Source organism: Camarhynchus parvulus, chromosome 15 (genome assembly GCF_901933205.1).
Source record: "Camarhynchus parvulus chromosome 15, STF_HiC, whole genome shotgun sequence".
Classification (NCBI taxonomy): domain Eukaryota; kingdom Metazoa; phylum Chordata; class Aves; order Passeriformes; family Thraupidae; genus Camarhynchus; species Camarhynchus parvulus.
The window spans coordinates 1465297-1605612 of record NC_044585.1 but is presented as its reverse complement, the minus strand read 5'-3'; the positions used below and the strand labels follow the sequence as shown (position 1 = coordinate 1605612).

The 140316-nt window shown below is 49.2% G+C and overlaps 5 protein-coding genes across 9 annotated transcripts in view; 3 read left to right on the top strand and 2 right to left on the bottom strand.

Moving 5' to 3' along the window:
- The window catches only part of CABP7 (calcium binding protein 7), a 9061-nt gene extending 5214 nt beyond the window's left edge, over positions 1-3847 (top strand). Inside the window, exons 2-5 of the mRNA XM_030958947.1 lie at positions 273-416; positions 1790-1902; positions 2641-2794; positions 2924-3847. Of these exons, the coding sequence (XP_030814807.1) occupies positions 273-416; positions 1790-1902; positions 2641-2794; positions 2924-3051 (539 nt within the window). The 3' untranslated portion in view covers positions 3052-3847. The remainder of the gene's footprint in view (positions 1-272; positions 417-1789; positions 1903-2640; positions 2795-2923) is intronic.
- A 4444-nt stretch (positions 3848-8291) lies between these two features.
- ZMAT5 (zinc finger matrin-type 5) lies at positions 8292-23327 on the bottom strand. 4 transcript variants are annotated; one of them, XM_030958948.1, is made up of 6 exons: positions 23286-23327; positions 18154-18379; positions 17711-17773; positions 17196-17276; positions 11002-11113; positions 8292-8523 (listed from the first exon to the last, which is right to left on the bottom strand). In XM_030958948.1, exons 2-6 carry the CDS (start codon positions 18278-18280, stop codon positions 8394-8396), a joined length of 513 nt encoding a protein of 170 aa, XP_030814808.1. In that variant the 5' UTR covers positions 18281-18379; positions 23286-23327; the 3' UTR covers positions 8292-8393. The 4 variants fall into 4 exon arrangements, with proteins under 4 accessions (XP_030814808.1, XP_030814809.1, XP_030814810.1 ...); XM_030958949.1 differs by having other exon boundaries at positions 18154-18376; positions 23286-23325; XM_030958950.1 differs by having other exon boundaries at positions 18154-18376; positions 23290-23325.
- Positions 23328-23466: 139 nt separating this feature from the next.
- LOC115909497 (cytochrome b-c1 complex subunit 9) lies at positions 23467-24955 on the top strand. Its single transcript, XM_030958892.1, has 2 exons — positions 23467-23636; positions 24720-24955. Exons 1-2 carry the CDS (start codon positions 23496-23498, stop codon positions 24756-24758), a joined length of 180 nt encoding a protein of 59 aa, XP_030814752.1. The 5' UTR covers positions 23467-23495; the 3' UTR covers positions 24759-24955.
- A 1731-nt stretch (positions 24956-26686) lies between these two features.
- Positions 26687-51806, bottom strand: ASCC2 (activating signal cointegrator 1 complex subunit 2). Of its 2 annotated transcripts, none has more exons than XM_030958695.1 (19): positions 51746-51806; positions 49359-49454; positions 47553-47711; positions 47042-47212; positions 44992-45121; positions 43097-43164; positions 42552-42662; positions 41497-41609; positions 40420-40494; positions 39779-39886; positions 38683-38751; positions 37991-38065; positions 37403-37580; positions 36620-36834; positions 35023-35142; positions 31160-31381; positions 28982-29090; positions 28313-28389; positions 26687-27602 (listed from the first exon to the last, which is right to left on the bottom strand). In XM_030958695.1, exons 2-19 carry the CDS (start codon positions 49437-49439, stop codon positions 27434-27436), a joined length of 2250 nt encoding a protein of 749 aa, XP_030814555.1. In that variant the 5' UTR covers positions 49440-49454; positions 51746-51806; the 3' UTR covers positions 26687-27433. The 2 variants fall into 2 exon arrangements, with proteins under 2 accessions (XP_030814555.1, XP_030814556.1); XM_030958696.1 differs by having other exon boundaries at positions 49359-49459; positions 51746-51770.
- Positions 51807-61755: 9949 nt separating this feature from the next.
- MTMR3 (myotubularin related protein 3) lies at positions 61756-136790 on the top strand. Its single transcript, XM_030958634.1, is given in 21 exon segments — positions 61756-61888; positions 93101-93178; positions 97035-97108; positions 97480-97569; positions 99109-99225; positions 105382-105464; positions 107929-108095; positions 110986-111082; positions 111895-112008; positions 117925-118130; positions 118326-118457; positions 120434-120545; positions 121298-121361; positions 121363-121494; positions 123047-123232; positions 124609-124779; positions 126933-127078; positions 127730-129125; positions 130752-130862; positions 131101-131189; positions 134585-136790. Coding segments are annotated over 19 exon segments (3588 nt in total). The 5' UTR covers positions 61756-61888; positions 93101-93178; positions 97035-97105; the 3' UTR covers positions 134757-136790.
- The last annotated feature ends 3526 nt before the right edge of the window (positions 136791-140316 follow it).

The following is a 140316-nucleotide window of genomic DNA, read 5'->3' as shown; positions in this document are numbered from 1 at the left end:
GGTTTTAGGGCAGAACACCGCGGTTTTAGGGCAGAACGCGGTGGTTTTAGGGCAGAACACCGCAGTTTCGGCTGTGGCAGTAGCAGGGGCAGGGTGGGTGCTCGGGGTGACTGGAATTGGGGCGAATATTTGGGGTCTGTTGGGCAGGTGGGACCCTGCTGGGGAGGCTGGGGGGCTCCACGCTGTCCGGGGGGGCAGGTGGGACCCCCACAGGGGTTCTGTGGGGGCTGGAGTGGGAAGCTCAGCCCGACCCATTGCTGCTCCCCCCACAGAGATCCGGGAAGCCTTCAAGGTGTTCGACCGCGATGGCAACGGGTTCATCTCCAAGCAGGAGCTGGGCACGGCCATGCGCTCCCTGGGCTACATGCCCAACGAGGTGGAGCTGGAGGTCATCATCCAGCGCCTCGACATGGACGGTAGGACCCCCACAACCCGGGATGGGGGCGGGGATGGGACCCCCAGCTGGGTGAAACACAAAATTCTCCCGTATTTCCACCCTACGTGCTGGACACGACATGGGGATGTGAGATGAGCCTGACCCAGGCTCTGCCTCCCGCTGGAGCCTCCCCCTCATCCATCACCATCATCATCATCATCATCATCATCATCATCATCATCATCATCATCATCATCGTCATTGCCACTGCAGCTTTGTTTGGGATGATTTAAGGATCCTGGATGTTTGTGGGATGCCAAACCTGCCGGGACCGCGCTGCCGAGGCTGGATCCCACACCCAGGGGTGGATCCTGCACCCTGGGTCGTGTCCTCAGCACCCATCACCCATCACCCTCCAGCACTCGCTGCCACTGTGACCCTGTCCCCACCCCTCCTTTGCCCATAAGGACCTGAAGGAGCTCCTTAATTTATTGCTTTTCCTTTTTTCCCCCATTTAAAAGCCTTTCCGGCAGCGCTGCCAAGGCGCCGCTCCCCTCATTACTCATCGTTAGTGCTGCCCTGACAGCCCCATGCCAGCGTCCCCACTGCCAGGGGACATGGCCAGAACGGCCACCAGGCAGCCCCAGGGTCACAGCCACCCCCAGGGCCACAGCCACCACCGGGGTCCCTGCTGGAATTAGGGTCCCAGTTGAATTCAGGGTCCGACGGTTGTTCAGAGTCCTGGACAGTGTTGGGCTTCCCCAGCCAGTACTGGGGGCTCCAGGTGACACTGGGTGTCCCCACTGGAAGGGGGCCCAAATGGCATTGGGAGTCCCCAGATGTTGCTTGGGGTCCCCAGCAAACACTGGGGGTCCCTACCTGGCAGTGAGATCCCAGCCAGCACTGGGGAGCCCATCCCAGCTGGTGTTGGGCACACCAAATTTTGTTGGAGGTTCCCACCCAGTGTTGGAGCCCCTGGTTGGTTTTGGGGGTCTTCAGCCAACATTTGTGGGCCCCAGTTAGCCCTGGGAGGCCTCCAGATGACATTGAGGTCCCAGCTGGAATTGGGGTCCATCCATGTTCATGTCCTGGATGATGTTTGGTTGCCCCAGCCAGCACTGGGGTCCCAGATCACATTTTGGGGGGACTAGGTGGTATTAGGGTGTCTCCAGCCCACAGTGGATGTCCCCAGTTGGCCCTGGGGTCCTGGCTGCACTGGGGACCCCATCCAATGCTGGGCATCCTGGCCAAAGTTGGAAGTTCCCTAAATTTGCTGGAGGTTCCCCACTGATTTTGAGGTCCCCATCTGGTTTTGGGGATCTGTGACCACCCAGAGGGCCCTTTCTGGGAGGGGGAGTGTCCCATGTGCCCCATGGCCAGGCAGGGGGTGACAGCCAGCCCTGTGTCCCGCAGGTGACGGGCAGGTGGACTTTGAGGAGTTTGTGACATTGCTGGGGCCCAAGCTCTCCACCTCGGGCATCCCAGAGAAGTTCCACGGCACCGACTTCGACACCGTCTTCTGGAAGGTAGGGACACCCCTGTCCCCATGGGAAGGCAGGGACACCCCTGATCCCCTTGGGAAGGCAGGGACACCCCCAGCCCCCAAGGGAAGGCAGGGACACCCCCATTCCCTCCTGGGGCATCACCCCAGAATCTGCACCAGGGAAGGCTCAGGGTCAGGGCCAAGGTTGGGGTTGGGATCGAGGATAGGATGAGGGTCAAGGCTGAGGGTGGAGGAATTGGGGATGGGCTGAGGGTGAGAGTCAGGCTCTGGGTCAAGGATGAGGTAAGGGTTGGTTTAAGAGTCAGGATTAGGTTTAAGATTAGGGTTAGGGTCAAACGCAGGCTCAGGCTCCAATTTAGGGTTAGTATAATCCTTGGGGTCAGGGTCAGCAATGGTTTAAGTGTCGGGGTTAGGGCTAGGTTTAGGATCAGGGTTTGGGTTGGAGTCAGGGTTAGAATGAGGGTTGGGATCAGGGTTAATGGTGGGGCCAGGGTCAGGACTGGGGTCAGGGTCAGGATGAGGATGAGGTTCAGGATCAGTGTCAGGGTGCACCCCCTGTGCCCCTGTCACAAACAGGCCACATTTGGTGCCAGCACCCTCTGTGTGCCCCCGGCTCTGCTGGGGGTCACCAGCACACCAGGCCTTTCCCAGGCAATTCCAGGGTGACCCACCCACACCACCACACCCAAAGGTTCTGGGGGACCCCGGAGCCCCCTGTGCTGCCGGCCATGGGGTCACCCCAAGCCCCCGGTCCCCGCAGTGTGACATGCAGAAGCTGACGGTGGACGAGCTGAAGCGGCTGCTGTATGACACCTTCTGCGAGCACCTGTCCATGAAGGACATCGAGAACATCATCATGACGGAGGAGGAGAGCCACATGGGCACGGCCGAGGAGTGCCCCGTTGACGTGGAGAGTGAGTGCCGGGCACCGGGAATGCCAAACCCCGCACAGGGATGCCAAACCACGGGGATAGCACTGGTTACCCTTGGTGCAGGAGAGTGTGTTTGGGATGGGGGTAACGCGCTGTTTGTCCCACCCCCAGCCTGCTCCAGCCAGCAGATCCGCCAGACCTGCGTGCGGAAGAGCCTCATCTGCGCCTTCGCCATCGCCTTCATCATCAGCGTGATGCTCATCGCCGCCAACCAGGTGCTGCGCAGCGGGATGAAGTAACGGGGCGCCCCCGCCGCCGGGGACCCGCAGCGACAGCGAGGAGGAGACACCTATAAATATCTATAAATATCTCTATGTACATCCATCCGTGGCCCAGAGACGTGACCCCCCCCCGGGCGGGGGGCGGCCGAGGGGACAGAGCCGCGCCGGGGCCCCACTGTGCCGGGCGCCGCCGTCGCTGCTGTTGGCAGAGCACGGAGACTTTGGTACCGACACCGACACGCCGACCCCCCCTCGCCAGACAAAATCCGACCCGTGAGTGCATGCGATGTGCATGGAGCCCCGTGAGCCCCCTCCCGCCGCGGATCCCGTCGGATTCTCCGATCTAGCGCTAGAGCTCATATTTAGGATAAACCAAATCATCCCCTAAGCAATACACGCGCCTGAGATGGTTCCTAGAGCCGGGAGCGTTTGCATGGACTTGGCTGCCAAGGGCTGGATTCCACCCCCCCAGAGCCCCTCCCTGTCCCCGTGCCGTGCCTCGGTTTCCCCAGCTGCCCGGTTCGGGGACATTCCTGACCTCCTGCTTAATGCACTTTGAGCCGACCCCCCTTGGGAAGAGCTGGAGCGACCCCGAGGCCGGGGAGCCCCGGACGCCCCAGAACCCCCAGCCTGTATGTAGCACCCACCTGGGCACGGACGGGTTCGGATTTGGGGCCGTTTCTCATTCTTTGGAGTTTTTGGGGGTTTCGGGGTGGTGTTTTTGGTTTTGGTTTTTTGTTTCTGTTTTTGGTTTTTTTTTGTTCTTCCTGGTTGGTTGTTTCCGATCTGAAATAAAACTGGGATTTCTGAAGCGCTCTGGGCAGTGGGGGCTCCTGGAGATGCTGGGGTGGAGGGTGATGGGATGGGGCCCTGGGAGCACCCATGGGTGCTGCTGAGTCCTCCTGGCACGGGAGGTGGGCACTGGTTTGGGGGGCTGTGCCCCCCAGGCTCTGGGGGCTGGAGCATCCCTAAACTTTGGGGCAGTGGGACCTGGCTCCTTCCCAGCAGCTCCCACATCTCCCACCCCACTCCAGCTGTGAATCCTGCTACAGGTCCTGCCTCTTCCCATGGATCCCAGAGCTTTAATCCCCCTCTCCACGTCTCATGCCCTGATATTTCATGTTTGGTTTGATGAATGTTTCACTCCCCCTTGCCTCGACGGGGAGGATGCTCAGCCCAAGCCCCTTCCCAGAAGTGCTTTCACCTGGATTAATTAACAGTAATTCCAGCAGGAACCAGGATGTGTCTGGGGCGCTCAGAGAGGCTCCGCAGGGTCACAATTCCTGGGCCAAGCTGGGGATCCTGCCCCAAGGCTGGAGGCGGGGAGCACCCTGTTACTCCTGATTTACACCTCTGGGGCCTGGCCCCGGTGTGAGCCCCCAGGCTGAGGGACATTGGGAATCTCACAGCCTCACGTCTGTGTGCACTGTGGGAGCCCATTCCCACCTAATGGATCGCCCTCCCCGAGCCCCCAGCGATGCATTTTTAATGGCAAAGAGATTAAAGGGATAAATAAAAACAGGGGAAGTGCTTGGGGCTGGGAGAGAATCGGGCAAAGCTGCTGCTCCCCTATTAAGGGGAATTTCCCACTGGGAACGGGGCTGGAGGAGCCCATCCCAGGACACTGGGGCTGGGACATCCCCACCTTCACCTCCCTGGTGCTCCCACGGGGAAAACTCATTTCCCTGCACCAGCATGGCAATTCCCACCCTGCAGCACCACGGGAGGGACACCCCATTTTTGGGATGCCAGGAGAAACTGGTGGCATTTTATTGATTTAGGGTTTGGGTGGGGCCTTTTTTTTTGATCTTCTCTAATTTATCAAACAAATTGAAACGAACGTCCAAATGAGAAATGGAAATGGGAAGTGCTCCACGGCAATGAAATCACTCCGGCTGCCTCACAAAGTGCGGGACGCTCCGCATCAGTAATGAAATTTCATCCATCTCTTGCAGAAAGTTTGGATTTTTTATGGACTGGCATTTCCAAAGGAGACACGTGGTCTCAGAGACATGTGTGTATATATATATATATATATATATATATTTATTTATTTTTAACCAGGTCTATTATAGACACTGTGAATAAACATAAAAGAAGACGAAGGGAAAAAAAAGGACAATTTAATTTGCCAGAAAATACAATAATGTAAAAGAAAAAATTAGATAAAAGGAATAATGCCATCCCCCAAGCTCAGCGTTTCAAAGCTGCTCAATTAATTTTAATGGGAATCGGCAGAACGGATTTCTTGGGGCAGGTTTGGAATGGCAGCTCCCGATCCCGGAGCGGGCGGGATGCCGGAGCAGGAGGGATCCCGGAGCAGGAGGGATCCCGGAGCAGGCGGGATGCCGGGGCAGGCGGGATCCCGGAACGGGGTCCCAGCTGCGTCCCTGCTCTGCCGCAGAGGCCACGGATCACTGCGGCTGCTGCAACAGAGATGCTCCGGGATAATTCAATTAAGGGACCGCCAGGAAAGGCAAAAACAAAGGGAATGTGCCGGGAGATGGGGGCTGCCGCGGGCGAGGGGAGGTGGGAGGGAGCAGGACCCTGCATGGGTTCCACGGACATGGGGACAACGGAGCAAAAGTGGCGGCAACCCCAGCGGGGGTTGCAGGGCAGCGATTCCATAGCTCTGGGAAGTGTTTGGGATAGGAAGGGAAGGAGTTGGTAATGGTTGTTTCTCTTGTGCTGGAACAAGTATGGGATGGGCTCAGCTCCACTCCTGTCTCGGTCCCATTCCCATCCCTGTCCTTGTCCCAGTATCTGTCTCCCTCCCCGACATCATCCTCAGTCACACTCCCATCCTTATTTCCACTCCTCTCTCTGTCCCTTTCCCCACTCCCCATCCCGACTGCTGTCCCATCCTCATCCCATCTCCATCCCCATCCCCATCCCTGTCCCATCCTCATCCCTGACTGCTCCCCATCCCCATCCCCATCCCCATACTTATTTCCATCCCTGCCCCTCTCCCTTCCCCCATCCCCATCCTAGACCCTATCTCTACCCCCGTTCCAATCCTTTTGTCCTGTCCTCACCCCAGTGCACATGCTGTCCCCATTCCCACTCCAGTTCCCGTCCCTCTCTCCCAGCAAGAGCTGCCAGAGGACACGGGCAGAGCCCAGCGGGGCTGCGCTTGGCAGGGGCCCAGCAGCCGCTCATTTCCCTAAAAGCTTCCCGATAAATTACTCCAGTTCTTGCTCCAGCAAAGGCACTTTGGCTCGGGCTTCACTATTGGGCAGCAGCTCCTCACCCCCACCCCGGGGACAGTGAGTCTATCCCTGCAGCATCCCTCGGGATCAGGTACCAGCCATCCCTGTGGGAAGGAGCCACAGCCCCGTCCTGCTTTGGAGTCCTCCTCCCGCAGCCTTTTCCCATGGATGAGCCCACAGTGGCTGTGTCCCACCCCGGTGATCCATGGCATTGTCACCTCCTGCCACTGCTGTAACACACACCCCACACACCCTGCAATTCCCAGCCTCCTCCCCTCTGGGAGTTAGGAGCTCCATGAATCCATGATATCCCGTGGGTGATGCCGGGCTCAGCCCGTCGGCCACACATCCTGAACTTTTTGTGGGAAAACCCCAACTTTAATGAATCCCCCTTGGCAGCCCCTCTCACCTCCCTCTGGACAAGCTGTAGCTCAACAGGGAATGCTCCTGCTCTTGCTTTTCAGCCTTTATTGGGAATTTCTGCTACCAGAGCAGCTCAACTCCTTGGGAGCAAGGAAAGGCTGTGGCTGTTGTGTTTTACACTGCAATTTTCATTTACAGTTGGGTTCCAGAGCTTGCCCTCAGAGAACTCTATCTAATTTAAGCTACATCTGGGGAGCCCTGAAGTTTGGAAGTGTTGGGTAAAACAACCCCAACTGGATCAGCTGGAAAACCCACCAGGACTGGAGTACAGGGAGCAGGAACAGGCCTGGGGGCTGAGCAAAGCACAGCTCCAATAACTCGAGGAACAGGGAAGGATTTGGATGTTGACTGGGGAAAAAATCCATGGAAGGGACTGGAGTGGGAGTTCCCTGATCTGCTGGTGTTGGTGGCCTCAGGTGTCCAGGAGTGTGTCCTGGCTGCCACCAGCAGAGCAGCCACTGTCCCCCCCAGTCAGTGGAGACCCTCAACATTCCCCAGGACTCTTCCTCTGTGCCAGGCTGGGGCACAGGGATGCACATCCAAGCTTGGAGAGAGCAGGCCCAGCTCCCACTCTGGAGCATCCCACAGCCCCTAGGAGATCCCCACTTCCCATCTCCTTGGGGGCAGGGTTCCCTTGCTCCAGGGACTCCCACCCATTCCCAAAGAGGAGCCAGCTGGGTGCCCTTATTAATCCACCTGTCCTCTTCTGAGCCCAAGCCCTGTGCTCCTGCTCTCCAGCAAGCCCAGGGCTCCTGCCTGGAAGGATAAAAACATTCTCTAGTTGGACGTAGAACTCATCCAGACTGAAGCCAAGGCTGTTTCCAGGCTGCTGTCACATCCAGTCCCTGCTCCTGTCAGAGCCACGTCCCAGGATGGGGCTGACGCTCCTGTGACAATTTGCCATCACATCCCTGCCCTGCTGGAGCGATCCAGGCAGGATTTGGCCACAGGCAGCTGGCTCCTGCCCGTGCTCTTCATGAATCTGGACCCACCACCTCTCTGCCCAGCCAAACCTGGAATGCTCTGGCAGTGGGCACAGCCCTCCTGGACAAACCCGCTGCCAGAGCTGCCTCCCAGAATGATGCTGGACAGGATCCCCCCTTGCCCCTGGAGCTGCAGCACCCTGCTCCCTTCCTGAGACAGCCAAGGGCCTCCCTCACCCCACACTTCACCAGCAAGGAGAGATGACCCAAACTCCCACTGTGGAGAAACCTTGGGATATTTCCCCTCCTTGCCCCCCACCTCCAGCACAGCAGGAGCAGGGCTGAGGGAAGCTCCCCAGGCTCTCCATTGGGAGCTCCAGCACCTGGACCCAGGAAGGGTCACACCCTGAGTTTATCAGGAACAAACATGGCACCAACACCCAAGGAAATGAAACATCAGTTCTAAAAGCCTGGGTCCTCCTCCAGCCTGGAACACAGAGCCCAGCACAGAGCCAGCAGCGATCTGAGGGGATGGATCCCACCCAGGAAATGGGGAATGTCGGCTCCAGGTGACAACAGACAGCCCCTGTGCAGGGCTGGAGCTGTGCTGAGCACACATCCCCATTCCAGAGCCAGGGGAGTGGCTCAGCCCACAGGAGGCTGCCGGGCCAGCAGGAACACGAACACGACACACGGAGGCTGCAACAGGCAGGAGGAGGGTTTATTGAAATAAAAGTGTGTATAAATAATCCTGTCCCTCTCCCAGAGCAGAGGCAGGCAGCCCCAGCCAGGCTCTGGGGGTGCCTCAGCCCCACTGCAGGTTGGGGGGCACTGGCCACTCCCCGGGCGGGGGGGCCTGCAGGGATGGGGGCAGCTCCTGCACTGGTGGCCAGCCCAGAGGGTACTGGAAGGGTGCTGGTTTCTCAAGAAGAGCACTGTGAGGGGAGATGGAAAGGGATGAGGTGAGAAGCAGTGTGTCTGTCTGAAACCAAGGCCAGGCTGGGGGCTGGGCTTCCCTGTGCCCCCTCCAGTAGCCCCCAAAGAGAAGGGGCCAGCAGAGGAGGGGTTTGGTTATCACCAAATGGGTTCATTCACACCCCCATCCCAAATCCAGCACCAGAACAGTTGTGTGACCATTCCCAGCATATCCAGGCAGCCTAGCAGTGTGTGCCAGTGAAAACTGAGGTGGGATCACTGAGGTGAGGGGGTCTGGGCTGGGGGGAGCAGCACAGCCCCCTGAGAGGGGCTCAGCAGGCACAGCTGCCAGGTGCAGGGGGTAGGGCTGCTCCCAGCCCCTCCATGCCCACTCCTCACACAGCTGAGTTGGATGAACAAACAAAACCAGCAGATGTTTCTTTCCAAGCAGCCCAAATCCCAAGCCAGCTGTGCACTTCCCAAAGGACAAGGACCCCTCGGAAACGGAGGAGCTGCCAAACCAGCGGGGTGTGTGCACCAGAGGACCCTTCAGCAGAGGGAAGAGGCTTCTCCCTCACCCCCCAGCCTGGGAATCACTCTGTCCCTGCCCCTCTCCTCAGCTTTACTGGTCGAGGCTGCTGCAAACACCACACTGGGATGAAGAAGCGCAGGAGAAAGAACCATCTCTCCCTTGCCTCCAGTTTGACCGGGGCACGTTTAAATTCATGGGAAACGTACCTTTTCCATTAATTCCCAAGTGCAGGAAGCTCATTTGTTCTCTCACACAAGCCCTGACAGCAACCTTGCAGCTTCTCAGGCCTCTACCTCCGATCCTGATGAATCTTTTTAATTGTTATGCCAGAAGAAATCTAATCAAACTCCTTTACATAACCCCGGGGAGAAGCAGCACCCTCCTCTCCCTGCGGGGCCGTGGCCCAGAGCCAACTACAGGAGTAGTTTTCCAGGAGCGTTTTCCAGGCAACTAGCACAGAGCAGTCACTTGGCTCAAGGTTTTATCCCTTCAGTGAGGATTCTCCAGAGCCCAGGATGAGGCAGGACCATGAGGACACACACCAGCCCCTCTAGGCAGGGATGTTTGGTGTCATCCCCCCAGCACTGTGGCTCAGGCACACGGTGGATATGGGGCAGAGGGAATGCTGCAAGGTTGAGCCATCACCTAATGAGCATTTCCTGAGCAGCAGGACTGATCAATAGGCAGGATGCTGCCTGGGTACTCAATTCCCTGGGGTCTCATGAGCTACAAGTGCTCTATCAAAGGTTTACATACAGCTGGAGCATTTTCAATGGCTGTCCCACAGGAATTCTCCAGTGGCCAGCAAGGTCAAGAATATTTCCTTTCTGAAGGTGTTAATGGGATCCCTCTCCTCTACCCACTTTCACACTCATGGAACTTGTGGCATCTCAGAAGCTTTGAGGCTTTGGATCCTTTTCTAATGGAAATCCATGCTCTATGTTTCCTTTGGAAATCGGTAAAAATCAATTCCATGAAATGTGGGGCTGGAGGGCACAAGGGGAGCACAGAGATGATTGGGAGAGGCTTTGGCAAGGCTGGAGAGAGGAAGGGAAGTTCCAATAGTTGGTGTTTAATTCCTGTAGCAGATGGTTTCTGAGCCTGCAGGGAGAGGGAGGCTGGAAAATGAGCAACAATCCTGGAAATTTGTTTTGTGCATCTATGGAGGAAGCAGGGACCAAGTTCTGAAGGTCTGAACATTCCTCTGGGTATGACCAAGTTGTTCTGAAGGTCTGGAAATTCCTCTGGGAACAGTGATGGCTATCTTCCGTAAGAGCAGATCCACCCTATGTTCCAGGGATCCACAGGCAGGACAAACAAAATGGGGCAAGTGAAGTGGACAGGAATGTGGGCACCTCTGCAAGGCCAAGGGCAGCTGAGCTGAGGGACAGAACAATCCCAGAGCAACAAGCTCAGACAAGCACCAGAAGGAAGCTCCTGCCCAGTCCAAACAGGGAGAGGACGGGAACAAACAGAGAAAGAACAGAAGAGAGATTTGGCACCGGCCCAAACGTCATCCCATTAAGCCTGCGGCACAGTCAGGTGAGCCAGGAAACAGCCAGTGCCCCAGTCTGAATGGATCCTGTGAGGAGGAGCCAATTCCACCCTCCCTGGCAGGCAGGGCATGGGGGAGCTGTCAACAGATGAAAGCAGGCTCCTGACACTGAACCCTGGGCATTAATGAGCCAGCACAGCAGCAGCTCTGTCCTTCCAGGTGTGTCTGTGAGCTCTGCACAGAGCAAGGGCAGCCCTCTGCTGTGGCTTGTTCCCAAAGTGTCCCCTGGCAAACGGGGACACCTGTGCAGACATCCCTGGTGGGGCAGGCAGGGCTGCATCCACACACAGGCCCCTCATGAGTGCTGCCTAGGGGTGTTGGGAGCTCTCATGCCCTGCACCCTCCCCTGTCCCAGCCCTCCTGTGGGATCCCCCTTGCATCCATACCTGGATGATGCCCAGCACCCAGTACCTGCTGCTCTGAGCTGCACTCAGCCTCTGGGCTCTCTTGTCCAGCCAGTCCTCGATAGTGCCCGGTGGGATATCTGCTCCCTCCCTCTGCAGCTCCTTCAGCCTCTTCTCTCCTGCTTGAGAGAAAGATTGAGATCAGAGAGGGCTGGATCAGAGGGAGGGCCATGAGAGAAAGGGCCACCAGATCCTTGTCCTTTCACTCCATTAAACCTGCTGCTCATTACCCTGCAGAGTTTCACAGGGTGGAGAGTGTGCACCATGCCTAGGCAGCCCCTCCTCCTCCTGTGCCCTCCTGCCATCTGATGCTTGGTGACAGCTGCAGCCAGGCAGAGCAGGGGACAAGAGCTAAACCAGCACGGTGGCAGTTTGGGCACTGAGGGGAGTCTGACATCTCCCCCCAGGGCAGATCACCCTCATCCTTTCCTGGAACAGCCTCAGCTGGCCCTGAGCTGTTTCCAGAGCTGTGTCCCTCGAAGTGGCAGCAGCAGCGGTGCCATCCCTGCCCTGTTAGGTGGAAATGACAGGGACAGTGTCCGGATCGATGCAGCCTTGGCAGCCCAGGGAGTCTGAACAGTTCCGGGTGCGTATTCCAGCCAGCAGACAGATCCCAGAGCTGCTGTCAGGGCTGCTTAAGGAGCTCCCTGCCTGATGTGTCCCCAACCCCTTCACAGCCCAGGCAGAGCTGTCACCAGCCCAGGGGCAGAACCAGGGCAGAGAGAACCAGGGGACAAGTTCTTGTATTTAGAATCATGGAATAGTTTGGTTGGGGCTCATCCTCAAAGCTCATCCTGTGCCACCCCCTGCCACAGTCAGGGACACCTTCTACTGTCCCAGGCTGCTCCCAGCCCTGTCCAACCTGGCCTTGGGCACTGCCAGGGATCCAGGGGCAGCCACAGCTGCTCTGGGCACCCTGTGCCAGATCCTCACCGCATCAGAGGTAAGGATTTCTTCCATAAATCACAGAATTACAGAATCGATCAGGTTCAAGAGAGATCATTGACTCCAACCTATACCTAACCCAAATGTCCCCTCTTTCAGTTTGAGCCCATTACTCCTTGTTCTATTTCTCATGGTGGGTAGGAACAAGGAAGGAAACCAGTAGGAAACCTCTGCTGTTTACTGAATCAAGATTTCAACTCCTCCAATCACTCTGGAAGGGCTGTGTGGGCAGATGCCCACAGGCACCCCCTGGGGAGAAGGGCACGGAGCCAGCGTGGCACAAACCCACAGCTGCCCAGTTAGCAAAGCTCCCCAGTGTCCCCCAGCTCCAGGGAGGGAGCTGGTGCTGAACAGGTCTAGCAGGAGTCCTGACACAGCCACACTCCTGCCAGCACATCAGGGATGAGGACACGCTCCCAGCAATCCCAGCCCCAGCCTAGTGAAAACTTTCCACCTAACAGAGCAGGGAACTCAGAAAACCAAATGGTGACAATAAAAAGGAAGCAGAGGCAGCTGCATGTCATTCCCTTAGCCCTGCTCATCCACCCTTCCCCCTGGTCCCATTTAGGGATCAAGGCACCTGCAGCCGTGGCCCTCAGGAGCCTGCTCCACACCCACCCACCCTATGTCACACGTTTTAAGGAAAATATTATACCTTTGCAGACAGAGTGTGAAATTAATAGTGCTTGGGCAGAGTGAAGGATCACTTCATCCTACTGGTGGCAACCAATTATTCATCCGCCTGTTGAATACTAAATCAGGATGGCAGGGATGTGCTACACAATGAGCAGCCAGATGGATAATTTGTCATCCAGCCTTTTCAGCTGCTGCTGCTGGGCGGGGTGACAATGTGCCCAGTGCCACCACAGAAAGCCCGCTGTGGTCCGGCTGCTGCTCTGAGCCCACCGAGAAGGTTGGGGACAGCAAAGTTCCAGTCTCCCACAGCTGTTCCCAGGGATCAAAGCCCCAGCAGAGCTACCTGGGGTCAACCCAACCAGCTGGCCAGGTGGGGAGATGGGCAGGCAAGGAGCTCAGCCTGGAGAGCTGGGCACTGCTCACACTCAGCTGGCAACCTTGAGCACCTTATTTCCCTTTGTTCCATGTTCTTCCACCTCTTGAGGGACAGACAAGCAGTGTCTATGAGAAGCTTCAGTGAGGCAGGGAAGAAAACCATGGAGAATCTCTCCCACCTCTCTGTACCTCTGTGATTTCCTCTTCATCCAACTCCCAGCCCCAACAGAGAACAGAGCATGAACAGTCCAAGCTTCTCTGCTCAGAGCAGGGAGCCCCAAGATACCACACCAGGGATGGAGTAGCCACAACTTACGGTCCCAGCCAGAAAAGTTCACTGGATGCTGTGGAACCACTCTGGATTCGCACTGCCCCAAATGAGGCCCCAGATATCCACATCAGAAAGACATGCAGCTGTCTCCCTGTTCTCACAGCTCCAGGATTTGCTGCTCCAGAGCAGTCCAAACCTCAGGCTCAGAAATGTGGCAGCAGGGACAGGCAGCTCTCCAGCTCCGCCCACTTTTAAGTTGTCCATGTCCCTCTGGAGCACACACATCCCATCCAGGGACCACCAAACACACCCTGAAATTGGAAATACTCCCTGAATGCCAACAGCTATTCCAAGAAGCAGCTCTGAAAGGCCTTTACCAGCCCTTGCTCCCCACACGTGCCCATGCAGCTGGACAGGTGTGAAGGTGCTTCCCCACTCCTCCTCACTGTGGTGTCTGCTGCAAAGTCTGATTACAGCCAATTGAAAGAGCATCTGTAGTTGTGAAGTGCCTCTAATGATGCCAGAGCAGGGTCCACACCTATCTTCTCTCCTCATGGGTTTTATTCTGGACAAAGGCACTGCTGTGTGAGAGATGGAACCCACCATACTTCTGGGGGGGTCACCCAGCAAGGCGATGCACAGGAAATCCCTCAGTTCCCACCCAGCAAAGAGATGCACATGAAATCCCTGGTGGATGATGTGGAACCCCAACTCCCCCAGAGCACAAGACCAGCACCAGAGCATGGCTGAGATGAGGCTGAGGAGCCCCTGCAATCGGAGCAGCCAAGCAAGTGACTGCCCTGCAGCCCAGTGTGAGCACTCCTGCTCCCTGCCCAGTTAAACCAGTGGATCCAGCCACCCCAGCAGGGCCCTCAGATCCCTGCGACCTCATGGACATCCTGCAAACCCTCCCCAGGTGTGGCCTCCTCTGGCAGCCCTGCCTGGCTGGAGCCACCAGAGCCCAGCCAGGTCAATCCTGCCTGCACTAGGGACACGGATTAGCGGGGAGCCAATAACTCTGAGCAAGGAGATGGCAATTTGACAGTGACTTTTCCTGACATGACTGTACTTAAAATGACAGCCTGGAAGTGTCTTGCTGATGAATGATGCAGCAGATGCAGAAGGCTAATGCTTTGATGGGGGAACAGCTGGGAATATGAGCTCCCTCCCTGCTGAAGGTGTAAACTGTTGCTTCTTGATGAGGATATTCTACAGGGTGCAGAGATGCTGATGCCAAAGTAGGCCAGGCTCCAAGCTGTTCTAGAACATGGAATCATCCAGAAATTTTCCTACTTAACCCACAAAACTTACACAAACTACAGGGTGAACTCCCAGCATTAAAAGGGCCAAATGTTAAGGATAATGCCATGTTTCCTTTGGCTGTGATAAAAATACTTCATTATCAAGGTGAGTTCACGGACACGGAGCTACCAATGCCAAATACTCACAGGGACTCAGGGACAGGTTCAATACTTACATGATAAAAAAAGTGTCATCACGGTTTAGATGGGTTAAAAAAAAGTCAGACAAGGCTTTGCCTGCACCAGAGCTGAGGAAAGGGGGGTTAAGAGCACTGTGGGCCCACCAGGAAAGTATCCCCTACCAGCCTAGCCACCCCCAGCATGGTCCCCCAAGGCTTGGGAAAGCTCTGGAGCTTCCAGCCTCTCAGCTCATCTCAAATCCCTGATGACCCCTGGCTCCAAAGCTGCCAAAATCTCCCAGCTGGGTCAGTGAGAGGCAGCCTGGTCCAGATTGCTCCAATCCTGCTGGCTGTGGCTTGGGATGGCTCAGAGATCCTGAGTGGGGATGCATGTGGGATATTACTGATGGAGGATCCTGTGTGAATTACACACCCTACCACTACAAGCTTGCCCTCAACTCTGCCCTCCTCATCCCCAGCACCTGGGACAAGAGTGCTTTGGCAGCTGAAGGAGTGCTGGGACATCCCCATGACAGTGTCTGGTCCTTCCATTCTGTCTGTTACAGGCTGTCCCTCTCCTCCAGCAAATCCTGCTGAGCCTTTCCCCACACCAAATCCCTCCAAACTCTCTGATCAGAGCTGGAGCCTGTGTGATGCACAAAACCTCACCATGAGAGAGGTGAGCAGGATTGAACTCTCCAACCAAGCACCCCCTGTGCCCTGGCCATCGCTCCTTCAGGGCTAATTGGTAAATGAAATGTTTGACTCCGGAGCACAAATGCAAGGTTTCCCAGTAATCTCCCTGGAATTGGCTCTCAGCAGCCAATCCTGCACTTACACCGACCCATTTGACACAAGTCAATACTCAATAACAAGTGTAATTGGCAAGGAAAGCTGCCCGAGCGCAGAGGAGCTGCCAGCCCTCCCTGCTCCGCTCCAGAGAGCTCCCACTTCTCCTGCAGGAACAGCCAGTGCCTGGAAATGCCAGAGGTTCCTGTGCTGCCACTCTGTGCACCCTCGGGAGCCCAGCAGAGGGGGGTCAGGCAGAGGCTCTGGCTGGAAGGTGGCTCTGGGAAAGGCTGGAGCACTCCATCCCCACCGTGCCATTATCGACTGCCAGCAGCGTTCAGAGATTGATCCAGAGTCACCTCGGGGGCTCTCACTGACTCAGCACAGCTCTGTGCTGCCTGCCTGCCTCCCCCTGGCTCCCCTGAGCTCTCCCTCCCCAAACAGGATCCCTCTGAGGGCCAGGAGAGGCTCTGCCCCACGCACACCCTCCTCTCACATCCCACACTTCCAACACCTCAGCCTGGCTTCGCCAGACTCCCGGCAAAACAACAGCTGGCTCCAGAGAGGATGTGGGCATGGGAGCTGCTCCAAGCTGGGCTGCACTGGGACACCAGGCTGGGGAAGGAATCCTTCTCTGCTCCACACTGTCAGGCCAGATCTGGGTGCTGTACCCACTCCTGGGCTCCCCAGTACTGAGACAATGGCACAACCCAAAATATGGGATTTTCTGTGAGGAATTTCTATTTAACTATTTTAAAAATTACACATTTTTATGAACCTAGTCAAACACTGGATCAGGTCACCCACAGATTCTCCAGCCTTGAGATATTTGAAACACACTGGATGTAGCCCTGAACACCCTGCTTGAGTTCACCCTGCTTGCAGCATGGTGAGGATTAGATGATATCCAGTGGGGATTTCAGCCATTCCACAAGTTCTCACCAACACCTCACTCACACTCCCTGGAAGTGTCCAAGGCCAGCTTGGATGGGGCTTGGAGTAACCTGGTCTAGTGGAAGGTGTCCCTGCCCATGGCAGGGGTGGAGTGAGATGAGCTCTAAGATCCCTTCCCACTCAGCCCAGTCTGTGATTCTGTGATTTTCTTTAACCACTAAAGTAACGGCTCCTGTGGAGAAAACAGAGCTACCACCTCTTTTCCCTAAAAGAAAAGTAGTTCCAAGAACGGTAGTCCCAGAATGAGAAAGTTCAAAAGTGCTCTGCAGGCTCCCAGCAGGGAGCAGCTGCCTTCCACCCTCTGCCCACACTTCACTTCCATCCAAAGCCACCCAAGCAGAGGCTGTTTCTGGATCCAGGACCCCTTTCACAGCCCGACAGCAGGACAGCTCTTCCCACCAGCTCTTCCCACGGGTGGAAGCAGCAGCTCCCTGGTAATAGCAGCAAGGTGGGGGGAAATCAAATCCATAAATTTAAGGGGATGTGATGTACCAGTGCCCTCTGCTGCTGACAGTTTTTATTCCCTGACTGAACAAAACCCCGAGGGCTCAGGAAGGCCACTCCAAACTCTTGCTGCCAAGTGGTAGCAGCACTGCTCAGCTCCAGGTTTGTGTCTGTGCCAGCAGCTTAAGAGCAGGGAGCATATGACAAACTGCAGCACTTCCAGGCTCACACAGTACTGGGAAGCAGGAGGGATTGGCTGGCTCTGTGCAGGCAGCAAGGGATCACAGCCTGCACAACCCCCCACACCCCCCTGCAGCAACTCCCTCTGCAAGAGGATGCTCAGACATTGCCTTGTTGGAGGACTCACCTTGAACCTGGGCACTCAGCTTCTCCAGGTCCTGCTCTGTCATGTGGGAAAATCTGCAGTTGGACCCAAAATCACACTGTCCTGGAATGAAATAGTAAGATTTGAAAATTCAGTTTCAAAATTCTCTAGATTAGATAATAGGAAATATTTCTTCACAGAATGGGTTGTAAAACATTGGAATGGGCTGCCCAGAGAAGTGGTGCAGTCACCACCCCTGGAAGTGCTCAAAAAAGTCTGTGGATGTGACACCTGGGGATGTGGTTTAATGATGAACATGCTGGTGCTGTATTGACATTTGGACTTGGTGATCTTAAAGGTCTTTTCCAACTTTAATAATCCTGGGAAAAGCCAGAGTCCCATGAGAACCACCCACAAGAGGTCCTTGTGCAAGCAAACCCAGACTCCATCACACCTGGATGCCAGACACAGGCCTAAGCCCCTCCCTCCAGCCCTGGGCTGGCTCTGGAAGGAGCTGCTCGAGCCCAGGCACCTCTTTCCACCTCAGAACTCCTCACCTGTTTGCAGAAACTTCCGACAAGGTTTCTTGGTTTGCTCTTCCTGCAGGATTGCAGCAGCATCTGGGGAGACAAGGGATGAACCCAGGTAAAGATCCTGGGCACGGCAAAATCCCACCATGTCCAGTCCCAAACTGGTCAGGGAGCAGGAGGAAGCAGAGGGACATGCAGGCAATGGTTTCACAGCCAGTTTAGCCCACTCCCACTGCACTCCTCAGGCTGGCACTAACACACCTGGAACTGCGTGCTGAGACAGGTCAGAGCCACACATGAGGGTTTCACCTCTGAGACTGCTTGATTCAGCAGCATCACGTGCTCAAATTGCTGGCACACACAGTGTATAAACCATCAGTGGTCATTTATTTTCTCTTCCCACTCCCCCCATCCACATCCATCACCCCCCCAGTCCCAGGAAAGGAGTGGCAGAAGCTGGGAGCACCCACCTCGGAATAAGTCGTACCAGACTCTCTTAGCCCGGAGATGCTGCACTCCATTGAGGTGTTTCTTCCTGTTGTGCAGGTTGTCCTGGAAGGACCTGTCACAGTAGTCACAGAAGTACCTTTTGCCCATGTCTCTCCTGGCAAAACAGCATCAGCATGTCCTGAGGTCATCAGGCAGCTCCTCGGCACCCAGCCATGGGAGAGGAGGATCCAGGATTTACAGCGCCTGCTTCCAAAGGAGGAGAACTCAAATCACTTAGGGCTGGCAGGCAGAGAAAGAGGTGAGACCCAACAGTTTATATCCTTGTCCATCACAGACTGCTGGGCCAGGATCTGCTGCCTGTACATGGGAGAAAAGGCCTGATCTGCATTTATCTCTGTCACCCAAAGCAACAACAGCTCTGCTGGAAGGATTCCCTTCCCTGAGCTCAGAGCACAGAAAACAGAGAGCCACAGGCTGCAGGGAAGGTGCAACACAAACCATCCAGGGTGCAGCACAAACCATCCAGGGTGCAGCACAAACCATTCAAGGTGCAAACAGGAGGAGCTGGAGGTCCTGGGGACCTTTGACCAGAACCTCTATGAGCTGATACAAAAGAGGAAGGAAACTCCCCCGTGTCCATCTCTGCAAGGTAAGGAAGAAACCCAGGAAAGTTCATTTTATCCTCAAAGATAAAACAGAAGCTGATCTCACCTGTCCTGCAGGTGGGAAGCTGCATTACAAACCCTACAGGACATACTTCCTACAACCCACTGAGCCACCTGTTTTTTCCTAGACATCATGGATTGCTCTCCCCAGCCTATGGCACCAAGGTGTGTCTGCCCTGAGTACAGCACTAAGATCACAACAGAATTTGGGAGCTCCCACCTGTGCTGGGCCTGCCACTGTCAGTGCAGGTGAGATCAGCTTGTGTTTTATCCTTCAGGCACCTGTCCCCATCAGATGTCCCTGCTGGAGGTGCAACAAACACCCTGAAGGAGCTGCAAGCTCCCTCCAGAGGGATATAAAGGTACCTGAAGAATGGCAAAGATGGATGGACTGGGAGATAAACTCCAAAGCAATCCTCCAGGTTTTGACACTTTGACAGCTGAATGCATTTAAAGAGTGGCACAGAGACCAGCAAAGAAATAAAGATTTCATAAATAAAATGAGTCCAGAATCAATCACAGCCCCCTGGCTGACTCCCCTGGCTCAGCATGAAGAGCAGAGCACCAGGCAACGCCTCAGAGCCTGGTGTGCCCAGCTCAGGCAGGGCTGCCAAGCCTCCTGCCAGACATCCATCCCAGCAGGAGCACAGCACCACATTCCCTTCCCTCCCCTGCTCCCAGGAACTGCTGCTTCGAAATCAAACCCCTGGAAATCTCTGAGGCCTCACACCACAAGTTAAAGCAAAGCTGCATTCGATGGGAAGACCTTCTGAGATTTTTAATATTGGATTGAAAACCTTCACACTGAAGGTAAAATGTTCAGATATTCCAAGTGAACTGGAATCCCTTTGAGGTTCCTTCCTGGGGGAGTGAGGACTGGCCATGCCCCGGCTGGGTGTGCTGGGACCCCAAAACCCCCATGCCCTGGGCTGATCCTGACCCAGCTCTGCAGGGCTTGAGGTCTGAAATTGTCCTCCTCCAGCCCAAGAATCCAAACCCAAGAGCTGCTTAATGAGCATGGAGCCATAAATTCCCTCATCCTTTGCATGCCTGAGTTTTGCAGCCAGGTTTGCAGCACTGTGGTGAGGCTGCTGGAATTCAGGAGGAACAAAGCTTTTAAATACTGAAAAATCCCTGTTCCACATGTTATTCCATAGTCTCCCAAAGTTCCTGGTGACACAGAAATCTCCCAGTCTCAGCTGCTGGCTCCTGTACTCCATCTCTGCAGAAGAGAATGCTGCAGACAGGGAAAACAAATGAGATTCTGCAGTGGTCCCACACAAGTTTCCAGAGATCTCCCAGGGAATTCTGCCTGCGGAAGCCCAGCAGCAGCCAGCCTTTGAAATCGTATTTCAAACTTTCCCTTTCATCACTCCAACAGCAATAATTGCAGAAGCTCCTTCCCCCTCCTCCCCCAACAACCAGGGCAGAAAGCTCCCACAGACTCCTGATCCCACATCCCACAGCTGCCTGCTCCCAAATTCTCCGAGCAATTCCCATTGCAGGGGACAGAGGGATTGTGAAAAGCAATTAGAGAGGTATCAGATTCTCCCTGAGACTTTCCCCTTCAGTGATTATACCCAACACTTATCCCCATCTTTTCAAGGATTCCACTGCATGGATGCTTTGCTGGGTTCTGCCAACTCTCTGCAACACCAGCACTTCCCAGCACTCTGTGAGTCCAGAGCAGTCAAAAGCTGCTTCTGAGCAGCACCAACCTATTTCCATCTCCCCAAACGGCTCCAGCAGTAAACAAAGAGCATTATTCAGCTGAAAACAGAGATGGCTCCTAATTAAATCCATCTTAGTCATTACGAAATAAAGTAAATGTAGCTGTTCTATAAAGAGCTGCCTCAGCCTGGCCGTTTCCTCTCAGCATCTCCAGCCCCTGATTTGCAGCTGAATCAGGGCACTCAGACCTGGGCCCACCGCAGCCATAAATGCTTCCAGCCAGGCTTTGTGCCAGCTTAAAAGTCTTCCTGAATAAATGCAAATTAAAATAAAAAAAACTCCAACAACCCAAGGCTTTATGTTGTATGAAAGTGTAAGAGCAATGCTGCACTGTGTCTCCAGGAGCCCTGCTGGGTGAGCAATACCCTGGTGTGAGGCACCTGGAAGGTGACAGAGAGGGGTTTGGGACAACTCTAGCCAAAATATCCTGGGCACCATCCCACATTTCCCCTGCTCCAGCTGCTGCCAGAGCACTCCACGCTGCTCCGTGTCAGCTGCAGATTTTATCTCTGCCCCTCGGGCCGTTTCCCCGAGCAGAGGGAGGAAGGTGACCCCGGCAGGGGCACAGACTCCTCTGTGTCTGGGGGGAGCTGCTGCTCTCCACAGCGGCCCCGGGAGGTGCTGCTGGGCCCTGACCTCAATTTCCTGCCTTCTCACAGCCCGGGCTCGGGGCCATCCCAGCCACTTCGGATACCCAGGCAGATGTGAATTAATTAAATCCAAGTGTCAGCCTTCTGATACTCAGCTGCCAATTTAAATGGGCTCCGGTCTGCAGGGAGACCTGGAATGGCAGCAGAGTCTGCCAGCACCTTCCCAACGACAGAGGCACAGATCCCGCTTTCCATTCCACCCAGAGGAGCCATGGAATCATGGAATGGTCGGGTTGGAGGGACCTTAAAGCCCATCCAGTGCCACCCCTGCCATGGCAGGGACAGCTCCCACTGTCCCAGGCTGCTCCAAACCCCAATGTCCAGCCTGGCCTTGGGCACTGCCAGGGATCCAGGGGCAGCCCCAGCTGCTCTGGGCACCCTGTGCCAGGGCCTGCCCACTCTCCCAAGGAACAACTCCTTCCCAATATCCCACCTATCCCTGCCCTCTGGCACTGGGAGCCATTCCCTGTGTCCTGTCAGAGAATCATGGAATGGTTGGGTTGGATGGGACCTTAAAGCTCATCTCATCCCAATCCCTGCCACAGGTGGGGACAGCTTCCACTGGGAATCCAGAGCTTGATTTGGGATCAACACCAACCCCACCACACACAAACCATCCTGGTAGCAGCAATTAATGGGCAGCTGGAGGGGATTTGTGTTAGATAATCCAGAGCAGTTACATTTGAAAAATAAAAATGGAGTTTTTCTGAGTTCTGCTCTGTGGTGACCAGGGTCAGAACCCAGGGCACGGCTGGAGCTGGGCCAGGGCAGCTCAGGCTGAGCTCAGGGCAAGGTTCTTCCCCCAGAGGGTGCTGGCACTGCCCAGGCTGCCCAGGGAATGGGCACGGCCCCGAGGCTGCCAGAGCTCCAGGAGCCTTTGGGCAGCACTGCCAGGGATGCACAGGGTGGGGTTGTTGGGGGTCTGGGCAGGGACAGGGCTGGGCTGGATGATCCTGGGGGTCCCTTCCCACTCAGGATATTCAGGGGTTCCAAAGGGATAACACAGCACAGGGATGTGCCAGGCACCTTCCAGGCCTCCAGAACAAGCAGAGGTCTTGTCCTAACCCAGAAAAATCCCACAGATCCCCAGAGTCACTGCATGAGGGAAAAAATATGAATAAATCAGGAGAAATTACTCTGCAGACAGACTTTGTGCTACTTCTGAGGGGGTGGGACAAACAAAACAACAGAGCAGCGTCACTTGAGGGTCTGCTCCGGAACTTCATGGATACTCATGTAACAACAGCCCTGTGGGGAGACAGCCTGAGTGTCAGGATTCCCCTGTCCCACCCCTGTCTGTTCTGCCTTCCTAAATCCAAATTTACCTCTCTCCTCTCTCTGCTAGAGTCACCGGGGGGCTGCTCTGCTCTCACCGAGGTTAAAAACAGAGAAACACAAAGAGAGGGGCAGCAAATGGGAACGTTCCCACTTCTGTTCTGCCACACAGGGCCAGGTCCCACTCCTCCCGAGGCCTCTGGAGCAGCTGTCAGAGGTTCTCTGGCCCTGGCACAGAGTGTCCAGGATGCCCCTGGATCCCTGGCAGTGCCCAAGGCCAGGCTGAACAGGGCTGGGAGCAGCCTGGGACAGTGGAAGGTGTCCCTGCCATGGCAGGGGTGGCACTGGATGAGCTTCGGGGGTCCCTTCCAACCCAACCATTCCTCAATTCATGAGCCCCACACCCCTCTCCCACTCCCCCGACACTGACGCCAACCTCCTTTTGCAACTCCAAACCCCAAAAAACACCCCAAAAACCACCCCAAATCGCCTCCCACCCAGCTCCCGGGGGTCAGCTGAGGGCAGTGACCGCAGCCTCCTTCCTGTCCCTGTCACCCCTGGCCGGACACCCTGGCAGGGCAGGGCAGGGCAGGGCAGGGCAGGGCAGGGCAGGGCAGGCCCGGGGTGTCTCTGCCCCCTCAGCCCTCCCGCCCCACCGCCCCCTGGCCCCAGCCCCGTCTGGGTCCCGCCCCAGCCACGGCCGGGCCGGTTTCACCGCACAGCCCCGGGGCTGCCCAGCGGAGGCCGCTGAGGACAAGGCGGGAGTGACGGGACGAGCGGAGCCTCACAGGGACCCCTCACAGGGACCCTCGGTACCCCCGCCACACTTACCCACCTCTGCCAGGCCCGCGCCGCGCCGCCTACAACTCCCACAACACCCTACGGCGACAGCGCATGCGCAGATCACAACAGGCGCAGAGCGCAGCCTACAACTCCCCGCATGCCCCACGGGCGCTTAGCACGCTGTACAAATTACAGAGCACCGCCTACATCTCCCAGCAGCCCTCGCGGCGCGGCGCAGGCGCAGAGCGCGCAGGCAAGATGGTGCTGCTGCGGCGGGTGTACGGGTCGCTGTTCCGCCGCAGCTCCACGTTCGCGCTGTCCATCATGCTGGGCGCGGTGCTCTTCGAGCGCGCCTTCGACCAAGGCGCGGACGCGCTCTTCGAGCAGCTCAACGAAGGGGTAAGGGCTGGGTAAAGGCCTGGCCGAGGCCGCCCGGGCGCGGGCCCAGTGCTGAAGGTCAGGCCGGCCCCGCTGGGCCCCGCCCCGGCAGCCCCGGGCCCGCGGCTCCGCCTCAGGGCTCGCTGAGGGTCAGCGCGGCTCGGCCGCCCCCGAGGGGCTCCGCGACTGTCGTGGCGCTCGGTGGTCCGGGCTTCGGGGTGTCCTTGGGCTTCTCTGGCCGCTTGGAAGGGGCGTGCAAGGCCGGGGGAGCAGGAGGAGGAAAAGGAGCCGCTTTTGTGCTCTACAGGCCCCCGGCTTGGCCGATCTGCCCACGGCAGAGGGAGGGGATAAGGGCTGGTGGCCTTGGGTGTGCCTTGGGTAAAAGGGGTCAGGTCGTCCTTAGGTTCCCAGGTACAGCAGTGATGAGATAATGAGGCAGGATAGCGAGGCAGGCTTGGGGGAGACCTTAGAGCCCCGTTCAGGGCATACAGAGGCTCCAGGAGATGAGAAAATGACTTTGAACAAGAGCCTGAAGTGACAGGACACAGGGAATGGCTTCCACTGCCAGAGGGCAGGGCTGGATGGGATATTGGGAATGAGGAATTGTTCCCTGGCAGGGTGGGCAGGCCCTGGCACAGGGTGCCCAGAGCAGCTGGGGCTGCCCCTGGATCCCTGGCAGTGCCCAAGGCCAGGCTGGACACTGGGGCTGGGAGCACCTGGGACAGTGGGAGGTGTCCCTGCCATGGCAGGGGTGGTACTGGACGAGCTTTAGGACCTGTTCCAACCCATTCCATGATTGCTCTGTGCATCCCTGATGTGCAGGAGCAGAACTGCCCTCTCTAATCTGGGTGGGAATTCGAGGCAGTGTCTCTGGGCCACTAATCCAGAGCAGAACAGGGGAAGGGGAATCTCTGCAGCTCCCTCCCTGTCCAGATTAGAAGCCAGGAGCCCCCATGTGCATCCTTGTGTCCCCCAGATCCAGTACAGGACTCCCATCACCACCTCCCCAGGCAGGATAATTTGCATTTTGCATTCTGCTATCCAAACCCCACAAGAAGCTGCCTAAAAGATCTTGATTTTTTTTCCTGCTTGTTTTGCCTGCAGAAATTGTGGAAACACATCAAGCACAAGTATGAGAACTGAGCAGCTCAGCAGCAGGAGCCAGCCTGGGGTGGCAACAGGCACTGCAGGGATGTATTCAACCTCCTGAAGCTGGGAATGGATTCCTGATGGAACAACTCCGAGCCACCAACTGATACCATGTGAAGCCAGATGGACTCAAGGAGTTCTGCTGCTGTACTCCCCTTACTGTGTTCAAATAAAACTCCTGGTCCTCTCTTGTGTCTGTGTGTTCACCTCACTTGTCCTTTGCTCTCTTTGTGCCTCCTCCTTCTCTGGGAGGTGGAGAATCTTTAAAAACAGCCCTGTGCCTGAGGTCCAAGGCACTGTCAGGAATCACCACATCTTAAAATGGGTTTGAAAGCACTTAGAGAGACAGATGTGGTTCATGACAGCCCTTGGCTTCTGCCTGGGAAGGGTGAGAAGCTGTCTGCTTCTCCTGGTCTGTGCACAGAAAAGGGGCTCAGAATCACTCACAGCACCTTTTGTAGCTCAGCTGTGCTGGAATTCCTGGCCCGGGGCCTTTCAGAGCTGCAGGTGCTGCAGCCCTGCCCCAGCAGGAGTGTGCTCTGCACAGCTGGGCTGAGAAGGGATCAGCTGTAGCTGGCAGAGGTGCTGTGGATCCCTTTCCCGATTATCCCTGCACCACCCGGCTGCTCCCATGGCTGCAGGAGCAGAAGTGATGTCAGGTTTGTGTGTCACACCTGCCTCCATCCCCAGTGACCCAAGGGAAGGGGCTGGGAAGGCAGAGGGATCACTCAGTTCCCCCAGGGGCTGGCTCAGAGGAGTCATGGAATGGTTTGGATGGGAAAGGACCTTAAAGATTGTCCAGTTCCTTTACCCTGTGCAGTCATTCCCTTCTCCCTGAAGAGCCCAGCCCTGCCTGGCCCTGTCAAACACTTCTTTCTACATGGGAAGGCTATTTGGGCACTTCCTGGGGTAATGACTCAGTTAATTCCTCAGCTCTCAGGTGGCTGTAGGGAGATGTGCCTGAGTGACTCCTCCTTTTCCCACTTTCCCAGTCCAGCAGCCCCAGCTCCCCCTCCTCAGTCCATTTTCACTAATCAGGAGCAATTCCAGCCCAGGCTGAGGCAGAGCCCATCAGAGGCAGTGCTCACAGCAGCTTTGTTGGGTTTGCAAATGAGTGCCAGGGGGGTAAAACATTTACTCTGAGAACACAACGAGCACTTAAACACTTGTGCTTGTTTTTGGAGCCAAACCCAACTACAGCTGTCCCAGTCCCAGCTGTGCTTTATGGAGATGGTTGAGAGAAAGGTTTAAACCTTCCTAGGACAAGCCCATCTGAATGAGTGCCAGCTCCCTGGGCTCTGCTGCTGCTCCACATCAGGCTGAGCAGCTCAGAGAGAGTTGCAGGCTCAGAGCAGCTGAACCAAAGCTGAATACAGGATGAGGGCACAGCACTGCAGTGGGCAGCAGGGAGGAGCTGAAGCCATCGGTGCAGAGAGCAGGAGCTGCAGGAGAGCAGCATTATCCCAGCAGGGGATTTTCCTGGATACAGCATTTGGGGATTCTGGTAAATCTATTCCTTTTTCCATGCCTGTCACTGGGAGGTTTGGGCAGCACTGATAGGCAAAGAAAAATCTCCTTGGAGCACTCAGGGCTTCCCCTCATTTCATGGCAGTGGCTGTTCTGCTGCATTTCTGCTTCTCTGCACACAGCCCCAGAGCAGCTCTAGCCACATTCCTGCCCTCTGCATAACACCAGGCACCAAGGTGTGGACCTTACTACCACCCTACTAGCACTTTAGCACCCCAGTGCTCCTGCAGCACTGGGATTGCCCTGGAGCACAACCCACTGCTGATTTTGCCACTGTGGGGGTGACAGCCACAGGCACTGCTGCAGTGCAAGAAAACACAGTGTGGTGGGGAGAGGGCACTCAGGGCACATTAATCAGCAAATTAACCAAGCAAAGCCTAATTGGATACCAGGAAGTTTATCAATACTGTCTGTAAGGGCCTTAAAAAACCAGCTAAGACATCTACATCTTTTATTTGCACCATCTGTTTTCACAGGCCTCACTTGAGGGACAGAAATCCATAAGGTCTGACTCACCTGGACCCCTGTGGGTCTGCTGGCAGTGGGAACAGCCTGAGCCTTTCTCTGCCAGCACAGAGCTGTGTCAGGGAGGTTTAGGTGGAGATCAGGGCAAGGTTCTTCCCCCAGAGGGTGCTGGCACTGCCCAGGCTGCCCAGGGAATGGGCACGGCCCTGAGGCTGCCAGAGCTCCAGGAGCCTTTGGACAGCACTGCCAGGGATGGACAGGGTGGGGTTGTTGGGGGGTCTGGGCAGGGACAGGGGTGGGACTTGTGATCCCTGTGTGTCCCTTCCAAGCTGGGAGAATCTATAACTCAAGTTCAGGATAAGGCATTTCCATGGAAGCCGTGCTCTCAGAGCTGCCCACTCCAGGGTGGGCAGGAGCCAGTATGAAAATAAAACTCTGAATTATGAATAGTACAAAAGGGCAGGAATGGCTGCTGCAGCCTGTCCCGTGTATTGGCTGCAGCCACTGGCACACACAGTCAGGGCAGGAACTGCACTCCCACAGGGAATGCAGCTCTGTGTGAGCCCAGCTGCCAGGTATTGCACACTACATCCATCCCCTGAGCAAGGGAACGCCGAGGAAAGGGAGCCTCCTCCTGGGCAGGGCCTGGGACGGTGCAGCCCCGCCCCGGGAGCTGCTCACGAGGGGATCATGCCCTTGCTGCGCTTCCTGTCGGCCATGGCCCGCCGGTTGTGGTTGGCTCGGGTGCTTTTGTTCGCTTCTTTCTTCCTCCGCTCCTGCAGCGTCTCCCGGCTCTGCCCGTGGCCCTTGGCGTTCCCAACAACGGCAGAGCTGTCGTGCTTGTGCCTGGAGGACACAGAGCAAGGACATCACAACAGGCACACTGCACTCCTGGGGGTGAAATCCCCACAAACACCGGGGTGTGAGGGGTTCAGTTCAGGACTCCCACAGCAGCCCAGGAGCAGCATCAGCCACACCACCACTGTGTCCTTCCACACACTGAGCCCATCAGCTGAAAACAGCTATGAAACTGTCCCAAAATCCCTGTGGGAGCTGTTGGAGCTCTGGGAGTTGTGCTCTCCAAGAGCCTGTCTTCCACAGGATTCTGCTGCTTGGAGTGACAGGACAAGGGGAAATGGCTTTATGCTGAAAAAGGGGAGATTTAGATTGGGTATTAGAAGGAATTGTTCCCTGGCAGGGTGGGCAGGCCCTGGCATAGGGTGCCCAGAGCAGCTGTGGCTGCCCCTGGATCCCTGGCAGTGCCCAAGGCCAGGCTGGATGGGGCTTGGAGCAGCCTGGGACAATTCCTGTCCCTGCCATGGCAGGGGATGGAGCAAGATGGTCTAAAGGTCCCTTCCCACCCAAACCACTCCATGATTCCATGCCATGCCTACCCCTATTCAAAGGGATAAAACAACCAGCAGTGAAGTAAAGGGTGGGTGAGAAGTTCACCCCACAGTGGTAGGATCCTGACACACGGGAATGCCAAGGAGCAGGAACACCCCCAACAATTCCAGTCAGCAGCAGAAGAGCTGCAGAGGCAGAGCCTTGCTTACCCCTTCCTGGCAAGGAACGCCTGGCGCCTGGCCTCAGCCCTCTCCCGCAGGACAGCGGGGTCCTGCACAAAGTGGTCCTAAAGGAGGCAAGGGAACAGGTCAGGGAACACATCAGCTCCAAGGGAACAGGTCAGGGAACCCATCAGCACCAAGGGAACGGGTCAGGAAACCCATCAGCACCAAGGGAACGGGTCAGGGAACACATCAGCACCATGCAGAAGCCTGGAGAAGAGAGGATTCTGTTTGGAACAGAGTCAATTCCTGGTTCATTACCTCTGGACCAGTGGGATTGGTGTCAGGGACTCTAAACACAACACCTGGCATAAAACCTGCCTGAAAACCTTCCCAGCCCATGGCTGCTCCCAGCACATCCATGGAAACAGAGTGCCAGTGACCCCCAGAGTGCTCTGCTGGCTCTGTCTGCCTCTGGGATAAAGCAGATTAAAGCTCCCCACGGAGGAAGTGTCACTGCTCCAGCACAGTCAGGGCAGGAAGCTGTGGAGAGCTGTCCTTGGGGACACATCACAGCCCAGCAGCCACTGAACAGCAGCTCAGCCCCTGCTGCTGCTCAAAGATCCCCTCTCTGAACAGGAAATCACTCCACATCACCTGCAGGTGAAGCAGGGAAGAAATATGGTAAATTTGAATGCAACTCCAGCTAAATGTCACCTTTGTTCTTTCCTTTTCAGCTTCCTCCTCCTCCTCTTCATCCTCTTCCTCTGTCTCCTGTCCTTCCTCATGTCCTTTAGGTCTCAAGACCTGAGGAATTGTGAATGGCCTGGGAAATAAGACACAAATAATTAGAAAATAAAATAGCACAGCCACAAACATTTCTCTGAACAGCACATCCATCCTTTGTGGTTTGCATTATGTCTTTAAAAAGATGAGACTTTACAGATTTCATGGACTTCATTTTCCTGAACAAAAAAAAAAAACAAACCAGGAGACCCAGGAGTTAATACCACATTCCTATGGGCAATTAACATACACACAGTCTCCACTGGGGAATGTTCACTATGAAATTGTCACTGAAAATAATAATAATAGTTAAAAAAAACCCCAACCCTGAAACCTCACAAGGAATTTCTCCACAGAAACAACTGCTTCCTTTGGGAAATGGGCATCCAGACACAGCCACAATATTAAGGAGTATCCTTTTCTACAGCAGACAGGGAGCATCTGCTGTACAGGACAAATTTGGACAGAACCATTCCTGCTCAGGCAGTGCTGTGCTCCAAACCCTCTGACTGGTCAGGGCTATCCAGGGAGCCCCAGTTCCATTGCTGTGCCCCAGTTTCCTACAGGGGGAAAACCCTGGAGAAATTAATCAGGCTTTATGAATCACTGTGGACATGCAGAGCAAAGGGCCTGGGGGTGGAGGAAGAATTTACACATGCCTATAACTCTTCTTTAACATAAATATGTGTCTGTGTTTGAATTCCATTGGAATTCAGACCCACCATTCCACTGCCAAAGAAATAAATGTAGAACCAGAAAAGCCTTTGTTATGTCAAACCAACAGATCCAGTTTTCAGCAGTGACATCCACTAATTGTTTCTAGGGGCACTGAGACCTGAAAGAGGGAAAAACACCTGGGTGCCACATTCTTACAGGCAAAACACAAAAAGGATTTAAATTGAAGCTTCTCAACACTTTAGGAGAGGGAAAAAAGGGACAAAGAGCCTCAAAGCTTCCATTTGGTTTGAGGTTAGGAATGGTGACATCTTCATAATACATCAGAATTCAAAATGCCACTTTCAGCAATGTTAAAGCAGCTTTTAAACCACACACTTTCTAAAATAAATATTCTCCAGTCTCCATCCCCATTAACCCTTTGCTTCCCAAAAGCTTATTGTGTGCAATTGGCAGTCATGGTGCACAGTGCTGTGCAGCTCATCAGGGACTCAATTCCAGCTGTCAGCACTCAGAGGGGATTGGCAGGGAAAAGTCTGGTTGTAAAATTCCCCAAATTTTGAAGTTTTCTTTTGCTAACCAGCCATTTTAGGTTGCCCAGCTCCACTGATTTTCCAAGCAATTTTTCCCTGCTGCAGGGTAGGTTCTCCAAGGAGAGGCACTGCTGAGTACAAATTTCCACACATGAAAATTCCATCCACCCCTCTTGGATTTGCTGACTAATTGAGGCAATGGCCCAGTGGAAGCTGGAGAACATCCTGGGCACACTCTGTCTTCATTTGCAACACATTCCTGAAGTTTAGGAATGGACTGGCTAGGAATTTGGTTTGTGTTTATGTACAACCACTCTTCAGTGAGGTTCTTTGCCTCAAGAGTGCCATCACTTTCTGTTCAAGGAATAGCCTGCTGTAGGGGGATAGAACATAAGTAAAAAAAAAAGTAGAATAGAAAGTAATCTTACCCCCTAAAGAGTTGCAGCTGAGCTAATTATTAAGGATTAGGAGCAGGCCTGATGTTAACAGGCCACAGCTGTAGCTAATAAGAAGAGTGTTATTAAAGAGTAGATTGGTTGGTTGAGGGGAACTGGAGTCAGCTACTGTGAGGATAAGGAAGAGTCAGTGCCTAGAGGAGCTGCCTACAAGCAACATCAAGGAGGTGTGAAACTCCAGCAATATGGAACCCTTGCAATGTAATGACAATAGAACTCTTGCACTATAATGACAACAGCCTGCCCTGAGAACACTCCCTATCCACAGGAGAGGGGAGACCCAAACTTCCCTCCTTGCACATCACAGTGTAAACAGAGAAAGGGCTGGTTTGAAGCCCTCGTGGAGGAACAGAGCCCAAAGCAGCGTTTCCCAGGTTTGTGAGAGCCAGAGAATTCCGTGGTGATTCCCCCATGGCTCCCTCCCTCCTCCTCCCCTCAGCATTCACCTCCTGGAGATGAGCTCGTCATCCGAGTCGGCATCGTTAGCGCCCACTTGGTTCCCATCGTAGGTGTCGTCGTACTCATCCTCGTATTCCCCGTAGTCATGGCTGGCTCCAGGCGGCAGGGGCAGCTCCTCCAGCACCACGCTGTACTGGCTGTAGCGCTGCCTCTGCTCCGCCACCAGCCGCTTGTCATTCACCAAGCTCCGCGTGGTGTCCTTCTCCCTCCTGCCCGGGATCGGGAGTTAAAGGGTTAAAACCCGCCCCTGAAGCTGATTTTTGCCCTGTTAGTGGAGTGTGAAGCAGTGCAAGCGTCATCCCCAGTGCCACAGGCTCTCCTTACCCCACCTATTGGCCTGCTGCTTTGTGGGATCATGGGATGGTTTGGGCAGGAAGGGATCTTAAAGCTCATCTTATTCCACCCTCACACCTCCCACTATCCCAAGGTGCTTCAAGCCCCAATGTCCAACCTGGCCTGGGACACTTCCAGGGATCCAGGGGCAACCACAGCTGCTCTGGGCACCCTGTGCCAGGGCCTGCCCACCCTGCCAGGGAACAATTCCTGCCCAATATTCCCTCTATCCTTGCCCTCTGGCAGTGGGAAGCCATTCCCCCTCTTCCTGTCACTCCAAGCCCTTGTAAGCAGTCTCTCTTCCATATTTCTTGTCAGCCCCTTCAGGTCCTGGAAGGCCACAATTAGGTCATCTCAGAGCTTTTTCTTCAGGCTGAACAATCCTAATTCTCCCAGCCTTTCCACACAGCAGAGCTGCTCCATGCCTCTTATCCTCCTGGTGCCTCCTCTGGTGTCACTCCAGCAGCTCCAGCTCTTTCCTGTGCTGAGCCCAGGCTGGATGGAGTGATCCAGGGTGGGTCATTTGTACCAGGGCCGTTTGGCCACTAAAAAAGAGCAGGAATTGGAGACCACCACCAGCACTCCAGACAGAGAGGAAGCTTTCACAGAAGGCCAAATGCAATCCTATTGCAGATGAAACTTGGCCAAGGTGCATGGAGCACAAATGTGAGGGGAAAAGGACAAATGTAGATGGGGAGATCCAAAAAATAACCAGGTGAGAATGAGAATAAACACAATTCCCAAGGCAAAGAACAAAACAGTAGAGAGTGATTGTGATTCAACCTCTCAGAGCACTGCAAGGGCTTGTTCTTTAAATTTAGAAGGCAAGTAAATTATAGTCATTTTATAGAAGGGAAGACCAAGAAACAGAGGGTTTAAAAAGTGGCTGCTGAATGTCTCAAGCTGCACAAGCATAAGCTCTGACATCCCATTCTTCAGACCAGCCAAGTACATATTTACAGCAAAGCAACAAGGGATTCCAGCATGCCCAGGAGAACTTGCAGCCCCCAGAGCCCAGGAGGACCCAGCATCAGTGGATTTTATCACAGAAAGGACCTGTCCAAGGCAGTGGCAGTGACTCAGGAAGGGACAGACTGAGGGGATGTGATCCAGCAGCCCGGATTTTCATTTGGAATCTCAAAACAAAGGAGGTTTGCAGCTGGAGGTGGTTCCCTCTCTGCCATGACTCACTGCCTGCATTGGTGGCACACACAATGCCCTCCCAAGCACCTGGTGAGCTCAGCCAGCCTGGGATCCCTGGGATAACAGCTCCTGTGGGAATTCAGCTGAGCCTGAACCCAGCACCTGGTAATTGCTTCCTGTCCAGCTGGTCTGATGACTGCAGAGGAGCTGCATGAAATGGTCTGGGCACCAATCCCAGGAAAAACAGTGGGATAGCTCCTCTAGTCCCACGGAGCTCAGGACATGCTCTGGCTCCAGGACACAGATTCAGGTGACAACCAGGGCTGGACAGGCACAGACAAGTGCCATCACTTTTCAGGATCAGCAGAGTCTATGTTGGCACATTCATTTCCTTGTGTTTGATTCCCTCCTCATCCTGGCTGGATTTCTCTTTCTCAAGGACAGTCTCTGCCCCAAAATGCTGATGCTGAGTGTGGCCAGGACAACCTGCTCTGGCTCTTTAGTGCTATGGTAACACCAGGCTTAGCAACAGCACCCCGAACACAAGAGAATTTGGTGAGCAAAAGGTGGAGAAGGAGGAAAAAAAATTAAATATTTGATACAATTCAAATCCAAAGCAGATCTCAGACTAAGCTTGGAGAGCCCTGTTACCCCAAAACTGGGGTGAACCATCAGTGCTGAATATTAAATCCTGGAGACAAGGTACTGCAACTTTTCCTAGGATTCAGTTGGATATGGTCATCTTTGGGCACTGCTGATCTTCAGGTTTTAAACTACTCAAACTACAATTAATATGTCTGGAGTCCTGCAGACATTTCCCAAATGTTCTGAAATGAAGGGAGGCAAATGACACAGCAGGAAGAGGATAATCCTAAGAGGTCACATAACTACAGCAGGAGAGAGGAGAACTTCTCCAAGAGTGCTGGTACCCCTGGGGGGCAGTGCCATGGGAGCAGATCCCAGAGCCCAGCTCAGGGATTATTTACAGCTCCCAAAGCTCTCCAAGTGATCTGCAGAGGGAGCTCCGAGCAGGATATTCCAGCCCCTGGATGCTCTGTGCTGAACTCGGTGCTCTCTGGCCTTGACCAGCTGCTGCTGCTGCAGGGCTTTGGGAAACAGGGATAACCCAGCAAGGCTCTGGGAATGAGGGATAACCCAGCACACCTGTGCAAGGCTCTGGGCTTCAGGGATAACCCAGCACACCTGTGCAAGGCTCTGGGATTCAGGGATAACCCAGCACACCTGTACAATACACCTGTCTCACAGAGCAAGGCACCACCACGAGGACAAAGGTTTTGTCTCTGAATTCTCAGCTATGGACACAACAAAAGTCATGGCCTTGGCTAGAGAGAAAAGAAATTCCTTTCTTGCTCAGCCAAGACAGGATCAGCACTGTGGCACTGCTCTGAGGAGCTGGGCCACTGGACTTGAGAGCAAAAGTGGTTTTTTCCTAGAGTTTGATGCAACTTTGCAATCAAAACCTTAACTGGGTGCTCTCAGGTCACGTGGCTCCAACTCCAGCCAGACTTTTAGATATCTGCTGTAATAATTCATCCCAACATTAAGATCACCCTTGGCTGGTTAGAGGAGGTGTCTAAAGTCCAGTGGAAGGTGTCCCTGCCCATGGCAGGAGGTGGAACAAGATGAGCCTTAAGGTTCCTTCCAACCCAAACCATTCCATGATCCTGTGATATGTTTTAAAAGAAACTGGGACAAGGGAACCACACTATAGAGCTGACATCAGTGGGAGCCAGCACCACACACCCAGTGAGGCAAAAAGCAAAGTGAAAATTGGTGGGGGTTTGTAGAAATCTCCCCTGCTCATTGCAGGCAGATTGACTAAATGACCTTTAAAGGTCCCTCCCAACCCAAACTACTCCACAAGTCCAAGTGCCCTTCTGCAGGAAGCTTTACAGCAGCAGGGACAACCCAAGTAGTCTAAGGCACTGAATGTTATCAGATGGTGAAGTAGATGGATATTGAATCTTCCCTTGGCTCTAGATCAAATCATTAGTTATTCTCAGCTCTGAGTCACAATCCCAAGCTCAGGGATGGGTCTTTTCAAGGTTTGTTGTTCAGTGCAAGTTTAACATTAAGCCCAAGGAGGAAGAGCCTGACATTACAAATGAGCTTGGCAGAGCAATCTCCAGCAGCAGACACAGAAAAGCCAATTAGGAAAAACACTAAGTGAAACCAACCCCCTCATAATATTTCACTTTACTTTCCCAGACAAACAGGTGGGAAACATTTTTTATAAGCCTTTACCCCTGCCAAAACATTCCTGCAGGAGGTTTTTAGGAGAGATAAATGTGCAGGTTGCCAGGTGTTTGTTCCTCCTGACAGGCAGAGTTAATGACTGGGTGCTAACACTCACCTCTTGCCTTTCTGGATCCGAGACACATCCACTGCATCCCTGCTGAAAACATCAAACTCATCATTCTGGAAAACGTTACAGCGAGAGCTGACCAGAGGGGTAGGGTCTGGCTTCAGCTGTCTGTTAAAAAACAAGGAGAGAGAATAAAAACAAAAGTGAAGTGAGGAAGAGAAATCCTCTCCATTCCCTAAGCCCTTGTTTTATCCTTTATCAGTCCCAAAATATCCTGAGCAAAAGATCCTGAGCACACCAAGAGGTGCTGGCTGAGTCACAGGGCACAATCCCTTCCCTTCCCAAAGCTTGGATTTGATGGGAAACTAAAGTAACTCACAGAAAGCCAAAAGAAAATTCTTCTGTTCATTTCAGAGTCTATCAAACCGTGCAGGACAACAGAATATTCAACAGACTGCCTGGTCTCAACACAGTGACTCAGTGAAGACAAACACTAAGTGTGATGAATTACAGGCTGGAAAAAATTCCAATAATTTGTTGCTGCTGATTTCAAGATATTTATCTCCCTTGTTAAATCTTTCCCAGGGTTCCCGGTTTATGTTTGTTCAACTTGTAAGTGAAAAGACTGTACTTTTGACATTCGTTTTGGTGGTGCAAACAGCTCAGCTGGGCAGCTGCAAATGCTGCTGTGCTCCCCTATAAATCAGCAGGGGTCAGAATTCGACATTTCCTATCGAACCAGCAGATTTGTTTCAAGATGCAAAAGGCAGGAAGAAAAAAAATGCAGCTCTGTCTTGTGGAACTGCTGGCTTTGCAGAAAAACCAATCCTTCCTAAAGCCCGTCCTGCACCAGTTGTGCCAAAGTCAGCAGATCTGATTGTGGGAACACAAAGATTGTTGCAAAACTAAGATTTTTTTACATCATTTTTCCGATAAAGATGCTTTCCTTTAATGCAACAGTGAGACAGTCTGCCCATAACTCCATGAAATGTGAACAAACAGCACATTCACATCCTGATGCTCTGTCAGGAACTGCTGGTGCAGCACAAACACACACTCACAGCTGCAGACAAAATCTAACAGCTCAATCCTGCCACCAGCTATAAACTCTCCATCCCCTGCCCAATCCAGGAAAGCAGGACAAGCCTGGCAAGTTTGTCAGAGGGAACATAAAACTGGATCTGAATGGTTCTATCTTCACTCACAAAAGAGCAGCCTGTTAACCATATTTGACCCTGTGGGCTCAATTCCAGCTGAATTGGGTCCTCTGAAGATGCCCTTTCCTGCAGGACAGCTGGGATTTTCACAGCTGTGACAATAAATGCTGCAGCAAAATAACTTTTGAAGACAACATATTCTATTGCCCAGCATTCTATTCTATCCTATTCTAGTCTATCATTTCATGTACAGGTGGTTTTGTCCCCTGTCACAAAACACAACCCAGCACCTACTCTAACACTGAGCAGCAAAGGCCCCACTCCTCTGCAGAGACACAAGGAGAGCAGAAAACTGGTGACAGGTGACAATGAGAAGCCTTCACTTCAGTTCTCTACCCCAAGTATGCAAATTCTTAGAGTTCTACAAGTGTTGAGCCTTCAGTGAGAGCAATTAAGTGAGACAGAAACAACCGGAGGTTGTCCCACACCTTTGCATCCTTCGGTCCAGCTTATCCAGGTACGGCACCAACTTCTCTTCCAGGATGTTGTTGATCACCTGCTCTGTGTCGTATCCATACTCCTCCAGGCAGGCCAGGATGAATCCCTCTCCAAGATCTGGCAGCAGATCCTTCACTTGGGAGATCAGGGAGTCCAGCTCCACGCCGGACACGCAGGCGACGGGCACGGCCGCAGCGCCAGCACACTGGGGACACCAAACACACCTGGTGGCACTGGGTAGGACACAGCTGAGGGCAGGCAGTGTGCACAGAAATACAGGGCAAGCAGCACTCTGGGCTCTCAGGGTTTACACACACAAGTCCAAGACTGGAGCCAAAAGAGAAACCAGCTGTTCAAACTACACGTGGTTTCCAGCACAGATTTGGGCACACAGCTACTTTTGCCAGTCCCTGAGTCAGCAAGGACACTCTGGAGAATCCCTTCCTCAAACAACAGGCGAGCTCTGCATTTCAAAAATATGCACATGAGCTGCAGGGATGAAACAGAGTATTTGAATAATCTCCAGCAAGGGAAAACTCAAGCCATGAGAGCTGGAAGCAATTTGCTCAGAGATAACTCAGGATTCAGGTGTAGCTGCATGTCTCATTTCCCAAGGCGACATGGAGATCCAGCAAAGGTCAGAAATTACACCAAATCTCATGTTGTCCCCAAAGCTGAGCAAACCAAGCCTGTCCTCACAGATAGAGGAAGGCCAGGAAGAGCAGAACCCCCAGGAAGAGCAGAGCCCAGTCCCACCACAGAGCTGTACCCACCTCATCCTCCAGAGCACACGCAGCCCCCAGATCCTCTCTGTCCTCAGGGGTGCTCTCCACTATGGCTGAAGCTCCGCTGGATGCTGCTGGAGCTTTAATAGCTTGTCCTTTTTTCCTGTCTACTCCTTCCCAGGCACTTTCCACTGCTTGGAGGATGTAGGCTGTCCTGGTCTCGTCCCTAAGAGCACAGCATTAAGGACATTTCTGGATGCACATGTTCAGGGATCACCCTGAAATAACTATGGGATTGTCAGCCACGTCCAAATTTGTGCCTGCATTAACACTGACAAAACCACTGAATGGTTTGGGTGGGAAGGGACCTTAAAGCTCATCTTGTCCCACACCCTACCATGGGCAAGGACAGCTTCCATTACACCAGATTGCTCCAAGCTCCATCCAAGCCTCAGACACTTGAAGGGATGGGGCAGCCTCAGCTTCTCTGGGCAACAACTCCCCCCTATCCTTTTCTTTCTGTTAAGGGAAAACTTTCCAGTACTCCTTGCCAGTCATGCAGCTTAACCAGAGGCAGAAAATGTCACTGGTGTGAAGGAATCCAAGAGCAGCCAGGAGTGCAGAGCCCAAGGATACAGTGCAGAGGATGCCTGCTGGAGCAGACTCACGTCATCCTCAACGGGGAACAGCTCGTCGTAGTCACGGAGAAATCTGAAAACACAAGAGCAAGTTTAATCAGTGAAGCTCAATTAATTACCACTACTGTGCCTCTCTGACTGCCTCAGTGCTCAGGTAGGAACAGAGAACCTCTCACCCAATGCTGGATTCCAGCCATGCCTGATTTTGGTCCCATTACACCACAGCAACACTCCTCAGGTGTGAGAGCTGGAACCCAGAGCTGCATTACAGGGAAAATCCGCTTTACCATGTGAACGTGCTCAGAATGCCAGCATGGGCAGGAGGACAAGATGGAATTCCCAATTCTGCCACTTCTTTTACACCTCCAGCATTCATGTTTAATATTTTTCTGGTCTGGTCAGCCCAGCTGGAAAGCACAGATCAGTAATAACAGCCTAACTTGTCAAGGCAGCTAATGGCTAAATTGCTCTTCTCTTCTTTGGGAGGCTGGATTAAAGGGAGTGAAGAATAGCATTTCTCAGTGCCAGGGTCTGTGCTGCAGGCTGAAATCTTCTCACTGCACTTCTCCCAACTACTTACAAGATTTCTGACTCCCAAATGCCTCGTAATGCTGCCTCAGGCAATTCTGCTGTAAAGAATGGCAGAGGAAGGAGCTGAGCCCCCTCAGGCCTCTTGCCAGCCAGACTCACCTCCTCTCCTGAAGCACCGAGGTGAAGATCTGCAGAAATTCCTCAATAAATGGCTGAATATTCTCACAGCTGCAGGAAAACAGCACAGTGAACACTCAGAGGCAAGTCTGCCAAGCCCACCAGCCAAACCACTCACATTTACACACCAAGGGGAAGCCCCATTCGAAGAGAGATTTCAGGCCACATTTGGCTTTCACAGGAGCAAAGAGTCAAATGGAAGCAAGTGGCTTTTAAGGCTTCAGCAAACATTTCAGCACTTTGATCTAAAGCTGTATCACACCTAGAATTACACATTTTCAGACAGACTTTATAAATAGTTTGATGCCTCAGACTTGCAGTGAGCAGAAAATGGTGTGCACAGCTTTTGTAATTGTGCCTTTATGATGTCTTGGGATTACAGCAGTGAATCTTCCAGAAAGTTTGTGCTCACCTGTGCAAGAACACCTGCCAAGCAAACTCCCATTGCAGCAGGGTGCTGCTGAGGCTCCAAGCCTTGTTCCAAGGCACCTTTGGGTGGGAAGGGACCTTAAAGCCCATCCAGTGCCACCCCCTGCCATGGGCAGGGACACCTTCCACTGTCCCAGATTGCTCCAAGCCCTCTCCAGTCTGGCCTTGGACACTGCCAGGGATGCCCAGCTTCTCTGGGCACCCTGTGCCAGGGCCTGCCCACCCTCCCAGGGAACAATTCCTTCCAATATCCCATCCATCCCTGTCCTCTGGCAGTGGGAAGCCATTCCCCCTTGTCCTGTCACTTCCAGGCTCCTGTAAACAGTCTCTCTCCATCTGTATTGTTGGACCTCCAGGTCCTGGAAGGTCACAAGGTGTTACACATGACCAAACTTCGCACAAGCCACACACTGGGGTCAGAAGGCTCATTGGACCCAGCTCACCACAGAGGTTCTGGACCAAACAGCTCCATCTGGAACATTCTGATACACAGGACAACAGAATTTGACCTTAGCCAAGTCTTTGGCTACGATCCCAACACAAATAGCAGTTTCTGTTCATTTTCTCCAGTAAATTTGTAAATGAGAAGCAATTTCTCCCACACAGCAATCAAGTAATTGGTGAGTAGCATAGAGCCAAGTGCCAATACCTGCTCTCTAGGATGGGCTGCAGACAGACTTGGTTTACTAGGATGTGAAAAACCTCTATCATCTTCTTTCTGGAGTGTGAAATCCTCCTCCACAAATCAGCAAAAACACTTCAGAGAGAGCAAAAGACACTGTTGGTGTCAGCACCAGAATCTGTAACACACCTTTATGCCAGAGTTAATCCTCTAGAAGAAGAATTTCATTAGGATGATCATCTCCTTGCTGCAAAGGCCAGATATTAGACACATTTCATGGTCATTAAGGAAAATCCATGCCCTAAATAAAGCTGGTTTCAGTCCCAATTGTCCTGGCAGCTCCCCACACAAGACCCCTGCTGTACCAGCACAGCCTGTGCCTCACAGTGAGACTGAGCTACACAGAGATATCATTCATGTTCTCACACTTTGTAACAATTTGAATGCACCTCCCATCAAATTCCTTCTTACACAGCACTAAAAATGATTCGTCACCCCACTGCCCAGGAAAATTTGCTATTACAGAAGTCATCTCTTCAGAGCCCTTTGAAGCAGCAGAAAAAAGCCAGGCTCCTCAGGGATGGGTAAAGCAGCATGAAGTGAATTCTTAACTAAGCCCTAGGAAGTCTCACTGAAGATCCAAAGGAAGCCTTTGCAGGAATTCTCACCTGTTATCTTCATAATGCCTCTTCTTGATTGCAGATTCCAGCTCAGGAATTGCCAGTTCATAAAATGAAGCTAATCTGTACAAAAGGGGAACAAACCTGTACCTGTCAGCTGAGGTTCCAAAAGTCATTTGCTAAAAGGCAGAACAAATGGCTGATTTCATTAAACCCTCCTCACCAGCAGTACCCATGAGCATCACCTCATTTTGGTATTTTTGCCCCAGAACACAAGCAAACACACCACAGAAAAAGAGCAGCACTCTAAGGAAATCACAGGGAGGTCTTTGAAGGGGTAAGAAAGAAAAGCATTTGAGAAGCATCCTGGTGCTGATCAGAACCATCTGCTCAACCCAGAAAAAACCCCCAACACAGATCTGCAGCCTGAAAAGAATCACAGAAACTTTCATGTTGGAAAAGCCCCCTGAGAGCATTGAGTCCAACCATTCTCCAGCACTGCCAAGGCCACCACAGACCATGTCCCCAAGTACCACATCCAGCTGTTAAATCACTCCAGGGATGGGGACTCCACTGCCCTGGGCAGCTGTGCCAGGGCTGGACAGCCCTTTCCATGAAGAAATGTTCCCTAACACCCAACCTTTGAGGCTGTTCCCTCTCATGCCTTGTCACTCTCTCCCAGACACTCAGCTTTTGCCAAACCTCACTGATATTCTCTAGCATAAAACTTGGGCATAACATCAAAGGCATTTGTTTTCAGACCTTGAAGAACTATTTCTCTGAAATACTTTCTGCTTCCCTTGCTTTGGGTCCTACAGCAGGAAGTTCCTTTTGTCCATAACTGGTCCCTCTCACCCTTCCCAGAGCACACCCAGTACTGTTCAGCTGACTGGAAATTGTCATGGATGCCTGGCTCTAGGATCACTCCTAAATAACAACAGATACAGAATAGAAAATCCACACATCCCTATATCCATGTATTTATTATGCTGCATTCCTGCCAGAGAGACCCCAGCAGCCTCTGCATCAAATCTGTCTCCTCATCTAACAATGGGACAGGACACAGCGGCACATTCAGTATTTTTACATAGCCAGGACAAATTCTGTCTGCACTCCAAGACATACCTGTAACAAAACTCGTGTTTTTGGAAGGTCTGGCAAGCCAAGGGAAAGACATCAAGAAAGGCCCAGAGAGTTGTGCAGGTGTCACATAAATACAGCACAATGTCCTTCAGCTCCTGAGAGGGAAAGAGCAGTTACTGAGGGAAGAGCCAGGCAAGCTTTCCCAGCAGGGACACAGAATATCGGAGCCAGGCCCCTTCCTGACTGCAGAGTCTGTATCAACCATAAACCTGTTACAGGGCCTGGGGGCAGAGACAACATTTCTCCTAGAACTCCTAATATCTGTTTAAAGATCTATAATGCAATCCCAACTGTCTGCTTTCATTAAAGATCTTGGGAGATTATAAGAACCCTCATCAGGTCCTGTTCTGGACAGTGGCTTTGCCCTCAATACACCCTCCACATATGGAATTCTTCCCCATACAGCACTTTTCACGAAGCACTGAACAGCAGAACCATAGGAATCAAAGGGAGCATTGGAAACATGGGAACCAAAAGGAACATGGGAAACGTGGGAATCAAAGGGATGTTTTCAGCAGTCTGCTCCAGTGCAAGCTGCATTTCCAAGGCAGCTGAAACAAACTGAATGACACTAAATGCCAGTTCCAAACTATCACTTATCAATAAAGCATAGTTTGGTTTTGTCCCACATACCAACTGAAAGACTAAGGTTGTGCAGAGGACCACATTTACTGTCTTTGTACAGCCCCCAGCACATAAACCCCTCTTAATTAACTGTAGTTAAATGACACTGTTGTTAAAACACACATTTCTGAAGGAAAAAAAACAACTCTTATGACCTCCAGGGTTAGGTGGAGACTTCTGCCAGATATTCTGTTACATTATTTATAAGCTCGTTAAGCAAAAAAGTTGCCAGGTTAAAACTATCCATGCTCCAAAGGACATGGTTGAAATGAATCAGCTCATGGTGCAAAGGTTTTATCACCACGTCCCAGGACAAAGAGTGCAACAATGGCACAGAACCACGAGCTGTAGGAGCTTTTGGGAACAGAATGATCCTCCGTGGCCTGTTCAGAGTACAGAGAGTTCACTCCTACCTGGAGGGGCATGTTCCCTGCAGTCACACTGACTTTCTCTTCCAGTTTCTGGGGCTCAGCAGAGGCCCCTTCACACTGCAAACCACACTTGTGCAAAATATTGTTGAACACCTAAATGAGGAGAACAGGGCAGTGTTAAGAGACAGGAGCCAGCAGTGGGACACAGCAGAGAAGGCAGAAGCTGAAGGAGGGTGGGAGGGAAGAGTCATCAAGTAATAATTTTAGATAAAGTTCAAAACCTCCCTGACACACATTAACAAACTAGGGAAAGGGAGAAACAGTGAAGTCAGGGGAGGCTTAGGCTGGATAATAGGGAAAGTTCTTCCCCCAGAGGGTGGTCAGAGCTCAAGGAGTGTTTGGACAATGAGTGGGATTGTTGGGGTGTCTGTGCAGGGCCAGGGGTTGGGCTTGACGATTCTTGGGTCCCTTCCAACTCAGGATATTCCACGATTTCATGAAACACATTCTGCCCACCTACAATGTTCCCTTTCCACTCCCCAAGCTATGCCACATTTCCAGATGAAATCCCAGCAGGAAAGCAGTACCTGGAGGATAGTGGGCAGAGTTTCATCAAGGTCACTGAAGTAACTGGGCTGCTGAGTGAAGATATTTCCTGAAAAGGGAAAGGAGAACATTTCCATCAGTTCAGACATTGATGCCAACGAGCAAATCTGCATCAGAAAATGCTACTTGTGTTATTGCTGAAACCCCCAGACACACCTACTGACCATGGGGGACACAGCCCACCCTGACTCCTCAGCTCATGCACAGGCCCTGCTCACAAAAAGCTGATCCATCAGCTCTCCAATGCCCCTGGAGATCCAGCAATGGGAATATGCTCATCAGAGCAGAGCAAATGAGATGTCAGATGATTCATGCTCCAGGGGCTGAATCAATGAATAATGCAAATACTATCACTGAACAACCCCAGATCCTTTATTTGACAACTGGAGTTGACTTTTAATTACTGATAACAGTTGAGCACACACCAGGAGATGTGCTGCCGAACATTTCTTAAAGGTAATGAGGCTTTAGTAACACCTGCTATTATATTACCAGGACTCCATTATCTTTACAAAATACTCCACTGAGTAATGCCACACCATAAATCCTCACCAAGCAAGCACCAAGGCTCCCATTTTCCTGGGAATTACTGTTCAGATTATGACAATTAAGAGTTCTCCAGCAAGGACAGAGCTATGATACAAGTTTCAGATAAACTTCTCAGATACCCTGAGAAGAACCTCAAGTTTCTGAAGTTATGAATTAGACACCAGAACTGCTCACACCATTACTGTCCCGACATAGCGAAATAATCAGGTGAGCAAGTCTTTGGTCAACTGCATGGAGCATGACTGTGTGACACTCCAGAGCACAATTCAAAGGAGGTTTCATTACTTAGGTTTCTTTTGGAATATTTTAAGACCCAGATAATCTAAGCTTTGCATCTGAAAGGGAAGCATCTATCTTGCCATGCCCAGTTTCCATCTCTGAGGCACAACAGAAGAATTTAGAGTAGAAGCCACTGAAAAGGGATAAAAAGATTAAAAATGCAAAGGTTTATCTAAGATTTTCTGGCTGGAAATCTGTCTGCACCACATGATCTAACTAACACTTCTCATGTGAGCGAAGTTGGAAATCAGACAAAAATAACTACCAAAGAAATGGAAAACCTTCATCCCATGAGCTGCAGACAAAGTGGGTTAGAATTCAGGAAGAGCTGACTTAATCCAAGGGTAGATATTCTTCCACTCAGGTGAAGTTAAAGATCACAGGATTGGGAAGGGAGCCCAGGATAAAGAGAGAAGCTAAATCAATATGCTCCATCTTCACTCCTCAGCACCCATGGCTGGATGTTCCTCCCTGTGTACTCACCACTAAGGCCATGTGTACAGACACAGAAACCCAGGGATAAGCACAGCTTGAGCAAGGCTCTGAAGTGTTTGTGCTTTGGAAGCTCTGGATACATCAATGCCTGCACTGAAGTTTCAGGTTCTCCCACTTCCCATAGCAGTGATTACCTCACACTGAATGTTTCACTTGGCTGCCAGCTCTGGGAACAACAGCACTCACAGCTGGACTGTGCCCATCTCCCAACCCTCCTCATCCTTTCCCATCTCTACCAGGGTTTTACAGAGCCCCACATTCCTCTTACAAGGGCTCAGGGCACATTCAGTTGGCACAGGAAACAACTGAGCCTAGGTTTATGTCTAACAACATGAGCCTAGCTCAGGGCAGCAAAGCAGGACATGAAGCTTTCCTTGGAACAAGCAAAGTGCACATGGAAAAAGAAAAGCACAATCTGATCTAGAAATGACAGATCTTAGGTGCTACTGAACAATTAATTTTCAGAACAGTTCACTGGTATAAACCCCAGTAAGGCACTTCTCATATAAGCAAAAGCCTAAATGCAGCAAGTTGTTCCTTGGCTTTTACTGACCAATCATCTTCTGGAGCAGGAGCCCATTTCCTTTCCCAAAAAGGACACAGAGATCCAGAATCTTGGGGATATCAAACAGGAAGTTATTGTAAATAATTTTTCCAAAGACAGAAGGAGTGATAAAATGATCCTACAAAAACAGAAAAAAAAAGGAATTTAAAGGATAATCCATATTTTGCTCTGCAGTAACTCCAGCATTATAATGGCACCTGTAAAAACATCTCTCAAAGGTGGATTAAGGAATTTATTTCATAGAAGGCAGCAATTCTGCTTGAAACAGCTTCTGTGGAGCCATCTATTCCCACATTCCTGTCCCTGCCACACCAGGCACCCCACTGATCCTTCCACCAGCAGCTGCATTAATCTACCTAAAAGTTTTACAAAAAATCTCCCTGCAGGTCCCCAGTTCCCAGTCTGACACCAGAACAGGTCAGGAGCAGGAATGAGTAATCAGGCACAGGGACAGCTGAGGTTCTTGCACCCTGGGAGAGCAGAACCCAGCACCAGAGACCACAGAATCAGGGACAGGCAGGGAGAAACCCCAGAGCTGCAGCTCTACACGCTGACTGCTGAACACTGTGCCAGAAACTCATCACACTGAAGGCATTCCTTACAAAATTCTGGATGAGAAAAATCCCATTGTCTGACACTGAGAAACAGGCAGCTGAAATGTGATTTTGGATCTTTAGAAGTCCAGTTTGCCTGTGACAGCAAACGTTTTCAATCCCAGTGAAAGGCAGGGCACATTCTCCCTGCTGCAGCAGAGGGATGGGGCTCAGTGCTAGCCAGGTTCCCTTTCCAGAACTCCTGCTGACTCCTGCATGACAATGGACTATTCATTCCCTGCAGATCACTCAACTAGAAAATGGTTTCAAATGCTTGCCTGCCTCTGGAGTGGTGAGGTTTAATCAGATCCTGCAATGAAAGACACCACAGAGGTGTCAGGTACTTCTGCTGAAGTGGTGCCAGCTGCAGGCTCCAGCATTCCTTTATCCCTTCATCCTGCTCCTGTCCAACTCCTCCACTCCCAGGCCTTTCCCTCAAAACATCCTGAACAGTCAGCACTGTGATAAGCAAGAGAATCAACACAGCCCTGACACATGATGAACCAGTGAGGAGATCAGTGGTTGCTGCAACACAAGGGGCCTCACTCACCCTGCCCAAAGGCCTGGTGAAAATCCCAAAGCTCCAGACGGGAGCTGCACTCACACAATTAGTGATGAGGATGTCTTTTAATTATAGAATCTCAGAAAGGTTTGGGTGGGAAGGAGCCTTAAAGCCCATCCAGTGCCACCCCTGCCATGGGCAGGGACACCTCCCACTGTCCCAGGCTGCTCCAAGCTTTGTCCATCCTGGCCTTGGGCACTGCCAGGGATCCAGGGGCAGCCCCAGCTGCTCTGGGCACCCTGTGCCAGGGCCTGCCCACCCTGCCAGGGAACAATTCCTTCCCAGTATCCCATCTGACCCTGTCCTGTGGCAGGGTGAAGCCACTCCCTGTGTCCTGTCCCTCCATCTCTTGTCCCACGTCCCTCTCCAGCTCTCCTGAAGCCCCTTTGGGCACTGGAAAGGGCTGTGAGGTCTCTCTGGAGCCTTCTCTTCTCCAGACTGAATACTTGATGATGCCAAGTTAACTGTAATTTAGAGAGATTTCACTGTTTGTCCAAAATTTGGGGCAAGTTCATGGAAACACAAGTATTAGAAGGAATTTTGTGGCCCTGATGGAGTGAATGCTTGGGAACTGGTGGCCTCAAGAGCCTGTTCCATGTGGCCACACAAAGGCTAACGTGCTCTCTCTCCTCTTCCCATGACATATCCAACCACTACACATGGATAACCTGCTATTACTCAGGAAGGAGATGCAGGCAATCAACCAAGGAATCACTGCATAGTTTGGATACTTCAGCTCTGAGTGTTATCAGCTCCACTTTGAGAACCCAGCTGATAAAATCATCAGGGAGAGGAATGTCATGCTAGAAGGAAAATGATTAATTTCTCTCTTTTTTCCTAAGTCACACAGCCTGGAGCACCTGCAAGGCATGGGAATATTCACCTTGGACTCCTTGTGGGTGGACATCCTGAGGAAGGTGAGGAAGACACTTCGATGGAGGCATTTCTGCAGCTCCTGCACCTCTGGGTGGCAATCCCACAGCACGTCGAACTTGCGAGGGGCAGAGCGCAGGTAGGAATCCAAACACTTCTGCAGGCTCTCATCAAATATCACCTGGCACAAGGAAAGGCAGGAAAATAGGAAAGGAGGGAATGCCACATCTTCATAGGTTGTGCTCCTGAGCAGCACAGTTAAATTTAAAGCAATCAAAAACACTCAGGCCCATGAAAAGGACTCCCATATCCATCAAATACAAGCCAACTCTTAAAATCCCCAATGGAAAATCCTTAGGGAAATACTTTCTTTGCATTCTAAGGTGCAGAAATGGAAATTAAATGTTTCCTGCATGACACAATAAACATAAACAAATCTTTATGAAAATGATGTAAGGCTCATGGCTTTTACAAGCACCTGGATGTTTATGTTGTATCTTCAGATAAAAAGCAACAATTACCTGGCACCAGAATTTGTCATGAGGCAGAGCCAGAAGCCAGTTCAGGTCATCTGCAATGAATTTTGCTCGTTCCAGGAATTCCTCCACCAGAGAAGGGTCTCTGATGGCAGGAGGGGGCTTGTACAGCACGAACGACCGATCTGCTTTAATTTCTGGGTGCTGCAGGAAGCCAAAAAACCTCTGTATTAGAACTCTGTATTAGAAGTCTGTATTAGAAGTCTGTATTAGAAGTCTGTATTAGAAGTCTGTATTAGAACTCTGTATTAGAACTCTGTATCAGAACTCTGTATCAGAACTCTGTATCAGAACTCTGTATCAGAACTCTGTATCAGAACTCCAGACCCAATGACAGGAATGTCACCATCTGCTCACTGAATTCCAGGAAACACAAAGCTACCTTTTAATACAACTTGACATTATCAAATCACAGAATGGTTTGTGTGGGAAGGGATCTTAAAGTTCATCCAGTTCCACCCCTGTCATGGGCAGGGGCACCTTCCTCTGTCCTCAAGCTCCATCCAGCCTGGCCTTGGGCACTGCCAGGGATCCAGGGGCAGCCACAGCTGCTCTGGGCACCCTGTGCCAGGACCTCCCCACCTTCACAGGGAACACTTCCTTCCCAATATCTAATCTAAATTTCAGTTTGAACCAATTACTCCTTGTCTTGTCACTACAGTCCTGATTACAGGAACATTCCCTTCCCTGGTAACTTCTCATTTTCTACCCTTTCAAGGCAGTGGGTTTGTATCCTTCTTTATGAGCAACATTTTCAGACCTCGATAATTTGGCAGTTGTTGCTCCTTGCTTTCTCTTAACCAAAGCCTGACAAAGCAATCCTCCCACACCATCAAAACAAAGAGCAGGAGCTTCCTGGTATGCCTTTGAACTCTCTCTTTTTCCTCTGAACTGGTTCTTGCACAATACTCCATGAACTCAAACTGACACAACCATCAAAGACACAAACACTTTGATACCTTTCCCAAAGGTTACTGAACAGGCTTTGCCCAAACACACCCACCCTAAAAGGAGAATTCAGTGAGCAGCAGATTTGGGCTCTGCCTCATCCCACACGTGTGCTCAGGGTAAAGCTCCTCAGGAGCGAACTGCACTGACAGTCCCACTCCTGCAACACACCCAAAAGTCTCTCTCCAGGCCTTATTTCTGTGAGAAAAGGGTTTCTGTGGGTTGAATTTCCTGGTTTCATCAAGCTGAAGGCACAAGGGATGAATCCCAGTGCCACAGCTTGGAGCTAAACTTGAGGCAGAGCTTGCAAAAACTCCCAGAGCATCCCTCCACTGCAGCAGAGGTCACAGGCTCAAGAGAGGGAGTTGTGCTGTAAGCACAGTTTACTCCAGATGTTGAACACAATAAGTTTGGGTCTCATGTTTTGGGTTTTTCTTATGATGGGTAAATGAAATCTCAACTATCTGAATACATGAAAAAAAAATCTTTAACAAGGAGGCTGAACAAATTTCACAGAATTACAGAATATCCTCAGCTGGAGGGACCCATAGGATCAGCAAATCCAGCTCCTGTCCCTGCCCAGAGCCCCAACAACCCCACCCTGTCCATCCCTGGCAGTGCTGTCCAAAGGCTCCTGGAGCTCTGGCAGCCTCGGGGCCGTGCCCATTCCCTGGGCAGCCTGGGCAGTGCCAGCACCCTCTGGGGGAAGAACCTTGCCCTGATCTCCACCTAAACCTCCCAACACAGCTCCAGCTATTCCTGTCACACATCCCAGACCAAGCCTCAGTATAAGACAATGATTTACTGAAGGTCTGTTTGGCTTTCAGGAAAACCAGAGCTCACCAGAGCTGGCAGAGTTCTCAGCTTCCCTGTCTTGGGATCCCTTTCTGTCAGCTGGAGCTCGTCCAGAGGCAATGCTGGCATCCTGGTGGCTTCTTCCTGTCCTCAGCAAACAAAAGCAGCACAGGATGCACTTCACAAGGTCAGTCAGACAACAGAAGAACAAAAGAGGCTGCAGCCCTGATGTAACACACACACTGGCTGGGAATACATTCATGCCCAGCAATTTATACCCCACCAAAATGCCAAATTCAGGGGGAATCTGTACATGTATCAGAGGAAATCTGGAATGTGGTGCTAAACTTTCATCCGTGTGTCTTTCTGAAAGGCCACAGACATCTTCCAGGACAACAAAACACATTTGGGGACACTGTTCAATATGGAAATTAGATATTTAAATGGGGTTGCTGAAGAGCTGTGCTGAACTCTGGCCTTTGCAGCCTCTTTCAACACTTGCAGTGTCTCTCCTGGCAGCACAAACTGCAGGAACAACCCAAACACAGCCTTGCCTGTGCTTTAAAAGAGCATTTTTGGTGCCTGTGTGTAGAATCTCAGCCAGACAAGGGACACAGGCTGAGCCTACAAAAGCCTTCCCCACTCCTGCCAATTCCCATGGGCTCACAAAACCACAGCTTCATCTTCAACAGCATCTGTGGGCTCAGAAATGTTTCAATTAACTTTCTGAAATTAACTATAAGTCAAGTATTAGAGTAACTCAACAGAAAGAATGTTATGGGCACTGTTAAAAAGTTCAGACTTACAAAAAATGAAAGTTGCAGGTTAACAGAGCTTTTGAATTCTTTAGGGGGTTATGAGTTCTGCAAAATGGTACTAAAAAGTTAGGTTTGTATTAAGAAAGTCACACATCTCCTCAGATGCATGTTTAATTGCAGTCACATTGCCTGGGCTGAATAACAATTAAAACAAGAGCAATGTCTCTAAAGCTGAACAACTCTGACTCAGGAGTGGGGTCATGGTTTAGACAGCAAGTGAAAAAATAACATTTTTCATTTCATAAATTTGTCACCTATGGATTTAGACAAAAATTCTGCAATCTAACATTTTAGAGCTCAATTAAAATAATACAGCAGAGCAACTGCAGTACCCACAGTTTAGAAAACAAAAAATAATTCTGTCTTTTCAGAGGAGTTTAAAAATCAAAATGTTGACAGGAGCAACTATTACTTTATGATGAACAATTTCTTTGGGGAAAAAAAAGAAACCACCAAAACTTTTTAGCAGAATAAGCCAAGCTGGCTTTCAGTTCAGTTTCGTCATATATTTAATTTGGCTCTTAAAATTTTTAGAGTCATTCGGAAAGCTGCACATAGAAATGTATGTTTGTAACACAGAAAAACATGCCAAGTGTCTCATTTCAAGCCTGTAAGGCACCATAATCTCCAGTCCAAGTCAAAAACATCCTGGAAGAGACAGAAGCCCTGCACAAAACTTGTTCAGCTAGAGAAGAGAACAAACCTGAGTATGGGATAACCTCAACAGAGAATTATTCCTCATCACTCTCAGAAGCTTTTCCCCCCACAAAGAACTTTGGTCTAAACCACAAGCCCACAATTAATCTGTGATTTCAGGTACAGTGGAAGAGCCAGACAAAGAACATGATGAAATAGGGAAACTTATTTTCCCAGGGAAACTTATTTTCCCAGTGCCAGAAATGATCCCTGCCCTGCAATTCCCACTGATGAGCACATCCATGGAGACATCCAGGGTGAGGTGACACTGCTGAGGATGAGGCAGCCACCCCAGCACAGCTGGCACAGGGAATGCTGCAGCTTGGATTCATGGAATGGTTTGTGTTGGAAGAGACCTTAAAGCTCACCCCATTCCACCCCTCACCATGGGCAGGGACTGTCCCAGGCTGCTCCAAGCCCTGTCCAGCCTGGCCTTGGGCACTGCCAGGGATCCAGGGGCAGCCCCAGCTGCTCTGGGCACCCTGTGCCAGGGCCTGCCCACCCTCCAAGGGAGGGTGGACAATTGGAGAACAATTCCTTGCCAATATCCCATCCATCCCTGCCCTCTGGCAGTGGGAAACTATTCCCTGTGTCCAGTTGCTTGAGGCCCTTGTCCCAGGTGCCTCCCCAGCTCTCCTGGAGCCCCTTTAGGCACTGGAAGGGGCTCTGAGCTCTCCCTGGAGCCTTCTCCTCTCCAGCTGAACACCCCCAGCTCTGTCCCCTCGGCCCTACCCCATGGCCAGACACCCCCAGTTAACCCAACACCGCCGGTTAACCCGGGCCCCGCCGCTCCCGCCGCTCCCGCGGCTCCGTCCCCTGCCCGGTCCCGGTCCCGGTCCCGGTCCCTGTCCCTGTCGCACCGGGCCCTGCCCAGCCGCTGCCGCCCACCCCAACCCCGCCACAGCTGCCCGAGCCCGGTACCGGCACTCGCGTCCCACCAGCCCCGCGACGCTTCCGTGGCCAGCGCTGCTTCCGGCCCCGAGCGGAACTACCGGGCTGGGCGGGGCCCGAACCGGCTCCGCCCCGGCGGCGGCACCGGCGCGGCTCCGGCTGCGGCTGCGGCTGTGGATCGGGGGGGCGGCACCGGGGCCGGCTGCGGATCAGAGGGGCGGCACCGGGGCCGGCTGTGGATCGGGGGGTGGGAGCCGGCTCGGGCCGGGCTGCCGGGACCAACCGGGCGGGTTTAGCCCCAAAACCCCGCCCGCCCTCCGGACCGGCCGCAGCCGCGGGGACGGGGCAGTTACAGTCCGTACAGAAGAAGAGCCTGCAGCTCTTCTTCCTTTGGAGGAAAATCATCTGGTTCAATAAATTACCTTTTTGAAGGAGACCTTTTTAACTTAACTGCGCTGCCCCATCCAGTGTCACAGGCCGGGCAGGGAAGGGGTTCTGCGGGGACAGGGACCTGTCACAGCCGGCGACCCTCCCAGCCCCCAGACTGCTTCCCTCGGCTGGGGCTTCCCCTTGCTCCCCCGGGACGGGTGTGTGCATTACAGTCGGGCAGCGCCTGTCAATTCCTACGAGCACCGATAGTGAGAGCAGACTACATCAGTCACATTTACACCGCACCGAAACTCCGGGAACCGGGCGCTTCTCAGCCTGCAGGGTGACACGGGCACATCCAGCCGTCACCAATCTCTGCTCCGAAGCGTCTCGGTTCTCCTCCTTGTCCACAGGGAACTCCTGCTAACCTTAGCCCAGAGTCCGGCTTTAGATGGCAAAGTGGCCTAAAATAGAAAGCACGCCGTGCGCTGTGTCGCGTGGCTCCTTAGGGACGGGCTGGACCGAGTCCCGGCCGCGGTGCCCTCCGTGCCCGCACACTCCGCACAAACGGGGCTCTCGCTGCCCGCCGTGCGGCTGTGCTGGCACCGGGGTGCCCCTGACCCCGCGGGGGAGCGAGCAGAGAGCCGCACACCCCAGGGCTCCCCCCGGACCGGCAGCACAGCCGGGCTCTGTTCCCGTGGAACCGAGCTGGGTGTTAGGGATTCACACTGCAAATGTCACCACGGGCTGTCTGGAACCTGCCATCTCCCCCATTCTGTTGAATTAGTAATTTTTAAATGAAATATTCATAGTTTCTATTTCTCAAACATCAGTGCACCTGTCAGAGCTTGGCAGTGGAGTCCCAGCACCAACACGCTGTGCAGAACAGCCTACCAGAACCAAACCCCAGCAGTGATGTCGGTCCAAGGTTTGCTCCAATTCTTTTTCCTGGAGGAGAACACTTGGCAACTGAAATATGATTCCCTCGCAAAGGCATCTGTTTATGTCCCCTCCTGTGCCAACCCTCCTCAGAGCAGTGCTGGTAAGATGCCAGGTGACTCAGTGGGCTTTGAATGTGTCATCGAGCTGTTTTGAGTCACTATTCCTCTTTTTGGGGTGTTTTTTTAACCTTACCAACTGTGTATTCCCTATTTGATTTCCTAAAGCACCATGAGCTGTTGGAGCCTCTGCCTAAAACTGGGGATATTAACTCCACTTGTATAACCCAGTTAAATAACTATATGCAGACACACTATTCGTATAGATATATCTGGCAAAAAACCCCTGCATCTGTTCACCTGTGACAATGTGCCAGAGATCTTCAAGACTTCATGACGGTAAAAGTTAAATCTGAAATCTTAATGGAAATCACAGCTTTCTGATCTCAGTGTGCAGGGAAACTGCCGACCTGTCTTGCACAGATAAGGCAAAGCATTAAAGTCAGCTGGCTGGTGGTTGTGCTGAAAATCCATTTTTCAAGGTTCAGTCCAAAGCCATCTGAAGGTACAGGGCAAGCAGGCTTCAGATCACATGTGGAGGAGCAGAATTTCTCCATGAAAAAATCTTGGGAAAATGATCTTTTATTGAAAGGCTCCTTCCCTGGTGTGATCCATGGGCAGGAGGAAGTTGTTCAGCACTGAAGGTAAAGGTGAGGATGATCAGATGTCACAGAACGAGAGCCCTGTTCCAGCAGTGCCGTCCCAGTGCTGTGACAGCTCCCCAGGGATCCCCTCCTGGCTCCGGCTGTGTGGGGAGGCTGCTCCCCACTCGGAGGATGACAAGACACAAAAGCAGCTTTTTCATTTTGAGCCACACAAAAATCACCAGGAGGAGAACAGGAAGGCTGGAGCAACCCCAGTGATGTGCTGCTGGAGGTCAGTGTGTTTTCCTTGCTGGGCTGTCATGGGCATGGCAGTCCAGCTTCTCCAACAGCACCAAGGCTTCCACGGCTTCTGGCTTTGCTCAAATCCCACCTCAAATCCCAAATGACAGCCCAGGGTTGGGGAGAAGATCTGCTTTGTTGTGCAGCCCCAAAGGGAGCTGTTCTCACACAGGAGTCTCAGCGCACACCTAAAGCAGGTGAGGCCCCTGTTGCCCCCCCTGCTTCTCCAAGGGACACCAAAGAGGGTTTAATGCTGCTCAGGCACAGGTCAGAGGGGCCAGGGAACCCTGAAGGACCAGCACTTTTAAAGATACTTAAAAAATAGAGTAAAATGAAAGAGTAATAAAATGGCTGAGGAAAATGTCAGCATAATAAAAAAAAAAAAAGAGAGAGACCTGCAGTACTAAATTGCAAAGTTGTAGAAATTGGCCATTAAATGTTCAAAGCAGCTGAAATGCAATTACAGTAATAGGCATGAATCAGGATAACCCTGGGCTTTGCAATATTTCAGTCCAGCTCTACTTTTTCCTTTTATCTTAACGATATACACATTAACTTATCAAGGACTAATGGAAGTTACAAACCTTGGAATCACAGAATCATGCAGATTGGAAAAGGCCTCCCAGTCTGACCAATTACCACCTTGGCAACTAGACCAGCCACTAAGTGCACATCCATGCACACCCATGAACACTTCCAGGGATGGGAACACCAGCATTGCCCTGAGCAGCTGTGCCAGGGCTGGACAACCATTTCCATGAGGAAATATTCCCTAATGTCAACCCTGTCCCTGCCCTGGCCCAGCCTGAGGCTGTTCCCTCTGCTCCTGTCCCTGTTCCCTGGAGCACAGCCCGACCCCCCCGGCTGTCCCCTCCTGGCAGGAGCTGTGCAGAGCCACAAGGGCCCCCTGAGCCTCCTTTGCTCCAGGCTGAGCCCCTTCCCAGCTCCCTCAGCCTCTCCTGGGGCTCCAGCCCCTTCCCAGCTCCGTTCCCTGCCCTGGACACACTGGAGCCCCTCAATGACAATGACACCTTCCATAGCACGTCCCTGACAGCCACAGAGCCAAAGGTGTCAGTGTTAAACTGTTGACCTGATGGATCCCACAGTAATTTATTAACTCTGTCTCCAATTTTCCATCAGGCTCCAATTAACCTCCTCTAAGTTTATTCTTAGCCTGAAGTCTTATTGTAGGATAACTTTTATTTTGGTCACTAATGAAAGTCACCAGAGGTGACCCAAGATGCTTCTCCCTTGATGCCCTGGTGGCACTGCAGCAGTGCAGGGGCAGGAATGCCAGTTCCCATTGCTCCAGGAGGCTGCAGCTACAGCATCCACCTGGCCAGAGGAACCAAGAGCTGCTCAGCTTTGGAGTTTTAATGGAGCAAGTTCCTGTGGGAGGGAATTCCCAGCAGGCACAGCCCTGAGCAGGTTACCAGGCTGTGTCTGCAGGAAGGAATTATCACTGCAGATATTCAGCTAAAATAATATCATCTTCTAATGATACTTCAAGCAGCTCCTCTGATCCAACAGCTTCTTGCCCTCTCTTTGCCTGCTGTTTCTCTAATTATCCAACCTCAGGAGGAAGGTGATTAAGTGCTTATTAAGGAAAATAGATATGGTTTATTATGAAAAGCATTTTTTTCAGGCAGCTTTGTTGTAGCAACACAGCACATGACACAGGTTAGAGTTGTGCCAGTTTGCTTTTCCAGAGAAAAGACGGATTCAGCAGAAAATGCTTTCAACCTTTTACTTTTTATCTCACGAAGCAAACAAAGTCATGGGATGATTTGAGTGGGAAGGGATCTTAAAATTCACCCTATTCCCACTCCTCTTCCACTATCCCAGGCTGCTCCAAGCCCCAGCGTCCAGCCTGGCCTTGGGCACTGCCAGGGATCCAGGGGCAGCCCCAGCTGCTCTGGGCACCCTGTGCCAGGGCCTCAGACCCTCCCAGGGGACAATTCCTAATTCCCAATATTCCATCCATCCCTGCCCTCTGGCAGTGGAAGCCATTCCCTGTGTCCTGTCCCTCCATCCCTTGTCCCCAGTCCCTCTCCAGCTCTTCTGGAGCCCCTTTGGGCCCTGCAAGGGGCTCTGAGCTCTCCCTGGAGCCTTCTCCTCTCCAGCTAAACAGACCCAACTCTCCCAGCCTGGATCCACAGGAGAAAATTATGAGTCTAACATGAACCCATATTAATCTAATAATACTCTCATGTGGATTATTAGTCTGTTAAAGAAAATAATATAAGCATCCATAAGCCAAGATTTCTGGACATTCTGCCCACACTGAACTCCTGGCACATCCTCAATACCAATGGCTTCAGCTTTAACTACCAATTGGCATCCTTGCAGAGCCAGGCCCAGCAAGCTGTGGTCCTACCTGGAAACACCAAAGCCATTTCCAGTGTTTGCTCAAAAACATTGTCTCTGTTCCACTGAATTTGGAGTTCTGAGTCCCCCAAGTGCTCCTGTTTGAGTAGTCCTGTGATAATCATCTTGATGGGCAGCCAAGGCAGCGTCCTCATGCTGCTCCCCTGCAGCGAAGCGTCGCTAATGGCACATCTTGTTGTAAAATGGGGTTATTACAAGACAAAAAAATCCTAAAATGAGGCTCTTGCAAAATGTTCTGACCAAAATGATATGCATGTAATAAAAATCTCATTATTTTCAAATTATTCATCTCTGCAAGGGAATGAGTCAGAGCATCTGTTTTGGGGCCCCATCAGGATGACTGGCAGTGCCTCTCTCCTGGCACATTTGAATCAGGGGTGGCCCTCACTCTGCGCTGACCCCAATGTCACCTGCTGCCACTTGTATTGAATGAACAATGGAACAGCACTTGTTGGGTGGGAGCAGGAAGAATGGAAACACCTACACATGGAGGAACACAGTGTAAATACTGTGGTCAGGATCAGTGTTCCTTTCAGGCATTCATCAAAAACCCAGGAGAGTAAAACGAGTGAAACATTTAAATAGAATAAAAAATATAAAAACCCAAACAAAATAGGAGAGATGGGTTGAGGAGAGCTGGGTATGGGTAAAAAAACTGACCAAGGGAGCCAGTTTGGAGCCCTGAGAAAGCAAAGTGCCCTGTGTTCCGTGGTCTGACTGTTCTTACTGAACCAGGACTCGGTGTGCTGTTTTTTTAAGACATATCTAACCCTGCCATCAGTTTTTCATCATAACAGAAACAGCCTGTAAATGCCGAGGTGGCTCTTGGGGCCACAGGAGGGAAGTGTATTAAAGGGCCCTGGGTGGTAGCAGGGGCAGGAAAGGACCTGGCACACCTTTGGTTTTGCTGTTTCTCCCTGTTCTAGGTGGGGATGGCTCCAGGACTGCAGCCCTGTGCAGGATGGGCATGGGAGCAGCCTCTGGAAAGGTGATCTGAGGGACCAGGGTGGGGTGACCCAGGACAAGGATGCTGTCACCTCACCACCACCACGTGCAGATTTTAACACAGCCAATCACTCAGGTGACACTTGGCCTGCAACTGCAGCCCAAGGAATGTCTTCCCACACCAGGCACCTCTTTCCTTTCCATAAGAAGCCAGTTGGTGACTCCATGGCTGTGCCCCAAATGGTAAGAACAGTTTGGATAGGACTCACTGGGCTTTTAGGGTCAGCTGTTGGTGGCAATGGCATCAGGGGACAGCAGCTCTGGGAAGGATGACCCAGAGCCTCGGGACTTGAGCTGCTGGAAGCTCTGGTGTTCTCATGTTTCAGCCCAGACTTCTCATGGCCATCGGATACTTGTTTTCTCCTACAGGAACATCACCCTTGCTCTTAAGGGAGATGTGTTTACTGCTATGTTTACTCCCCAAGTTTCACAAAGAACAACTGTATCTTTTCTCAGCATTCAGGTTTTCTGGCTAAACAAATTATCTCAAGATCCTCCTATAAGAAAAAGTCAGGATTAGCCTATAATTACTTTCCAGTCACATTTTAAGTTTGTGTCCCCTGATTAAAGGCGACCAGAGCTGCATGCTTAATTCCAGAGAAGACTGCAGCAGAGGCTTCTATAATGGCATTAACATTCCCCTTCTCCTGGAAATACCTCCATGTGTGTGTGCTTTTTGTCAGATCTGCTTCAGATTGGGAGTTTGTCGTCATCTCGAGACCAACAAATACACCCAGATTTTTCCCTTCTTCTGTCATTTCCAACTGATGAGCTCCCAGCTTGTGGCAGAGATTCTTGTTAGCAATTCCCAAGGGCATGACCTTGTACTTTCCACTATTAAATTTCATCCCATTTCCAGTGTGCCAGCACTCCATGTTATCCAGCTCTTCCAGCAGTACAGCTATTCCTGCTGCACAGCCAGTGCCTCCCAGCTTTGTGCCATCAGCAAATGCCATCAGCTCCCTCCTACCTTTTGTTCCAAGGCCTGTCTGAAAAATATTGTGCAAGAGCAAAAGCACACACGGGCCAGGCTGTGGTCCTGGGATCCAGGGAGGTGAGACTACCTGGAGGGAACATGGGAATCCAGGCACTTTCTGCCCATTCCTCCCTTGGTAATCTCATAAATTCCCTTTAGCTGCTGTGCAAAAATTTGGCAAATTTCCCTGTGGCTGCTGGTGCAGCCACAGCTGGTGCATGTTTGAGGTGACTTCCCTGCCTTTTCCATCTAGCTGTCCTTTTTATGGACCTGCTTTTCACTAATTTACTGAATAAATTAATGCATCTATTATATATCCACGTCTAGGAAACAATTATCAAGGGTATAATTTAGTTAATCTTAGTTACAAGCAATCAATCTTTATGTATGTGTAAAGACACTACACATTTGTATTTTACATTTTTAAACTTACTTGCCTGTCCTCAACTTTTTCCTTTTTATTTTATATTTTAAGCTTTTAATGCTCTTGAGGTCACACTAACAGGTGTCTGAATGGCTGGATTGCTTTACTTCCTCCACGTTAAAAGCAGGCAGGGCTTCAGCAGTTCCTCCATAATTCATTACCACCCTCCACCCCCCAAATTAAAACCCCTGTACTGGATGAGTGAGGATACAGTGCAGGTCCTTCAGGACCCTGGGTTTGGGAACACCTCGTTCCCTGAGCTGTGTGTCAGGTTCTCACAGGCCTTGCTCTTCCTTTGGGTCCAGTAATTTCCATTTCCATAAAATAATTCTTATCCTTTGCTCTGATCATCATGGAAAATAGAAGTAAAAGTCATTTAACACTGGAACATAAGATACAGAGAGGTTTGGGACACAAGACATGGAATGACTCCGTGCACTGTGTGTGACCAGATTGGTAAAGATAAAATGTACAAATATAACAAGCAGCTGGAAGTGCCAGCTTTTCCTGTCACAGGGATGGCACTGCAGGATTTCCCCCTCTTTAAGGACCAGAAGGAGCACCCAGCAGGTTCTGCTGTACAGGAGCCCCAGGTCTCCAGGATTCAGCTTCCCAAAGTAGGTCACATTTGATCTCCCTCCAGGCACACTGCAAAAGGCAACATTTAGCAGGGACTTCTCAAAATTCATATTTTGCTTGCTGATGCTGTCAACACACATCCTTTTCAGCTACAGCTCTCCTGGCTCTACATATTTTCATTCCTTTTGGGTGTAAACAGGCCAGGAATCCTGTTTTTCCCTTCACTTACCTGTATTTCTTCCAAAGTTCCCCTGAAAGTACATATTGACAATCAGATCACATTTGCATTCAGATGATGGCTTGTTGTTGGAAAAAATCCCTTCAGAGGGGCTGATTAACTCCCTTTCAAATGTTTGCTGTCCCTGACCAAGGGAGCCAAACCAGAATACAGCTCACTGCGTGGCTCATATCTGAGTGTGAAGACACAGGCTTCTGTATTTTGCATTGCTCCCTCTGAACACTTATGCTCCTTCCAGCTTAGACATGACCTAATGACAGACTGAAGTCCATCTGTTACAATGACTAGCCTTGGACTCAGAGGGAGAGTCCTGGGGATAATTTAGGAGTGCATTTTATAGCTACTTGCAAGCATTTCATTTCAGATCAAGGCAAACATGAGGAGCAGGTGGAAATCTCCCGCAAAAGTACAACCTGACCTACATATGGTATTGTAAATTAAAGATATGTATAAAAATAAAACATTAACGATCCATCACAGTTGCAACAAAGCCCAGATATAAATCTTGCTGCTGGAAAGGAGCTCCATTACACAAGGCTTAGCTAGAGCTTCATTTTGGAACCAGCAACATTCCTGCCACCTCCAACACTGCTGCCACTCTCCAGCTTTCCTGTGTTTTCTGTAGCTTAACGCTCACAGGCCTTTTGCTTTATCTGAGTCTCTCAGTTTCCATGTGGTTTTTGGCAGTCCAGCCTGGTGCTGGCTCCCAGCTCCCCGTTACCTCATGCTTTAGGAGCCATGGGCTGTGCAGGGTGGCTTGGACAGCGCATGGCCTGGTGGCGTGGGGCCACACATGTTCCCACAGCTGAGCTGAATGTCACCAAAGCAACGCTGGAAACATCGGCCAGAAGACCTTGCACACCAGAACGGCTTCTGTAGATCACAGAATATTCTGAGTTCAAAGGCACCCACGAGGATCATCAAGTCCAAACCTTAAATGAATGGCCCTTATAGGGACTGAACCCACAGCCTTTGTGTTAGCGGCACCGCCCTGACCAACTGAGCTAATCCCTGGTTATATCTGTTCAGGGGAATAGGGTGTTTCTCCAGGGATTTTTGAGGATCCTGAGGAGGATGGATGGCAGTGAGGTGTGAGAACACACACCTCAGCCCCCCTCAGCACACACCTCCACTGTTACCTGACTCACAATACGAGATGGCTGCCAAACCTCTCCTGAGACCCTGCCTGTTCCACAGCCTTGCTCAGCCAGTGCAAGGCTCATGGACCTCACAGGGGGATAATAGGCAAGTTGGCTTCACAGAATCACAGAACCACAGAATAGCTGAGACCTGTGGATCACCCAGCCCAACCCCCTGGAGATGGTTACCTTGAGCAGGTGATACAGGAATATGTCCAGGGTTTGGATTATTCCAGAGAGGGAGTCTCCATGCCCTCCCTGGGCAGCTTGTCCAGTGCTCTGCTCAACTGATAGCTCTTCCTCACGTTGAGGTAGAACTTCTTGTGTTTTAGTTTATGGCCATTGCTCCTTGTTTTGTCTCTGGGCACCACTGAAAACAATCTGGTACTGTCCTCTGACACCCCTTGGAAATACTGGCACGGATTGATGAGATCCCCTCTGAGTTTTCCCTTCTTCAGACTAGCCAGGCCCGGCTCCGGCAGTGTCTGCTCGTCAGGGAGATGCTCAGTCCCTTACTCATCCCTGTCGACCCTGCCTTCCATGCTCTGAGGGGCCGAGGGATGGCAGCCGCCTCCTGAGGGCACGGCGAGCGCTGAGGCCAGCGGGGCCGCCACGTTACAGACTAGAAAAAACTTTTCACCGTCCGGGCGGTCAGACCTCGGAAGGGGCTACCCAGGGAGGTGGAGGGTGGTGGAGTCACCCTCTCTCGGTGCCTTCGAGAGGCGTCTGCATCTGTCGCTGGGTGATGTGGGGTGGTGGTTTAGGGGTTACGGTGGCGGTGCTGGGCTGACGGTTGGAAGAGACGATCTTAAACCAGTAGATGCTCCTAAACCAGTAGATGCTCTTAAACCGGTAGATGATCTCCCAACCTTGGTGGCGCCGCGATTCCGTGATTCCCTGATTCCGCGACCCCGCGGTCCCCTCGGCGCAGCCACCGCCCCCTCCCTCCCCCCCTCCCCCCTCCCCTCCCCTCAGGGCGGAGGGCGGGAGCGGCGCGCGCCGGCCCCGCCCCGCGGGGGGAGGAGGGAGGAGGCCGCGCGGCCGCCATGTTGTTGTGTCCGTGAGGCGGCGACGGCGGCCCCGAGCCCGCAGCGACCCCGGCCCCGGCCCCGGCCCCGGCAGGACGCCGCGCCCCGGCACGGGGGGGGGCTCCGCGCCATGCCCTGCCCAGCGGTAAGGACCTGCCGGGGTGCCCCTTGTCCTGCTGCGGGGAGGGCCGGTCCGCCGCGCCGGGGCCTGGCGGAGCGCGGCCGCGCTGTCACTGAGGGCCGCACACGCCCCCTCGGCTGCGGGCGAGGGGCGGCGGCGGGGCCGGCACGGCGCCCTCGGCCCCGCTCTGCTCGGCACGGCTGGCAGGAGGAGGAGAAGGCGGCCCGGCTCCGCGGCCGCGGTGCGGCGGCCTCTCGTTCACGGGCGAGCGGCGATGCCGGGCGGCCCGGGGCCGGGCCCTGCGCTGCCGGGTTCGGGCGGCCGGGGCAGGGTGGGCTCCCCGGGGCAAAGGGGCTCCTGCTGCCCGAGGCCCGCGGGCCTCGCCCGACGCTGCCGCCCCCCGCCCGGCCCGTTCGGGTGGCCGGTCCCCGCCGAGCCCGGCCGGGAATCGTCCCATGCCGCCGGCAGCCGCCGGCCCTTGCTCGGCTGCTCCGGCCGCTGGGGCTGTGGTGTCAGCAGTGTTCAGCTGCCCTTGTGCTTGCGGCCGAAATTCCTGTTCCTTTTCTAAGTGGGACTTGTTAAGACTTTTTATTTATATGGTTTTGGGGCTTTAATTACGCCTCTTCCCCGTGTTCCTTTTAACAGTTCTGTTCTTTCGCTGGGATGTGAGCAGATGTTGCCCTTCCCCGCTAAGTGCTTTGCCCCCCAACGTGGAGTTTAAGTTTGTGCATTGAAGTTGTTCCTGCTCTTGCTCTTTTAGAGAATGTTTTCTTGATCAGCAGATGAGACCTGGTGTTTCTTCACAACTTTATACAGGAAACTGATTTCTTTCCTTTCTGTGCACACTTCCCTTGCTGTGGGAAGGTTGGGTGTGAGCTTGCAACTCTTGCAGACTTCACGTCTTGTAGGCACTTTTCTGTGTGCTTCACCTGTTTGTTTTCTTGTGTGATGTAGCCATGTGCAATAGAGCTTTCTTTTAGAAGAAAAGAACTTGGCTAGTGAATCACGTCAGGTAGTGCTGAGTGGAAGCACAGCTTGGCTTTCTGGTGAATATAAAAGCATCTTTATATTATTTATATTATAAAGGTGAGTCTGCTGGGAAGGGGTGGCAGTGTGATGGAAGGAGCTATGACAGGTTTGTTGTAGTACCTGTCATGCTCTGAGCTTCAGATAAAGGACTGAGATGCCTTTTGTCTGCTGCTAAACCATATGGTATTAGGAAATGAACTTTTTTGATGGAGATGAAGGAGGTTTTATGAAGGAGTGCTTGTAAACTGGAGGGGAGGAGGCTGACATCTGATACCTGCTTTGCTTCAGCTGTTACTGATTACAGTGGGCTTGAGAGATAGAAGTGGTGCTTTCTTTCCTAGCACAGGAAATACTGGGCTGTAAGTGTTGAAACTTGGTGCAGATAAGTGAAGGCGGGGCATGAGGTTCTAAAGTGTCTCAGTGACAAGGTTCTGTGCCTGTTTTGGAGCCTGGGGAAGGGCAAAGGTGCACCAACAGTGATATATCTCTGCACTGAAAGGTGCTCTTGTCCCACTTCAGGTTATAGGAATGATAAATGGAGAGCCAAGCTGAATTCTCTCACTGGCAGTGCCTGTCTGAGGTACTGTTGGTATCTAGTGCACGAACTGGCTGCACTAGCAATTATTAAAATATCAATGTCAACCTGCTCAAGGAACAAGCCATGCAACCCACAAATGATACCACAAAAGTGGAATAGGTCAGCTTGATAAGCTCTCATTTCATTTTATTTATTTATTTTCCATAAAAATGGCCATCTGCAGCTGGAGGAGACAGAAATGGAGCCTGCCCAGGCTTCTGAAATAGAGGATACAATGTTTTATGTCAGATCTCATTCCACCTACATGCAAGCCAGGATGATGGAGAGAAGTATGTTGTCAGCTTGCAGGAGTAGGAGGAACGTGGCTGTGCAGTGCTTTGCTGGCAAGTAACCTGGAAAAAAGGAGTAACTTAGGAGAAGGGGATCTTTGGCCTGCTGGAGTAACAGGCAGGAGCCTGGCAGGTCTGGTGGGACAGGGAAGAGGAATTGTCTCTGTGGAGGAACTGGCTTGGCATCCAGCATGGAGCCTGAGATCGTTCACCTGCACAGCTCCAAGGGCTGTGAAGGCTGTTCCTGCTCTGGTGGCTTCCTACTGGGAATTGTAATGGATACAACAGGATGGGGCTCTTCCAGTTGGTGTGGATGGTGTCTTCAGAGCACGTGACTCCAAAGAGCCAGATTAGTGCTTATCAAATCCTGTGAACCAGAATGAAATCCCCAGATACTTGAACATGTCTGTGTTTCATAGTAGCTTTCACTGGCTGAATCAAAGTAATGTCATGTTTCTCTCAAAATAACCTGTTAGATACTGAATTGCCTCAGAAATAACTGCAACTGTTCTGCATTTGTCTCCAGCCTGAGTAGCTGGTTGTGTAAAGATCTGCCTGTGAGATCCCATGTGGGTTTTAAACTCTGAGAAATGAGCTTCATGTCTTGGAACTTCAGCCCTCTTCTAGATATTGGTGCTGTAACTTCCCAGTGCTGTCAGGAAAACTTTAGGGATATGCTTAGGGCTCAGTTTGTGCTGTAATTCCTGTGAAAAACTGGATTGTTTAAAGGCAAGTATATCTTTCTTTGTGGCACTTCAAAATTTCAGGGTGGCTGGGTGGTTTGTGTGAAAGACCTCAAAGTGAAGTTAGTGACAGAGTGAAGACCTAAAAGTGAAGTCAGTGGCAACTGAGGAATTGGAAATAAAATTGACATTTTACTGGGGCTGTTTACTGTGCCCAGCAAAGAGCTGGAGCCCTCAGCTCCTGCTGCTTTCCAGCTTCTACCTTGGATGCCTTAGCCCTGAACATTGCTGTGTGCATTGCAAACGTGTCAGCTGCTTGTGGGATGGGCAGAGGTCACAAACCACAGCCTCCTTTGGTGTCAACTGGTCTTATTTGGAGGGCAGCTTTAGCAAAACAGCCCCAACTTTGTCTCTTTGCTTTGAGCAGCTGAGAAACACTGACAGAATGGACTTGATGCCACAGAAGGGTAAACTGGAGCATGAGTCTCCCTGACCTGTTGTTCCCCTCACCTGCTTCATAGTTTCTGTAGTGGTGTCAGGGAGGTAACCCCCAGTTGGCTGTAGGTTTTCCAGGGGCAATGTGTCATCCCTTAAGGAAGGCTTGAGTCCATCCCTGCTGCTCAGAGCTACAGGGAGGAACCAGTGTGTAGTAGCAGGGAAGAAATGCAGCATGATCTTGTTGCAAGCAGTGGTATCTCTGATGTTCAGTGTGTTACGAGGTGTCAGGTTGTGCTCTGAGCCTCAAGTGCTCTGTTCTCCTTCAGGAAGTACCAGTGTGCACCTGGAAGTGAGGCTTGGGCCTGCAGAGCCATGCAGAGTGAGCTGGGGAGGAAGGGGAGGGAGGGCAAACAGGCAACTTTCTGGAATGTTGGTTGAAATGGAAAAGCTGTTTCTGGAGTTGTGGGTGTCCAGCAGGAAGCACTGTTTGTAAAGGCTTCACCTAAAACACAATTGCTGATGCCGCTTTGGTTTGTCTTCTGAAACTCCTCAGACTTGGAATCTTCAGATGAAGTCTGGAAAGCAGCAGTTGTTTTGACATGTGAGTGTGGCTGCAGGTTAAGCTGGTAACTGGATGTGTGCTCTGTAGGACTTCCTGGGGCAGCTGGATCCTTCAGAGGCACTGTTCCTCCTCATGGGTATTAATGCTGGAAATAGTTGTGACAAGGTAACCATGGTAAGATCCATCTGGAAGTTTTTTTGGAATTTGTGTATTTGCATGAGTGAGGCAGCTAATGGCATTGTAATAGCTATCATGGTGGTGGTGGAACTCTTCTAGACTCTGATAAGGAAGGGGGGAAAAACCCAGGCTCTACAAAAGACTTCCTAAATAGGGTGTTCTTGGCCTTCCTTGGGGGAGCTGGATTTTAGAAGACTTGAGCTGGTTGCTCCTTGTTCAGTGATATTGTAACTAAACTTATCCAAGCTGCTGTATTGAATTATTGCCATTTCTGAAAAATTATTACCTTGAGCAAGACTGCAGTGGAAGTTGATTTTGGAGTAGTAAATCCATTATTTTTCCTCTTGATTAGGAATGCAGTGAAGAGCTGTAAAGCAGCATTGGTGGGCTGGCTTGGGGGCAGGCAGTTGTACATAACCACTCATGCCAGTAATGAAATGTGTCCTCAGTAACACAAGCAGATAGATCCTAAGCAGTATCAACCCCCTTTTTAAAGAGAACCAAAATACTGAATTGTAAATACTTCAAAATGCAGCTTTGCAGCTGGGTGTAAGTGGAAGGAGGGCAGAACATCAAAGAAACTGAGGCTTGGAGGAGCCCTGGGAGGTGACAAGCAAAGCAAGTTGTCCTTTGCCTTGCTCAGCACATCTGGCTGTTTGCAGCGTTCATTGTGATGGGCTGACAAACCACGATGGAAATGGGGCTGGGCTTGCTGCAGAGAGCTTCATCCCAGGTGCTGATGGGGCTGATGCAGTCCCTGACTTCTGTGGCATTGGTTGTTCACCACCTGATTCTGCAGCGTGCAGGGGCTCGGCTTCAGAGTTGATTCTGTATCTGGTGAAGCCTTAGAACTAGTTCTAGATGAGCTTAGCTTGGACAGTTACCCTGTCACCTGTGGAATCAGCTTGAAGCTGGAAAGAAATCAGAAACTTGGTGTTAGTCCCTGGCCACTTGAGAAGAGCTGGGCTTTCCAAAGGGCAGCCAGAACAGAGCAGCCCCTGGCTAGGGTTTGCTCTTCAGAGGGAGAGCCATAGCAGGGAATGTTCAAATCTTTGGACTTCTGGGACTGGACAGCAGGGAAGGCTGCCATGAGGCTCAGAGCTTCCAGAACATGGTCTAGGAGGCAGTGAATATCCATGTGGGAAAGACTTGTATTCTGTTACTTTGATATTTAACTATCTTTTTCCATCCTGTGTGTGTTGATCTCAAGCTGTGTGATCTGTGCTCCTCTCCTTTCAATTTTATTCCAAAAACTCCATCATCTGCAGAGTGACCTCGTCTTGAGTTAATTTCAGAACTGAAGTTATTCTTTACTGGACCTATCTCTAGCAGTTATACCAGATTTAACCTCTCAGGTCTTGCTTGGTTTAGCCCTTACTGAGATAAGAATTGAAAAAGACTTTTTCCACTCTAATTTCTGCTGCCTACCTTTCAAGTGGACATCATTGTCCTAGTAACTTTACTTCCTGGATGTGTTTCTCCCTTGCTGTGAGCACACCAGCCCATGGCTAAGACTTCTACCAAAGGCTCTTGTACCCTATTTTAAGAAGGATTTTCATCAGGGAAAACCAGTGAAAATGGTATAAATCTTTCTTTAACTGAGATTTCTGAAAACAAAGTAGCATGAAATAAATCTCTAGGCTGCCTGTCTGTATGATGAAGTCTTTTGTATATACAAGTCTAATAGTCTCTAAGTATTTTGGATTGTTCTGGTACTCTGAGGTTTAGTTTCTGGAACATGTAATCAGTATGGGGGGAAGTTATACACTTCAGGTTGAATTTGTGGAGGAAGGCTGCTGCATTGCCATAATTAAGTCTTTGTAGTTTTTCTTTTGAATACCAGAGATTTGTGCACTGGTATAGACATTATTTATAGAAACAGAACAGTTTTGTGTTGCCCTTTTGTGGGCCTCATTTGCTTCTCCAAATTTGGGACTGCAAACGAAGGCTGTAATCAAAGCATTAATTCTGTGGTGTTACCTGAAAGGACAAATAAAAATAGTTTCTTTTTCCCTGTACCTTTAAAGGAGAGTTTTGACTTCTCTATCAGCCAGGAAAGGACAGACTCCTGACAAAATGAGACTTGTTTTCTCCAATGCTGCTTGTTCTGCTGCTGGAAGTGCCTGGGGGGAGCTGCTACCAGGCACCTGAGGGAGGAGAGGGCAGAAATCCTGTCTGTGTAGGTTGACATGGAGTCTGTGAAGACAAGATGCACTTGGCTGGCTTCCTGAGCGTCCTTGGAGAGCGGAGCAAAGGCAGGACTCGCTGCAGGGCATCTCCCCAGCTCACCCTGGGAGCAGCCTCTCACACAGGGCTCATGTGCATCATAAGACTCCCAGGCCCTGTGAGTCTGACTCCTCAGTTCCTCTGAGGTTTGACTGTTCTGGGCAAGTAGGATTCTTATTTTTTGGGGTTTCTGTACAGCTGGTGGCAGGATTTCAGAAAACAGATGGAAAATTAGATCTTCCTTAGAGTATCTTCCCTGTCATGTAGAGTTTAGTGCTGTCTAGGTCAAAGGTAGACTACCAGAATACTGATTTTTGGTTTTTCAGTTGCTAGGAATAGTAGTTGAAAGTATTGAAGAGCTGTGTGAAACTGAAGGGTGGATTAAAGAAACTGTAACAATAGGAGTGAGGACATAAAGATTAAGAACAATTTATTTAAACTGTACTGGTGGAGCTATGGCTGTGGAGTTTTAATACCTTCCACATCCTACACAAGATGCTACCTGACTAAAGTAACTTCAGGTGCTTTGAAGTGAAGCCTCAGTTTTGTAGAGGAGATGTCAGAAGGATCCAGTCTAGCAGCAGATCCACCATTTAGCTCTGTCCTGTCACTCTCATGATATCACTTTGTCCATTCAAAATGAGTTTAAGTCCAAGGCTGCTCATGGAAGTGGCTGCCATTAAGTCTGGAATTGGTGGAAAGTTTCCTTGGTATTTCTAGGCTTGGAATTGGCAGAAAGCATTTCCCTGGGATGTTCTGTGCAGTAGCTAGGAGGGACCAGCAGCCTGGCTGTCCCTGTTCTCCCTGGGAGTGGATGAGGACAGGAGGAAGCCAGTGGCTGTGGCTGTCTGATCTCATCTCTCGGAGCCATAATTGACCTAAATGTGTACCTGGGAAAGCTTTGCTGTTCCATTGCTATCTGCAAGTGTGTGATTGCTATCACGGAAACTTCAGCCACACAGAGATGAGCTGCTGGGAGGTTGTGCTGGTTGATGCATCCTGGTTGGGCTGGAGACCTTTCCAGACCTAGTGCTGGATGTGCTGCAGCTGGAATCTGGAGTTTTACCTGCATCCAGCCTTTGGTGTCTTCTCCAACTTAAAATTACTGTTGTCAAAGCTGACTGCTGCTGTTCTGTGCGTCTCTAAGTTCAGGCTTTTCAAATACTTGTCTGTCTCCTGACAAAGAACAGATGAGCCAAAATTAGAGACAGTGAGAAGAAAACTCACCTGCCATATCACAGAGCAGCTTGGCTTGAAATTCAGTGTGAGAACATTTCTCTCAACTCTCTGCAGCTATGTTGCTGTGGTCTGACAGAGTAGAAACACCTCTCTTTTAAGTGTTTTGACCTGGTAGCTTTGATTTTTATTGTTATATATGAATTTTCTTTTTTTCCTTTTTATTCGCTTCTGAGAACAAATACTTAGTGTAGCATAGGCATGGTTGAACTTTTGATCCAAGAACCCTGACTAAAATGTCTAAGCAGATTGCATTTCTAGATTATTTTGATTATTTTCCTTTAATAAATGGAAGCTTGAAAGCAAGTGAAGTGTACTTAATGTAAACTTGCAAATTTACTGCCATTGCCTGCAGAACTTTTCTTTCCATCTAAACACTGTGCATAGTTTTTTAAGAGTGGATAAGCTTTCCATCAAATTAATGACTAATCCTTATCAAACAAGTGTTCATCTTTACAATTAGGGAACAGGAATGCTTAATTGTGTGCTGATTGGTGAACATACTAGTCATGAGTACATTTGAGAATTCAGATTCTTAATTTTCTCTCACTGCTGGTAGCAGGAATTTGCTGTGAACAGGGCATTATATTCTGGTTGGATACCCATTATAATTAAATTATCATCTTTGTCTATGTTCAGTGAACCTTTCTTTGAGTAACTTCCAAAAGAATGCACCTTTTTGCACTTTGGGAAAATCTGAACTCTCTGAGGAAAAAGGAGGAAGATGGAACAAGGTAAATATTTTAAGGTCTGCTCAGCTTTCCTTGTAGGTTTGGCTGGTGGATTATGGTCAAGGCACAGTTGTGTTCTAATGCAGAGTACAATAGCTTGCTTGTTTTCTTTTACTTTGGGCTGGAATCTCTTAATCCCTTCAGACTCAAGCATGAGTATCACATGATTTGGAGGTGTTTGGTTAGTGTACTTCACTGCTGCAGAGCATCCCTGGACGTAACAGATGAGTAAATTGAGGCTGCACAGAGAAGCCCCGTGGAAATTTTCAGTTTTGGAGATCCATGGCCAAGGGTTTAGTATTTTGAGCTGGGTTGTGTTCTGGCAAAGCCATCTGGTCTGTTAGACTTGTCAGTAAGGAAGGAGATCAGATACCTGCTCTAAAATTCCAAATTCATTATAAAAAGGATTCCAGCTTCGATGTACTGACACTGTACCCGAGTGTTCAGTATCCTACAGTGTTCAAATCATTACAAGGGAATTTGGGGCAAAACCTCCTGGCAGGAAAACTGGTGGCACAGCTAATTGTAGGTCCTTCTTTTAGAGTCTGTGACCACATGGGGCATCAGTGGATACAGAGCTGTGTAAGTAACACACAGAAACCCTTGTTGAAGTAAACGAATAATAAATATTCATTAACAGTGAATTTCAAAAAGCAACAGCTCCCTGTATAGCTGTCTAATGGTACCAATGTGCCTGGTCACTGTCATGTTGCTTTCCCCCCCTTCAGTTCTGCAGGCTTTAGAAGCTGGAACCAAAATGCCTTGCACTTGTCAAACTGGAATTTTGGCTTTTAAATGACAGGCTGAATGCTGACACTTGATGAGGGTGACTGCTAAACACTGACCTGGGGAGAGGACTGGGCAAGGGGTTTTCTAAAATAGCATAGGATTCCCTAAAGTGCTGCAATATGGTAATGAACTGAGGATGGCAAAAAAATTCCAGTGAGTTAGAAAATGTTGGTCTTGCCTCTTGGTGCTGCTTTTGCAAAATTTGGTCTGTTAAGCACAAGATCAGGACAGTGGCTTCAGTCCCTGGTTCTACCTGCAGCTGGAGCCACCTGCCTCCCAAGGTGCTCCACTCGCCTCAGAAGCATTGCAGAGCTAATTGGGCCACTGGAATCGTGGTGACTCTATACTTAGCTCATTACTCCAGGCAAATTATCCTTTCCTTCTCCAGTGTTGACTGGCAGGCTGGAGAGCTGTCTCGCTTTCCATTGCTGGGGCATTCCAACTCCTCTGCAGTGTTCTCATTGCACAGGCACTTCTTCCTGTGAACTCTTGAAGGGCTGGCAGTAACTGAGCAGCACAAGGGTCTAAGGGTGAGTTCTAGAGTAATTCACTGAGGAGTCAGCAGTGCCAAACCCGCTGTTGTAATCAGCAGGGAGTAGGAAGCAGTCTGGAAACCTGCCTGGTGCTCTGCTTACCTGTAGAGGGTGGTTGGATTCATCACTGCCACTGCTGATGCCTGAGCTGGGTGGGTCTGGTGGAGTCAACCTGAGGAGTTGTGGACAAAGAGTTTTGCTTCATTTGACAAGTGTAAGACTGGTATAGCAAAGACAATAAGAGCTATTTCTTGCTTTCTCTGTGGAGCGTGGATTTTTACTAAGCTGTTTGTGTACGGTGCCGGTTGTGCTCCCCTCCTTGCAGGGTCACACCCAGAGAGCAGCCCCATTAACACTAATGGTGCTGTTGCATCATGTCCCAGCCCGCCGTGGTCCCATTCAGCACTCAGGTATGAAGACTTTTCCTCTTGCATAAGGCACCTTGATTTGCCTGGGTCGGGGAGGAAGCACTTGGCAGCTCCCTAAAGAGTAAGTTACAAGCTGCTGTGCCCTGTAGCTTATTTTTCTAAACATGAGGATTTCGAGTTATTGTCCAGCTTTCTAAACTGTACCAGTGCCTGAGGCTGGACCACTGCTCACAGAGGCAGGGATTACCTGAGCAACTCTTGCTGGATGCAGATCCTTTCCTGCTTCTAGCATGCTTCTCTCTCCTAGACCCAAATTATTTGGTATTCAAAGCAGAGACCTAGTAGGGCTAAGCCTCATGTATTTGAACATATTTCAAGATCCCCAGGACTGCAATATGGCTTGATCTACTTTGTCTCCTTTCAATTTCTAAGTATTTCTAACTACTGTTACTTTTTTTTCCTGGTTCTTCCTACAAAATTCAGCTTTTAGTCTCATTGTTGACCTTTACTGCCATGTGTCAATCCCAGCAAACCAAGTTGTGTAGTAGTTAAGAAATTATTTTTCTGTAAATATAGGTCTAGTAATGTATATTGAGTTCAAGCGACTTCATGAAGGCAAGGAGTGGTCAGTTAAAACATGCCTTGTCCAAAGAAATTGGTCTGAACTGACTCGGATCCTGAAAAGGACAAGAAAAGACTGAATGTTTTTGTGCAAGAAGTGAGCAGGGGGGCTAGGGAGAATCTGGTTTAGCTTACAGCTTAAAGGAAGGCCTTATGCCAAAACCTGATTTATGTGCTTCAATTCACAATTTTTATGCTCCTTTTTGCCAAGACAATTAAAGAATTCCTCAAGCTGATCTGAATTTCCAGGCTGGGTTTGGAAGGGGATAGCCACTTCTGCAGGTGCAGAGAACACTCCAGTCTCTTCAGGTAGGCTGATGAGTCTTGGTGGTTTCATTGCTGACATATTTGATTTTCAGGAGTCTGGAGATGGGACTGTGGAGCACGTTTGTGGTGCACTTGCAGGTGTAGCCAGCTGGTGTTTTGCTGCTTGTGAAAGGTCAACTTTTAAGCTTCCATGGATTGATTAACAGTAAACTTTCAACTGGTGTTGCAGCACCTGTTTTCTAGAGCTTCAAAACTCCTCTTTGACTCTGGAAAACTTAGGAGGAAGAACTTAGATCCCTGTGTGGGGTTGCTGTTCTTAAGATCTGCTTAACTATTTGTAAATAATTAAAATGTGGAAGGTGAAGGAATACCCTGGGGTCAGTTCAGAGAGGGCTTGTGCAGCTGTGTGAAGATAACTTTGGTAGGAGAACCCCATGCATCCATCATGCCTTCAAAAGAAAACACAACCAGCGCCTTGACTGAATAGCAATTAGTCAGGTTGTGCCATTGTGTTCTCCCCTGGGCCACCCTTTGGTGAGTGTTGTTGAAAGACTTGACTTAGCAGAGTTTGTACAGGTTGAAACAAATTTGATGGCTTGAAACTTGTCTGAAGAATCTGTTGCTTGTTAGGTCACTCCCAAACGGCCGTGACCCCTAAAAATCATGACTTGGTTACTTTGATTTTTTTTTTAACATTTTAACCAGAGTTCAGAGATTAAACAACAAATTGGGAGTTTATTGCTTATAAGAATGTGAAAGTGTGAACCTTCCTGTGGAGCTGGGAATCCATTGATGATGCTGGGTGAGTGACAGCTCAGCCTCTACACAGAATCCAGAGCATCTTTGCCATGTTATAAAGAGCTTGTTGCCTGGTGCTGATCTGTTCCTCCAACAGTGAGCTTTTTGTAACCTTTGAACTCCAAGTATAGGATAAGAATTTATCCTGTTAAAACCTGCATTTGTTTGAAGAGTTAACTCCTGCTTGTTCACCTCTGTCCTACATCTCTAGATCTCAGTTATTTAAATACCAAGGTGTGTGTCACTCAAAACCTACCTACCCAGTGAGTTCTTCTTTACCAGAAAAGTAAATGAGACCTGGAGTGAACAAGCAGCTGTACCTGTCTTGCTGCACCTTTCTCATTCTTCAGTTTTGCTTATGGAACTGCTAAATCAGGATTTAGGAGTTGGTCTGCTGGTGAGTTTTTGTGAAATCCTGGAAATTTCTTGAAATACTTGAGATGAGTGTCTATCACTTATCTTGAAGTGATATATTTTACATTGTATCTGATGGCAATTCTACAGGTGGGCTTTTTGGGGAGGAATGGGGAAAAGTCCTTCCTAATGTCTCATCTCCACAAAATAGGCTGAGTGAATGCTCTGCCATATGCTGGAATATCTTAAAAACGAAGTAGGTTGGATGGAAGGGTCTGAAGGCTTCAGCTCTGAAGTAAGGAATGAATCTTTTAGTTTGTCTAGTTAGGTGTGTCCTGCTTTGAATCCTCACTGGCTTTTCAAGTGGAGAAGTAGCAGATTAGTTTGGTGTTACACAGTAGGATTGAATTATATCCTTTTTTAATACTTTGAGGTAGTTTAGTGCAAACCTTTCGTAGAACTGCTGCTCTAACTGAGCTGTTGGAGAGGTGTTAAGTTCATCACAATTCCAGTGTTGTTCTTTCTCTTCTTTCCAGTGCTTTAACTCCTTGTCACAAGTGCCAGAGTGACAGTGCTCCTTGCAGATCCATTCGAGGTGGAAATCTGCAGCTCCACCTGTGTTGTGTCAGCCTGTTGCCTGTTCAGAGTTTAACAAGCAGTCTTAGTGCTGTGCTCAGCGTGGCTACACTGATACTCTGAAGGGGTTTTAACCCTTAACCAGGCTCGCTGCTAGTGAAGCATTTCACAAGTGTTTTTGCAGTGCTTTGCTGTGTTTCTGTGGTAAAAGGGTGCTGATGGTGCTGGCTTAGCACAGTCTTCACTTGGCACAGAGCTGTGAAGGATTTCAAATTATCCTTCAAAAATGCAGCCCTGAAATTGTTGTGTATCTGAGATACTGCTTCAGATGTACTTGAGATTTATGTAGGAAGTGGAAGCAGATGCATTCCTTTTCCTCAGAGCTTTTATTGATTGTTAACTGAAGCAGTTGAATTGCTGGGTTTTATTTGTGGTAAGATTTGATATGTTGCTTGATAAACGTTCATGTGTTTTTGCACAGATTGTGCTTACTCCTTGTGGTTTTTGGAGTAGTGGGCTGTTGGATTTGTGGATTTAAGATGCTTATGTATTTAATTCAGCAGTGAGAACTAATGCACTGAAACCTCATCCTGGAGAGTTACTTAGTAACGGTGTTTGTCCCTGAGCTGCAAAAAATAATGCGAAGGAAATTAGCAAGGTTAAATGGAAATTGCACAAAGCACAAATGTATCTATTTCAGAGCCTCTACTGTGCTCAGGCGCAGACTCCTCTTCCCCTGTAGAATCAGGACTTGCAGTTCTTATCTCTGAGTTCCATTGGAGCTTGGCTGGAAGCACGGTGGTTGCTCTGAGCTCCCCATCCAGCTCCAAGGTGTGATTGCCCCCAGAGCTCTCCCAGGGAGGGCAGAGCATGGCTGGCTGTGCTGGCTGTGAGCTGCTGCAGAGCACTGGCAGCCCTCTCTGCCCTGGGATTACATATCCGGCTGGGAGGTGAGGCCACTCTGCCAGCACACTTAATCTAGTTTTGATTTGTCAGGATCTCAAAGACACAAACAAAAAGCACTTTGTCCTGGCTGCTCTGGAAGACTGACACTTGAATGGCTCTTTGCATTGTCCATTCAGTGGTGGTGGAGCACTGCTCTGCAGCGAGCACATTGTTGTGTGGCAGTCACTCCTCTGGGCAGTTCACAGCTTTCCTGAGCATCTCGGAGCAGCAGCTTCACACGAGCCACTTGTTTGAGCAGCTCCAAGGTCAGCCTCAGGAGACTTCCATGGCAACTGGTGGCCCTTGAGCACAGTCAGTCTATGCCAGGGCTCACTGCTGCCTTCATCACCCCCAGGCTGCTGGAGCTCCTGCCCCTCACTCCAGTGAGAGCACACTGTCGCTGCAGGTACCTTTACATCAGTGCTGAAGAAGCTCCAGAGGATCTCTGGAGATGTGGTGGTCTCTCCAGAGAATCATTTATGCTTATTTATGCTTTATTGCTGGGATAATCTGACAGAATATTCTGGAAATGTTGCGATCTATGGTCTAGTGTTTTTTAAAATATTATAATAAACTTTTATTCAGATCTTATTCCACGTGTCAAGATACAGGACAAAAGCCTGAGTCTTTACCTCACTGTATAGTTTTCCTGTGGCCATTTTCTGAAGCTGCGATTGTCAGGACTTTTAACTTTTCATATGTATGAGAGCTGTGTGAGAATTTCCCTAATACTTGCAGGTGATCATGAAGTATTTGGTTTATCTTTACATAGTTGAGCTTGGTTTCCTACTATTTATTCCATGCTGTTTAGGTTTCTGTTTGCATTTACCTCAGTTTAACAATAATAATTAACTCAAAGCATTGAACTGATGCAGTTATCATATTGGGAGAACAAACCAGTAACCATAATGCAATAAGCATTATTGCAACTTCCTGGTAATGAAAATTCCAGTAGCAGAGTACTTGATTTAATTTTTAAGCTTTGAGAAAATAGTTGTTGTGATAAAATGACTTTATAACTGACTTTCACTTAGGCAACTGCTTAATGCTAGGAAAAAGCTTGGGGTGTGAGGAAGAGCTGTGGTGGCTTTGTTAATAGAGGGAATGTCTGAGCTCTTGCTCACATTTGAACCCCAAGCTGCAGTGTGCAGCTATATTTTTAAATGACTGATGCTTCCCCAGACAGTCTGCATGACATTGTTTACTCTCTTCTAGTGAGTCTTAAGTGTTTTTGAGCTGGAAACTGTGGAGTTAAAGGCACTTGGATATTGCTGCCCTGTTCTCCCACCAGACCACGCAGCTGAATCAAGTGTGTGTCTGTCTCCTGGAGTGTGTGGTGAAAATAGGTAAGAGCTGCTCACTGAGGGATAGAATGTGGGACTGCTGAAAAGAGGCAATATCTGACACAAAATCTGCCTGTTGGTGAGGAGAATCTGCCTCAAGGTCCCAGGGGCAGTTTTTGTATGCAGTTACTGTGGACATGGCACTGAGGATGCTTTCAGGAGACACCAGTCTCTCTTGGCTGTGCATGGCTTTGGCAGTTCCTTGGCAGGAGAGCCTGGTTAACCAGCCCAGCTGTAGGAGGAGCACAACTGCAGCCTCTGAAGAGCCTGCTGAGCAGCCCTGAGGAACTTGGATGTGTTGTGTAAGGACAGCTCTGACTCAGTGGGGAATGCAGGCACGTGGTTCAACTTCAGCAGTATCAGTGTACAAGCCAGAATGAGAGCTCCCAGCCTGAGCAGCAAGGGCAGCAGTTCAATCCCATTGCCCTCTTAGTGGCATCACACCTCAGAAACATGGTTCCTGCCTCCTTCTGTGTTGTTGATTGATTGTTGGGTGTTGGGGCACTGTGTGCTCTGCTGAGCAGCTGAGGGCTGAGTGGGCACTGCCTGCTGAGTGAGCACCTTGGGCTGGCTCAGAGGCTCAGCCATTCCTGCACACAGATGCTCCTCACAGGGCCATGCTGCTCCACACCAGCTCAGAAGCTTCTCACATGACAGAAAATTGCTCCAAAGTCAGCTTTTCTTAGTTTCTTGCTGAATTTTCTATCAGTTTTACAGATACTGCCATGAGATTTGTATCATAAGTATTGGTATTTTGAGCAGTTATTGAAGAATTGAAGTTGAATGCTTGTGGAACAACAGTGGGTTTGCAGGCTGGGATATATTAACACTACCATGGAATTGAGCCATAGTATTAACAGAGCCATTCTAAATATACTGCAGCATTGCACTCCTGCCAGTGATTGTGATGCCAGGCCTGGACTATGAATACATCCTCCATGTGCACACTCATGTGAGAATGACAGGACAGCACGTGCTAGGTTTGAAGATAGTGTTTCTTTCCATTTGGTAAGGAGTGTGGCAGGATTGTCCTTTGCTTCTGAGTGTTACACACACTCAGTGCTCTGGGGCTGTCCAGGAGTGAGTGCAAGCAGCAGGGTATGGGAAAATCTTTCCCTTGAATGAGAATTTCTGCAGTTCATGCAGAGAAATCTGCTTCTGTTGGGCCTTTCACTGGCTATGACATGTCAGGGAGATAGTTCTGGTTTTCTGTCTGCATGAGAAGTCCATTATCTAACTTTGGTCTCCCAGGTTTTCCAGTTTTTCTTCTTGCTTAGTTTTTTACCTAGCTTGTGTAGTAGTTATTCCTCATTGGGCAGATTGTTAGAGGGGGACACCTGGTAAATAATACTTGTAGGCTCTGTAATGAATTGGTGTGAGCTGTTCAAATGTCTGCTGCTTTCTTACTCCTGACTGCTCCTCCTAGTGTGAAGGAAGTATGGGGGTGTTCAGGACAGGAAGGAACATGTGTCCTGAGAGCCAAACTATCCAAAGGGCACTGCCAGGCATAGCTGCCCTGATAGCAGCGAGGATGGACTTCACAGTGAGGAAATCAATAAAATACCAGCTCTGAACACCTTCTGAAGCTGCCTGGTCTTTTAAACATGCAAACTCTTCAGGCAATCTAGAGCTGGTTTGTTATTGCAGGCAAATGGTGACCTGAAGGACACTTTGGTCTTTCTTGGAGTTGTTCTCCCTAGCTGCACTAGCAGATGTGTGTTTTCCACAGAGGAGTGGACATTTGCTTGTAGCCACAATGCATCAAGTTCTATAGTGAAAAGTGTTAGTTGAACTAAAAGTGGGAGTGAGGCAGCCTTGAATGCCAAAAGATGGGATTGCCAATGACTGATGAAGGATTTATACTTTACTTCAGACTTCCCTTTCAGTAGGTCCTGGGGTTCTGATGGAGTTTAATAGACAGGTTGACTTAGTAGCTGAGACAAATGGTGATTTGCAGTGGGGTTGACACTGTAAAAGAGGGAAATGTGAAGAGCTGACATGCTCTTACTGCCCTGGTTCCTGTACCTGTGCAAGGCCTGTACATTAAATGTGGGCTGCTAGAAACCTCTCCCTTCTGTGGGAGCAGAGTGACAGACTCAGTTCCTCACTGCTGCTGCTTGAATTCCTGATCTCTCCTGGAGCAGCTTTGCTCTTGAGCAGTCAGAGCAGCTTTGCAGCTCTGGGAACAGCACTGCTGTAGCAGTTGAGTGAGCACTGGAAGCCTGAGTAAGTACCACTGGCTGTTTCTCAAGTCTGACATCACATCCAAGAATTAGATGGCTCTCTCTCACCATGGGGATAATGAAATAATTCCTACTGTGTTATTCATTAACTCACATTTCATTCAGTGGCTCCTAAGAGGATAACGAGTACGTTAGAGGTGAACTTGCATAAGACTTCTGACATCCTTTTGATAAGTTAAGTAAGAGTTAAAGCTGTGGCAGACAGAGCGTGGCACTGGGGCCTCACTGAGGCAGGTGGCCTGTGCTGTGTTACACAAACTGACTTGTGAGCTAATTTAGTGGCTTTTTTTGTCAATGGTTTCAAGAAAATAGCCTGCTCTACAGTTGCTGCAGCAGTAACTGGTGCCCAGAGCTGGGCTTCCTGGTGCCAGTGGCTGTGGCTGTTGATGAAGCTCCCGTGCCAACTGGGAGTGCTGGTCTGTTCTGAAGGCTTGCCAGGGGTTTGTCTGGGCTGTGCAATTGAGCCAATAAACTAATATAAATAAAGATTAGGCTGTTTGTGGGAGGAATGATGATTGGATATTCAGGTGTCTAACAATCTGTCTGATCTTTTGAGTACTGCTGTGAGTGTGCTGACATCAGTAGTTCATCCCCACAGGTAATAACTGAGGTAATTCTAAACAGAGGCTGCAGTAGGATGGGACACCTGAAAAAATCCAGAATTTCCAGGTGGCCCAATAAGATTTTAAATTACCTGGTATTTGTAGAAGCACTGGGTGAGGTGGCTTTATCTGGGAAGAAGTTGTAGGTGACTCTGGTGAGTCAGGCTGGTGCCATCCTAGGGGGGCAGGTGTGTCTCTGCCTGGTTGTGGGTTGTGGTCCTGGCTAGGAAGTTGCTGGGAACCTTTCCAGGTGGGTGCAGAGTTATGGTTTGGTTTTGTCCCACACAACTCCAGGACTGAGTGCTCTACTCTGCTGCTCAGACCCCTGGTAATGGAGTTGTATTTCCCAAACACGGAGCAGGAATACTATAAAACCTGGGAGTATTCAAAAAACTGAACTCTGGTCATCTGTTCTGGGCACAGAAGATCCCTCTGATGGCTTGAACTCTGTAGTTTTCCAGCCTTTTAAAAGTCCATTAACATACAGACCAATGTGGGAGCTCTGGTGGGTGCTGTGGGTCCTTAGCAGAAGAGGTGCCGTAAAAGCAGCAGTGCAAGAAGAACTGACCTGCTCTAGGACTCCACACTGACTGCAGGGTTTAAGGAAAAGGACTGTGTGAAAAGTTCTGGGTTCAGGGAGTTTTGTCCTCCCCACATCGCTGGGTAAGGGTTTATGGGAAGAAGAGGATGGAGAAGGGAATTAAGGATCATACATATTTCAAGGGAAGCTGAGCAGAAGCTTCACAGGTGATCACAGTGCTTGCATTTCCTAATGTGTAACCCTTCACTCCATGGTTTTTGTGTAGGGCTGCTTTGGGCTGTAATTGCAAGCTGATTTCCATGGCATGTATGAGCAGTGAAAATACCTGCTGGGTCATTAATGCAGGGCTTGGGCTGTCAGCTTTGCCTCCCTTGTTTACTCACTGTGCAATTCCATGTTACAACTTAGGCCAAAAATCCAGCACTGAGCTTGTCAGCCTGTCAAGGATCCCTTCCCTTACAGCAGCACTTCCACACCAGTGCTCTGAGTTCCTGAAATGTGTGAAATAATGAAATACTAGAACAGGCCACTCTCTCCTACCTGTTCTTGCAGGATCTTGTTTTTCAGTACCCAACTCAGTATTAACTGGAAAAGAGAAATCTTTAGTTCAAACCTCAAGTTGTTCAGGTTGAACATGGAAGTTTGGCTGTAGATGCTGGTTCATGGTGGCATTTTTATTTTGGAGGCCTCTCCCATCAGGGAATTCCTGTGGAGCAGTTCTGTCAGCTGGAGCTGATGCAGAGATGTCACATCTCCAAGCTAATGGCACACAAGTGGTACTTCTAATAAACATACAGACCATGGATCCTTGTTCTTCCTTGACAGACTCATCTAAGCTTCCAGCTAAGCTTTCCTGCATAAAGATGTAATCTTCCATCCAGGAGAGGAGTTGGGCTATTTTTTGGCATTTGAATCTAAATGAGCAAAATTGTGCAGGCTCTGAAATACAAGACCTGAATGCTGAGGTTGTTCCTGCAGCGAGCTGTTATTTATCTAAATTACAGATGCTTTTTCATCTCAGCTCTGAGCATTTGCTTCTAGATTTGTCTTCACATGTAGATTTGTGTTACATCAGCTGCATAACCTTCTGAAATAAAGGCTTACAGTAAAAGCAAGGCACACTTAAGCATTCTGAGCATTGTTCTTACCCTTGTTGTTTTTGCTCAGAGCATGAAGGTTTCCTGTGCCTTCGAGTATTTCTCTGAAGTTGGTCTCAGATTCCAGCTTTAATATTGGAATTGATTGTCAGGAAAGGATATGCCTGGTGATCCTCAAACCTCAGCTGGATGAGTCCAAGGAACAACTGGATGTAATGGAACTGTGCCAGTGGGGGCTTGCACTCCCTGGTGTGCTGCTCACCATTTGTTCCAATTGTTCTGGATTTTTTTTTGCATATTGATCTTGGTACGTTCCCATTTGCACTCAAAGGGGCAGAAGTAACTTCTGTTGTTTTGTAATTGGATATTCAGCCTTGTTTCTGTGACATAAATCTGGTGGGGAGTTGGTGTCTCTGAAGGAAAGCTTTCTGGGAAGTTCATCGCCCTGGATCTGATGGCAAGTGTTGCTGCAGGCAGCCTGGAGAGTTACGGGAAGGGGAGGAATTCCTGCCCTCTTTTGGTTTGGATTTTGACCAGAGATTGCACCTCATAAGATGTTTAAGAAGGTCCTTGAGTACCTGAGCAAACAGAGGCTCAGAATGTGTTTGTTCATTTTCAGCAGCTCCATCCTGTGTGTGCAGCACGACCCAGGGTGTCAGCTGAGGTCAGGGGCTTTTGCCATTTCATTTCATCAGAGGAAAGGCAGTGAGGCAGGACCCAAACCCCAACGTTTATTGCTCCTTATTTATGTTGTAACTACTTTTTTAAACCAAAATTTGCCAGATTTACTTTTTCACTCCACGCAAATGCACCTTGAATATTTTGTTCTCATGGGTTTCATGCAGATTTCTCAGAGTTCATGTTTAGTAAGTACAGATTTGGTTTTGCTACTCAGGTGGTTATCAGAGGGTGCTTCAAATGGAATGATAGAGACCAAAAATAGATTGATTTAGTTGATCTTAATTTTACTATGGAGTGCCACTTCTGTGCATTTAATTGAAACTTGAGATCTGCAAGTCGAGGTAAGAACTGCAGTGTTACAAATGTGACTTGTGCTATTTTCACTTCTTTAGGAAAGCTTGTGGATTAATGCACACATGCTCTTGTATGTTCTTCCAATGTGCAATTTAAAGGGGACATGGTAATCTTACTGGAAGGATGGTTATAAATCTTTATATTCTTTAAAGAAAGGTTAAGTCCTGCTGGCTGATAATGATTTAAATACAAAAATTGAAGTCTTGCAGTCCTGCATATATGACATACATATTTTTTAGAATCTGGAATTAAATGAAAATTACCTTCCCTGATGCATCAATAACAGAGTGAGCTGTGAACTGCTCTGACTTCTGCAATGCCTGGGGGAGAGATGTGGATGTGTTGTGTTTGGGTAATGTGATGAAGAGCCCAAACCTTTGTTTCTTTAAAATGATGATTTATCTCTTAATTGCAACCGAGTCTTTCTGAGTAAATTAGGTTTGTTTTGAGTCACACGGGGAAGGAGTGAATGTTCTCTAAAGGATAAAACATTTAAATGACTACTTGCATTCTTTGTACTATTATTCTTCCTTCTCAGGGTTTGTTGTATCTACCAAAAGGAATGAGTTTCTGTAGGGAAAATAATTGAGAGAGGTTTTAAATAAGTGTCTGTATATACTAATTTGTTGTGCTTTTGAAAAAGCCTTTTAGTATAAAATAGGATACTGGAGGAATATCTCTTTTAGATAAAAACTGATCTGCTATAGAGAACTTGGTGTGGTCTGATTTAAGTGAACAGGTAGGAAGGGAAATCTTCCTGTTCCCCAGAGAAGCTCATTCCTGTTGGAATCATTGTGTGGATGGCAGGATTGACCAAAGAAGATACAGTTACCCTATGGAATTAATTCCCTTTTCCGCATCTGGAAGGTGCCCTTATATAGAAATTTGGACTTCAATGGATTTTAACTTTAAATAAGAGAAGGGTGAGATTATGGCTGTTAACAGGAGCTCTGTCAAACCTTGTTTCTCTAGCAGAGCTGCAGTCTGCTGCAGAACTCCATTTCAGTTCCAGCTGAAACTCTGTGTTTTGATACACATCCGTGCCTGAAGCAACGACAAACCCTTCTTTGGTGTCTGTGAAATGCCTAAATATATTTAACTTTGACTTTGTGCTGTTTAGTTTTTAGAATAAGCATATTCTGTTAATCCAAGTAAATTCCTTCCTGGCACTGAAGAGCTGTGCAGTTTCAGTGTAAGGGAACAAGCCTGTGTAGTTTCAATACTATGGAAGTTGTTGTGGAGAAAGTATTTTGGGGTCTTGTCCTGACTGAACTCAGCCTCCCAGGGCAGCTGGAGACATGACTTTAGAAATTGTAATCATTCTTGCCTTTGACACATTCAAGATTTGAACATTGCAGAGCATCTAACTTGATTTAGTTGATGGAGGACTATTGGGCTTAAAGATCCATAAAAGTACAAAAATATGTGTTAGAGTCAACTGGTTCTGAAGCAGCACTGTTGTGTCTCTGGAGGAATGCATAGCTCAGTGTGACAAAATTAACTGGTCTATTAAAGACCTCAGTACTTCACACCAGATACTGCTAATGTGTGTAATTGATCTTCCAAACCAGCTACGGGAATTGAAGCCCATTAAAACATTTCTTGAGGCGATCACAAGAGCTGCAAGACTCCTCCATGGGCTCCTGCCTCCCACATCAAAGGGCTGTGCTGCCTCAATCCCTGGTGGCTGCTCTGCTGAGGCTTTTGGTGAGATGCAGTTTCACTGCTCCTCACTCAAGCTGGATTCTCAGACAACTCTGTGTCCTTTCCCATGTGCTTCATGCACAGGACCCTTTGGAGATTCTTTTTCTTTGCCTGCTGTTTGTTTGAGTTGAGGTCTGTCTCCAGCTCTTATTTAAGTGCAGCTTGTGAATGGAAAGTAGTATTTTGCTGTTACGTTTCCTGCTTCTGAAATTAACTGTGACTTTCCACAAGTGGAAAAAGATAGGAATAAACAACTGTCTTAATACTTGGAAGATACCGAGGCGATTTAACTACAGGAGGGAAAGTATTTGCTTTTCCTCCTTTTTCTTTTGCTTTAATGAACTGAGGAGTTCTAAGGCCAGGTTGGACATTGGGGCTTGGAGCACCCTGGAACAGTGGAAGGTGTCCCTGCCCATGGCAGGGGGTGGAACTGGATGAGTTTTAAGGGCCCTTCCAAGCCAAACCATTGCATGGTTCTGTGGATCAGCTGAGCAGGGAAAGGCCAGGAAGCAGCAGGTTTGCTGGAGGCAGGGTGCTGTACATTATCCAAACCAGTTTGTCCCTTGTGATCTAAATGCAGGAATTAACAGGAGAAGGCCTCAGAGTCGTGAGTGTATCCTAATTCCTGTAGGGAGCCAGAGCTCTTCCCTGCTGTGCCTGGCTGAGGGCAGTGCCACTGGGAATCTTCTCCCTCTGTAACTTCACTGGGAACTGCTGAAAGTGTGGAGAAGCTGGAACTGGCAGTGGGCTGATGGAAATGCCTGGTGGTTCTCCCTGGAAGGAGTTGCTGCTCAAGTGCAGGGAGGGCAGGACCCTGTTCTGGTAAATCCTGGGTGTGCCTGGAACTTGCTGGGTAAACAGGACCCAGCAGAAAGCTCTGTGCAGTCCCTTGAGCTGCTGGGCTTTCCTGACACAGCTCTTGCTGACCCCTTATCATGGACAAGCACACTTGGCTTTATCTCCTCCAAATTTGACTTTTGCAGTATTTGCACACACGGAGCTTCTGGTAAATGGTGAGTGCTCTTGGTGGCTTGGCAGCCTCGTGGGTGATGGCCAAACAAGTGTGTGGACTGCTCTCTAGGAAACAGCTTTGTGAGCCTAGAAAAGCTACTCTGATCCTTGATTAGTTCCTGAAATGTGCAATTTAGGGGGTCACTTCATCAAAAGGGGTTGCTTGTAGCTAAATAAAGCTGTCTCTCAACTTGGGTCAGCTCTTTCAATAGGGTTATTTTATTCTGTTCAGGATTGCTTTGCATGGACTAATAAGGGAATACCTGAACTCAAGGCTTTTCTTGGTTTGAATTAATTACTATTTTATACTGTAAATAATGCTGTGATCAAACATACTTGTCCCCTGCCGTGATGATTGAAGGGAAGGGCTCTTCATCCTCAGGTTCACAGATTCTGGCAGAAATACATAAATTACTCCTAAAAGCCCCTTCATTTCCCTTCAGTCCAGAATGCAGTTGTGTGCTTGACAGCTCTGAAGTGGATCAGGGCTTTGGGAGGGTGCTCGGTGTCTGAACTGTAAACTCTGCCATTCAAACTGAAACTACTTGAATGTTTCACAAAGTGAGCAGGCTAAGAGATGAACGAGCTAATTGATTAGTTCTGTAAAGAAATGGCATTTCTGCAGGAGATGAAGTGATTCTTAGCTGCCTCCAGTTCTAGAAATCTGAAATGTCTTGCAGTTTTTCAGGCTGTGCTGCTTTGGAAGCAAACAACATCTATAGCACTGCAGAGTGGTGGTTCCAAGATCTGCTCTCTGGGTTAGTTTTGTGTTGTGTTGAGGAGTTGGAATATGCCATGATGGGTCTGAAATGCAAGAGTTGTGTAAAATAAGGAAGGGGGGTGTTTTGTTTGGGAGGAATATGGGAGCAGTACACTTTCTGCTGGCTCACCATGCTTCAGGGAATAGCAGCGTAGTCTGTTTTAAAGCAAAACCACCTTAATACCACATCAAAAACGGCATTTTTGGAGTGTGCCACAATTTTACCAAGTGCTGGGTTAGTTTGAATTATTAACTTTGCAGTGGAGTAAGGTGATCCAGTGCGAGTCCTGGAACACGGAGCCTCCCAATGGCTGCTGTTCCTCGATGGAGGCAGTGAGGGTGGATGTGTGCATCTCCCATGGCCTCCTTGACAGGACAGGTCTTTTCAATGCCATTAAAGAATTAATGGATTAAAGCTTTACCCATAATTACATTGTGCACGGTGTGCAAGCAGAAGAAGGGATGTCTCGTTCTAGGCCTTGCTAACAGCAAACAGATTTTTGTGTCCTGCCTGTCCCAGACAGGATTTGTCCTGCCTGTCCCAGACTCCACAGCAGTGCTGGAGAGGGGTTTTGTCAGTGTGGAGGGACAGGACCCAGGGAATGGCTCCCACTGCCAGAGGGCAGGGATAGATGGGATATTGGGAATTAGGAATTGTTCCCTGGCAGGGTGGGCAGGCCCTGGCACAGGGTGCCCAGAGCAGCTGGGGCTGCCCCTGGATCCCTGGCAGTGCCCAAGGCCAGGCTGGACATTGGGGCTGGGAGCAGCCTGGGACAGTGGGAGGTGTCCCTGCCCATGGCAGGGGTGGCACTGGATGGGCTTTAAGGTCCCTTCCACCCCAAACCATTCCATGATTGCTGGGCCTTTGTGGGGACCAAGGTCCCTATTAGGAACAGCTTGTAATAACTTAGGCATTTATTTCTCAGAGCATGAACAGATTATTAATAACAGGTATTTGCTATTTCAAAAAATTGTCTTACAACAAAAGCATCCAGTGGTGTTTTGTTAAAGAGATTTTCAAAGTTTGATGCCAGAAAAAGTGTGGTGAAAATGAGGTCAGCTGAGGAGCTGAGAGCTGTGACTGTGTGTGTTGTCCTGAGGAAGTTCAGGTTGGGAGAAAAGTCTCATGGGAGTGTATCTTGAAACTCCAGAGGAACTTTCAAATCACAGATTCTTCCTATTTTCAAATCCCTCTTTCTCTTGTTTATTCCTTGTCGGTGTCTGCAGTGTTGCTGTTGGGAAATCCCAGCAGGTGAGGAGCTGTCCTGGGCAGTGTGGGATGCTCCCCTGGGAGGGGCTGCTGCCCCTTCCTGCTCCTGAGGCCCTTACAGGAGGGTCTGAGCTGCAGCAAGATGTGCCTGCAGGAGGGAAGGGGGATGAAGAAGTGTTTGGGGAGGATGAGTAAAACCTTGGAGACTTTGATTAACAGCCACTTCTCCTTGTTTGCTGCCTTCCTTCTAGAAAGGCAGAAAGAGGGGAGGGACTGTGACTCATGGCAATGGGCTGTGAGGACCTTAATGGAAAAATGGGAACTGTGAGGAGCAAATGATTCCCTTCTTTCTCCATTATGCCTTTTCAAATGGAAACTTCTGCTCCCTGGTCTAACCTTGCTGTTTGTTTCATAACTCCAGTCTGATATTTCCTTGCATTTCATGGCTCTTTGGTTACCTCTTGGCATAAATCCCCTTCCCAGCATACCTGGTCACCTTTCCAGCCTAGAACCTCCACAAATCCTCTGGGTCTGTGTCCTGTCATCTTCCATACTAAAATCCAGATTCAGTTCCCTTCCTTCCAGGTTTCTCCACAGTTCAGACCAATCTGTGTAGCTGTTGGTCCTTGGTAGCTGTTCCTCCTCTGTCATGCACATAAAATGGAGGAATATGGAGTAATTGAAATAAAAGGAAAATTATAGACATGGGACAGAAGATCTCTGATGGGTAAATTGTATCCTGGCTTATGTGTGAATAATTGCAGCTTTTGGATCCCAGGGTTTTATCCAAATGAAAAAGGAATTAAAAGAGAGCCTGAAATTTTGTAAGAAAAAGTGATATTTCATTGTGGATTTTGGTTTCAAGCTTGCTGTGGTCCTTTGAACTGGGTTGTTTTGAGATCAGTGAAGGAAAGTACTGATGTAGAGTCTTTTATTTGGGAGCACTTTCCTAAAAAGCCTCTTTTTTTGGGAATAATTAAAGCTGTTATCCCAGCTAAATATTGATTTTTATTCTAGACATCAATTACGGAGAAAAATGGATCTTTCTTAATGCAAAATAATTTTTTTCTGTACTATCTGTTGCTATCAGACCCCCAGAAGTGTTTCTCTCCTTCCTCTGCCATTCTAAGTTCTGCTTTCCTTTCAAGATGGTTTTTTTTTTGGCTTTAACTTTGAACTGTTGCTTCTGCATTTAATTTCTGAGGAGTGCAAGAAGTGATCTTTAACAAATCTGCAAAGATAATCAGCTTAATCAAACTGCTTTAAAAGCAGATTAATGCCACTTCCGAGTGGGAAGATGAAGGAATCCCAAATGCCGACCTGCCATTAGTGGATGAGTCAGTGCAGTGACAGATGTTGACAAAACTTTTTTGATGCTTTGGACTCTTCTAATTAATTTTATTCTTCACTCATAAAAGCAGAGAGAACAGAAAGGGGAATGAGATCTTTTCAAAATGCTCTGATGCAGGACAGTTCCATGGGTGCTGTGGGGACGTGGGATGTTCAGTGTGGCTGTTCTGCTCTCCCTGTCAGGTATTTGAGTGTGGCTGTGTGCACACCTTCACACCCAGCTGGAGTGATTTCATGGTGTGGCACAACCAGGAGTGGATGATGGACGAGATGGAGAGAACTGGGGTTGTTCAGCCTGGAGAAAAGGAGGCTCAGGGGGCCCTTGTGGCTCTGCACAGCTCCTGCCAGGAGGGGCACAGCCGGGGGGGTCGGGCTGTGCTCCAGGGAACAGGGACAGGAGCAGAGGGAACGGCCTCAGGCTGGGCCAGGGCAGGCTCAGGATGGATATTAGGGAATATTTCCTCATGGAAATGGTTGTCCAACCCTGGCACAGCTGCTCAGGGCAATGCTGGTGTTCCCATCCCTGGAGAGATTGAACAGCACTGTGAATGTGGCTCTTGGGGACATGGGTCAGCTTGGTGAGCACAGTGGTGCCAGATCAGTGGCCTTAAAGGTCTTTTTCAGCTTTAAAGGTTCTGTGACACGTGGCACTAAAAACCAGAAAATGCCTCCCTGAGGATGAGCATTCCTTCTTCTCCATGTGCATGTTTTCAAACTTTCTATTAAGGATCAGCCTTGCCCCATCCAGCCTGGGGAGTGGCTGCAGTCCCAGTGCTCCCATCCCTCTGTGGCTTCCAGCTTGGCCACCAGCTGACCACATCCCCCAGCTGGTGGGCAGCTGATAGCAGCACTGTGTTCCTGCTCCTGAGCACACTAAGAGTTGTGTAAAAATAGCAGGGAAAGGAAGCCCAAATCCACCAGGAAGAACAGAAAAAGGAGAGAGGAGGAGAAGAACAACCTGAGCTAAAGTGAGCAGCCAAACCCAGAGGTGATGAAAGAAATGGGGGTGTGTGGTAATCCCGTGCAAGAGAAGGTTCCCCTCATGGCAGAGCTGGGGTGAGTGGGAACAGCAATTTTGAGAAGTTCAAAATGTAAACAGGAATGCAGAACTTCTCATCAAAAACCACACTTGCATCATGTTAGGTTGGGACATGGTGTGGCACAACCGGTGTGGAAATGCCATATTTTGGCCAAGGGAGGGGAAAATATATCCTCAAAATAGTCAATTAGTAGGAAAAAAGCTTCATTTGCTTGTGTTTGTTTACATGTTTATGAGGATAACTGGCAGCTAGAGAAAGTCTGGATTTGTTTTTCTCCCCAGTTATTTTTCCCTTGTGCCATTTCCATGCTTATCAAATCATGGCTCTCCTGCTTTGGCTGATAGAACCTTTCAGCAAAGAAACTGTAGAGACAACTTTCCAGTCACCTAATTAAACAAACATGTTGATTGAAACTTCTCCAGAGTGCTTTTCCTAGCAATTTGCCAATGTTTTATTAAAATAAATGTCAAGAAAAACACTGTCACAGGCTCAAATAATTTAGATTTTGGAGTTCCTGTAGTCCATCACTGCTCAGAATAGGGCTGGCTTTGATGTTGGATTGGGTAGCCCTTGGAATCCCAGGGTTGGGGTATGGCCAGGGATGAAAGTTTTACAGTTTGGAAACAATTATTTGGAATTTCCCCCTCCAGCTGCGCTATTACTTGTGTTTCACTGTGTGATTGATGTACAATGCAAATACTCTACTTCTCCATAACATCTTCCAAGAAAAAAACTGGAGGCAAGACCTTTGTGCTGAGTATTCACCCCATGCTCAGGTTCCCAAAATAGGCACCAGAGCAGGATCTTAGAGGATGACTTGAAGGAAAAGTGGAGTGTTCTTGTTCCTATCCCCTTCATCCTGGAGCAGAGTCACTTGTGACATGTTTGAGTTGGGCAGGGACAGGATGTCCTTGGGCACCTGTGCTGGAGTCAGGGGAGGGGATTGTGCCCTGCCCAGGTGAGACCCCACCTGCAGAGCTGCCCCAGCCCTGGGGCCAGCACAGGAGGGACCTGGAGCTGCTGGAGAGAGCCCAGAGGGGGCACCGGAGATGCTCCAGGGACTGGAGCCAGGCTGGGAGAGCTGGGGGTGCTCACCTGGAGAGGAGAAGGCTCCAGGGAGAGCTCAGAGCCCCTTGCAGGGCCTGAAGGGGCTCCAGGAGAGCTGCAGAGGGACTGGGGACAAGGGATGGAGGGACGGGACATAGGGAATGGCTCCCACTGCCAGAGGGCAGGGCTGGATGGGATATTGGCAATGAGGAATTGTTCCCTGGCAGGGTGGGCAGGCCCTGGCACAGGGTGCCCAGAGCAGCTGGGGCTGCCCCTGGATCCCTGGCAGTGCCCAAGGCCAGGCTGGACATTGGGGCCGGGGGCACCTGGGACAGTGGGAGGTGTCCCTGCCATGGCAGGGGTGGGGTGGATGGACTTTAAGGTCTCCTCCAACCCAAACCATTCTCTGTTAAACCAAACCAGCTCTGAGGGTGTGACAGCCCAATAAATGTGCTGCAGAGTCCATCCTTAGAAGATGCTCTTGACTCAGGATTTAATGAAAGGATCCTGTCCCTTTTCCATCTCCTCCTCTTGTCTTTCCTGATGGTGCTGGATCCCTTCTGTGGCTCACACAGCTGAGGTGGTGGGAGCCCCTGGAGGGAGTGGCTGCATCCCTGTCCTGAGGGGCAGCTCCCTGGGATGTGTGAGTTAAAGAGCTGCTCCCGACCTTGGAGTGCTCCCATCAGGAGCTGGTGCTTTGGACCAGCAGAACTCATAGCAACGTTTCTTCTTACAGGCAGCTTTTCCCCTTATTTTGGCAGGAGTTGTTGACTTAGGAAGTGATAACATTGGAGGTTCTTATCAGAGCCCAGCAGCCTTGCAGCAGGAATGCTGATGAGCGTGTCGGGGGGGTTTGCTGAGCTCTGGCAGCAAGAAAGCGGAATTGTTAATGCTTATATTGGAACATTTTTGTCCTGTTTTTAAACTTCTTGACAAAACTCTTGAGATTTGGTGGCTTCTTCTAAGCCTCATTAAAATCAATAAAAGGCTTGTTGCAGATTTTGTGAAGGGTTTTTTTTAAACTCATTTGGACTGAAACCACACAAAATCAGTCCAGCTCCTGCACCCAAAATGTGTATCTTGCCTTTTGCAAAGCAAATACGTGGCCAGAACAGTGTCTCTGAGGAGTCATTCTAGAGTTGTATAGTCTGCCTTCAGAGCTTTTTTTTGTGTGTTTAATAAACTTGCTCCATATTCCCCTCAAAGGTGACTTTGTATCAACAGGCAGCTGTGAAGTTGTACTTGTTGCATGCTCAAGCTGGTACCTCACAGTCCAACTGTGCCCATTCCCACCTGGGTGCTGGGATTGATTATCAACCCATAAAATTATTGGGATTGGTGTTTGACTTGTTGGCTGAGAGAGATTTTTTTAAAATAAAAACAAAGTTGACCTCTGTTGCAGGTAATGAAATGTTGCTTTTAGAAACTGTTTTATGAAATGGTAAATCAAAGTTTAGTCGACGTTTTGGACAGCTGGCATTGACACAGGGGCTTTCTGTTAGAGCACATCCTCAGCTCCCTGTTTGTATAAATACTGAGATTCCATGAGATTCCCTGAAGTGTCCATCATGTGAGATGGTAGAATTCCTTCTGGTGCATATCAATTTGTATTAAAATCATGAAAACCCTGCATGGGAAGGGACCCACAGGGATCATTAATCCAGCCCCTGTCCCTGCCCAGACCTCCCAACAATCCCACCCTGGGCAACCCTGGCAGCTCCCCTCAGTCTCCTCTGCTCCAGCTGAACATTCCAAATACCTCTCCAGCCCCTTCCCCATCCTTTGCCCCTCCTTTGGTCCATCTCCAACAGCTTTAGATCCTTCTGACATTGTGGTGAAACTGTCCCCAGCACTAGAGGAGAGGCCACCCCAGAGCAGAGCTGGACAATCCCCTCCCTCACCCAGCTGGTGATGGTGGGCCTGGGGTACAGCTCCTTGAAATGCACAATTTTTGATGCACAACTTCTTAAACTTTCTTTCTACTCCATCAGTCCTAAAACTACATCTCCTTTTTCTGTGTATTACTTCTTTTCCTTGTTATAAGCCATAAACTAAAGGACACAATGAAGGCAAAATACAAAAGTATTTTATTTCATTTACCAGAATGTTATCAGTAGTTGTGGCACATCAAAGTACAGGCCAACTATTTCCAGCAGCAGGATTATATGGTGGAGAAGTTGGATTTTCCAGGCATATCCAGATGTGGTGTGCTGCTGGGAGAGTATCCAAGTTCCTGTGAAGAGCAAACCTCTGGATACAAGGGAGTGCTGTCCCATCAGTTTGGCTGCATGTGTGCTTTAGGAGCAATGGGGTTAGTCTGGAACTTTCAATTTTAATGTTTGGTATTTTAGCATTAAACTTTATGTCCTTCTGATGCCACAGGAGATATCTGTTGGTCCTGTGGAGTGACTGTAGAAATGAAGCAGATCAGATATTTTCTCCATCTAATTTTTGACAAATGTGAATTTCTGGCACACTCCCTCATTTTTGATGCAATAAGTGTTTTGTACAGCACTTGAAAATCCAACAGAAAGGGCTTGGCAGGAGTGGCCTGGTGAGCATTGCTGATCCCTGGGATTTTTGCACCACTGCACCAAAGCACATGGGCAGCAACCACTGTTTGGGGGTCTTCATTGGCTTTCTTGGGGCCAGAAATTCCAGTTGCAGTGTAAAATTAAACCCACTTTGAAGATCAATATAAATCCAGTGGGATCTTCTATAAAACTCTCTCCTGTAGCTGGTATTGTGAAGTAATTTAGGCTTTGTTTACTCATTTATGAAAATTCTGAATTGCTTTGTGGCCACAATTTCAGAACTGCTCCTTGCCAGAAGAGAGGCCTTATCCACAGCTATCCATCAGAATCCAGTCCTGGAATTCCCTCTTTGGGCATGTTAAGCTCTTGTTACAACTCCAAGGCACTCAGACTTCTTCTTTTTCCCCTTGAATTAATCCAAACTCGCCCCAGAGTGGAGTGTCCTGTCTAGGATGCAGGTTCAAAAGTGGTTTCTTCATGGGAAGTTCATGTTTTAAAGTGTTGTCTTTGTGTTTGCAGCTGCCAATGTGAAGTATCAGAAGAGTGCAGTTGGAACTTTGTGGGACAAGAGAGGACTGTTTATTCTCTCATTCTTTGGTAAGATCAGCTGCTTGTTTGTGGATTCTGTGCTCGTCATTAATTATTCTCTTAATTAAATCAAATATTTTCCAAGATCTTAGATAAAAATTAGTATTTCACTGAGTTGGAGTTTGCAACCTTTAGTTATTGAAAAGGAAGATTCCTGACTCTTAGTTGTGCCCAAGCTTCCAACACAATTCTTTGTCCTGCTCCTATTCCTGACCAGTGTGCAAATATCTGTGTTGTCAGCTGCTCTCCCAGTAAATCCTGCTGAGAGTTGCTCAGTCCTGTGGTGTCAGGAAAGAGGAGAAACTTCCCTGTCAGGGACTGAGAGGTGGGAACCTGGGTGTTTATCCTTATCTCAGAAATTTCCTTCCACCTGCCAGAGGGGGAGAAGTGTTTTCAGCTTGCTACAGAAGCATCTTTTGCTCAAGGTACAGCACATTCCTGAATGTTCAATTCTCAGATTTTCTAATGTTCCTTTGCCAAAAAAATTTGCATTCCAAACTCAGAGGGCAGCTGTGCCACTGTATGTAAACAGCTCAGGGGTCAGCACAGTCTGATTTTGATATTAAAATACATGGAATTCAGTCTGGATGGGGAAGGTAAGGGAACAAAGTTAAATGCTTGGATTCTTCCTTTTTCCCCTCCAGTTTGTTCTCTTCTTTGCTGAAAGTCCAACTGTATTTAAATATGAAAATGTGAATCTAAATGATCCTTTATTTAGCTAATCTTTTTTGTTTAGATTCACTGGCAAACAGATGGTTATTGCTGCTCTTAATTATGCACATAATTTAAACCAGAAGGTACATCTGAAACAAAAGGTAATTAAGATGTTCCCATAGAGGCTGAGCAGAGGCTGAGGTTACAACCTTTGCTCATCATTTATCCTTTCAAGCAGAACATAAGGATGGAGAATTAACAAGACCATTCTCTTTTTTGACATAATTTAACACACATGGAATTGCAGGTAAAAGGGCAGACAGTAAATTGATAACATCACCTTTTTTTGGCCTCAGTCCTGACCAAACCCAATATTTGTACCAATAAAACCAAGTTTTATTTCACTGCTCTGTGTATAAGCTGGCTGCTACTTTTATGTGATCCTGTTGATAAGGAGGAGCCTGAAGTAAGGCTGCTTTCCTGGCCAGGTTTTTAACTGAGCTGTGTTTGTACCTTTCCATTTCACTTCTGGAAAATGAGTTTTACTGTCAGGGCAGAGCTGCAGTTGAACAAAATGAGAATTCTCCTTCCATTCTGCAGTCCTAATGGTGGTGTGGATCAGCCTGAGCTTGGGTTTGTGCAGGACTTGCTGCTGGGCTGGCTTTGTCCCCAGCTGTCCCTTGGAGCAGCAGGGTGGGGAATGATGGTGGGGAGGGTTCAGCAGTGCTTGGTGGAGTTGATGATATGAGGAATGTTCTTTCTTCCAAGGCTTCTAAAGCCAGAAATGCCCTTATGAGGTGGCAGCAGTCACTGGGATCCTCCTTCTGTTCCCATGGGAAGAGTTTGGTGAGCTGGGAATGGGTTAGAAAGCTTTGGGATAGAAAGAAGTGTGGATTCAGGTGTGCTTTGGGCTGTCCTGAGCAGTGTGTGGTGCTCCCAGAGCTGTTCCCTTTTCCTTTTGCTCAGCCCAGTGACCTTGAGCTGCTGGAGGGAGCAGGCTCAGCTCGTGGATGTGATGGGAAAGGAAGGATTTCTCTCCAAGTATTCACTGTCCAGCAGCTCAGAGAGCCTCACTGTAACAATTCAGCCTTTTTGCTATTTCTGTCAGCAATTTTCAGCATTCCTTTGGTGGCAGGGAAGTTGCTGAAGCATTTCACTGATGCCCAGCAGCAGCCAGAGCAAAGTGTTTGCTTTAGAACCAGTCCTATAACTTCTTGTGCCATTTATCTTGGCAGCATCACCCTTTGCATCTGATAGTCCTGATCCAAACTGAAACACGCAAATTTTTTTTTTCCACACAGCTTTCCCAAAATTCACCTTTTTTAGGAAGATTCTCACATGGAAAAAGCCACACTGTCACAGTAGAAACTGTTTTGCACTGATTTCAGGAGTTATACTGAAACTTGGTATTTTGGGTAGTCTCTTCTGGAGGTTTATACTGGATTTCTGAGCACAACTGTAAGATATTTAAAAATGCTTAATTTTCTAAGCTAATACTGCTTTTATTAATAGGTAGATGGTTATATAATAAACTTATAAATTACATATATCTAATCAAACTGAAGTAGGAAAGAATTTTTTCCTGCATAGTGCCTATTAAATTAAAACTTTTCCTCAGAGATACTAAGCAAACTTCAAATTTGTAATAAAGCAGATTTTTAAAATTAAGTTGGTGTTTCTTTGATAATTGTGTGTGAAGCTGAAGGAGTTCCTTGAAATAACAAGGTATTTTTAATATCATACTATCCTGGAATGGTTTGGATGGGAAGGGACCTTAAAACTCATCCCATGAGTTTTAGGCAGGGACACCTTGTACCAGTCCAGGCTGCTCCCAGCCCCAATGCCCAGCCTGGCCTTGGGCACTGCCAGGGATCCAGGGGCAGCCCCAGCTGCTCTGGGCACCCTGTGCCAGGGCCTGCCCACCCTGCCAGGGAACAATTCCTAATTCCCAATATTCCATCCATCCCTGCCCTCTGGCAGTGGGAGCCATTCCCTGTGTCCTGTCCCTCCATCCCTTGTCCCCAGTCCCTCTCCAGCTCTCCCAGGATTTTAAATCTACTTTTTGCATTAATTTTTAGTGAATCCATGGCAGTTGGAACTCGATTCTCTGCATCATTCCCTTTTATGTGAATGTATTTACAAACACACCTTTGTGAGGATACTTGATGTGCAGCTGCTGCTCCTTTGCCCTCTGTCAATATTTCATACCAAGCACAGGATGTGTCCAGGGCTCCCTGCAGTGCTGGGAGCTGATGGATTGAAGTGGTTTTCTCTGTCAGCCTCAGTACTGAAAATTTGGAATACATTTATAAGTAAAGTGAGATATGAGCTTTGGGTGTGAGCTGAGAACTGGCTGCACTCTTGTGATGTATTTTCATTTATAAGTTTTGTGTGCCACAGTCTGCAATCTCATAAATACCTGAGTGAATCCTGGTTGAGTAGAACAGGGAAGAACCTACCTGGGTTAAAAAAGCTGAGTGTAAAATCAGTCTCAAACCCAAATTGTAACTCCTGTATTCACTTCAGTCATTAAGTTCTTAACTGGGTGATTTGCATAACCTCAGGACTGTGTTAATATTCCCAGAAAAAATTTGCAGATGATCAAAGCATAGGGGGTTGTTGGGTAGTGGAGAGGGCAAGTCCCCAGTGTAGTGATTTGTAACTCTTGGAAAAGTCAGTGCAGGAAAATGGATATTTTGGTACATCCAGGGATATCCAAAACCAGCCACAAGTGTAAAATGAGGATTTTTATCCCAATAAGAACTCCAATTCATGTGCCATAGTTGAAACAAGCTTGTTCCAGGAGGATCCAAATCCAGTTCAGCCCCAACAATCCCTTTGGATTTGTATCCCACGGATTTCTGATTCACCATCTGCAGGCAACTTGGGAGAAAATTCCAGGGTATCCAGAAAAATGAACATGTTTTAATTTAAATTATATAAACACTGGTCTAATTGCTGCCTTCAGACAGGTGTTCTCCCAGCAGCATATCCAAAGGTAATTTTTCAGGATGAACAGAAGGAACCAGACACATTTTGAAACAATTTTGGCTCTCAGGAGAGGGAGCTTCTATAGATTTCATCTTTTCATAATTACTGTTTGCTCTCAGTTTTCTAACAGCTACGTTCACAGTCTTTAAAAGTTAATTTGTATTTATTTGCTAAAAGAAAATGAATCTTATTTCATCATTATACTTTCCTTATTTTCTAGATTTTAGTAAGTGAAGAGCTCGAAATATTGCAAGTAAAGACGAGGATTCCTCCTCCTGCCCAGGGCCTGTCATGGTAAGCAAAGGGGCTTTGTGGGGTCTGTGACAGAGCAGAAGAGTTTTAAATGGAAAAACATGAGGCAATTAATGTTTACGTGTGGGGTTGTTGAGTTTTAGGCATAGTGCTAATGCTTTTTTCCTAATGCTGCTATAAATCTTGCAGCTTTTAATGACTTTATTAATCAGGCTGTAGGAAGGAAACTGGTTGCTAATACAAGTTTGTTGTCTGAGGGCCCATGTTGGGGAGTTTAGAAACTTTAGTGAGTTACTGCTCCTGGAATTCTCTGGACACTTCATCATGTGGGAGCTTTTCCTGGGCTGTGGATGGCTGGGGAAGGTGGCAGCAGGTGCCAGTGCTGCAGGTGACTGTCACACTTTGTTCCTCAGGATGAAGAGACTCAGCACAGCCTTGAATGCATCCAGGCTAATCAGATTTTTCCCAGGAAGCAGCTGATCCGAGAGGATGAGAACCTTCAGGTAATCACCACACTGCTCCTGTTGAAATCTCACTGCCTCCAGTTGCTTATGGATTCTCTGGCCTCTCCTCTAGAATTTTAATTCACACTTAGCACAGAAACTCATTTTCTCTGTTGGTAGGACAGAGAACTTGGGCATTTTGTTACAGGAAATTCCTTCAAGTGTCTGAAAAATATCACTGCTACCTGTGCACTAATTCCAAGGGTAGGGTTTTATTCCACAGTTTAGAACTCTGTTTTGAAAAAGCAGCACTAAGCTGATTAAACACTGCCTTGGCACCTGGCTATTATGAAGCCAAAAGTCTTCTGTTGCACAAAAAGAGATATTTTAAAATTTCTTTATTTTCCAAATTTCCTTTTGAAATCAGTTTAGTTCAAATGATTGACCATAGAATCATGGAATAGTTTGGGGTGGAAAGGACATTAAAGCCCATCCAGTGCCACCCCTGCCATGGCAGGGACACCTCCCACTGTCCCAGGCTGCTCCCAGCCCCAGTGTCCAGCCTGGCCTTGGGCACTGCCAGGGATCCAGGGGCAGCCCCAGCTGCTCTGGGCACCCTGTGCCAGGGCCTGCCCGCCCTGCCAGGGAACAATTCCTCATTCCCAATATCCCATCCATCCCTGCCCTCTGGCAGTGGGAGCCATTCCCTGTGTCCTGTCCCTCCATCCCTTGTCCCCAGTCCTTCTCCAGCTCTCCTGGAGCCCCTTCAGGCCCTGCAAGGGGCTCTGAGCTCTCCCTGGAGCCTTCTCCTCTCCAGGGGAGCACCCCCAGCTCTCCCTGCCTGGCTCTCCATGTAGACACTCTTGCATCAGCTGAAGAGTTTCATTGTAATACAAAGAATTTTTATTTGTTTCAAGCTACTTTGGTGTAAAACCAGATCGCTTTCAATTCAAGTTGAGTATTTTCACTTTCCACCAGCTCAGCTAAACTGGGCTTAGGTCACATATTAATAAACCAGTGACAATTTCCATGTGTGGTGTAATGACCTGCAGGTTTCTGACTTTATAAAGCAGCAGCTTCTTGTGCATTTTCATCTTTACTGTGAGAAATAGGGAGCAAAAAGTTTGGTTTGTCCAAGCTCAGCTTTGTAGCATTTAGGAATCCAGCCTGGGCTGGTTACCTGAGCTTGCTGGGTGAACAGTGGGGAAATAGCAGGGAACATTATTCATCCTGGATGTTTTGCCTACTTTAGGATGAATTTAATAACATTATGGAAATGCCACTCTCCATTAAGTAAGGACTGAGAGCATAAATCAAGGGCTTTGTCAGCCTGCTTGCCAAAATGTGAGGATATTTTTCATAAAAATTCATTGCTTTCCCTGACCAGGCACTTACCACTCAGGAAAAGTAACATAAAATAAGGGATCATTTAAGAAAAAGGCTGCAATTAACCTCAGAGCCAACCTTACCTGATGTTCCTCCTTAGCAGCAATAACAGGGCTGAATTCTCAGCAGGCTTTGTTTGATTTCTTGTGCTGCAGGAGGGGCAGATTTTTGGGCAGTGGTGTCTGAACTGAGATTTTTGCTGCCCTTGTGCAGGTGCCGTTCATTGAGCTCCACGGGGAGAGCACGGAGTACGTGGGACGAGCAGAGGATGCCATCATTGCCCTCTCCAACTACAGGCTCCACATCAAATTCAAGGAATCTGTTGTCAATGTAAGTGTTCTGATCTCAGTGGCAATAACAGAATTTGGGATAAGACAGCAGTGATCCCCCCTTTTAAGAATGAAAAATCTTTTTCTGATGTTCAAATCGATTTCTCAGGGATAATAAATGTGTATTTAGGTACCAAAGGGTGACTCAGCAGCTCTGAAAATCAGATGTCTTAAGGAAATGTCACATCCTCAACCTTCACAGCTGGCTGTGTCAGCCACCTGTTGTCCCCAGGCTCAGTGGGGAGAAATAGTCAGTGTTCCAAGGGGCTTTTGGAGCACCAAAACCTGATTTGTGCCTTGCTTGGAGCTTCAGAAGGTGGGAGTGGGTCCAGCTGCTGAGGTTCTGTGCCAGATATCGATTGGTTTTAGTGCAGTGTTTGGTGTAACAGGTCAGGAGTGGGACCTCACCTTCAATGCATTTCTTGAGGGAGTTTTATTGCTGTGTCCATTCCTGGAAATGGTTCCATCTGCACCCCCCTGGTAGCAGACACAGTTAAAGGGTGTTGGCCAGTCCTGGGCAGTGCTCGATGCTCACACAGACTGGGGACTCTTCCAGGGTGCAAATCAGGAGTGTCCTGAGGAATGCCAGGGAATGATGGAGTTGCTTTATTAGAGAAGCCATTACAGCATGAACTACACTTCCTGTCCTTAGGACAATTAGGGATATTGCTTTATAGGGATTTTCAATTCAGTATTTTTGAGCATAGCAGGAATTGATGTTTTTTCTAATCACGTTCCTTGATTGTGTTCAGGGGAGAGTCCACAGAAGCTTGTGAATATTCCCATGTTAATTTTTCTTCCCTGACTTTCACATGCAGTGTTCTGCCCTCTCATTCTGTGTGATATCTCATTATCATCAGCATCATTAACCAGAAATAACCAGAGTATGAGGTAGAGCAGAATATAAATAATTCTTTGTAACCATATATGACTGTTGCTAATAACTTCCTATGAACTCTGCTGAAATCCAGGGCAGGGAGGGCTTGGGATGTCTTTAAAGATAAAACATTCTTCAGTAATTAAGAACCACATTTAATTCATTAATTTTGGCTGTAGTAATCCTTTTGGTTATTGTTGACCAAAATTCTCATTCAGATGGTGATTTTCTAACTCAAATTTTCACTGAGTAGTTTTTGATTGAGTTCATCTTGATTCTTTCCTGCTGTTTTTATGTCATCACAGCTGTTCAGCAAATACCTGTCAGAGATTCTTCATTCCTGGGCTGTGGCTTTTGCCTCTTGTTTGGTTACAATTCCCTGGCTGTGAAAATGGTGCTGTGACACTTCAGTGAGCAGCACAGAGCTCCAGATCACCTGGGCTGGGAAAGAAATCCATTCAAAGTTGTTAATGTTCCCATTGCAACAGTGCAGAAAGGGGCTGTGTGTGGAGATCTTTCCCATGGATAATTTCCTAGATCTCACTGCTAATAGGAACACGGTGTTTCAAATGCAAAAACAAAAGGTCCCACAGACCATGCATAAATTGGGGGATTAGGACATTCAGGGGTGTTGACTTACATTTATCCATGGGATAAAAGTGCAGACTCAACAGGGATCTCTTGGTGTATGAGGGAGGTTTGGTTCCCAGGCCCAGCTCTATTGATTCCTTAAGAAAATGTCAGACTTTGCAGCTGCTGAGTGTTTCTGTGTAATCACTTTCCTCCCTGTAAGCTAATTGCACTGATGGGAGAATGAACATTTTAGTGGAGTTTGTGGAAGCATGGATTGCATGTAATCTCTTTCCAATGGTGGATTTTGGACACAGTACCAAAGGAAAGTCATGAAGGGGAGGACTTTGATGAGGAGCTGAGTTTTAGTGTGAGCTTCCCTTTGCTTGGAAAAATGGGTGGATTGGGATATTCCTCATGCCCATGGCTGCTGTGGTTCATCCCTGCTGGAGAGTGGCATAATCCTTGTCTTGTCCTCAGGCCCTGCTGCCCAAATTCTTCACACTCAGAGCACAACAGTTGTGAGACAAGAGAGGGCTCAGAGGTGGCCTTCAAGACAAATCCAAAGTGTCATCAGTTTTAATTAAAAGCAAAATGTGCTTCAGACACTCCTTGTGGGTTCCATGAACCTGGGGGGGGATTCAGCTCCCTCCAGCCTGGAGCCCTCAGAGCTGTCCTTGCACCCTCAGTGCCCCACTGTGCCACCTCCTCCCCTGCTCCAGGACACCCAGCCTTGGCCTGGTGCTTGTTAAGGCCACCAGCCTGCTCCATAACCTGACATTGTTCCTGCTCTGAGCTGGGAAAACGAGGAAGAAATCCCAATTCCTGCACCCAGAGCCTGGGTGCCACGGGAGGTCCTGGGGAGGTTTGGCCCCAATGGGGCACAGCAGGGTCTGTGTCAGGGTCACTGGTGCTTGCAGCAGCCTGGCTGTGACCCACTGCATCCCACTGGGAATTGTGGGCACAGATTGGGCTGTGGGGGGGTTGTTACAGCACTGAAAATGTAACTTGTGCTTTTTCTAAGTACAGAGCTATAATTCTCTAAATATATCTTGTACTGCTCTTAGATAACAGACAGCTCCAGTCATCAAAATAATTTTAAAAACTCCTCAAAAATAAAAAGTTGGAGTTGTAGAATGTTGCTGTTACTTAAAATGAGATAATTTTAAATAAGAGACAGTGGGGAGATACTGCAAGAGCAGGATGCTCCTGTACTCCCTATAATGGGATGTAATTTGCCTCAGATAACAATGCATGTTTATTCTTATAAAAGCAAAAATGATTGCTTTCCCTGCCTGGTTTCCATGCCATTATTAGAGGCAAGTGCCTGCAGACAGAATTGATGGCTCTTCCAGGAACGGGCTCTGGGTGTCGGACTGGCACAGCCTGGAGGATGAGCAGGGGGAAGGGAAGGTTATCAGGGAGGGAATGACAGCAGATAATTCCACTGAGCTTTGCTGGGGGAAGAATAATGGCCAGGAAGGAGATTGAAAACACTAGAGGACCACAGGACAGATTTTTATGACTGGGAAGAAAAATTAAAAAGATTAATGGGAAGGTTGTCCTGAAGAAAAAGCCGCAGATTGTGAGGGAATCACAGGTGGGCTGGTGGAGGGGAATGGATGGCTGGGGAGCAGAGGGCACAGGGAAAGGGCAGGGAACAGGGAATGACTTTGGAAAAAGGAAATTAAAAATAATGCAGGAGGAGAAGAATTAGCTTGTCATTAGAGTGCAGACAGAAGGAAGAGGAGCCACAAGCAGAATGCCAGGAGGTGGGAAAAGGTGGAGAACTGCTTAAATGCAGATGGACATGAGAAAAAAACAGAATAAAACAGGGCTTGGGGAATAAAAAGATAACAGACAAAGCAGCACTGGGCTCAAAAAGCAAGTCTGGAATCTTGACTCAGCTGGGAAAGATGCTTTACTTTCCATGTTGGTGCCATTTAACTCAGTGGTAGATTTAAATAAGTTATTTTAGAACCATTTAAGTTGGAAAAGCCCTCCCAGGCTATCAAGTCCATCCTGTGCCCAATGCCCACCTTGTCCCCAGCCCAGAGCACTGAGTGCCACATCCAATCCTTCCTTGGGCACCTCCCGGGATGGGCACTCCAAACCTCCCTGGGCAGCCCCTGCCAAGGCCTGACCACCCTTTCCATGCAGAAACTCCTCCTGGGAATTATTAATAGGTCTGTGTGGGGCTGTCCAGTTATGAAGACAGGCTGGGAGATTCTCCAGTCTGAGCTCCATTCCTGTCCATTGATCAGACTAAACTCTGACAATTCACCTGCCTGGCAGGCTGGGGTCAAGCAGGAGCAGGCTTGGAAGGAATGAGGGGGTGAAGTGCAGGGATCAGCTGTGGAACAGAGCCTTGCTGTGGTCTGTGCTGCACTCCAGTCCTGCTGCTTTGGGGGAGTCAGCCACAGTCAGGCTGAGCTTGGGGAGGGCACAGAGGGGCTCTCACAGGAGGGGTTCCTCATTCCCTGCCTCCTTCATGCCACTGGTTCTGTCACAGATCTCAACCAGTGACAGTGACAGTGCTGAAAACATGGACAGAAATTCAATCTCCAGCTTTATTTAAAATCCAGATTTGAAAACACGAACTACTGGGCTGTGGAGTCAGACACCCTCTTGCCAAGTCCTGTCCATGGGTTTTCTGTCATTTAATGTGCAGTTACAGCAGAAGGAGCAGAGTAACTGCCCTGTCCCAGCCTGGCTGGGCACAGCAGGGGAGGGTGGGTGGCTCCAGAGCTGCCTCTGGCTCTGTCTGACATGAGCAAGGGAAAAGCTGAGCATTAATAAATCCCTGCCTGTTGTAGCTGGCTGTGGGAACCCAGAACATCCCTCTGGCTGCCCAGGATGGCCAGGACCCTGCCAGGGGCTCAGAAGCCCTGACACAGAGCCCAAAAGACCTGTGGGTTTGATTATGACCCGTGGAGCAAATTACCAACCTTGTATGAAGATCAGCAGTACACAGCAGTTTAGGTAGAATAATAGTGGAGTTATCATGGGGTGAAAAAGTGGATTTTAGGGGTTTGGTATTGGGGTTCAGGAGGCAAGATGGAGAGAACTGGGTGTGTCCAGCCTTTCTCCTTCTTCTTCTTGGCCTCCATCTCCTGCTGTGATGTTGGCACTTACACATTGGTTTAGAGTAGGAGCTCACTGTCTAACACAGGTGATAGGGATTGGAAAGTAATTGTAAACATTGTACACATAGGTTTTAGTATAAAGACATCACACTGCCCTGGGGGCAGGCAGAGTGCCTGGAACTGTCCTGCTGGACCTCGGCAGGGAGGAGAAAATTTTTTATAGATAAGAAACAATGAACAACCTTGAGACTGAGAAATGAAGAGCTCTGACTCCTTCTTCAAGTGCTGGGCTGGGAAAAGAGACTTTCTAACTTTTCTCGGGGTCACTCTGACAAGCTAAAGATCCCAACAGTTGGGGGCTGTGAGCTCTGGGCAGTGATTTGAGAATGTTCTGGGCTCTGTCTGGGTGCTGCCCTGAGCTTTCCCAGAGCCAGCAGAGCTCTCACCCCTCTCCTGGGCTCAGCATCTGCCCTGAGCTCGCTCCAGGCACCTCCCTGCTCGGGGGAAGTTTTCCCTTGGTTTGTATTTTTGAGATATCTCTTTTCCTTACCTGTTGGTTTTAGGTAATTTCCTTTTTGTCATTCCACCTAAATGAGGGACTTTATGAGCTTTGTGGTGCCTGAGAAGATGCTGTCTTGACTCCTTATCCTGAAGCTTTGGTTGGAGGTGACCTTCAAGGGTTTGCCCAAGCATATGAGGAAACCCTGGCTCTTCCAGCCACATCTTGTGGGCCCCAAGCCAGACCTTAAACTGCTGCATCTTAGTCCTGTGATGGCAAAAATCAGAGTCTTGGAACGTTGCTAAAGGATAGCAGAGGTTTTATTGCCTTGTGCAATGTCCATATAATCTACTAAACAATTCAAACAGCTTTGTGCTTCACATTCATTACAGGTATTAGCTGAATTTAGACAGTTATTTATGACTTCTGTTCATTTAAAGCAATAATGAACATTTACCCATCTCGGGTAAAGTTCCAAAAGTAATACTGAAAATTGATATTTTCATCTTGTGGCTTTTCTCATCTTTAAAGGTACTTGCATGTGCTCTCATGTGTTGCCTGACCAGCCTGCTGCTGATTAAACATGCCAGGAAACAGAAGTGTCTATAACTGCACTTTAAATTGGAGAGATTCAGCATTATCACTCTAAATTTGGCTGCTTCCTTTACAAGTGTTGCTCTAAACAGGCCAAAGGGTTTTTCCCTGAGGAGGAAATATTGGATATTGCCATAGAAAAACATCCAGGCTGCAGCAATCTGTTAGGGGGATCTTGCTTAGCAGTTCTTTTTGAACACCATCAGCTAAAAATATATTAAGATTCCTAAATTTAGACCTATAAGAGGGAAAACTGCTTCCATGAGAGAGGAGCTGGAGTTTCTGCTGCCTTTCCTGCAGCCTTCTCAGGTGCTCCCATGGGATCCCTTAAGGCTTTTGGACTCCACAGGGCTGGAGCTGGAATATGAATACCTGGTACCAAACCTCAGAACTGCTGAAGTAATTCCTCGTGGATTCATTTGTTTTCCTCTCTTCAGACTCCATGTAACCTGCAATAAATCCTTGTTAGATATGCAAAGAAATTGCTGTTAGTGCTGCAGAAATGCAATAATCTGATGTGTTTAATTGCAGGTTCCATTGCAGCTCATTGAGAGTGTGGAGTGCCGGGATATATTCCAGCTTCATTTGACTTGCAAGGACTGCAAGGTTATCAGGTAGGAGAGGCTCAGTGTTAAAGGAGGGGGAAATTCACTTTCCATGTGCCATGGGCAGCTGGGATGGTTCAAGGAAATGGGGTTTCTTGGTTTCCCTCAGAAGTTTTTTATTTTGTCTGATTTTTATACGAGGAGAGCTGTGTGTCTCATTGTTGTGATTCAGCACAGCAGCAAACCTTGCTCTGAGCCCACATGGCTGATCTTGGCTTTGTTCTGAAATGAATTTCAGTCTCACTGTGTTGTCCCTGCTTTGCAATCAGAATACATTGCTTCAATATGTTGTAGTTATATCAATATTTCCATATCAATAGGTGCAGAAGTAGATAAAGCCACTGATACACACATTGCAAATGAGTTTTATCAAGATTTGGGGTTTGAGGCTTCATCCACCCTGCATTCTCAACACCTCTGAGAGTACACTCACTATCCTTGAGGCATGGTAACCTCCTGGAAAAGAAAATGAGGGAATGAGGGAAGAGAAAGTGAAGGAAGGTGGTGAATCCAGGTGTGCAGTAACTCCTGGCTGTCCTTCCCCAGACTCCAGGGCTCTCTGAGCTGCCCAGCCTGATCTGCTCCTCGCTGGGGTTTAAAAAAAAAACAACTTTTCTGCTGCAGAAATTAATTTTGATCTATGAACTTTAATTAAGAAGAAAGGAGCATTTCTTTTTGATTAAATGTTTGCTGGCTGTACCTTCTGTGTAATGAAAGGAGCCCCAGCCATCTCTGAGCACTCAGAATGTTTAACAGGTCAGCTGCTTCCTGAAAGGCTGTTTTTTCACCAGGACTGATTTTACTTTAGAGGTAATATTTAGTTTAATTTGAATTCAATGTTTAACTTCCTCTTCACTTCTAGCTCTTGGCATTTAAGAAAGTCACCCTTCTTCCCTACATTAATTTGTTTTTTCCCTTCAATTGTAGAATGAATACAAATTATTTATATTTTTGCCATCCTTTTCAATTTTCTCTCAAAATTGCATCTCCACGACTGAGGGCTTGGTGATGGTTGGGAGATGATGAAGTTTGAGTCTGAGACAGAAGAGTTAGAATATATTCTTGTTCTTTTTCATGAGCAAACTTTGTATTTTGAGAATAGAATTCAAGTGGAGATAATACTTGTTATTTACACCACTAACTTCAAAAGAATTTAGAAGGAATTTAGGGTGAGATGTATCTTGTCTGAGTGTGGATGTTTAATAGAGAATTATCCTGTCTCAGTGAGTAGTCTGGGCTTGCTTTACAGTCAGTGATGGGAAATAAATAAACACCTCAGGCTGCAGTTCCTCACAGCTCCTGGGAGATGTTGGACATGGCTTTTCCCTTCCACGCTGTGGCTCTGAGCTATTTGCAGGTAGGGGAGATAAATCTGCCCTGAGGGAATGCAGATGCCATCATTAACCAGGACTGAGCAGAATGGAAATACTTGGGCAATATTTAATAACTATAAAATCTTAAAGAAAAACGTCAGAGCAAAATAAATCACTGGTTTATTTCCACCCTTTTACTCTAAAGAGTCCAGGAATCCTCTTTGAAAAGAAAAGCTAATGTAATTTTAATGCACTGCTTTGAAGATTGGTTTTTCCTGTGCAGGGAATATTCTCTCTGTTTGTTGTTAGTCTGTAACATTGGGAAAAGCTCAGTCAGTGCTTCCCAACAAAGCCAGAAAGAGAAGGGTTTTCAAAGGACCTTAAATCCCATCTCATTCCATTGTGGGCACCATGTCCCACCAGCCCACGTTGTTCCAGTCCCTGTCCAGGGTGGCCTTGGGCACTGCCAGGGATCCAGGGGCAGCCCCAGCTGCTCTGGGCACCCTGTGCCAGGGCCTGCCCACCCTGCCAGGGAACAATTCCTAATTCCCAATATCCCATCCATCCCTGCCCTCTGGCAGTGGGAGCCATTCCCTGTGTCCTGTCCCTCCATCCCTTGTTCCCAGGCCCTCTCCAGCTCTCCTGGAGCCCCTTTAGGCCCTGCAAGGGGCTCTGAGCTCTCCCTGGAGCCTTCTCCTCTCCAGGTGAGCACCCCCAGCTCTCCCAGCCTGTTCTTGTTTACAGGACTGTGGTTATAGTTCTATTATGTAGATTATAAAGTGTGGGACAGTTTTCTGAGTTTCCCCCAGCCCAGAAGGGGCTGTAACACATTCCTGTCTTTGACCTGAATGATCTTTCCTTGGTTTTATAGGTAACACATGGAGAAATGTCCCCCTTATTCCTGGCAGGGCACACCCTGGTTATTCCCAGTCACAGAATGTTGCTGCTCAGTCAATCCTGACTCCTTAAGTGTTTCTTTACTCATTCCACAGGTTTCATTTTACTTCCCATTAGAGTGCCCATGGAAGCAGAACTAAGTTGTCAATAAGGTGTTTATCCTCACTTTGTGCTCTCACAGAGCTTTTCATGCTCAGCCTGTCACCTTCTAGAGTGGCTTCTCCTACTGAAAGTCACCCATGGGATGTTTGTCTCTGGGCCAGGTGTCAGTTTTCCACCTTTGAGCAGTGTCAGGACTGGCTGAAGAGGCTGAACAATGCCATCCGCCCCCCGTCCAAGATAGAGGACCTGTTCTCCTTCGCCTACCACGCCTGGTGCATGGAGGTTTATGCCAGTGAGAAGGAGCAGCACGGGGACTTGTGTCGGCCAGGTACGTGGGAACAGCCTTGGGATCACCAGAGCAGCACCTGGATATCCCAGGGAATTACTGCGGTGGGTTTGATTCAGTCAGTCAGGTGTGGAACCAACAGCATTTCGCTCACCACAGCAGCAGCTTTCAGTCTAAACCATTCTGGGTTGGTTGCCACATTTTTTGTCTGGCACACTGATCTCCAAGATGGATGTTGGGGAGGAGAAGGGAGCCCCTGAGCTACTTCTGGGTTCATTCACAGCCACAGGCAGTGATCTTCTTCTGTGGAATACCATCCTTGCTGCAGGGGTTTTGAAGCCCACAAGTAAATAAAAGCTCAAGCTTGGCATGCTGGTGGTTGTAGCGCTTGGTTGAGTATAAGAAATCTGATTTCAGGCACTCTGTGATCGCCTGTCAGTCACAATTCACTGCCTCAGGGAAGTGTCCCAGTTACCAGGCTGAGAGATGTTCCTGGGATTCTGTCCTTGCTGCTGAAGCTGCTCTGGAGCCTGGCACAGGCTCTCGTGTCGGTGGTGTCTGGGGAGGAGCAGGGATCACACAGTGGCAGGAGGGGCTCCCTGGCCCTGTTCCTCTTCACACTCTTCATTAGCAGCTTCTGGAAAATGCCAAAAATCTCCTCAGAGCAGAGTTTCACACTCAGGCCTTTTCCCTCTTTACTGAATTTGGGAAATGGGAGCTGGCAGACCTGTGGAAGTCTTGCCGAGTCTTCTCTTCCTCACTGAAACAGAGAGACTTCAGCCTGATGCTAGGTTAGGATAATCATGGAATGGTTTGGATTGGAAGGGACCTTAAAGCCCCTCCCATTCCACCCTCTGCCATGGGCAGGGACATCTTCCCCTAGACCAGGTTGTTCCAAGTCCAACCTGGTCTTGGACATTTCCAGGGACAAGAGGCAACATTTACCATTTTATTAATTTTTATCGATCTTTTTTTTTTCTTGCAGCTTTGCTTTTCTATCAAATAATTTTCTTTAATATAACTTTATCTCCATGTAGCTGCCTGTGGCTGGGGGTAGATGTTCTCCTTCAAAGAGCTGAATTACAGCTGAAATAAATCAGTGTGAATGTGGCTGAAGAAGTCAATCCAAAGACATTGTCATTTCTCTTCTGTATCCAAGGAGCCCATCATTTGGTAGATACAGACAAAAGTACTAAAGTGCTTCAAAATCCATCCAAGTGTCAACAGAACACATTTTCTGGGAAAAAAATATGTTAGCAGTGTCTGTAGTAGAGATCCAGGCTGTGGCTCACAGGGTCAGCTTTAATAGGAAGCACGAGCCCACAAAATACCCAGCTTGCTTTCCCTGGGATTTTGAGAGTGGCTTGGGATGCTTCTAAACATTATCAATGTTGGCTCAAAGTGCCTCTTAAAATACCAGCAATTCAGGAGAAATGGACTAAATATTAAGGTTGGGGTTTTGTTTCCAGGAGAAAAACCTGTGGCTGAACAGTAGCTAAAAATTAAGAGGGAAAAATCAAACAGAATATATGATTTTCATGTAGCTTTATGTGTTTGTCTTAAAACCCACCAGGCTGAGCAGCATTGATTTGGGATATTTCCAGTATTCTCATTTGCTGTCCAAAAAAATCCTTAAGGATGTAGCCCAAGTTTTAAGGAGCAGTGATGGGGAGACCCATTCTTTTGGTGCTCCAGTAAAAGAATTTCTGGGATTTTTAAATTTAAAAAATCACTGCGAAGGACAAATCTGGCAGAGGTTATTGCCTGGCTGGAATGTGTTGTCCAATTCCACCTCTGCTCTTGACAAAGGATCTTTATAACACTGTAGTTAATTAAGTCCTGTAATTAGGCTGCTGTCTAGATTCTTAATTTACCTATTTATATTTATTTCTAACTCTTCTGTAACATGGCATTAAAAATCATTTCAGCCATGTGCATTTACATCTTGGGTTTAAATATGTATCTCCAGATATCTGGGGGATTGAAAGACTTTAAGGATTTTCTAAAATATTTAATGGAAAGATGTAATACTTAAAGCATTAATTTTTCAGCAGATATTTCCCCCCTTGGGTGCTGCTCTGCCTCAGGATTTAATGCTCCAGTAATATAAAGAGACAAGCAATGGATGGACTTTCAGAATCACTTATCTAGTGCTGCTCACATGCTCATTAAATTTAGCACTTCTCTTAGCCCTGGAAACCTGGAAATTTTGTCTCATTTTCCAGACTTTCTGTCTTCTTATTCTTTATTGCCATTGTATATTTTTCAATTGTATTTTGAGACTTTAAAACAAAAGTGTCTAGGAAATAAATGGGGCTCATTCCACTTCCTTTAATGTATTAATCCAGGAGTTTGTGAGGCTCTTGTGACTGATATTTGTGTCAAAGAATCATTTATGTGTTTTACCTCTCTATCTCCACATGACTCACAGAAGAATAATGTCCAATTTATGATGGAAAACTGAGCTGCAGGATAAATGACAGCCCTTGCCTCCAGCCATACAGGAAACCTGGGGCTGGAAATGCATATTCAAAGGATTGCCCACATTCCAGGGCACATTCCAAGTCTTACCCTTTTTCACCAGAGCCTCACATTCTTCTCATTGATAGAAAATTGTTCTGAACTTCCAACCATCCCACTTGGATTGCTGATGGATCTCAGTTCCTTTGCTGACATCGTTGGTTCTGGTCTGCAGCATTGGTTTTTTATATGAATTTCCAGAAGTTGATAATTTCAGGGTAGAACTCCTTGTTGGACTCTGGCATTTCTGGGGAGTTGGCCAAGGACAGATGTCAGTGCAAATGTCAGAATGAGGCTGTGAGATGCAGCTGGTGGCTTTGGGCTGAGGGATGTGCTGCTTTTCTCTGTTCTGCAAAGTAGGAATCCTAATTCCTTATTTCCCATTCATTTCCCCTGTGCTCTTGGTCCCCAGGAGAACATGTAACTTCCAGGTTTAAGAACGAGGTGGAGCGGATGGGGTTTGATATGAACAATGCCTGGAGGATTTCCAACATCAATGAGAAGTACAAGTGAGTGCTGGGGCTGCTGCTCCATGGCCAAACTGCATCTCAGAACACTCAGTTACTGAAACTTTTTTCAATTTCTACGGTTCCCAAGAAGGGACAATCAAAATTTTTTTTTTTTTTTTGTTGGTTTATAGAAAAAATGTGCTTTAAATTATTTAATGTTTTATTAGCTGCTGCATTTTTTTAGGCTTGGAAATACCAGGTTTTGATGTGGCTTATTAGAGAATAAGCATTCTAAGGGAGATCTTAAGTGAGCAAAGAGTGGAGTTTGAACTTTTGAAGACCTTTTTTTATTGTTTCTTATTCTCTAACTTACTACAAAGACATGTATTAAAAAAAACCCAACCCAAACAAATTTGGAAGAATTAAATTTGTAGATGAATAAGTAAGAGGAAACACTTTCTGAAGTACTCAGAGTGCAGACAAAAGCCCTCTTTAGGCTCTGGAGCAGAGGAGGGTGCTCTGTGATCCCCAGCTGGGGGACAGGGTGTTCTGGCTGACCCCTGCTCCAGCTCAGAGCAAACCCAGCTGGAACACTTTGTGATGGAGCAGTTGGAGTGCTCTGCCTGTGCAGGATAATGACTCCCAGCTGGGGGCTGCTGTCCCTGCAGGAGCAATCTCTGCTTTGGCCTCTGCAAGTTGGGGAAGGAGAAAAATCCATCCCTCCATATTTAATGCTGGACAAAAGGATTTTTATTAACATCCAGGGAAGCAGGAATTAGCAAAAGGGCTATGAGGCTCCTCCAGTGCTGCCTTGTGCACTCTGGGAAGCCTGGAGCTGCTCCCTAGGCCTGACTGTGCTCCCTTTCCCCCAGGCTGTGTGGCAGCTACCCCCAGGAGATCATCGTTCCTGCCTGGATCACGGACAAGGAGCTGGAGAGCGTGGCCAGCTTCCGCTCCTGGAAACGCATCCCTGCCGTGGTGTACAGGTGAGGAGCAGCTGCAGCAGCCTTCCCCAGGCTGGAAAGGGGCAGTCCTGGCAAGGAAGAGCTGGAGTAACTCATAATTGGGAATTCTGGGAGGTGCTCAGGCTGCTCTGGGTAAGGCAGATGCTCCACGTGCGCTCCGAGAGGGAATAATGGGTTGTGTTTAGAATTCCAAGCACACGCTGGAGGAGCACTCAGCATTTGCATCTCCTGCAAATCATTCCTGGGGCAGTCACCCCAGTTAAGATTGATTTTTAACTTTTCTTAATATGAAAATGAAAAAATGGGAAATGAAGACATCAGAGGAGAACTGATAAATGGCCTCCCTGGCTGGGTACTCCTTTGGCTTTTCCCTGACTCATCTGACTGAGTCTCAGACTGCAGTATAAACAAGGACAAATACCAAAATTACTTGAAGGAGATCTAAAACTCAGATTAAAAATTAATGTGCAGTTTAATTCTATCTCCATATTTTGGATAGTTTTAATTACACAAACCCTTCCTTAGACTGAGTCCAGCAATTCTTCATAATAAAACTGCTTGTCTGAGAGAATGGTGTTTGCCAGCTTCTTTAGTAAGAAACACATTATTAAAGAATTATTTGTTTTTTATTAAAGAATTATTAAATTCTAAATTATTAAAGAATTATTTGTTTTTTCAAAATATTTTGAATTTTGTGGATATTTGGTGGCTGCCCTATCCCTGGAAGTGTCCCAAGACCAGGTTGGACAGGGCTTGGAGCAGCCTCATCTAGTGGAAGGTGTCCCTGCCCATGACAGGGGATGGGATGAGCTTTAAGGTCTGTTCCCCCGCAAACCATTCCATGATCCTATAAACCTGTCACTTAATACCATGGCACCTTCCCTGGGGTGGTTATCCTCCCATAAATCTTTAAAATCTCTTTAAAACATCAGAAGACAAAGGGATTAAAAAGATAATGAATACTGATATTCCCTAAGCCTGGGCACCCATTCCTGATGAACATGGGAGCAGGAAAGCTGGCAGGTCCTTGGAGCTTGTGTCACAGGGGCCAAGGGCAGGAGAGCTGTAGGCTACAAAACTCTATTTACTGAGCTTAGGGGTTCTTGTTCAGTGAAGGCAGAACAAATTGGCTCATGGCAGCAAACCATTACCTTTAAATCCTCCTGTCTTTCCTCCTTCTCCTCCCAAACAACGAGGGGGTTTAGTGTGGTCTCTTTTGGAATGGTGAAGGGGTTGTTCCCTCTTCTGCTCAGCTCTGGGAAGGGGAAAATGCTTTCCAGCATATGCTGACACTTAAAAACCTGGGTGTTTTATTATCACAGAACTAAATGTGTGTGTATATATATTATATATATGTATAAAGGAGAATAAAACTAATGATTTATATGTGGGTTTGGGTTCAGCTTTTGGGCCTTTTCTGCAGTTGTCACGTAATTAGGAGACACCTCACCTGCAAACACACTTCCCCAGGGCAGCATTCCCCCTGCTGTCATCACTGCACAGAAGGAAAACACTTTGTTCTCATTCCTGGGAACACCTTGCATTCCAGGGGTTTATAGAAGAGCAATTGAAAAGTCAAAAGACCACAGAGACTGAAATTGTTCTGTCCCCATGTTCAATTTTCATCAGTTCTGTGAGGCTCTGGGTGGTAAACCACACATGGGGATTCATTGCTGAGCTTCAAATCAGCGAGAGAAAAGTGTTTCTCTTTTTTGATTTCTTTTTTTTCCTTATCTTGACATTTGGTAATAGATTTTTCAAGACATCCAGTTCATCACTCTGGGCTCTAATAGAGCTCACAGCAGTGAGGGGAGGAGGATTTCTGGGTTTGACTGGGCTTGGAGCATCCTGGTCTAGGGGAGGGTGTCCCTGCCTGTGGCAGAGTGGAACAGGATGGGTTTTAAGGTCCTTTCTTTCCCACCCAAATAATTCTATGATTCTATGATTGGGATTCCATATACAAATTTTATTTATATATATATTTATATATTTATATATTTATATATTTTTATATATATTTATATATTTATATATTTATATATTTTTTATATATTTATATATTTATATATATATGCATAAAGCCAGCTTTTTTCAGTAAGGGGCAAGAGCTTCCTCAACATTTTTTATCCACTGAAATTATTTTGGGACTTAACGATTATAGTTTCAGTCTTGATCACATTACTAAACTTCTTTTTTCTTTACTTCATGGGAAAAAAGTAATCTGGATTTTTTTAAATAAATCCAATCACTTGTCTCAGATACAGATCACTGAGACAGAGACCAGAAACACACCCTGGCAACAGGAGATCCATTGTCCCTGTGAAGCAGTCCAGGCTGAAAAGCCCAGCAGGCTGATTTGGAGACAAGCTGCAGGAATGCTCTGTGGGGATTGGACTGTCAGGAGCGTTGCTTCCATTCTGTGATCAGATTTCTAAAGAAATCTCACACCAGACCCTGCAGTTTTTCTTTCTGTTTCCAATTTTTTAAGCCTATTCACACATTTCATAGAGTCACAGAAAGGCAGATTGGGTTGGAAGGGAACTTAAAAGCTCGTCTGATTCCACCCTCTGCTATAGGTAGGGACACTTTCCACTCTTCCAGGTTGCTCCAAGCCTCATCCAACCTGGCCTTAGACATTTCCAGGGATCCAGGGGCAGCCACAGCCTCAGCCTCTCTGGGAACAATCATTTATGCAGATAAATCTGGCCCCAGAAAATCAATGGTACGGACAATGCTCTTAGGATTTTTTGGGAAGACAGTAGCAAGGGTTTCCTGCTATCTTGCAGAAACAGCATCATGAGAGCCTCCCTAAAGGTTCTCCGTGTGGAAGTGTTCTTTGTCCTTGCACTGCTGAGGGTGAGCCCCCACACAGGCCCAGGGATCCTGGGCACACAGAAATTCTGTTCCTGCTGTGAGTTACATCCCTGAAGTGCAGCAAAGGGATTTCCATTCTGGTGCTGATGGTTCAGAAATGCAGCACAGGGAGCAGTTCACCCTTCCCTGCTCCTCACTGCTCTGTGGTTACAAGGACTTGGGGGATTTATTGTTGCACTCCAGCATGGTTTGGACATGGGGAGGATGAAGCCTGTGCAGAGGTGTACATGTGTCCTGCAGCTGTACAACAGCTTGTAAAGGGCTTCAGAGTTACCTAATGCTGATTTACTCTTGGTTTCTGCAGGGGGCTGCAGGTTTTTTGTCTCTAGGGACTTTTCCATGGAGGTTTTGCTTTAAGTTTTTTGAATAGTTTTGTTTTGTTCCTGAGCTCTGAGTGATGCCCTCTTATCCCAGCTCTATCCCTGGGGACCTCAGCATCACACTGGCTGCTCTTTATCCCTGTGGCCAGTCCAGCTGGAATGAGTGGAATTCTTCAGCCCTCCAGCATGCCCCTAACTAGAATTGTGTGCTGATTTCTGGTACCTCTGAACATGGCAGATTTGTGCAGGGCACTGCTGGGGCTGCACAGCCACCAACGAGCTCATCTCCCAGCCTAATGATTCTTCATTATTTGTATAATGTGAGGCAAGGACCTGGAGATGAAAATATAACTCTTTATGAACCTATGAAAATTATTCTGCAGCAGGTAGTAATGAAATCTGGGAGAACATATGGAAAAAATAAATGAGCTGCTCTGTTCAAAATAGATTTCTTACACATATAATGATGTTTTATTTTCTTTTATTTGTGCAAGCGTAGCGGGGAACTAGGTGGCCTTTCAGTGATTGGCACGTATTTTTTCCTGAACTAATTTGCTATGGGTAGAGCTGTTTGTGGAAGGCCATTAATTCCAGCAGAAATCCATTTCCCTGTGCCTGCAGTCGGCTGGCACCTGGTGTAAGAGCCGTGGCTTCGCATCGCTTTTCCTTTGCCTCGCTTAACGCAGCGTGTCAGTGCTTCCTCTCACTGAAGGGATTTTATATGAAACAATTATAAAAGAGCTATGAAAAGTACTTCAAACCCATATCCCAGCCTGTTTGATCACTTGGAGGCTGAGCACCACGGAGCCTGTCCCTGTGTTGCTGTTGGATGAGGAGCAGGAGGCGGCGGCGCCCACGCGGTGCCCGCGGGGACGCTGCGGAGGAGGTGCTGCAGCACCCGGGGGTGACAGCTCTGACAGCACAGCACAAACCAGCCTGTCACACCTCCAGAAACATCCATCAGAGTGCTCAGAGCCAAAAAGTCTACACTGGTTGCTTTGGGTGGGCTGGCTTCCTGTTCAGGGCTGTTAAGATTTGCTTAAAGGTTAAGCTGACCCTCAGCACTCTGGGCTCCCTGGTTAGAGGGAAGTGAACAGCTCCTGGCTGCCCTGAAGCTGAGGTGGGCAGTTTGTTTGCAGGAAGGCTCTAAAATCTTTTCCTGCATCATAACATACAGGAATTGTAATTGGCAGGTGCACACTGGAAATCCAGGGTTCAGGGGGGACTCCTGGGTGAGAAAAGCATTGCTCAGAGGCACCTCTGCTCGAAAAGCTGTTATTCCCAGAAATGCACCCCTGCCCTGGGCTGATCCAACAGTGTGGGCAGTAGGGGAAGGGGGATTCTGCCCTGCCCTGCTCAGGTGAGACCCCACCTGCAGAGCTGCTCCAGCCCTGGGGTCCAGCACAGGAGGGACCTGGAGCTGCTGGAGAGAGTCCAGAGGAGGCACCAGAGATGCTCCCAGGGCTGGAGCCAGGCTGGGAGAGCTGGGGGTGCTCACCTGGAGAGGAGAAGGCTCCAGGGAGAGCTCAGAGCCCCTTGCAGGGCCTAAAGGGGCTCCAGGAGAGCTGGAGAGGGACTGGGGACAAGGGATGGAGGGACAGGACCCAGGGAATGGCTTCCACTGCCAGAGGGCAGGGCTGGATGGGATATTGGGAATTAGGAATTGTCCCCTGGCAGGGTGGGCAGGCCCTGGCACAGGGTGCCCAGAGCAGCTGGGGCTGCCCCTGGATCCCTGCAAATGTCCCAATGCCAGGTTGGACAGGGCTTGGAGCAATCTGGGCTAGTGGGAAGTGTCCCTGCCCATGGCAGGGAGTGGCACTGGATTAGCCTTAGGACTCTTCACAACCCAAACTGTTCTGTGATCCTTTGACTTAAACAGAGAAGAGCCGTGTGGATGAGTGCTGAGATATTCCAGCTGGGACATGAGGCAGGGATTAAACGTTCTGAGGTGCCCCAGAAATTGTGTGTGCTGTTCTGGCCACTCCAGCTGCAGCTCTCTTCACCCACAGCTGGGCCTCCTTTCACCAGGGCTGAGCTCCCTGAATTCAAGGTGCTGCTGGGCAAGGTCAGGGAGAAGTTTGTTCCTGCCAGCTGCAAACACTTCAGTGGCTGGTGAGTCCAGAGCTGGTGGCAGCAGGGGGATGTGCCAGCACAAAGGCAGTGAGTGGAATTACTGTGATAATACATTTCAGTCCTCTTTTTATAATAGATCATAGGGGAGAGTCTTCATATCTTTTTCAGAGCATGTTTGCAATGGTTCAGTAAGTTTTAATTATTCCAGGTCTGTTCATTTTTGCGTAGTACAAGAAGCCAGGTCAGATTTAAGGAAATAACTACTAACTCTTCCAATGTGTGAAACAAAAAAAGTTTTTTTGATTGTCACCTCCCAGGAGATGAGAGCCATGTCCAGGTTGGGGTGTTCTCAGTAATCCTCCATCCATGTTGAATTCCTCTCTCATGCCTCACCTGCTGTTCCACAACACTCCCCAGCTTTCACTGGCCAACAGGCCAAAATATTGAGCAAGAAGATGCTCTGTTTTCTCTTCCTGCCCTTGCTTTGACTTTCACCTGTCAGTGACTGTGGTCACAGCCATCATTCTGTGGGGAGGCTGAATCCCAGGTTGGGGATAACTGCTGAATGATGGTCCCTGTTGGGAATGAAGCTACTGGAGCACTCCACTGAACTTTTTGTGCCCTCTGTGCTCTTCATGCTGACTGTTGGCTGTGTATTCCCTGTTTTCAGGCACCAGAGCAATGGGGCAGTGATCTCCCGCTGCGGGCAGCCCGAGGTGAGCTGGTGGGGCTGGAGGAACGCCGACGATGAGCACCTGGTCCAGTCCGTAGCCAAAGCCTGTGCCTCAGACTCCAGGTCCAACAGTAACAAGTTAATGAATGGGAATTGTTCCAGAGATTTGTCCAACGGAGGGGACCTCTCTGATGTGGAATTTGGTAAGGCTGCCACTGCTGCTTTCTGTCGAGGGCAGAGCTTTGTGTAAAAGTTCAATCTCTGATGCTGTAACAGAAGGAATCTGTTGTATTTGGTCTCCATTCTCCAGTGCATGTGCATGGTGGGGCTGAGGGAATTTTGCTGTAACCAATGTCAGAGGGATTCTCTGAGCTCATCACCCGTTTCCTCCTCCCCAGACTCCTCCATCTCCAATGCCTCAGGAGCAGAGAGTTTGGCAATCCAGCCTCAGAAGCTTTTGATCCTGGACGCGCGATCTTACGCGGCAGCCGTGGCCAACAGAGCCAAGGGGGGTGGCTGTGAGTGCCCAGGTGAGCCAAGGGGGGGGTGGGGTGGCTGTGAGTGCCCAGGTGAGCCAAGGGGGGGTGGGGTGGCTGTGAGTGCCCAGGTGAGCCAAGGGGGTGGCTGTGAGTGCCCAGGTGAGCAGCATTCCTCCTCAGCTTTCCAGGCAATCAGTCAAAGGGCTTTGCTCCAGTGTGATTACCCTGACACCTTTCAGCACTGTCTGTACACTGCTCATTTGTCTGAACGTTCTGGATCATGGCAGCCCCCACCCAGCCCTTCAGAGGGCAGGTTGAGCTGTTAATTAGTCTGTTCTCAGGCCATTAACCCAGCTGGCAACAGTGCTCAGTGAATGCTGAACCCTGTGGAATCTGCTGAAGAGCTTTCCCTTGCTGAGTCAGATGTATAAACTAGAGAGAGACAAAGGTGTCCAGCGTGCTCATGTCTAAAACCCCTGAACATGTGAAACCCACTGGCTGCAGAGGAGAAGAATATTCTAGAATGGTTGTGCAAAATACAACTTCTCAGCAATTTCCCTAAAGCTGAAGCATTTTTCAGTATTTGTATCATAGCAACTGCAATCCTGCCTCACCTTGCATGTGTAATACAGTTGCAACACCACATTCTGTGTTCTTTGGCACTTGTGAATTGGTGGTTTTATAAACAAGGTATTATTTATGGTCACTGTTGGGTATTAATGCAGCCTGTTAAAATTCCATGGGTGGAGAGGCTGGAAAAAAATCCCAGACAGAAAAACTGGAGATAAGATAACGAAAGCTCTTTTGACCTTTTATTTTGGTCTTTGCTGCAATAGCTGCGTTTTGATTCATAGCCACCGGTTTAAAAAAATTATAGGCTTTCATTTAACACCTCAAAACCACTAAATAATTCTTCATCAAAGAGTAAAATTTCAAAACAGAAAAGCGCAGTATACAGGAAGTTTGATTTTCTTCCTGTATATTGGCTTTTTAATTCTGTGGAGAAGGTTTTCAAACAGCTTGTCACTAAAACCTGTTTTGCTTTTTGCTGCTAAATTTTCTGCAGGTATTGCCAGGTCGGCTTAATTCTCTGTATAAAAATAGCTCCTCTGTGCTGTACTTTAGATATAATTCAGTAAAAATACAAAAAAAACCAACTCTGAAGTTGTCTGATACTGTCTGAGGCTGCTCCTGGAGTTGCAGTCCCTCATTGTGTTTGGCCCAGCATTTGTTGGGCTGATAAAGAGTTGGGAAATCAAATGATACAAAACATCACAGACTCCTGAATTTTCTTGTGCAAGCACTCAGTATCCCAAATTCTGAATCCTGATTATTTTTCTCCTGTAGAAATGGTCATTTTAGTTACTGTGTGATCATTCTTGTGCAGACTGAAGCATCACAGCAGAGGGAAGACTAAATCTTGGGAAAACTCTTGAACTGGTATTTTCTGGCTCTCTTTAGGTGCCCCCTGAGCACTGGCCCTGTCTGTTCAGGCCTCCAGTGTTGCTTGAGCACATCCAAAGCAATCCCATGTATCTTGTTTTCCTGAGCTCCTGGTATTTCTCACATGTGTGATGCTTCCTCGTACAATTCTCCTCAGAAGAAAGCAGTGGAGGAAGTAACCTTTCAGCCTTTTTGAGTGCTTAGGAACAGGAATTTGAAATCTTAACTTAAATCCATAAATTATCAATTAAATATTATTTATGTTTCATATCTTTTGATGTTTCTCACTCTTTTTATAAACATTCTGGAACCTGGAGCGCAGGAATTCCCAGAGGTCTGCACTCTGCTTTTTGTAACCTGAAATGAAACATTTAAAATAAATACAGCAGTACTTTGCTAAATGCTTCCTGTTTTGCTGGGCTGTCATGTCTGGAATACCCAGCGAGCTCCAAGGACTTACAGAATCTTTGTAAACAGATTATTTCATCTGTCCACAGCAACAGGGGTTTCTTTTTATTTTAAAAAATCCTCTTTTAGAAAGGTAGTTGTTATTTTCTTCCCTCTGTCTTGCCCTTTCCCTGCAGAATATTACCCCAACTGTGAAGTGGTGTTCATGGGGATGGCAAACATCCACTCCATCCGCAAGAGCTTCCAGTCACTGCGTCTGCTCTGCACACAAATGCCAGATCCAGGAAAGTAAGTGGAAGTTTGGGGGTTTGGGCTCTTGGTTCTGTGTTTCTGCAGCCACATTCTTCTGCTGATGATTTTTTAATTGAAATTCAGTGGATTTTCCCTTGGTAATAGCGCTAAGCTGTGTTTTTCCATTTTCATGGAAGTCATTGGTTTATTCTGATTGAAGTGAACATAGCAAATTAGTTCTGAAATTAGAGTGTAGCCTTGAATATTGATACCAGAATGCTGTTTCTTCTGGTGGGCTTCTGAGCACTCACACTTAGGCTGGTCTGCTATTCCCAGCTCTTTAATCCTCACTATTGGCTCACATTTGGAAAATTGTGGTGGTGTTCCATGTACTTCACTCATTTATAATGTCATTTCAGGAGAATATTTTGTAACCTTCCTGTGCTGTGGGGTAACTACCTTGTCATGTCCCCTCACCTTGGGAGCTCCTGAGCTTGGGTCCTCACTGTAGTTACCCCAGTTCTGTTTTCCCTCCCACTCCCCTGTTTGGAATTTGCTGCTAAAGCCTTCCGTGGTTTCAAAGTAGATGCACACCTTCAGCTCATCCCAGATTCTGGCAGTTCCTTGGGTTGGCTTGGTGGCTTTGCTGCTTCCACCTCTGGGAAAGTGTTAACAAGACACAAGTGAAAAATCTTACAGACTGACACTCACAGCTTATTAAAACAGGAGCTTTGCCGTGATAAACTCAGACATCCAAACCTGAAAGCATTTTAAAAGAGCAAAAACTGTCTTGCCTGCTTTCCCTCTAGTTGGCTGTCAGCTCTGGAGAGCACCAAGTGGCTGCAGCACCTGTCAGTGCTCCTGAAGTCCGCTGCTGCTCGTGGTGCACGCCGTGGACCGGGACCAGCGGCCCGTGCTGGTTCACTGCTCCGACGGCTGGGACCGCACGCCCCAGATCGTGGCCCTGGCCAAGCTCCTGCTGGACCCCTACTACAGGACCACAGAGGTGGGTAAAGCAGCTGGCAGTCACTGGGGCCTCTGCAGGGAATCTGGCTGTGAGTTATTGCAGGTTTCTCCCCTGGCAAAGGCACTGAAGCTGGCAGGAGTTTGTCACCTATAGTCTGCAGTTACTCCCAGGTGTAGGTGCCTGTGTTACTCAGGAGTAGCTCACATTCCCTCTGCTGTAACTGCACAGTCATGGTCTGTGCTTCCCCATATTTAGTTTAGGAATATGGAGTACAAAGTGCTGCAATTGCAGCTTCTGCTGCATCCCTGCAGGTTCTCAGCCAAGCACTGATAGAGAGCCTTCCTCTTTGCTGCATTTCTCAGCTGCATGGTTTTCCAGTTTCACATTTCCATTGCCCTCTGTCAGTTACATTTCTCCTGATTTTCCCCTGTTCCATCACTTTCCAGCACTGTGGGTCGTGTGCTGGCTGGTTTCCATCTGCCAGCCCACGGGCAAGATGCCTTTGTTGTCCAGAACAGAACTCTGTGTCTGAACACTGCTGTGAGCTTCTGCTTAAAGTCTCACACACACTAGGACAAGGAGCTGGAACTGCCTTTTGGATGGAAGTGTGAAAACTTCCTGGATCCTTTTCCACATGGATTCTAGAAGCTGGCATCCATCAGGCAGAATGTGCTGTGCTGGTCTGGGCACAGGATCTGCTCCTGGTCCTCCAAAGGGTGAAAGGGTGCTGTCCTTGCTGCCTGGGGAGCAGAGTTGTGCTGTGCACACTCTGGGCCTTCTCTGTCACCCAGAGCAAACCATAAACCGTAGCTGTCTGTACCAGGATTAGAAACATTGAGGAAAATGAGTTTTCAGTGCTGTTAGATTTAAAGCTTTTCAGCTGCCAGCCATTATTTTGGCTCTAATCACAGCCATTATTTTGGCTCTAATCACAGCCTTCGACTCCATAAACATTCTCTACAATTTTTCTTTCCACTAAGAACCAAAACCTGCCTGCCCTGTGATGGATTTCAGGTCCTGTGAGACAAGGTGTGACATTCAGCTGCTCGCCCAGGCACTGCTTGGGAATGTTCTTTGCCCTTTTCATGAAAAATCACTCAAGTGAACCTTTAATCAACCTTGTGACTGCTGTACACACAGACAAGCACCTGCTCCCCCTGAGCTTGGATGTCCTGTTGTGGATGGATGGTTTTCTTTCATGACAAGTGGATCTGACCATCATTTTCAAGAAAAGTTTTTATATAACTTGTCCAAATACTGGATAGCATGATCCAGAAGCTTTGGCAACATGAAGTTCCTACTTTTCACTGCCTGGACGAGATAGGGCTCATATCAGGATCGTCCCTGCCAGTCACTGAGGACTTAACCTGCCTTATTCCCTTTCCTGTTCATGTAGTTTGGGAATCCTTATCTGTCCTAATTCCATTTCAGAGCACAGAGGCATTAGGGGAAGCAGTAAAGAGAAGTAATGAGCCCAGTGCTGAGGGGAAATAGGAGAGAGGACACAGCGATTCCCACAAGTCTCAGACCATGTCAGAAAACTGAACCAAAGAAAAATAGGAATTCTTCATCTCTCCTGTCCTCCCTGCAGGGTTTCCAGGTGCTAGTGGAGACTGAGTGGCTGGATTTTGGCCACAAGTTCGCGGATCGCTGTGGCCACGGCGAGAATTCGGACGACCTCAATGAGCGCTGCCCGGTGTTTCTGCAGTGGCTGGACTGTGTCCATCAGCTCCAGAGGCAGTTCCCCTGCTCCTTCGAGTTTAACGAAGCATTCCTTGTGAGTTGGGAGACTGCTGGCTAATACACTGCTGCTGAACACTGCTGGAGAGCCTGGGGGCAGATTTTCCCACCTTTGTGTGATGTTCTGTGTCCAAGGCCAGGTTGGACAGGAGTTGGAACAACCTTGGACAGTGGAAGGTGTCCCTGCCCATGGCAGGGGGTGAAACTGGATGGGCTTTAACGCCCTTTCCCACCCAAATGATTCCATTATTTTATATACATATAAATATATTCTATATATGCTCTCACGTGATAAAGGGAACAGGAAAGCTGCCCAGATACATGGGACAGAAGTACTTGTGTGACCCACACGGTCTGTTCACTCTTAAAAGCAGGAGCCTCAAGGACTTCTTTTAGACTTTAAAGAAATAAATTATATTAATTGAATAGCCTCACCTAAGAGGTGTAAAACATCCACACAGCCTGAAAAAAACCTTCTTACTTCCAATGCAAACTCCCCCCTCCTTGGATCTTGTTTTGACTTGAATACTCCTCCTCTAAAATCATCCTGCTCCATTCATTTTTTTCAGTTTCCTCACTGAAAATGTGTAGGATATAGGAGCTGTGCTTACCTTCTTTGGAAGCAGACAGCATTCCTATTAGGAATTCAGCCAGGATGGTCCAAGTCAGTTCTCAGATCTCTGGGGAAGTGGCAGTCACGGACTGCAGGACCAGTAGTCTGAAGAGTAGAAGTTTTTATGAAGTGTCTGATCCACTAAGAGATTGAAGGCACATTCCTGTGATTGTGGCTGACTGGAATTACCACTTGCCAGCTCAGCCATGTAACTGAGCCCATGTACAGTCCCGGAGTAGCTCAATTGTGAAATGAGATACAACAGGTAGTAACTGGCTTCACAGCACACTGCTAATCTCCATGGGCTGAGAGAGAACATACCCATGGTGTGCTGGCCTTTGTAGAGTGAACCCCTAATTCATTACAATATTGAACCACTTGTCTTCATTTAAACATCTGAATAGTCCCAAGGAAGTCATTGATATGCCTGAAGTTAAGCTGGCATTTGTTAGGCTGGGCCCAGCAAGGAGTGATTAATGATCAGCATTTCTGTGCTGCATGAATGTTTTGTAGCAGAGGAATCATGATTCTGCTTTGCCTGGCCTGCAGGGCAATGAGTTTGTATCAACATGACTTGATTAGGAACAAATATTTTGTATTTCTAGTTTATGTTTTTTCCTGAATTTGTTCAGTTCTGATTTTAAAAGATTCTGCTCCCGTTGCATTCCTGTGCAATTGGTTTGTAGGGAAGTATGTGAGAAATGCCGGGGTTACCAGGGCGGGGGTTTGCTCTGGGGAGGGAAGGGAGCTGAGGCTGAGCCCTTGTCCAGCTGACCCTGTGTGTGTGTGGCTCTGTGCAGGTGAAGTTGGTGCAGCACACCTACTCCTGCCTCTTTGGAACATTCCTGTGCAACAATGCGAAAGAGAGAGGAGAGAAACACACTCAGGAACGGACCTGCTCCGTCTGGTCTTTGCTGCGGGCAGCAAACAAAGCCTTCAAAAACCTGCTCTACTCCTCCCAGTCGGAATCTGTATGTACCCCAATCCCCTCCTGGGGGAGAGCCCCGGGGGCTGCCCCAAACAGCATCCTGCAAATGGGGGTCCCCTGAGAAACAGCCAAGCAGTGGGACCTGGTGACCTGGGGTTCCACCACAGCTGAGGGGGTGGTGTCCATGGCTGGGTTGGATGGGGCTGGGAGCAACCCAGAGTAGTGGAAGATGTCCCTGCCCATGGCAGGGGTGGCACTGGGTGAGCTTTAAAGTCCCTTCCAGCCCAAACCCTCTGAGCTGTCACCATGGACAGAGAGGTGATTCCAGACCAGCTCAGGTCCCCCTGACATTCACCTTGGAACACCCAGCTCATGCTGATGTTTGAAGTCTTGGGTTAATTTTGCTGATATTTGGGGAATGTCAAATGCCACCTCAGAAATTTCTCTGTGCTGGAAAGGTGCTTTCTGTGACTAAATGTTTTATTGTTTGTAATGGAAAACATTTCAGTGTTTGATAAATAGACCTCTCTGGAGAACTGAGCTATGTCAGAGCAGTGACACAAAATTGCCTGCAAACCTAGACACTGTGTCTAAATTCATTTTAAATCTGAACAGAAAAAGTAGCTCAGATTATTTAGTGTATCTTGGTTTCTCTTGATACCTTCAGGTTTTTGGTTTGGCTCCTCCATGTAGGAGCTCACTGAAAGTTCTGGGAAGGGGCTCAGTTGTGTGTTTGGTACAAGGTCATGTGAGGTATTCAGGGGTGCAGAGCATGGGCAAGAGAGCAAACACCAAATGACATCATGGTTAGGACTGCAATGACTTGCATAAATATTTAAACCCTTTTTATTTCTTGGAGTATCAGATGTCATAAACTGAACTGTAAGGACTGTGCAGTGGCTTTGTGTATGACGGATGTGGCTTTCAGTTGTTTCTTAGAGCAAAACTGAACTCTGGCTAAGCAGGAAGGAGTTTTATGCCCACAGTGGTTGTAAAAGAGATGAGTTTTCTACTCCCCTGAGCCCTCCTTGGCTGAGTGTGCCCTGGCTCTGGGCTGTCACTGCAATGAGCCCTTGGAGCCTTCCCACCTGACACTTCTGGGGAGAGTTTGTGAGGAAGAGCAGACTTAGCCTGGGGGGATCTTAAAGCTGTGGATGCTTCTAGATTTCCACGAAAATGCCAGGAGGAGCATAGAGAGGGCTCTCACAGTGATTGTGTGGACAGGTCTGTCCTTGGGCTGCCCTTCTGTGCTCTATCCCACTTGGCCTCTGTTCTCAGGAAATACTCACAAGGACACTCCTTCTGCACGTGGGAGTTCGGGTAATTTCCTGGTTTGGGTTCATTTTCTTGTGGTTTTGCTTCAGGCTGTAGAAGGTGCCTATGGTGCAACTGCATCTCTTATAGAACCAGAGTTATTTAGGAGCAGCAGCCACCCCACAGCCCTTCCCCTGCTCAGTGCCAGGGAAGCAGAGTGTTCACAGAATCACAGAATATCCTCATTTAGGAAGGGACCTGCCAGGATCATACAGTCCAACCCCTGGCCCTGCACAGGGCATCCCAAAATCCCACCCTGTCCCTGAGAGCATTGTCCAAATGCTCCTGGAGCTCTGGCAGCCTTGGGGCTGTGCCTTTTCTCTGGGGAGCCTGGGCAGTGCCTGTCTGATGGAGCCAGCTTTCCTCTGCCACTGCCTGCTTTTCCATGGGAAAGTTGCTTGGAAAAGAGGGGAATTGCTAAAATGAGCTCAGGTGTTTTTAAAGTGAAACAGAAAGCATATTCCACAATCAAGGAATCTCTTTTAAGATTCCTTCAAGGAACTTCTGCATGTACTGAATATGTACCCACGAGTGCCTCCTGTGGAGCCAGGCTGGGCTGTGGTGGATTGGGGTCCATGGAGTGAGTTCAGCTCCCTCTAGCACGGTGCAACACAGCACACAAGGGAACCTCAGCACTCACAACGAGCCACTGAATTCCATGAGTTGTGAAGGTGTAGGTTCACAGAGAGCTCATTGCAGGAGTTCATCCAGGAGGAGCTGAAGGCTGGCATTTTTCTGACAGAAAAAGTCATTCTAGCCCCAAGTGTGGCTGATGAAAAGCTGTCATCCAGCTGAGACCTGCCCAGTGAACTGCCCCCCTCAGAGCTGAACTTCTCCTGCTGGGAGGCAGCAGCTGACCCTTCCCTTGTGCTCCCCTGGCAGGTGCTGTATCCCGTGTGCCATGTGCGGAACTTGATGCTCTGGAGCGCTGTTTACCTGCCCTGCTCCTCCCCCTCCACGCCCGCCGACGACACCTGTGCCCCCTACCCTGTGCCAGGCTCTAGCCCCGAAGAGCAGCCTCTGGGCAGGTGAGCCTAGAGCCCAGAAATCCCATCCTGTAAAGTAAGATCAACAGAGAATATTGGGGATATGGAAGGAGAATGTTTGGGTGGGAGGGCAGGATTTCTCCTGGGTGTATTGGCAGAACTGTGGGACTGAGCTGCCCAAGCACAGCCTGTCTGTGGGGTGGGTTTGGAAGCTGTCACATTGCAGGGCTGACAGCGTGGCAGAGAGAAGCTGGGCAAATAGAGTTCAACTCTGGGTGTCACATAGCCACAGAGAATTCCTTCTATCCTTGTGGGATATAAGCTTTCACTGGTTATCTTGAATTTGAGTTCTTTTTCAATGTTGCATAACCGTTTCTTTGCTTTTGTACGGTGACTCTGAGCACATGTTAATTAGGAGGTGTGACCAGGCTGTAAGCACTGGGGCTTGCTGGTAAAGGGATTAATCTGGGAATGTTTGAAGTCTGGTTTAACATATTTTCCTCATGGCAAACAAAGTACTGAAGCAGCTCTGCACTACAGATGGTCGGAATGTGCTCCTGGATAATATTTCCCACAAGTCCATTAGCTGGCAGATTGTTACTGTCCTAACTGGGGGGCTGGTTTTGAACCACAGTAGCTCAGTGTTATTAAAACATCTCTGATTTGGGAGTGGGATTGTTTGTCCCTTTGCAGGCTACCAAAGACAAGATCCTTTGACAATCTGACAACAGCCTGTGACAGCAGCGTGCCTACAACCAACCGCCGGAGCAGCGACCCCAGCCTCAACGAGAAGTGGCAGGAGCACCGCCGCTCCCTGGAGCTCAGCAGCCTGGGCCCCCCTTGGGACGACCCCTTCGAGGGGGACGGGCTGGGCAGGCAGGGCAGGGCCCCCATGGGGGCAGAGCTCTCTGTGGCAGCTGGGGTGGCAGAGGGACAGATGGAGAACATTCTGCAGGAGGCCACCAAAGATGATGTTGGGCTGGAGGAGCACTTGAGGGGTGGCCTGGAGGCAGCAGGGAAAGGGGATGAGGTTGGCCTGGATAAGGAGAAGAGAGCTGACAATCTGTGTGGGGAAAAGGCCGAGGCGGATACAGGTACCGTAACGAACAATCCCACAGCCAACCCACACCCAGCCTCACATGGTGCTGCAGAACTCCAAGGACAGCAGGACGAGCACAGCGACCCCAGCTGCGCTCTCCAGAAGGCACCTCAGGGGAGAGGACTGCAGGCTCTTCCTTCCGAGGGCTCTGGAAACAGAGATGCTCCAAACAACACGGAGGAGGAAAGTCTTGGGAAAGGTGAAGGAGAAGCAGAGAGCCCGTGCAGCACGGCCCAGGCCAGCCTTGCCTTCCCTCTGACAGCCCTGCTGGAGGAAAGGACATCCAACATCGAAAGCTCCACAGAAACCTTAACAGAGACGGAAGCAAAGCCCGAGCTCACGCCCAGGGCTCTGTGCCACAGGCGTCACCCCTTCGACAACAGCGCTGACGAGCTGTCCCGAACTCTGCAGAACAGGCCGGAGGGGGAGTGTATGATAGAGCTCCAAAAACTGGGATCAAGAGTGCATAGGACTTCTGGTAGCAGCACCACACACCTCCCGATGCCTTCCCCTTGTGCCTTGCCTCTAGCAGACCGCAAAGATGAGCTGGTGTATAATGGGGAGCTGGAGCTGGAGAACAAACTGGTGGAGAAACCCGCGGGATTCACGGCCCCGAAATTCCCCGCCACCAACGGACACTGCGTCAACGGCGAGGACGGGCGGATCAAGGCCTCGCTGAGCCGGCAGGTGTCCACGGCCAGCTGCAGCTCTGCTCAGCTCCACCTGAGGAACTTGCACCAGAAATGGATGTTCAGCCAGCTCGGGAAGCAGCCGGCCAGCAGCCCGGACCAGCCGGCCCGCAGCCACCTGGACGATGATGGGATGCCCGTCTACAGCGATGTCATCCAGCAGCGCCTGCGCCAGATCGAGACGGGCCATCAGCAGGAGGTGGAGACCCTCAAGAAGCAGGTGCAGGAGCTGAAGAGCCGCCTGGAGAGCCAGCTCCTCAACAGCTCCCTGCGGCTCAACGGCGACTACGGCGACGAAGTGGTGAGTGAGCATCGCTGGGCTGAGCTCACCGAGCCCTCAGCTCCTGGCTCACGGCTCAGGGCCTGACTTCTGGGCTCTTACCGACCTCTCCAGGTCATCCTGAGGAGGGCATCCACTGCCCGAGTACCTGATAGTGGCAGATGCTGGTGACTGATACTGTCACCAAACTTCAGATTGAGCAGAAAGGTTTATTTCCAGATGGGTGTTGCACAGCAGCTCACACACCCCTGGCCATACCTTCCCTGGCCTCGGTAAAACCGACCAAACCTTTGATTACCAAACCTCAATAAAACCAAACAAACCCCTGGCTTACTGCTGTCTTCATGTAGGGCAAAGTTATTTTCCAGTGCTGTTTTTGGCACAGGAGCATAGGATGATCCCTTGGTTCTCTGCAGGTCCCAGCTGCACTGGCAAGCTCTGTGAGCTCAAACCCATCAGGGTCACACCATCCCTTTCAGGTGCTCTGGGCTCAATGACTAGAATAAATTTCTAGAATTCTAAATTAACTGGAATAAATTATCTGAGCTTTTGTGCCAGCTGTATTTCAACAAGGGTTTTTCTCTCAATGAATTAGGGATTTTAAGGGAGCTTTTAAACCATTTGCACTTTTATTTTGAAATGTTTAAATTTGTAAAAGTAGAGACTTCTGTAGAGAATTGTGCTTTCCTGTGGGTTTGAGCACTTGCCTGTAATTCCTGAGGCTGTCGCAACACCCATCAGAAATTTCCTTTTCCTACATGGTTCATATGCCTGCAAAATTGAAAAAAAAATATTTGTAAGAGGTTCCCAGCTTCTGTTTGTTGAATTCACTGTTTAGAAGTGGCAGAGGTGCTGGATAGTCCCAGGTACGTTTGTTGTGAAAAATCCTTGGAGCCTTTTTGGCTCTTCCTATTGGAGATGCAGCACAAGGTGCTCATTGGGCTCAGTGTCACTGCTAAAAGCTTGAATTCCTTGGAGAAATTGGGTGCTTTGCCTTAATGGATTCTGCTCCCATTTTTAAGGGCCTTCAGAAGCTGCAGTGTAGAGCTGGCAGTGCCTCCAGAAAATTCCCCATTTTTAAGGACCTGATCTCTACCTTCTCTTTGTGCCTCAGCTTGGGAGTTGCAGGTTTTCCTCTGGAACTCCAGGATTGCCCATTCCTCAGGCATCAAAATATATTAACTCAAGATTTCTTGCTATTTTGATACATTTTAAGGGCTGGCTGAGTTTTAAGTGAATTAAAATCCACCTCTATCTGGATGGACTATATTAAGGAAGCATTATTCCCAAAACCTATACATAGAATATACATGGCTCAAATTCTGAGTTTCCCATATGCAATTTGGCTTGTATTTTCTAGAATCTTTGCCAGCAAAAGGATATCTGTATTACTAATTATAGTTTTGAAAGTGAAACACCCTTGGAAAGGAATCAGGACCCTGGAATTGGAGCCACAGGGAGCAGGTTTTAGTTAATTACCCAAAGCCTTCCCAGAACTCTGCAGCAGAAACTGGATCCTAAATCCACTCTGCCTCACATCATCCCATCACCAGAGGGTCCAGGCCTGCCCTGTTGGGGTTTCTGGGTTTTATTTGTGTGGAACAGGGATCCGGGGGGTTCCGTTCAGCTCTGTTTGTTTGCCAACAGACGTCTATTCCCGACTCGGAAAGCAATCTGGATCAGAACTGCTTGTCTCGCTGCAGCACAGAGATTTTCTCTGAAGCCAGCTGGGAGCAGGTGGATAAACAGGATACAGAGGTACAGACTAAATCCCTGTAAATTGCTCACTCTGGGATAACCCTAATTGAAATTATCCTCTGGCCTTTGGTCGTGTGCCACTTCTTGGGAACTCTTTTCCTTGTGTTCCGCTGGTCTCTCAGCTGACATACCAGTACCTGTGCCTATGAGCCCTCTGCTGCACAAGCTCTGGGACTGGGGAGGGGGCTCAGCCCAGGAGCCACTGCCCTGTCCCTGACGCCGCTGGCCGTCCCCACAGGTGACGCGGTGGCTCCCGGACCACCTGGCCGCGCACTGCTACGGCTGCGACAGCGCCTTCTGGCTCGCCAGTCGGAAACACCACTGCAGGTAACTGGGAGGGACTGGCTGCTCTGCCCCTGGCACCAGCACGGACACAGCCCCTGCCCAGGGCTGCCTGTTGGGCAGGGGTGGCTGCTGAGGGAGCAGGGCAGCTCCTGCTGCTCAGCTCAGTCCGTGCAGGGAGGTATTTAAAAGCCACGTTTGGTGTCTGCTCCACTCCAGCCAAAGCAGATCCCACCTTTCTTTCCTCAGACTGGATTTGGAGGCAGTTTAGATTTATACAAAATAGAGCTCTGTCCTCTTAGCATTCAGAAATTCTATATATGAGTTACATGAAATACAGGAATAGCATCTTCTTCCCATTGCTGGTTGGAAACCTGCTCCTTTCCTTCTCTAACCTTTCTCCCCTTTTATTAACTTGCTCCTACAGAATCTGAATGGAACACCTCTGTGAGGTCAAAGTTTTCTGGATTATTCTTTGCTAGACCTGTTGCCACAGAGGCTGCAGCATCTCAGGCAGCAGCAGGGGCTTGATGAAGAGCCAGAGGCAGAGACCACATGGCTCAGTATGCTGGAGTTAAAGCCAGAGAGTCTCCAGTTTCCAGTTCTGTTTCAAATAAATTCCTATTCCTGGTTTCTGAACATGCAAAAACTATTACAGGAACCATCATTTAAATAAATCTCAGTTACCACATTTTGAAGCTCTCCTGCTTTTTGAAGTTGCAAAGAGTAATGAACATAGTTTTGAGTTTATGTCTGGTTTATATTTTCCTCCATTTAGTCTTGTAAAGTTAACCAAACCCAGGGAAGAAGGAGAAGAATCTGAACTTATTTTTTTTACCATGCCCACTGCGTTTGTGCAAATTTGTATCCCCAGGGCTCAGTTCCCTAAATCTGAGCTTGGGACAACTCCCAGAGCCTGGATACACACAGGTCAAAATGGACTCAGGGTTTCAGATCTGGCTCAAATCTCCCTGTAGGGTCTTTGCCTCTTCAGCTTCCACATGTGCAGTGACCCAGCTGTTGGTGAGACCAGCACCACGAGTATCTCTGTAGTAAACATTTACACCCCTCCCTGGGAGTGGAAATGAGTTGAACCCCACAGTGTAAGGCCTTGAGTGGAGTAAAACCTTCCAGCTTCCTTGGTTGCCAATGTTTGCTCCCTCTGCCTGTAGCCCTGAGCTCTCTCTCCTCCCTGCAGGGACACTGACCAAGTTGATCAGCTCTGGTGAGCATTTCCAGCAGCCTCTGTCCGTTGTCCGTCAGCCTTTCCTGGGTGACTTCTCCCAACTAACTCAGCTCTTCTCCCTCTTTGTTTCTCACTTGCCTGGAAATCACCAGAACTAAGCTGGGGGTGGCCAGCACGAACTGCTGGGGGTTGGATCTGTGTGAACAGCCCTCTCTCCTCACAGAAAGGCTTTTAGGACTTGGCTTTGGGGAGCTTAACTGGGATGTGGCTCAGACTAACACTCACTGTCAGTCCATGTGTGTACTGCTCACTGACAGGAGATTGTCTTGCAAGTTTCATGCATATATATTTGATCATTTCCCTTTTCCCCCATATTTTTGGGAGAGGGCCACATGTTACCAAACAATTCCAATATTGCTGTGCAGGGTGTTGGCAAAAACCTGCCACTTGTTTTAGAGGGACTGAAAATCCCATGGCTGGAACAGGTGCCACAGAGCTGGTGGAGGGTCAGGATAACCAAAACTCGATGAATATCTGAGATTTGGGATGAGGAGAGGAGTGGGGAGTGTGGCTTTCAGCCCCCCTTCCTCAAATGAGCAGCATCCCTTTTCCAGCCTGTTTTTTAATGTCTGTTTTTAATCTCTGAAGCAAAGCAGGGACCACCGGGTAGAAGGATGAGCTGTCCAGAGCTTTCCAAAGCAGTGTCAGAGCACCATTGTCTAGGATAAAACAACAAAAACCCCAGCATATGTTAGGAATGGTGAGCTCCAACAAAGAGATCCTTGTTTTAATCCCTCTGGTTGGTTTTCCCCTCATCCATCAGTGAGCTACTCAGGGATAATCATTCCTTGAGCAGGGAGATGGGGCTGTGGGAGCTGTGTGGCACCTCCCAGGGCTGTTCTGTTCCCACTCCTAAAGGTGCTTCTGACAGGGATTTCCAGCAGGGCCCTCCAGTCTCCAGAACCTCTGCAGAGGCTGGTCCCTGTCAGCCTTCCTGTGCTGTGGTTCCGGCTCTGAGGCCCGGAGCGCTGTGTGGAACTGAGGAAATGAGCCCACTGAAGTGGGAAATGGGATTTCTCTGCTGTTTCTCTCCCCATCAGTGACCAGCAGCTGGAAATCTCCTTTCTTGGCAAGGAAGGATTAATCAGAGCTGTTGGGTGTCAGCAGAATTCCCTGGCAGTCTCTTGGCAGCAGCAAATCTCCAGTGCAGAACAGCAACAGCACCAAATCCTGATGCCAAAGAGTTAATGGAGAGGGCAAAACCCAGATCCCTGGAGTGCTGCTCCCAGCTCCTTGTAGGAATTGAGGAGGACAGGGCACACAGGGCTCCCAGGTTTTGAGGGGTTTGCAGAAGGTAATTAATGACTCTGAGCAGTAACGAGGTGCATGTGCCGGTGCGGCTCCGCCAGTGCCGGGAATGCTGTGCGCGTGCCCACCTGTGCATGGAGCACCTGCCTACCCACCCCGGGCTTTGCATGTTCCTCCTTGGCTCAGTTTCCTTGGATGCAGGAGTGGGGACTTCTGGAGTGGCTGTGGGGGCAGTGGGAGGATGGCAGCACCGAGGGCTTTGACATTTCCATGTTTAAACCTTTCCAGCTCTGAGCAGTCCGGCCTGCTCCCAGCACTGCCACATCCCTCCTGTGAGCCAGAGCTGGATCAGCTGCATGAGCAGGGCCAGAGCCCCCATTCCCAGTGTTCCCCACATTCCCCATGGCCTGGCTCAGAAGGGCCCGTGGTGGCTCTGCTTCAGCCCCTCAGCCCTGAGCCCCAGTGTGGCATTGACATCGTGCTGGAGCCCCTTTGCAGCACATCCAGCCTGGAAGTGTCCAAGGCCAGGCTGGACGGGGCTTGGAGCAGCCTGGGACAGTGGAAGGTGTCCCTGTTCATGGCGGGGATGGCACTGGGTGAGCTTTAAGATCCCTTCCCAGGTAAACCATTCCATGGTGAATGGCAGAGAGCTCTCTGTGTGACAGGAGGGCACAGCCTGTCCAGCCTGGCTCAGAGGCATTTAAGGACCTGCAATTCCACGCTGGCCCTGGCTCCATGCTCCTTCCTGTGCCCATTCCCTGGATCTCTACTCCATCCACAGGAGGGAGGAGCACAGATGCTGGAGCTGTCCCTGTCCATGATCTGGCCTGTAGGGAGGTATCTCTCCCATCCCAGCGCTGGGAATATCTAATTTTACACCTCAGGTAACTTTGTCAAACTCCTTCTGATTTTTTCTTTTCCATTTCTCCTCTGTTCCTGATGCAAGGAATTGTGGCAACGTGTTCTGCTCCAGTTGCTGTAACCAGAAGGTGCCCGTTCCCAGCCAGCAGCTCTTCGAGCCCAGCAGAGTCTGCAAATCCTGCTACAGCAGCCTCCACCCCGGCAGCTCCAGCCTGGACCTCGAACTGGACAAGCCCATCACTGCCACGTCCAACTGAATTCCTGGCCTGGGAGCGGCGGGGGAGCAGCCGAGCCGAGGCTTCCCCAGGACACGCGGATCCGGGGCCGAGGCCGGGAGGCTGCGCTGGAGCTGGGGCCGTGGGCGCTGCCCGGCGGGACAGACCTCGAGGATGGGATCCTGTGGGATTCTCCTTGCCCAGCTCCTCCCCCTTTCCTGCCTGTCCTGTCTGTGTGTCCGTGTCCCCGCGCGTGCGTGTGTGTATATATAATAATATATCTGTTTGTTTGCGGGAGGGTCCTGGAGGTGGGGAGGGAGCTGGTGAGAGCCAGGATCCCTGGGGTATTTATCTGTCCCACTGCAGAACTGCTGCAGACCGAGGCTTTTGGGGAGCAGGGAGCAGAGGGAGCCGGGCCGGCCGAGTGCAGAGCCTGAATAGCTGCAGCCTCCAGTGCTTTCAATCACTCCTGTTATTCCAAACCTGAAACTGCTGTTTGGGAACCTGTTGCTGCTAGAAGAGGTGGGAATCTCCTTCCCCAGAGACCTTTTCCCTCTCTGTTCTCACAGTGGCTGCCCGAGGGGGTCTCAGTCAGGTTCCTGCACTGGTGGCTCTGTACCTGCACGCACAATCCGTGAGGTCTGAGCCCTCACAGCAGGAACACCTGGAATGCTGGCTCAGGAATGCACGTGCTGTTGGTGAGAGCCGAGCCAGGCATCACACCGGGCCTTGCCAGGCGTCTGGCCATGCAATTCCTGCTTCAATCCAACTAGGACAGGAGCAGAGCTCTGCCTTGTCCTTGCCCCATCCGTGTGAGTCCCTCTGGGAGCAGAGCATTGCCATGGTCAGGTCCTGGCTGGTCACTCGCACTTTACTGGACGATCCAAACTGACGGAAGGCGGCCGGGACCCGCCAGGGCTCGGCCTGTGAGGATTGCGCTGGTGCTGGGGCTGGGCACCCTCCTGGGATGCTCCTCCTTTCCCAGGCTGTGTTCAGTGTACTCCAGATAGGAAAAAGCTGCCTGAGGAGCTTAAAACAATCCAAAATACATTATGGATTCCCCTTCCTCCTCCTGTCCCAATCAGACTCACCTCACTGAAGGGTGAAACTCCCAAATATCCATTTGTAACCAACTGGTAGGTGCTCATCCCTTTCCCTTCCCATAGATCCTGCTTAGTGCAATCCGGCAAGGAGGAAGAGTAGATCCTGCTCACAGTGCATTCCCTAGGCAAAATCCCAAATTCTCTGTGGTATTCCCAAGAATCCTGCTGGAGTATTTGAGAGTTCTAGATACAACAGGTCAAAATCCAAGAAACCTTGGGAAAGGAGCATTTCCCTTCCATGGAATGTCACAATCACATCATCCAAAGGGAGGGTCACGTGGAGAAACCATCTGGCAGAGCTCAGATCTCTCTTGGGGGAGACGCTGAGGTGGTTGGAGTGTGCCCTTCCCACCCTGCCAGGATCCGTGCGCTGCCGTGAATGCCCAGGAAGGAGGAGGCTGCGTCCTTGTGGGAAAGGGGTCTGGGAAGGGACGGAGCATCTTGGGATCTCCCTGGCACAGGTGTAGAGAAAGAGACCCTGGAAGTGAAGGATGGGGTTTCCAGCCAAGGCAGGTTTAGGATCTGTTCCTAACCCAGCAGTGGGGGCTGGAAGGGAGGCACAGGCATTGCTGTTGGTGCAGAGCGGGACGAGGGTGGCAGGGCAGGTGGCAGGGCCGGGCTGGGGGGACACCCCAAGCCCAGAGTGTGGCTTTGGGTGCAGAATCAGCCGGAGCCTCCGCACGTGCCAAGAGGGTCCGCTCCGGGCCGGGCTGGGATGTACAGTGTGAATAAAAGCTTGCAGCTCTTTAGGCTTTTTTGGATCGATGAAGCACTTTTTTTATTAATATTATTTTTTCTTTGTATGTAAAGGAGGAAGCCGTCTCTCCGTAGCTGTGTACAGAAATAACCCTTCTCTCCGCAAGAGAGTAAAGTGCTCCTATATTTTTCATTTTTGTCAAAAGCGAGAAGTAAATACTTTAGAATTGTTAAATATATAAATAAAAGTGAATAAAGTTTAGACTTTTGCATGGGAGCATTTGCTAACACACTTTCTAATTTTTTATTTTTCTTCCCTGTTCCTCAGAGGGATGTATTGGAGGCTCAGCAGGAACACCAAGGCCTTGGAAAAGGAGGCTGCAGCTGCTGCCCTTGGCTTTGTGTTCTATGCTGTGCCTTTCCAAGGAACAACAAACTGTCACTCCTAAAGACAAAAATTTAAATCTTAGGCTTGGTTTTCCTGGTGCAGGAGTCCCAGGAAGGGGGAAGCACACAATGCACACACCCTGCCAGGTTCTGTTGGCACAGTCAGCATGGTTTTCCCAGGATGGAGAAAGGTGCCAGTCTCAGTTTCCTCCATAGTGTGTTTTTCTTTTTCCCCTTGACCAACCATGGTATTTCAGTCTGGTGATGTTACACAAATATAGGAGCAGCCCGGATCTCCAGGGAATTCCCCTGCTTTTGCTGGGGTTTGGCAGTGGAGGCTCCATTCCCACTTGCACCTGCCTGATGCTGGATGGTGGAGCTGCGGCTCTTTGGGAACAAACCAAACTCACTCAGGTTTAAGATCTCTTTGTCCCAGAAGGTGGAGAACTCAACTGATATTGGTCCTGCACAAGGGTCATTCCCATTTTCCAAGCACTGCCTGCTCATTCCAGCTGTGCACAGTCCTGTCCCCTCAGGCCCCCCACCATCATTTATGTCTTTTCTTACATATTTGAGGATTTGCCCTGAATTCTTGGGGGTCTGAGCAGCTGTGAGAGGTGTGGGGCCAGACACGTCATCACAAGACCTTGAGCACATTCCCTCCATGATTCGATGGTGTTCATTAAATCAAAATAAACCAGGTTGGGGTAGAGCTGCTGATGGGATGTGGAGTGGAAAAGAAGCAGGAATCACGTTTGGTGGTGTAAGGAACTGTGCAAAGTGTTTCAGTTACACCTCACAGTGGGATTTCCTGGAGCTCCTCTCATACCTGAGTTTCTCCTCTCAGGAGCTCATTGTCCTGCAGATGTTACGAGCCCCGGGCACAGCGCTGCCGGGAAGTTTCTGCTCGGGAAATTTCATTCAAAAATTTTTTTCAAAAAAATCTCATTTCTGCTCGGGAAAAGCCGAGTGTGGGTCTCTGCCCCGGCAGAGGGATCAGAGAAGTTCTGAGCTTCCCCACGGTGCAGCGGAGGATACGGCTGAAGGTGTCAAAGCTCATTTCCCCGTGATCAATTCTTCCTAAGGAGCCTCCTTCCCTCTCTCCTTTGTCCCAGCTCTCGGACAGCCCGTGAGCCTGTCAGGACACCGCGCTGCTGTCGCGATAGGCGGCTCCAGTGCTGCCCCCGGGGCTGTGGAACAACCTCCTGGGTCGGGATCTCAGCCAGGGTCAGGAATCACCGGGAGCTGAGGGCCCCGCTCATGCCAGGGTCCCCTCCTCCCCGAAGGGCAGAGGGAGGTGGCACCGGGGTCACTGGGCGGGAGGGATCTCACCCGGGAGGGCTCAGTGCTCGGAGCTGGGCACGGTGAGGGTGGTGGAGGCACGGGCAGGGTGGGAACCAACGGCTCTGCCGGGGAAGGGAGGGAAGGAGCTGTTCGGGAACTGCTCCACAACCTGGGAAAGGCTGCAGGAGTGGGAGGAGTCCTGCCCTGGGAGAGGTTCCGAGGTGTTGAGAGGCTGCAATGGGCAATAACCCCTCAGGAAGCTGAGCAGGTTCAGGGCCTATCCAGAGTCCTGGAATTACCCAGGACGAGGTTTGGAGTCAGCACTGAGCAAAGGGCAGCTCTGCAGGCCCGGCCCAGGTGTTCCCCAGGCCTGGAGCTGTCCATCTCTTCCCACAGTGCAGCTGCCACAGCTCCCATTGTTGCATTCTGGGATTTCAGCTCACCATTCTTTGCACTTGGACATTTTATAAACGCTGCTAAAGTTTGACTTTATTATTTAACAAATCTGGGTTTTAAACTGATTTCCCACAGCTCTGTCACAAAATGATTTTCAGACCTTGCAGTGGCAGCAGGTGATGGGTTTGATTGTCCTCTTTTTGGGTGGGATTTATATTAAAATGACATCTGAAGTCTCAATTACTTACTTGAAGCACATGAATTTGAAACCATGCCAAGCTCTGAGGACAGAGCTGTTCAGCAGCACTGGAAGTGTCAGACCCTCATGTGTGTAACAGCCTTTATTCCACTGTAGCCTCAGAGTGAATATTTAGATCTTAATAAATCTATCATTTTCCTACACAGTGATGAGTTCATAGTCCCTTGTTCTCTGAGTTGGTGCATCTGCAGAGCTCCCAGTTTGAGGGGCTTATTTTTAGGCAAATTACTGCTCATGTATGAGGAAAAATTAATCCTGGTGTTCAGAAATGTAAAATAGGCCAGGGAAAGGGGAAGCCTGGATTGGCAGCAGTTGGAGATGGTCCCTTAGGGAGAGCAGGGGATCCCAGGTGTTGATCAGCCCTTCAAACGCTTCCAGCACGTGGCCTTTCCCTCCTGGGTCACATCCACCTCCTGCTCTTGGAGCCACGGGCACATCTGGGGGTGGATGTTCTGCCGTGGTCACTCAGAGCCTGCCCTGCTCCCTCCCTTTGCTGTTCTCCTGAGCTCCACAGGGCACAGCAGCTCCTGTGCACTGACCCTGTGGGATCTCTGACACCAAACAGCAGGGACAGAGTCCTGGTGCCAGGACACAGGGAATGGCTTCCACTGCCAGAGAGCAGGCATGGATGGGATATTGGGAATTAGGAATTGTTCCCTGGCAGGGTGGGCAGGCCCTGGCACAGGGTGCCCAGAGCAGCTGGGGCTGCCCCTGGATCCCTGGCAGTGCCCAAGGCCAGGCTGGACACTGGGGCTGGGAGCACCTGGGACAGTGGGAGGTGTCCCTGCCATGGCAGGGGTGGCACTGGATGGGCTTTAAGGTCCCTTCCAGCCCAGCCCGTTCCATGATTCTGTGATTCTGTGATGTAGGAGATTTTCCAAATCCAAGTGTTCTTTATTCCCTGCAATGCACAGACAACAGAAGCTCTTTGCTGCTGGGGCTGGTTTGTGGCATTTGGGGGATTTCAGGGAAGCTCTGCTTGGCTCAGCCTGTGATCCCTGTGCCAGGACACAGGGAGCCCATGGAGCCTCCCTTGCTGTTGGGATTGCTCCACTCTGCTCCTCCCCAGAGCCACCCTTTGTGTCCTCCTGGCTCTGCCATCTCTGAAACTCTGGACAACCCCAATCTCAGCACACAGCCCCTTCCCCCTCTGCCCACACAGTGTCTGGCTGCTGCAGCATTTCCCAGCTATAAATTCCAGCTGTCTTCAGTCTATTAGTGCCTTTCTTCTTTTATTAGCAACTTCTTAATTAAAAACTTGCAGCCAGCAGAGCAATACCAAGCAGGTCGGCTGATGGGCTGAGGGAAGGAGAAGCCCACAGCCAGTGCTCAGGTGGAGAATTACTGGATTTCAGTCCAAACTTATGTAGAATTTATGTCAGGATGGATTGCAGCAGCATTAGGACACGTGCATAGGGAATTAATCAACTTTCTGGAAGCCAGAGAGAATAAAAATCCCTTTTTTCTTCAGAAAGCT

Excerpts from the sequence above, each read along its gene's own strand:
- LOC115909497 (XM_030958892.1), top strand. The coding sequence starts at position 23,496 with ATGGTGCTGCTGCGGCGGGTGTACGGGTCGCTGTTCCGCCGCAGCTCC. Across the intron at positions 23,637-24,719 it reads TCGAGCAGCTCAACGAAGGG|AAATTGTGGAAACACATCAA; the intron begins GTAAGGGCTGGG and ends TTTTGCCTGCAG.
- ASCC2 (XM_030958695.1), bottom strand. The coding sequence starts at position 49,439 with ATGCCAGCATTGCCTCTGGACGAGCTCCAGCTGACAGAAAGGGATCCC. Across the intron at positions 42,663-43,096 it reads CTCTGCCCACTATCCTCCAG|GTGTTCAACAATATTTTGCA; the intron begins GTACTGCTTTCC and ends CTCCTCATTTAG. Across the intron at positions 31,382-35,022 it reads CGGATCCAGAAAGGCAAGAG|GAGGGAGAAGGACACCACGC; the intron begins GTGAGTGTTAGC and ends GATCCCGGGCAG.
- ZMAT5 (XM_030958948.1), bottom strand. The coding sequence starts at position 18,280 with ATGGGCAAAAGGTACTTCTGTGACTACTGTGACAGGTCCTTCCAGGAC. Across the intron at positions 17,277-17,710 it reads TCGGAAGTTTCTGCAAACAG|GACAGTGTGATTTTGGGTCC; the intron begins GTGAGGAGTTCT and ends ATTTCATTCCAG. Across the intron at positions 8,524-11,001 it reads AGTGCAGCTCAGAGCAGCAG|TGCTCTTCTTGAGAAACCAG; the intron begins GTACTGGGTGCT and ends CTCCCCTCACAG.